The sequence below is a fragment of the Pan paniscus genome, chromosome 13 (assembly GCF_029289425.2).
Source record: "Pan paniscus chromosome 13, NHGRI_mPanPan1-v2.0_pri, whole genome shotgun sequence".
In the NCBI taxonomy this organism is placed as follows: domain Eukaryota; kingdom Metazoa; phylum Chordata; class Mammalia; order Primates; family Hominidae; genus Pan; species Pan paniscus.
This window is the reverse complement of record NC_073262.2, coordinates 117,557,124-117,701,302: the sequence shown is the minus strand read 5'-3', so window position 1 is coordinate 117,701,302 and position 144,179 is coordinate 117,557,124. Positions and strand designations below refer to the sequence as shown.

Here is a 144,179-nt window from a genome sequence, read left to right as displayed (position 1 = left end):
AAACACTACAGCGGTTGATACAGGTACATATTATGAATTACTAGGAAGAGAAGTGCATCATCATGCAACACTCCAAACCATTCACTGGCTCAAGGCATGAGCCGGGAGACCAGGTCGAGCAGAGAAGCCACAGCCAGCAAGTGGAAAATAAGATGAATGATGCAAGAGAAGCCCGATGAGCAATGGTAACTCATGGTTCCATGGGGCCTTGTGTCTTCAATGCTTATAGTACCTTACACAAGCATTGCCTAATTGATCTTCCCTGTGCCCTGTGAGATGGCAAAATCCATTATCTTCAATTTGGGAGATGTGGAAATAGAGTCCTAGGTTAATTTACCCCCTGGTGATTCAGTGATTCAACAGCAAAACTAGAAGTGTACCTGTTTTTCAAATTCTCAGTCTCTTTCCTCCTCCAAGATTCTGAAGCTCAGCTGAACATGTTGTTTTCATCACTGTAATCTATCATATAGTTCTAGATCCATCTCTGGCATTTTATTATTTATGTTTGTTTATTATTAATTATTTATTTGGACTTTGACCAAATTGCTTGATTTCTCGGAGGTTATCTACAAAATGGGCATAAACCCTCACCCTGCCTATCTTACAGAATTGTCATGGAGCTTGTATGAAATGATGTATGTTAAATTCCTTCAAAACCATGAAGATTTATTTTTTATTTTATTTTATTTTATTTTATTTTATTTTATTTTATTTGAGACAGGATCTCACTCTGTTGCCCAGGCTGGAGTGTTGTGGCATGATCATGGCTCACTGCAGCCTTGAACTCCTGAGCTCAAGCAATTCTCCTACCTCAGCCTCTGGAGTAGGTGGGACTGCAGGCACATACCACCATGCCGAGATAGTTTGTGGGTTTTCTTGAGTGTGTATTTTTTGTAGAAACAGGGTTTCGCCATGTTGCCCAGGCTTTGTCTCGAACTGCTGGGCTTAAGCAATCCATCCGTCTTGGCATCCCAAAGTGCGAGAGTATAGGTGTGAGCCTCTGCTCCTAGCCGAAGGTTTATTTTTTAACCAATGTCTTTTGTTTGTTTTCAAACATACACTTTTTAGTACACAATATTTCTGGCAGTTCAGGAAAACAAATGATTTCAATATGCATTTTACTTAATAAAACTGTGATGACCTTGTAAACCAGATTCACATACTCTCTCTTTTTTCTGTCTTTCCATAATAACCCAGAGTAATATTTTTTAACTGTTAAGATGAACAATTTTTAATCATCATTCTCAGTAAACTATCACAAGGACAAAAAAACAAACACCGCATGTTCTCACTCATAGATGGGAATTGAAAAATGAGAACACATGGACACAGGAAGGGGAACATCACACTCTGGGGACTGTTGTGGGGTGGGGGGAGGGGGGAGGGATAGCATTAGGAGATATACCTAATGCTAGATGACGAGTTAATGGGTGCAGCACACCAGCATGGCACATGTATACATATGTAACTAACCTGCACATTGTGCACATGTACCCTAAAACTTAAAGTATAATAATAATTTAAAAAATTAAAAAAAAAGATGAACGATTTTTTAAAAAATAGAAGAATGAACCCTACTTAACACCTTTCTTGGTGCCAAGCACATAATACCTGCCCAGTAAATATTATTGAATAGATGGCGAATGGATTCACTTTGTGGATAATAAATCCAGAGGTTGACATTTATGGATGTCAATGTGTATTAGTTAGATTTTCAGAAAAACTAATACTGAAAGGCCCTACGACAATAAATATTATTGATTTTATTAATTAAATCTATCTATTTTACAAGGCATGTGAATATAATGCAATATTATCCCTTGAACTTACTATAAGATTGGAATACAATTTGAATCTTTGTCCTACAAACGATAAACATAACGATGTATATTAGGTTAGAGTCTTGAGTCATGCAGTCTTCCTTGGACTCCCCCAGGGGTTCCTACAGCCACGCATTTATTCACATATTTAAAATAGTTTACAATGTGTGAGGCATTGTGCTAAGAACTATGTAAGGTTTTTTCTTTCTTTTAAATAGCTTATTTTTTTATCCAGTCTCTTAAAAAGACGCAATTTTACTAGGTTAGAGTCTCTATTAGCAGGTTCGAAGTCATATTGGTTTTCAGCCCTAGGCTGAAGTCACTCTAGGCCACATAGGTGTAGAAGCCCTCATTCCGAGGGACTGGAATCAGGAAGAACTGGTGTATTTGATTTTATCTGAAGGTGGGTGGTGGACAGGACACCTCCCCTCAGTAAGTAGACTGATCCCTCAAATGAAAGGTGCATGCGAAGGAGAACAGGAACAGATCTACAGGCTCCTGATGTAATGTTATGAACTACTTTGAAAGGCCAAGTTTATATCATTTACAATTTAACTTGTCTTTTCAAATGTAACCGAGAACAAAATGTGCTTGAAAACTACAAGAAGATTTAAAAAAAAAAGTTAATAAATTATTACAAATATGTTTCTAAGATTCATTTCCTTTCCTATGCTTTGAAAATTCACATTTAGGTATTTGATTGTTTACGGGTGATGTTTTTGATATGCTTCTCTCATTCTGTACTCTTGATATGGTGTTAAGTCCCTGTTGTGGTGCTTGACAAGGAGACATTATTTGCACGATCAGAAGGCCTGACGCTTATTCTGCCACTGTGACCCTGTATCCAAAGAAATTAAGAAAAAAAAATGCTCTCAAATGAGTAACTCCATATTTTTTTTAAAAAAGTCAGAATTTTCCTTCCAAAATGTATCATTCTATTCTTCACTGGGGTAAAGACTAAATGCCTTTCACCTGGAAATATAAAAATACCAACTAGGTTGTCTTCTGAACTGTTTTGAGAAAAACAGAATAAAACAGTGGAAAGTGTCTGATTCTACCATTGCTATAATATGTACAAATGTCACCAAGGCAGCCTACAGAATATTTCTGGAGCCTAATGATTTCAAATGGAAGTAGCTTCATTCCTGAAAAGACCGTGGCATAACTTTCTGCAATAATAAAATAAATAGAAAATAGCACTTCTCTAGACAGTGCCAGTGAGCAATGTGCTCCTGAATTTATTGCGGAAGTGAGTCAAAATTCTTCTATGGTGGTGAAAAAGACAAAGTAAAGGAAGACACTGAGAGACAACTGCATTCTTGGCTGCATCAGTGAATACAGAGAGGGGAGCAGGGAGGAAAGGCAGCAGCAGGAGGAAAAGGGAAAAGAAGAATTGGAAATTGAATGAAAAGAGGAAGTAGTGAGTGAAAAGGAAAGAAGAAAACATTAAGAAGTAGAGGAAAAAGAATTAAGTCGATTAGATGCAATGAGGGAAGAGGAAAAGAAGGCTGGGGGAGAAAGTGAAAACAGGAAGTGAACAAGGCAGGAGAAGGAGGGAGATGCCTGTAAGAAAGGCTATCCTTCCAGGAGTCAGCAAACTACAGCCCATGGGCCAATTCCAGCCTATTGCCTGTTTCTGTAAATAAAGTTTTATTGGAATACAACCAGGCTCATTGAGGCACCCATTGTCTATGGCTGCTTTCATACTATAATTGCAAAATTCAGTAATTGTAATGGAGACAGTATGGCCCACAAGCTTAAAATATTTACTGATTCTCATGAAAAGCTTTGCAGTCTAATCCAGTGGTTCCCAAACTTCACTGTGCATCAGAATTACCTAGAGAGCTTATTAAAACACAGACTGTTGAACCCCACCCCCAGAGTTTCTGATTAAGGAGATCTAGGGTGGGATCTGAAATTTTTATTTCTAATAAGTTCCCAGGTGACACTGATGTTGTTGGTCCAAGGATCAAACTTGGAGAACCATCACTCTAATCTTTACATTCTGTCACACTGACAGTGTTCAGAATAGATTCTTTTGAGAGGAAAGGAAAAGGAAAATCAAAATTGATCTCCCTTTGAGGTAAACATTACATATATCCATTGATATCACAATTATTTACAAAGCATACATTTAAAAAATTCTTAGAACTGATTCTTTTTGTAATTCTAGTTTCATTCTTATAGCAATGAAAAATGAATCTGATTTACTTTAAAGTTGAGTTAATTGGTGGTTTGTTCCCAAAATTGTTTCATAGTTTGGTTTGATTCAGCTCCTTGAAATAACGTGGACTGTGTCAGTGTTATGATTGGATGGTGTCAATGAGGTAGACTGTATCCATTCAATGAGAATGACCTCTCTCCACCCATGGGTGGCTGGCTGCTCACTGCCTTTGCCTGGGGCCCCTGAGAAACTAAGCCATAACCAGCTTAGGATTTTGCCAACCAACACATACCTCACCCTACTCCCAGAGGATGCTGACATCTTCTGAATTCGACCCTATGAAATTGGCAGATTCTTCAATAGCTTTTCTCCTGGAGATGGGCATGAATGTTATCCTGGGATGAGACTTTTGGGAATCATGGTACCATGGACTTTATCCTGCTTAAACACTCTATCTCAAAACCCTGCCTGAGATTTTTTTATTTTTATTTTTACTTGTATGGGGCTGCCATGGTTTGCACAATCATGGTCTTCCTTTACTTGTGTCCTTAAATTTGTGCTTTGGCTGGGAACATAGACACTCAATTATTAGCTTTAATTTTGCAATTCCTATGCTTGCTGCATGGAAGTTTCGTGAAAGAAAGAGAGAGGCTCCTCTTTTTTCTTTATCCTAGCACTGGGGAACTTAAAGGGGAATGTGCCAGAAACACCTTCAAGGATAGAATGCGCTGAAGTCAAAATTAGCAGCTCTTTAAAATGTGTAACGGTTTGATTCCACCATTGCTCTTTTTATTTGTATACATAACTGAGATGGGAAAAGAATGGAAAAAATATCATTTTTTTTACAAGAAAGCTACAGGAAATTTAATTCTATTTAATTCAGACATTACTTCTAGAGGATTTCCAGAATTTAAAGTTCATGTATATGAGAAAGTATATTATAGATGTCAAGGAAGGATGAATAACATAAGTAAATGTTACATGCCTAGCACAGTACATGGGATACAGTAGATACTTAATAAATCACTGTTGTTATTGTTGTTGCAACAGGCACCCTTACATTGATGAGGGTATAGGCCTTGATTAAAAGATTACAGCAAAACAAATAACGCAAGCCATCCATGCTCTGCATGGCACTCTGTTAGCTGAAACTTGTGCATGCCTGAATCAATTCCTCATTTGCACGATCCCATGTAACATGTTAAAAATCCATTATCAAAAAACTGCGCAAAGCATAGACTGTCTATACTTTCAACACCGTGGGAGTTTATTTTTAAAGAAACTCTGTGATTTTCCTATAAATTAGGTTTGTCCTCTGTAGATATCATACCAAAGAATGTTGTGGGTTAAATTCCTTCAAATTCCTCTCAAATCATTTGCAATTTGTAATGAATGCCAGGAAAGGTAATTTGGATGTCACCGAAAGCTCTTTTTTCCATGACATCTTTTTCCTTCTTTCCCTCTCTTTGTATTGCAATATGGCTTTTCTTGAGTGTCTCATTTTTTTCAGTACTGCCTGACTCAGCCACGCCATCATGCTGATAAGTGGCATAGAGCAGAGGGGTCATCTGGTCATCTTTCTGTTGCCCTTCCATCTATCTTCCATTCAAATCAGCCACTCCATGTGTTTGACAGAGAGTAGTAATAAGTTCATTTGCAGCCGTATACCCTGAGTGAGAGGTTACAGTGGAGATCTGTGTAACAGAGTGCATTACCATGAATGGTGAACCTCCACTGCAGACTTTTAAAGGTCTTGCCATATGCAGTTCACTGTGGTAAAATTTTGTTTCGGAGGGATGACATGAAAAGCTAACAGGCGGTTTAGCAGCTACTCTCTATTTTATTCAGGGAATTGCATACAGTGAAAACATTGCTGGGAAATTATTATTGGTTCACTGCAATTTTCACTTAGGTTTAACATTAGGAAACGCACCAATCTCTCTGGTGTCAAAGAGGGTCCACATGGAAGGAACTAGTGAATAGTTTGGTGGGCTTCAGTTCTCTCCAATTTCTTCTGAGTTTTCAAATCTTTCATTCATACTGGTATTAATTTTAAAACTATTTTTTTCTATAGTTACTGTGATAAATTACCCCAAACTGAGTGTCTTAAAACAACACAAACCTATTATTTTACAGTTCTGGAGGTCAGAAGTCCAGAATTTGGTCTCAGCGAGCTAAAATCCAAGGTGTCAGCAGGGCTGCATTCCTTCTGGACCCTCTAGAAGAAAAGCTGTCTTCTAGATTGTTCTAGTTAGAAGTTCTAGAGGCTCCCCATATTCCTTGACTTGCAGCTTTTTCTGCCATCTTTAAGGTCAACAGTAGAGCATTCTCCAATCTCTCTTTTTCCCTCTTTCTTTTCTTCTGGCAAGCTTTCATATTTTCCCTTCTTTATTTTTTTCCCCCAGCTCTTTCTTTATTTAAGTTACTGGAATCCAGACCTATATTTAAGTTACTGGAATCAAATACCTATTTATTCTTTCTACTGGTAGATTAATGCGTGGCCATGTTGCTCTTACCATTCTCTCTTTCTCTCTCTCTCTTTTTTTACTTTTCTCCTTTCTCTTTAAAATAAAAACAGACCTGTACGGGCACTCTTTTTTTTTTTTTTTTTACACATTCATGTGGAGATTAAAGTTTTGCTTTTTAGCCCTAATTTTCCTAAACTTGCCTTTTTTGAAAGTTCATTGTCTGTGTATTCCCCCAAAGGAAGAAATCTAGTGTTTTCATAGCAAACCTAATTGTGAAAAGATGTGTATTTCCCAGCTTGCCTATTGTCATGACTCGTGTGTATGTCATCATCGTATTTTATAAAGGAAATGTTAAAGTTTACGAAACCCCTCACTATGAAAATTACTGTTTTGTATGACTTTAATTTTGGAGAAAATTTGCATTTTCATTCATACCATTCACTATTGGTTTTTAAATGGGAAAAAGAAGTTGTGTATATAGGATAATTAAAATGTTAAATTTTAAAGAGACCAAAAATAGCTCCTGGTTTTTGGAAGAATGGCTGCATTTATACCTACTTTGATTACAAAAGAAGACATGTAAATTGTGATAAAACACAGTTAATACACAGTCAAAAGGAAGAAAATAAAATGAAATACACTACCCAGGAAAAAAGCCATCAATCAAATTTTGGTGATACAATCTTTTGGATTTTTTAGTACACGTGTGTGTGTGTGTGTGTGTGCGTGTATTAAAAGATTAGGACGACTCTTCTGTTCATCTGTTTTCTGATCTGTTCTTTTAAACTAACAATGTGTCACAAACACTTTTTGTATTAATTGACAACATTTGTATTGGCTGCTTTGTGTTTTATCATGTGGATACACTGTGATTTATTTTTAAAACATTCTGGCAAACATTCTTGCAACTACCTGTAAGTATTTCCTTAGAATAAATCCCAGGAAGGGAATTCATGAGGTAACCAGGCATTTTTAAATGTTTTTATACATATTAGCAAATCCGGAAAAGGGAAGTTAAACATAACACCCTCCAAGACGGCTCCTACTCAGTGGTGAGTGTTAGTTGCAGAGTTGGGGCTCAGTTGGGGGACCCGGACAGTGGTAATCCAGGAGGTAACTTCACAAAGTGGAGTTACTGCATTTATGTTCCTTCCCAGACAAATGTGCCATAGTGATGTAATGACTGTTTTTTTAATTTTAGGTTACCTCGCACCTCGAAACCTTCCTAGTACTGGATTCTTCCCGTTCCTGCAGACCCTACTCTGTGACACAGACTCTAAATGCAAAGACACACCCTATGGCCCACAAGATCTGCTTCGTAGGAAAGGAATTGATGATGCACTATTTAAAGACAGGTGGGGGCACTTCTCAAGTGTGTTCAATTGTTCTGAGAGATCAAATCTTGTTTCCTTCTGAGATAGCCAGGAAGCCATGCAAGCTTAGATATGCAATTTTGTTTTCTATGTCTATAAATGTGATGATCTAAATATGAAATAACAAAGTAGGTATAAACTGGAATAACTGTTTATGTGAGATTGAGTACAATCTACTTTGGGTGAATGTCTCAAATTTGCTTTATAAGATGGGTGACTAAGGTAGTCCTCCTTTACATCCCTCTAAGATTATCTATCCAACCTTAAATTATCAGTGACACATTGCCTGAGACTCATCACAAGCATGAGATGTGGTAAGTGTAAGATAAGTGTCAGGGCCATCATCCTGGAAGAATCACATACTGGTACTACCATGTGTGATACTTTCAGATACAATAAAAACCAGGAAGTGCAAAAAAGGAAATTAAGGGTCCTGAAATTCAAAGTAATAAAGTTAAAAGTATACATAATTGAATGACAACCTTTAAATGAGGTTAATGCATGTTCTACTTTATGGTGTAAGGAGCAGGTGAAGAATGAATAGGGAATCTAAGCCATTAACAACCTGACCATTTACAACTTCAATTTTCCTTGCTGGGATTCTAAACCTAAAAAGACTCCCAGAAGCCTATCTGTCTTCAGAACTGAAAACAATATTGTAATCTTGAATCAACCATGCGCTAATTCTGTTAGAGATATTTTTTGAGTATCTCTCAAGAAAATATTATATTTATCTATAATCGTAGATATTTAGTTGCCAAACTTTAATACTAAATTCCCTAGCATGTAGCACAGTTTCTCCTTTAATACCATTCTCATTATTTTGGTCATCAAATAATCTAGGTGATACTTTAAGAGTGCAACTGCAACCCGTTTATCAAAAAATATAAACATGTTAAGAACTGTCATGAGACACAACTTGGGACCCCTAATTGTTGGGATGCTGATTCACACTGATTTTGTTGTTTCAATAATTAGGCTTGATGCTTAAAACAATCTGATGTTCATTCATTCATTTATTAATCTATTTAAAAAATAGATTAATAGACTGAGAGGCTTCTATGTGCCAGGCACCATTCTAGGCACTGGGATACAGAGGTGAATAAAACAATTTCTCTATCCTTTTTGCATTCTAAAGGAAGGGAAAGCAACAGCATAATCAAATAAATAAATAGCATAATTAAATAATAATGAGTGTGCTAGTGAGAAAATAAAGCAGGTTAACAGGTAGAAATTATAAAGTAGGGATTTAATAGAGTGTCAAAAGAAGGCCTCTGCTAGAAGTGACATTTCGGTAGAGACCAACAAGGACAAGGAAAAATCAGCAGCAGCATATGAATATCTGGAAGAGAGTGTTGCATGCTGAGAAACAGCAAATGATCCTGAGGTGGGGACAAACCCAACCATTTAGAAGAGCAAAAAGTCAGCTAACACGGTTGCAACATGGCAAGGGATGAGGAAACAGATTGGGATACGTAGAAAAGGAACCTCAGAGACCAGAGCATGCAGAATCGATCATGAAAGAAAAGGTAAGGGGATTCACATTGTGTGTTTAGTGTAAGGAGAAGCCATCTGAAAGTTTTGAGTGGGGAAATGACATGATACATTGTCTATGAGAACGGCACAGTTCTAGGCATATACAAGCATGACCTCAATGAGCACCAGTGTGCAATTAATTCTGTAAGAAGACCACTGCCAGCTAGTGTCTATTCCCTCTTGTATAATCAGTGCAAAGGTGGGATGGAAGAAGAATGGCATTCCTTCTTGTTCCAGTGTTGATGGTCTCTATGTTTGTCACTAAGTGAGTGATGAATTAGGAATAATGTATGCTGATGTTCTAGCAGCGGAGGGAAAACATTAAATCAATAACAATAATAGGAGATAGTACAATGAAGAGTGCCAGAGGGAAGCTGAAGCAAGACACCCTCTATACTTAAAGCAGAAAGAGAGCTTTCAGCTGGGGTAATCAGGTAAATCTTCACAGAGAGGTTTACTTGAGACAGACATTTTGTGAACCAGGCATTAGAGGAGCTGTGAGAAAAATTAATATCTATCATTTACAAATTGGATTACCATTTTACAAAGAACTATAAGGGACATAATTAACAGTATCTAAGAAGTAGATAACTATAGTTCCCTCTAAAGAAGTATTTGTCTATCTAATATTATAGACAACCAAATTCATGGGGTTGCATGAGATGAGACACTGAGTTGGTTTTGGAAGTAGGATTAAAGTCCAGGTGTATTTTTTCATCTGTTGATTATTCTCTAGATGGCTGATCATGTCTGCTTTACTTAATTTTAGTTTTACCTCCAGGTATTTTATCTAGCTCAAGTTGTATATTGCTGTATATTCACTATTTTCTCTAAACTACTAAGTAGTTGGAGTTTAATTTATAAAATTATGTACAATAATAAAGTTGCATTAATGATATTTCCCATCATGCTATTAACTTTTATGCTTTATATAGCTGTGCAATGAAACTGGCATATATTTTACTGGATAAACAATTCCACTAAAATTGCTTCCCTTTAGTGAAGGAAGATTCACCAGCATAGCCTCATTAGGAAACAAAACCGTCTTCCTTTTCTGTTCTATAAGTGAGGGGAAAAAATGCCACCTTTGGTCTCACCAAAAGAGGCCTGCCATGTTTCTTTTAATAGAATGCACTTCTGAAAGACATGATCACACTGCAGTCACTACTTGTTGGCCAGTCGCCAAGTGTTTTGATGTGATTTTGCGTCTGGCACCAGCCTTCTGTTATTAAATTTATACATCTCTAAGCATTAGCTTCAGGATGAGATGTTTAAAAAAAAATCCAACACTGTACTCAGCATCGACTCTAACTAGCTGTCTGAAAAAAGAAACAATTACGTTTATGGTTTTCTTGCTCATTTGCACAACAGATGATCCAACATCACAGATCTTACCCTTTTCTTTCCTCCTTACACTGCCTCTCAGAATCTATCAGCACAGTGGGAGCCCCTGGCCATGTGCCATTGCTCACACAGTTGGCGAATAGCAAAGATCATCCCCTAGAGCGCACAGGGTCGTTATTTGGAGAAGGGATTCAGCTTTCCTGAGATCCTGGGGGCAGTTGCCTCTGTGGATTTGCTCCCTATTTCTGTTGACACTCATTCATGACCTGCGGCTTCTAAATTCGTACCTCTGCTCCTATTATATGGCTCCTGCAGAACTTGAAAAAATATTTAATCAGAGTTTAGTCGGGTCAAATTTTAAAGTGCCAAGGCTTTTGTTTAATATTGAAAAATATGGATGAACTTAGAAACTGACCAAAAGATATTATTAGGAGTGTAAGATAACTGGAAGTAAAACAGGTGTTTGCCTTCATTTGGTTATATAGATGAGAAAGGATGTAGAGGTCTCTTCTTGTATTAATTTTAGATTAATTTATAACCATTTAGTAACCATTTTAGCTAAAATCAGCATAAAAAGAAAGGGCAATAAGAATTTAAGAGTTTTAAACTTTCCTCTAGCTTGTTTTAGTATTACATTTTTGTTACTACATAGTTAAAATCACAAAGAGATACATGAATTGGAACATAATTACATGTAATTTAAACAGAAACATTGATCATTATGAAATAAAATTGATAAAAGTGAAAAAAGAATGGTTAAAATTTTATTTATCAAAAAACAAAGTAGAAGAATGTCTTAATTATTATGTAAGCCCAACCATTCATTCAATAAGAATATAATGAATTCGTACAGCATGCTGGAGGCTATGCAAGTCACTATAGATACAGAAATGCATGAGGCATATGTCTTGCCCTATATAAACTTACAGTTCAAGTGGGAAAGAGAGACGGAGAGACAAGATAACACGTAAACTGCTATATAACATGGTAAATGTAATGAATGTCTGTTTAAGTATCACTGTGCCCAGAATATTAGACAACAAATGGTGAATAGTTACACAGGTACCGTAAGACATTGTTTCTGCCTGAGGAATATGGATCTTACTGGAGAGTGTATTAGTGAAGTGGAGATAAGTGTGGGTGGGCAGATGCCAGGAGAGTTCTTTCAGAGGCTTTGAAGAGTGTGGTCATTGAGAACAGATAGGGTGGTGGTTACCAGAATAGCAGAATGTATATTTGAGATAGGTCATGGAGAAAGAATGCCAGAATTCAGTGAAAGGGAAAAATAGAGGCAGTTGCATAGTTGGCTTACAGGAATAGGCAGACAGCTTTGCTACTGACTGTGATGGAGAGATTACACATTTCCTTGCAGTGTTGCCAAATTAATCTGCTTGTTTCATGGTTAGGTAGAACATAATCTGCACAGTGTCATCTGAGAGACACAGTGGTGTTATCTCCTTCTCCCCATATTCTATGCGTTCCTGACACATGTAGGATACCCCCTAATCTGCCCATAATAATAGCCTGACAAATTTTAGAAATGTATTAGTTAGCCTCTACTCACTATATACTATAACTAACTCCAAAGTCTTTCCTAAGAATATAAAAAGCCCTAAGACACAGTAACATATTAAGTCATTTCTAAATCTTAATGTTTTAACTGATATGGGTTGTTGGATTGTAACTGGGCCACTTATAAGAGATATATGTTTGGAATGTGGACAGATATCCATAGCTGAAGTATGGATGACCCTTAGGGAATGAGGGTCAGGATGAAATATGAATAATTAAAACAATTAAAATTCTCCTGTGGGTGACTTCTGTTTGGGATATCCAGGGAGGACAACTGCATCAAATCACTGAGGGGGCCTCAAGACCATTACAGTGTCCTTCGTCCTTATTTGCAGTTAAAAGTTAATGACAAATGTCATCTGGAAGTGGGATCAGAACTAGACTTGCAGAAAATCTCATATGTTTCCAGGTGCCACTACATACCCATGTAATTCTAATTCTGGGGAAATGAGAAAAAATACGTATACAAATTTAACTAACCCTTAGAGACAAAAATAATGTCAGAATTTTCTTTCCAGGATTTGCCATATGTCCCTTTCCTGATAGGATTTCCTCTTATAAATAGATTATGCCATGGCACACAGTACCACTTATACAGGTAGTGACGTTTCCTACTCATAGGAAAAAGACACCTAGTGGAAGTACATGCATTTTACCATTAAGACGATATATATAAATGTGACATTTCCTGAACGTAACTATTGGTAGACATGTCTGAGAACAAGTAAAATCTATTCAGTGTTTAGTTTTTTTTTTCCTCAGAATGATGGAATTCTTAAATCCAAAATGTTTCCTGTATTGAATTCCACTCCAAAATAGAGCCCTATAAATGTCACTGAGGCAGAATCTACATCTTCACTATCTTATAGGAGCGGCCCTTAGCCATGCCCATCGTACCGTGCATGTGGCTGGGTCCAGTAAAAGTTAGTAAACTGATGCCATGGGCCACTTGGTGATTTGACTCAGGTTTTGTTGGTTCACCCAGAGGGTTGAATTTTCTGGAATCAGATGGGCCTATGTCCCGAATTCAGTGGACAGCTAAGTTTTGTGCAATACTTTCATATGCTTCCCAGAGATATCCAGTATGAGATAGAGTCTCTGAGGCTTCCTTGGAGCTATTTAGAGTTCCTGAATAGGATTTTTATCTCTCCTGATTTGGTTTGGTCATGGGGACTGGAAATGGGGATGAATTGAATAATTCCATTATCTGTCATTGTACAGGGTTTCTCAACCTGGATTCTCAACTACTGATAACTGGGACCAGATAATTCTTTGTTGTGTTGTGCATTGTAGGATGTTCAGCAGCACCCCTGGCCTTTACTCACTAGATGCCAGTGACACTCCACGCACAGTTGTGACAACCAAATATGTCTCCAGACATTGCCAAATGTCCCCTGGGGTAGGGGAATTATCCACACTTGAAAACCACTGGGCTAATAGAAGGCTGAAGGAAAAATGTTTCTGGTTGCAAGAGGCTTGCATTAAGGATGTGAGTAAGGATATTGCTCTATAACAAACACAAATGGGACTAACTCAGATTTAGGGGCCCTGTCATGTGTTCCAGTCCTCCTTTGCACATGTCCTTACTTAGCTATTCTCATTAATTTACCATAATCCCTGGTTTCCTTATTTTACTTGCCCATTATTTTACATATAATAAGAATGTAATCAATGTTGGTGAGTTAATGAATGAATACGGTAGGTACGATGTAAGATGATAACTTTGGGGCTGTGGCTGGGAGTTTCCTTTTCTAAGGATCCCTGCAGAATCAGATATGCAACAATGGAGAGCAGGCCACAGCCATTTAAAAAAAGTTGCTTTAGTGGTAAGTTGTTCCAAGTAATGTTCCTCATTATCAAGTATCCAGTGCTTGTCATGTGCTAAACATCCTACTGTCTGCCAACATAATACACTATAGGCTTTTCTTAAGAACCTTACACTCTAAAAAGGGGGAAATTGGTAAACACTACTGGTGGAATATTTATCTCATAAATAGATAAAGAAGTTACATAAACTCATAAAATGAGGAAGGGGTTACACGGCTCTGGGTGAGGGCCTGTGCCTCATTCCATATCACTAGTCAATACTTGTAGGTTCCAGATCTATAAAATAATGGGATACATCCATTTGGTATCCGGAGCTTTTGAAGTTTCTAGGATTCTAAAGGGATTACATCTAAAGTATGGGCCTCCAGCTCCATACTGATGGTGAAGGTTGCATCTTTGCAACATCTTCTTTTGTGGGTACTCTGACCGAGAGCTAATATTGATGAGTACCTATGATAACAGGGCCCAGAGAGACTCTTGGTACACACACCTCGTATCATACTCATAACAACCTTGCAAAGTAGGTGTTATTATTGCTAATTTGCTTGTGAGGGAGACGATGGCTGAGATCTTTTAGAAGAGAGAGCTGAAATTCCAAAGATATCTTCTAACTCTATAAAGTACTTTCTGCCACACCCCAACAATATGGTCTCTTTTTATTTAATCAGCCATCAGATCTTATGGTCCTATACTATGCTAGATATTGGGAATATAAAGATAAATAAGACATGGCAGCTTTTGCTAAAGATGTCACAGCTGAAATAGAAAAAGTGGTGGGAATAGGTACACTTTTGTGTGTACCTATGATATGAAATAAGTGTGCACTAAGTGCTTGTGTGAAGTAACAGGAAGGGTGCTGTTTCTCAACCACTGTTCTAAGAAGCATGTAGTGCTTTGTCTATAAACATGATCCTGCTCATTAGAAACTTCAGGGAATGCCATTAACTCAGTAAGACCAGCTACTTGCTTGCCCTCTTTAAGTAATTTAATAGGGAGTTAATAGAATTAATTACCTTTGTTTGGGGGGAAAGTAAGCTGTGTTTCAATTTACAGCATTAATTCATCTTTTTATGCACATACTCTGTTGTACATTTATTTTGTGGTTTCCATTTTAAGAGTTTAAAGAAAACAGTTTTGATGTGTGATGGGAGTAGACACGTGCTGTCACACCACACCTTGTCAATGCAAAATGAAGCTGGAGAATATTTTCAGGAAGGGGAAGAGCAAAGCACACGATATCCAACTCTCACTTCCAAAGAAAAGACACATTAAGGCTACATAAAAGATGTGGGCAACCATGTCACACTGGGCACTTCCTGGTGAGAGAAAGGTGCTGTTAGAATGGGAGCTGCTGTGCATCCTTGTCTAGGAGCAGTCATTTTACTGTTGAGCAAGCTCAGAGCTGCAGAGCCAGCTGCTTGCTGAGAAGGGAATGAGTTTGTCTTTCCATGGTGTTTAAATGCTATTTGTAGGAGTAATTTTAGGTTTCGTATCTGAATGTGGGAAGATGAGTAAAGTGTCCTCCGTGGAGCAGATGCAGCTTTTGCTTCTCCAAGAGCACACTTGCTTAGTTTCCTATTGCCTCTTCTTTCTTTTTTTCCCACTTCCTCACCACCATTCATTATTGAGTCTATTTTCTCTTGCTCTTTCATTGCTCATTTTGATCTTTGTCATCCTCCCTTTTGTTTTTGTTGCTGTCCCTAGTCCTTAAATTTTTATGAAGGCAGTTTTTGCTTTTGTTTTCAAAATGTGTTGATATTCAGTAGTCCTCATAGGATTTCAAGCCAAACTAAAAAAATGTCGAGAAAAAGAAAAGTAAACTCAACTTTCTCAAACTTTCTAAAACTTCTTTTTGAGAAAAGGGAAAATGTTCAGGTCAGTTCTTATTTTTACCTGAACAATTTTCCCATCACGTAGTCAGCATAAGGAATGTAAAAAGATTAAGGGCATACAGTCAGGGTCATGAATAATTCAAATATATATTAAGAATGCAGAACTTTTGGAGCAAAAGGTACATTTTATGGAGAATATTGGAAAAACACTAGGGAATGAAAACAAATATCACTTCTTTTTCTTTTTCCAATTATAAACACAAAGTACCCTGGAACTAGGATTCAGATCTTGTTTCTAAAACAGAAGTCAAATTGAACCATGCTAGTAAGCAGAATTTCTTGCTTTTCCATTATCTTTTTATAGCCATTGTTACGTAACTTAAGGTTTTTATAAATAACTACATAAAATTCACCAACTTTTTGGAATTCTAAAAATTATTTGCATCCTGGCATTTAGATTGATTTTATTTTTGAAACATACATACTTATTTTAGGCACAAGCTTTTAGATACATCCAGTTTTCAAGAAAATGTGATCATCTCCATTTTAATAATAAACTAAACAAAAAGCGAATTTTTAGAAAAGAGGGGGTTACTAATTGTGGGAAGGCCCAGCAATGTCTTCTTCCAAAACCTAGTGTGATCATGTTGCACAGGGATTCCTGGCACCACAATGTGATCATTACTGCCTTGACACATTCAATGCAACGGAAAATTTATTTTAATGTTATTCCTTTTATACTTGGTGCCATCTGTGATGACATCAACCACAATTCCTGGCACATACTGGGCATTCAATAAATGTTTGGCCTTTCTCTTCTTCCTTGAACCTGTGTTGAAAATCTTTAAAAGGCCATCTATAATTTAACATAGAAAACTTATTTTTCTTTTAATGTTGACAAATAAGCAGACCTTTGTTTCAGTCCCCAAAGCACTCTTGGATTCTCATTTATTTGGGACCTATCAACTTTTTAAAAGAAAAATATGTATCATACATATTTTAAGTATTTATCTCTAATGTCTTTTAAAATGTCCTTTCTACAAGATTAAAGTAAAAATAACTATTTTAAACTTCATCTAGGCCATTTTCTCTGAATAAAAATATACTTTGTAGGAGACCTTATATATTCATTGGTGTGTGGTTAGGTGAATTCTTCCATTAAAATCCTGGAAACTATATTAAATATTTGAAAGTCCTCAGACAGCCCTGGAATCTGCCACATAATACATTACTGTAACTAAAATTAATGTGGGAGAAGTTACAGAGTTCTTGCTTTTTCTTCTCTAGTGAGATTCTGAGAAAGTCATCCAACCTGGATAAGGACAGCAGTTTATCATTCCAGAGCACCCAAGTTCCAGAAAGAAGGCATGCATCACTAGGTAAGCTATTTTCTTCTGTAGAGTTCAGAGCAAGCCTTATGGAACAGTAAAGGTCTAATCTTTGAAAGGTTTATACTTTAATGTTTTCAAACAAAGAAGAAATGCTTAGAATAGCCCTGAGAGATCTAAATGTTCCTCATGGTTGCCTGAGTATGGCGGTGCAATTACGCAAAGGTGTTGAAAATAATTAGAAATTAAGTTCTTACTGAAATACTCCATAGGAGCAAAAGCCTACATGTTGAGAATTGCACCATTTCCCAGAACTGACTGTAGATTCTTTAGTTGTCTGCAATTAGATGATGCTGGGATGGGTTAGAAAGCCCATTAATAAAAATTTTTGGAAAGAATCTCAGAGGTTTGTCCAGATTTTCCATTTTACAGATGAGGAATATGAGGCTCAACAAAGTTAAGTGCTGTATCTACAGCCATACAGCAGAGCTGGCATTAGAAGGACTTCCAGGCCAGTACTCTTTCAGCTGTACACTTCTTCCTCACACTTAAGGCTTAGTATCACAGTCTTCAGTGTGACTGTGGACTTGCTTCACGTCTAGGCCAGTAGCTCTCAAATTTTCACGTGCAGAGACTCTTCCTGAGTTGCTCCCTCAAAACATGCGTTTCTGAGCCTTAGGTGCGAGTGATTCAGTTGCAAGTGGACTTGAGAAACACTGATTAGAAGCCACATGTTAAAAAAAATAAATGCTCGAAACAGCACGACTGGCTAACATTCATTGACAAATATTTACTGAGTCCCTAATACTAAGCAGCCACTGTCTTAGGGGCTGGGGATATAGTAGTGAACAAAACAAGATTCCTGTACGTGGAAATATGATTGGTGCTCTGGATAAAAAGGGAGTTTCTTTAAAAGGCCATGGGATATTTAAGACTTCATGATATTAAATAACATTCCAATGCAAGTTGATGGAGCAAGTAAAAAAAAAAGTCCTGTGTTAATGTAGTAGGCACATGGTGGTGAATGGTTTTGAGGAGTTAATTTTCTGTTATGAATGATCTGTGGGTCTTTGGCTGAGTAGGTTAAAGCACCGTAGAAATAAGGTTATAATGTTATGGTCCAGTAAGCTTTGCTTTGCTTGGTAGCCACAGATTATGTTTCTCACTCTGGCCAGTTATCTCACAAATATATTGCCATAGTCTAAAGGAATCAGATGGCAAATTCTTCAGCCCTGTGGGCACGAAAATAAAGCCTAGGCCCTACTGCTGATGAGTCACTGGTACCATTGAATATTAAGATTCTTTGCTCTGAGGATGACAAAAGACTTCTGTATTAAATTTATAAAGGTCAATATACTGGCTTAATGAACATCCATGTTATAGATATGAATGTCGTCTTCTAGCTAATGCTCCAAACCCAGAAAACTCTGCCACATCATAAATAAATAATACTAGATGTAGATGCATTGGGAATTACTTAATTAGAGTATACTGTATGTAGTCCAGGCTAATGGCTTTATCCCATTTATTTGATCTAAAATATCATTCAGAAACCACTTTGAGGAGAGAATTTATGATTCTAAGCAGATTTCGGTGTCCCAATTGGATAATTAAAAGAAAAGACGATTATCACCAGATGTGCATTGGCAGATCCTTTGAACAGATGTTGGATATGATGGATCTGTGGAGCTAGTATAGGCACCTCAAATCCTCCAGGCCTGCACAGAAATGATTTGGTTTATTGGGCAGTAATATTGGTGATGAAGTTTAATGTCACAGACTGGAATGAAAGCAAATGACATCTAAATGATTGGATAAAAAACAAGAGCAGACCAAAGTCATCACAATTTTATATGAAAAGAAAAACTCATGGAATTTGCCACTTTTCCAGTACAAAACTTCCATGGAAGAGGCATGTTTGAGCACATCCTTGCTGTAGGGTATATGAGGTCACAAGTGATGTTTATGGATTCTCATGTGGTCCTGTGCATTTGTGGGTGTGTGTGTGGAATGCTAATCTGTTCCTTCTTTGATTACAGCCACAGTATTTCCCAGTCCAAGTTCTGATTTGGAAATCCCCGGAACATATACTTTCAATGGCAGTCAAGTGCTCGCACGAATTCTTGGCTTGGAAAAGGTAACTTGATTCAATTTTGTAATGGGTAGAGTGATTCAACATAGGCCTTTTAGGTTAATAGAAGGATCTCTCAAATGGCAAGATGTTTGGAGCACCTTTCCTATTTAGGGTAATATCTCAGGCAACTTCTTTTCTTAGGAACCCTTCAATAAACAGCTTAATTTTAAGACATTCTGAATTCCTTAATATCTTGAGTATTTATTTACTTCCCTGTTAAGTCCCTTAATTGAACTTAAAGTTTTCACTTAGTAAGAAATTAGGGTGGCATAATATGTGATGTTTTAATTTTCTGAAGCAGGAAAGAAAAAAAGACCAAATGAAGTTATAATGCTCTTCGAATTTGCTGCCTCATCCATACTAATCAAGTCTTGGGAAAAATTAGAGCTAAGGAAAATATTGCCCCAAAGTAGGAAAATCCTTTTTCTTAGCGTATTTTAGAGAGCTTACTTATCGATTTCTCTGTTTCCTAGAGATCATCTACTTTAAGAATTCCCAGATTGCAAGATAATGAACATAATTTCTATCAGAGGTGTAAACTGGCAGCCTGTGAGCTAAATGTGTGTGTGAGTGTGTGTACGGAGATTTTAAGAAATTGAATGTGAATGCCTTTAGGCAGAACACGTGCTCTTTGTAACTACAATCTCTACTTCCCCTTATTGTCTTTCATCTGGCCAGATTAATATATTTAAGTTATTTGGCTGGTCCCATAGGTATTTAAGTCCTGTTTTATGTGCTCTTTAGAAATGAAAAGACTTCATTTTCAACATTTGGCATTAGAGATACTATTCTCTCTCTCTCTCTCCCACTCACATTTCTTCTCTCCTTCCCCCATCACCTTCACACACACACACACACACACACACACACACTAGCATTTTTAATAATATATCTATATCTTATATAGCAACCATTTCTTTTATCTGATCATGAGACATGTCTTTAACATTTATTAACATTCCAGTAACCATAACCACTGCTACTTAATATGACTTTGTTAGTTATACTTAAATTAATACTCTGTTTAACTGAGGCATTTCAATAAACTGAGTTATATAAATGAGCCAAAGGCCAGCACAAAAGCGGACTCCAGGAAATGGCATCACACTCATCAACTCTGCCCATGCTGGCCAAAATAGACGGACCTTTCAATCTGTCCAATCTAGACACTGAAAGTCTAGTTTACATAATATTTGAGGTTTCTAATGTTTTTTGTCTGGCATAGAAGTCTCTCAATATGCCCAGTTAATTCCAGTCTAAAGCTTCCCCCAATCAAGCACAGTGTATAAATTAGAGAACATTATTCTATTCCATTCCAATTCTTACATATTGGTTCCTAGAAGTAGACAGTCTTGCATTGGATCAGATAAATTCTTTAATATCTAGAAGAGCAATGCTATTCTCCAAAATGCTACTTTGTCATATTGAAACTCCCAAGTTATCTTTCTCATATGGAATAGAATTTCAGAATTTTGTGAGGCAGCACAGAGCTATATATCCAGGGGAGATAAGCCAAAAATGAAATTTCTATGTATGGATACATATTTTTAGAGTAGTTGGAGCAGGGAAGGGATGTAAAAATTAGGATGATATATTGATGCCTATGTCAGCAATCTCTCTGATTCCTCTTTCTTTCTCTTTACTGCTTTCTGCAACACTTGCAAGAATGAGTAGAGAAATCATTTTTGGGTGAGTTTATGTGGAATGTTAGAAGAGAGATACGGATGAATGACTAGAAGGCCTAACACTTACAGTACATCCTAGATAAGTGGATTCTGTCTTGTTCTATTACTTTTAGAATTTGAGTCACTAGAAGGTAGCATGTAGGTTTTGTAATACACACTTAAGGGGAGGATGAAATTGACCTCACCTCATGGAGTAATAAGAATTAATTATTAAGATGGACCCCTTAAGTCTGACAACTAACTGTCATCAGCTCTGTAAATATCTAAACAACTTAATAATGGTAAATATGATCGATATTATGGGTAAAATACTGCTATATCTGTGACTGGCCTGAATTATGACATATATAGGGAGATTATGATGATTCCATTATGTAAATGATTTCCAATGACTACTTTTAGTAGTTATGCCTGCTATTATATATTTTCACATACGTTTTCCTTTTTCTTTCTATATATAAGACTTAGATGGAAGAATTGCTTTGCAAATGAAGCAATCTATATTTGTACACTTCTGTAAATAAACACTGTTCATCCTAGGAATAGACCTCGAAGCTCCTTCTGTTGGAAGTCTTCCAAAGATCACAACCAGTTTCCTATGAGTGCCATGAAGAGTTAGGACACCTGAGTTTCTGCTACTCAATGTCCAGAAAAAGTGAATAAGATTTTTATGCATGAAGATTTTTGTAAGCAAAGACTCTGTGCATTGAGGTTTTCTGGTCAGAGACAAGAAATGAGTTCAGTCAAACAATTCATATATAAATCATTTAAATAATAACAATGACAAGAATTTACCACATTCATGCATTCACTCTACAAGTTTCATGGGTAAACTCTATCTACTTTATTGCTATTTTAATAGCTGCTATAATGGAGGACCTCAAAATGGCTATTTTGAAGACAGCTTAGATTCCTTGAAGAATAGAATATTTGAACATCTACATTTATTAACACTCTTATTTTACTCTTTTCACACATGCTTTTAGCTGTTAAAGCAAAATTCAACTTCAGAAGATATACGAAGAGAACTGTGTGACAGCTATCCAGGATACATTGTGGATGATGCCTTCTCTTGGACCTTTCTAGGAAGAAATGTTTTTAACAAATTTTGCCTTTCTAACAAGACCCTTTTAGAGTCTTCTCTCCAAGAACTAAACAAACAGTTCTCCCAGGTGAGTGTAGCTCTTTGATCCACAAAGTGACTCAACATGAATTAAAGGGTGAATCTATAGCCCATGTAGACTGGGAAATGCTGACTGGGATATTTGTTTACCTTAGGCATGTTTTCCTCACATAGACATTTGCACACAAAGTTTAATCTTAAGTAGTATTACTTATTTAATGTGAAAGGTTGAAACGATTTCAATGCTAAACCAAAAATATTACATTATGGTTAATGTGGACACACCTTTATAAATAAAATATGGCTTTGCTCTACAGTAACTGAAGTTTGATTGTTTTCTCTGAGATCTTTAGGTGAGATTACTCAGGCTGTGATACAAGTTTAATAATTAAACTGTCACAGTCATATAACTGCCAGAATTTAGAATAATGGGTAAAATCCTTTTATTTTTCTCACTGACTTCAAACCTTGTTTGAAAAGCTAATTTTTCTTTAATTGTGAATTTTCAAAAACTTTTATTTTAAGTTCAGGGGCACATATTGCAGGTTTGTTATATAAGTAAACTCATGTCACAGTGGTTTGTTGTCTAGATTATTCTGTCACCCAGGTACTAAGCCTAGTACTCAGTAGTTATTTTTTTCTGATCCTCACCCTCCTCCCACACTTCACCCTCAAGTAAGTCCCAGTGTCGGTTGTTCCCCTCTTTGTGTCCATGTGTTCTCGTCATGTAGCTCCCACTTATAAGTGAGAAAATGCAGTATTTCGTTTTCTGTTCCTGCATAATTTGCTAAGGATAATGGCCTCCAGCTCCATCCATTTTCCTGCAAAGGACATCATCTCGTTCTTTGTTATGGCTGCATAGCATTCCGCAGTGTATATGTACCACATTTTCTTCATCCAATCTGCCATTGATGGGCATTTAGGTTGATTCCATGTCTTTGTTTTTGTTTTGTTTTGTTTTGTTTTGTTTTTTGTTTTTTCTGAGACACAGCTTCACTCTGTCACTCAGGCTGGAGGGCAGTGGTGCTATCTCAGCTCACTGAAACCTCCGCCTCCTGGGTTCAAGTGATTCTCGTGCCTCAGCTTCCCGAGTAGCTGGGACTACAGGTGCAGGCCACCACACCCAGCTAATTTTTTTTTTTTTTGGTATTATTACTAGAGATAGGGTTTTGCCATGTTGGCCAGGCTCATCTCGAACTCCTGACCTCAAGTGACCCACCTGCCTCGGCCTCCCAAAGTGCTGGGATTATAGACGTGAGCCACTGCACCCGGCTGATTCTGTGTCTTTGTTATTTTGTGACTAGTGCTGCAGTTAACATATGTGTGCATATGTCTTTATAGTAGGATAATTTATATTCTGCTGGGTATATACCCAGTAATGGGATTACTGGGTTGAATGGTAGCTCTGTTTTTAGGTCTTTGAGGAATCACCACACTGTTTTCCACAATGTTTAAACTAATTTATACTCCCACTAACAGTGTTTAAGTGTTCCCTTTTCTCTGTAACCTCACCAGCATCTGTTATTTTTTGACTTTTTAATAGCCATTCTGACTGGTGTGAGATGGCATCTCATTGTGGTTTTGATTTGCATTTCTCTAATGATCAGTGATATTGAGCTTTTTTTCATATGCTTGTTGGCTGTAGGTATATGTTCTTTTGAAAAGCATCTGTTCATGTCCTTTCCCCACTTTTTAGTGGAGTTTTTTTTTTCTTGTAAATTTGTTGAACTTCCTTATAGATGTTGGATATTAGACCTTTTTCAGATGCATAGTTTGCAAAAATGTTCTCCCATTCTGTAGGTTGTCTGTTTATTCTGTTGATGGTTTCTTTGCTGTGCAGAAGCTGTTAAGTTTAATTAGATCCCATTTGTCAACTTTTGCTTTTATTTTGATTGCTTTTGGCATCTTTGTCATAAAATATTTACCATTTCCTGTGTCTAGAATTGTGTTGCCTAGGCTGTCTTCCAGGGTTTTTATAATTTGGGGTTTTACATTTAAGTCTTTAATCAAACTTGAGTTGAATTTTGTATATGGTGTAAGCAAGGTGTATATTTTTTAATTGAGTTGAATTTTGTGTATGGTGTAACCAGTTTCATTCTTCTGCATATGGCTAGCTGGTTATCCCAATGTCATTTATTGAATAGGGAGTTCTTTCCCCATGGCTTGTTTTTGTCACCTCTGTTGAAGATCAGATGGTTGTAGGTGTGTAGCCCTATTTCTGGGTTTGCTATTCTGTTCCATTGGTCTATGTGTCTGTTTTTGTACCAGTACCATGCTGTTTTGGTTACTGTAGCCCTGCAGTATAGTCTGAAGTTAGGTAATGTGATTCCTCAGCAATAAGTTAGATTTTGATAAAACAGTATATCCCTCTCACCAAAATATTATACATTAGAAGCAAGAACACTCTACTATGGAGTGTTTGCGTACATTAGTCTTTAAACAAATTTAATTTAATGTTAAGTTCCAGGATACATGTGTAGGACATGCAGGTTTCTTACATCGGTAAATGTATGCCATGGTGGTTTGCTGCACCTATTAACCCATCACCTAGGTATTAAGCCAAGAATGCATTAGCTATTTATCTGGATGTTTTCCTTCCCCCTATCCACCTCTGACAGACCCCGGTGTGTGTTGTTCCCCTCTGTGTGTCCATGTGTTCTCATTGTTCAGCTCCCACTTACAAGTGAGAACATGCAGTGTTTGGTTTTTTGTTCCTGTGTTAGTTTGCTGAGGATAATGACTTCCAGCTCCATACATGTCCCTGCAAAGGACATGATCTCATTCCTTTTTTTCTGACTGCATAGTATTCCATGGTGTATAGTGTCATATTTTCTTTATCCAGCCTATCATTGATGGGCATTTGGGTTGATTTCATGTCTTTGCTATTATGAATAGTACATACACTAGCCTTAAACAACAATGGTAAAAATGAGACACCAATAATCTACATTTAATGCAACCCCACATACAATGAGAGATCACAAAAAAGTACAGTTATAATAATCCCCAATCCAATGTAAAGTACTTACAATTTTTTTTTAACAAAATTGGCAGTCATGTAGAATAGAACATGTGGTAAAAAAGACATTGTTCAAAATCATATAGCACTAAGTATGTGTAATTGTAATAGTAAACATTTTCCTGAATTATGTATATATATATACACACACACACGCTCTTATATATATTATATTATATTATATTTTATATATATAAAAAAATCTATCCGTATCTCTACTAATCTATATATTAGTTAAGGAGTACTCCATCCAAACAATATAACATCTAGTAATAAGTATAGGGAAGATATATCTGCAACCCTAAACCAAGTCCTAAGAAAAAAAGACATTACTCAGAGCTAATATTATTTTAGGAACTTAATTTTAATTTCCAAATATATAATTTGAAATATTTTATATAAATACAGCTTTGTTAACCAAACTTTTATGCCAATTTCTGGAGTTACAGGGAAAAGATCCAATTATGTTTAAGAACATTAGAAGTAGTTGCTGGTTTTCCAAATAAAAGATTGGCTTCAAACTGAGTGAAGATCTAAAAGAATTGCTTATGTGAAAATCTAGATTTTTGATGCTTTTAAAAACAGCAAACCACGTGATTACGAATGTTAAAGTCTCATTTTACTCTGTTTGTGGTTTTATATTTTAAGCTATCCAGTGACCCCAACAATCAGAAGATAGTGTTTCAGGAAATAGTCAGAATGCTGTCTTTCTTCTCACAAGTGCAAGAGCAGAAAGCTGTGTGGCAGCTTCTGTCTAGTTTTCCAAATGTGTTTCAGAATGACACATCACTAAGCAATCTATTTGATGTTCTTCGAAAGGCAAACAGGTAAGAAAATGTAAGAATTAAATGTAATATTAGTGTTCACAAAGAAGTGTTTAAAAAATGTTACCTGTGATGATTACTGTTATCTGGGTTATTTAAACACAGAGCAAATAATCCTTCAGCCTCTTATTGCAGATTTTAGCAGTGAAGGTGAGTGTATTAGTTAAGCAAAGAAGAAACATACACTGTGGTCATCAAGGTTATGGAAGCATCCACGAGGAACTGATCCTAACTGTTGTATTGTTACTGGGTATCACAGAGCTTCTAAGAATGAGGTGTACAGCAGGACCAACAGTATATTGCACGACTGACTCCAGTTCATTCAGGGACAACCTGAGCATTTAAACTATGCAACTAGCATTTAAACTATCCAGGAATAAAATATCTCAGTGAGTTTTGTTTGGTACCATCCAACATAAAACAACCATATTGGTAAGAGTTTCGTTCCAAGCCACCTCAAAGAGGTTGGCCTCCCTCATGTGTAGTCAGCTTAGAAATGACCTTTCCAAGCCTGCATATCAGTTAGCCTTGGTATATATGTTATAAAGATTTTAAAACCTTTGCAGGAGAAACACCTTTAAAGGTTACTTTATTCGTAAAAGAGATCTGGGCATGGCCAGTATTTAGAGTTTAATGGACAGTACTTAGGTTTTGATTGCCCTGTATAGCTAATTTGAAAATGTGCCTTAAAAATCCAACTACTGCATCAATGATGTTCGATTATTAAGTGCCTATTACATGCTAGACATGTTACCAAGCCGTTTGTACACATGATCACATTGAATCTTACAACAAACAGTATTTATTTTATAAATTAGATTAACAGTCCTAAAAATTAAGTATTTGCAGATCCTGCATCTAGAAGGGTTTGCAACTAGATTTTCTAACTCCAGAACCCAGGCTGCCTCTCTTATACGTCACTAATAGCATGATGTAGTCTATTTTATATGTCTAAAGCGTCAGAAGAGATTGTTTTTTACTTTTGGAATGCTTTTAAGAGCTTATATCTGTTCAAAGACCTTATAATAAGCCCTTGTATTGATAAAACAATCTCATTTGATTCTCAGAATAGTGCTTTGAGCTGGAGACAATGGATTCCCATTTTATAGAAGAGGAGACAAATCCTTATGGAGGTCAAATGGCTTCCCCAAGGTTCTACAGTTAGTACATGGCAAAGCCAGGACCTAAACTTAAAGAATTCGAATCCCAGTCCTATACTCTTTCCATGGTAACACACCATAACTGGAATACAGAAGAAGCAAGATATTAGGAAGTTTGATTCTCTATGTTAACCCTCATTTTATCTCTTAGGGAAATTTTCATTCACTCAGAATTTTGACTCTGATCCTTTTCCTCCTATTTATCTTCTGTCTTAGGAAGCAAACAGGTGAATCTGTAAAAGGAGAAGGGGAATTATTTGACTTGTATAGTTTAGCAGTGAAAAGAGTCAAAATAATATTCAGACCCCAAATAAGATATCACTACACACTCACTGGAATGGGTTAAATGTTAAAAGATGGATAATTCCAAGTGTTAGCAAGAACGTACAGCAACTGAAGCGGTCATATATTACAAGTTAGCATGGGAAACAACACAGTCATTTGGAAAACAGTGTGACAGCTTCTAATGAAGTAAAACAGTAGATCCATATGAGGCTGCATTCTACTCTTGGGTATTTATCCAAGAAAATGAAAATATACACCTATATGAAGACTTGTATGCTGATGTTTATTTCTTGATAATAGCTAAAAGTGGAGCCAGGTAATCAAATCTCTATAAACAAAATGGCAAAACAAATTGTGGTTTATTCATATATTAAAATACAACACAACAATAAAAATAAGCAGATTATTGAGTCATACAAGGTAAATAAGTCTCATTAATATTATGCTGGCAAAAACATCAAAACAAAAAATATATACTGTGTATGTAGATAGCGTATCATCCTATTTATAGAAGGTTCTAGAATTGACACAATTAATCTATAATGTTAGAAATCAGATCAGTGGATTCAGGAGCAATTGCATGAGAAAAATTTTCTGGGGTGATTGAAATGTTTGTATCTTAATTGGCATGGTGGTTACATGTATGTGTATTTGTCAAAACTTATAACTTCACTTTGTACCCCGTAAGTTTATACAATTAAAATTATCACTTTACAACTTAAAAAAAACTCATTTAATTGTACACCTAATATAGGTGCATCTTATTGTATTTAAATTATACCTCGATGAAATTTGATTAAAAAATCAACAACAACAACAACAACAACAAAAATTCCACAAAATAATATTTAGTAAAAGACAGAAGATCTAAAAATAGGCATTATTTTGGTGGAGCAAATTACACTGGCAAAAACATTGTGCTGTGGCTATTTTAACAACAACCTCTGATCCAAGTTCTGCAGCTATTTTAATTCCCTTTAAATTTTAAAATAAAATTATTGCATATTTTGGCACTATGCAATAGAGTATGTTGTCAAGTAATGATTATAAATGTAAAAGAGTCTGCATAATAATGAAAATAGCTTATTAATAAATGGCTTCAACTCAAGCACCTTAGTAGCAAAAAAGCAAATAATGTAATTTAAAATGGACAAAAGATCTGAATAGATATTTCTCAAAATAACACATATAAATGGCCAACACGTGTATTTTTAAAATGCTCAACATCACTCATCAGCAGGGAAATGAAAATCAAAACTATAATGAGATATCATCTAACTGCAGTTAGAATGGCTATTATCAAAAAGACAAAAACAATAACAGATGCTGGCAGGGATACAGAGAAAGGGAAACTCTTGCACACTCTTGGTGGGAATGTAAAGTAGAATGGCTATTGTGGAAAATAATATGGAGGTTCCTCAACAAATTAAAACAGCCATGCACAGAAAGACAAATACTACATAATCTCATTTTCATGTGGATCCTAAAAAAGTTGATCTCATAGTAGAATGTAGAATAATGATTACCAGAGGTTGGGTGAAAGGGGAGAGGATGAGGGAAGGTTGATCAAGGGGTAGAAGGTTACAATTAAATAGGAGGAATAAATTTTACTGTTCTATTGCACAGCAGGGTGATTGCAGTTAATAGTAATCCATTGTATATTTCAAAATAACGGTAAAAGAGGATTTCAGATGTCCTCATCATAAACAAATAATAAATGTTTGAGGCAATGGATACGTTAATTATACTAATTTGAGCTTTACACATTGTATACATGTACCAAATTATCACACTGTACTCTATAAATATGAACAATTATGTGTCAATTAAAAATAAAATAAAACTTAAAAGAGGCTGAGTGCAGTGGCTTATGCCTGTAATCCCAACAATTTGGGAGGTGGACATGAGAAAATTGCTTGAGCCCAGGAGTTCAAGACTAGCCTGGGCAACATAGTGGGATACTATCTCTACAAAAAAATAAAATAAAATAAAAAAGTAGCTGGGCATGGTAGTGCATACCTGTGGTCCCAGCTACTTGGGAGGCTGAGGTGGGAGGATCGCTTGAGCTTGGGAGTTTGAGGTTGCAGTGAGCCATGATAATGTCAGTGCTCTCTGGCCTGGGTGGCAGAATGAGATTCTATCCCAAACAAACATAAAACCTAAAGAGAAATAGCTTCAAATTATTATGAAGCAAATGACATTTGACTTAAAAATTATTTTATTTTCATAAGAACACTTAACATGAGCTCTGCCCTTTTTACACATTTTTAAATTGTAAGCTATAGGTACAATGCTGTACAGCAGATCTCTAGAGCTTATTCATTTTGCTTAACTGAAACTCCATGCCTGTTCATTAGCAACTCCCATTTCCCTTTCTAATCAGACCCTAGAAACCATCATTTGACTCTTTGATTCTAGGAATTTAACTATTTTAGATACTTCCCATACAAGAAATTTTGTAGTATTTTGCTTTGTGTGACTGGCTTAAGTGGTTATGCATTATCATTTCACATCATGTCTTCAGGGTTCATCCATGTTGTTGCATATTTCAAAATGCATTCTTTTTTAAGTCTGAATAGTATTCATTGTGTTTATATAGCACGTTTTCTTATTCATTTATTTGTTGATGAACATTGAGGTTATCTCCACATTTTGACTATTGTGTATAGTGCTGCAATGAACACAGCAATACTACTATCTCTTCATGATTCTAATTTCAATTCTTTTGGATAAGAATTCAGATGTGAGATTGCTGGATCATATATGATAGTCTATTTGTAATTTTTAAGGAACCTCCATACTGTTCTCCATAGCAACTCCACTGTATTCCTTTTTTTTTTTTTTTGAGATGGAGTCTCGCTCTGTCGCCCAGGCTGGAGTGCAGTGGCACGATCTTGGCTCACTGCAACCTCTGCCTCCTGGGTTCAAGCGATTCTTCTGCCTTAGCCTCCCGAGTAGCTGGGACTACAGGCACGTGCCACCATGCCCGGTTAACTTTTGTATTTTGGGTAGAGACGGGGTTTCACCATATTGGCCAGGCTGGTCTCAAACTCCCGACCTTGTGATCTGCCCGCCTCGGCCTCCCAAAGTGCTGGGATTACAGGCGTGAGCCACAGCACCTGGCCTATTTTGTATTCTTTTGGTAAATTTTTTATCTTCAATTTTCTTTAATTCAGCAGTATTTCTTTTTATTTATTTTTAACTGACAAAAATTGTATATATTTATGGCATACCACATGTTGTAATATATATCTACATTGTGGAATGGCTAAATCAAGCTATTTAACATATATGTTTCCTTCATATACTTATTTTTTTGTGGTGAGAACACTTGAAATCTATTAGCTTAACAAATTTTTTGTATTTAATATACCTTTATTTACATAAACAGGCCTTAGGGCTGGATTTGGCCTGCAGGTTGCACGGGTTAGTAGGTGCAGCAAACCATCATGGTACACATATATGTATGTAACAAACCTGCACGTTCTGCACATATATTCACACCCCCCCCCCCTTTTTTTGGTAGAAGAAATAAAAAAAGGTTTGGGACACATAACATTTTGTTTTTTTGTTTGTTTTTTGAGACGGAGTCTCCCTCTGTGGCCCAGTCTGGAGTGCAGTGGTATGATCTCAGCTCACTGCAACCTCCACCTCCTGGATTCAAGCAATTCTCCTGCTTCAGCCTCCCAAGTAGCTGGGATTACAGGCATGCACCACCACACCCAGCTAATTTTTTTCATATTTTTGGTAGAGATGGGGTTTCACCATGTTGGCCAGGCTGGTCTTGAACTCCTGACCTCAGGTGATCCGTCCACCTTGGCCTCCCAAAGTGCTGGGATTACAGGTGTGAGCCACCGCGCCCAGCCAACATTTTGTATTCTTACCAATAGCATGGAAGGTTTGGATTTCTTCATATCTTTGCCAATACTTTTTGTCTTTTTTTATTTAATAATATGTATCCTGACAGCTGTGCAATGATATTAAGATTTTGATTTGCATTTCTCTGATGATTGAACATTTTTTCATATGTCTATTGGCTATTTATATGTTTTCTTTATATTTTGGAAATTAACTGTTTATCAGATAAATGGTTTCCAAATATTTTCTACCATTGTATAGTTTGCCTTTTTGATAGAATAGCATCTGACTTTTATTTAGTCAGAACAACTCTTTTTTTAGTGGTCCAGTAATACTTGATCTTTCTAACATGATAGCCCCTAGTTAATGTGGTTTTTGAGCACTTGAAATGTGCTAGTGTGCCTAAGGAACTGAATGTGTAACGTTACTAACTTTGATTAATTTAAATTTTAAAAACTGATACTTGGTTCAGTTATTGTAATACTTTTTAGTATGTTAACAATGGCTTAGGTATGTGAATCTACTTTTTCATCTGTAAATTTAATGAAATCTAAATACAGGTGAAGACTTTTCAATTAAAATTTAGCATCTGCACTGAGATGCCCCATAAGTTTGGAGACCTAGTACAGTAAAAGACCTAAATTATTTCATTAGTAATTTTTATATTTATTAAATATGGAAATGCTAATATTTTGGATGTATGGAGTTAAAATATATTATTAAAATTAATTTCATCTGTTTCTTTTTACTTATTTATTTATTTATTTATTTTTTTTTTTTGTGAGATGGAGTCTTGCTCTGTTGCCCAGGCTGGAGTGCAGTGGCGGGATCTGGGCTCACTGCAATCTCTGCCTTCTGGGTTCATGCCATTCTCCTACCTCAGCCTCCCAAGTAGCTGGGACTACAGGCGCCCGCCACCACGCCTGGCTAATTTTTTGTACTTTTACTAGAGACGGTGTCTCACTGTGTTAGCCAGGATGGTCTCGATCTCCTGACCTCATGATCCATCCGCCTTGGCCTCCCAAAGTGCTGGGAATACAGGCATGAGCCACTGCGCCCGGCCTTTACTTTTTTAATGTGACTACTAGAAAATTCTAAATTGAATACATGGCTTGGACTTTTTAAAGTCAGCTGTTTATTATTATGATAAAGCCGACAGTGTCACTAAAAGCCATAATTTTCTCACAAATGACTGTATTTTATCACAACATTATGGTCTCATTGGTTTATCTTAATCTTTGTTGAACAAGTAATAGAGACAAATGGACCCCACAGGAATTTTTATTATTTCTCCAGCATTTTTTTACATTGTATGTTGTATATAAACCAACCACCGAAATCAGATTATATAATGTTAAAGTTAAGACAGTAATAAGCAGAAATGAGCAATCTCAAAAGTCGAGAAAAGCATATGAAAGGACACACAGGATTGTTGCCTTACTGAGATGAAGGCTATGCTGAGACATAAATCACAAAAACTCTTTTTAAAAATTACCTTTACTCAGAGAGCAACCTGTTTTTGATGATGTTTTGTTTTGATGATGTTTTGTTTTGATAATTTCCATTTTTATATTTTATATGAAGAGAGGAAAAATAATCTATGAAGTAAAATAAATATCAAGTATCAATGGTGTAAAGGATTTCAGAGAAGATGGAAGCCCAGGTGTCATTATTTATTAAGTTACATTTTGTTAGATAAAGATGAATGAAGTCTACTGACATTTAATTAATAATGTTAATGATAATAATGCTGAAAGATTTAATGAGATTGTCAAATGTTCAGTCTTTGAAGATGTTACTTTGGGACAATAGGTCAGGGGAGTTAGGCAGAGGGTCAGGCTTGAAGGCCGACCAAGATTTACGCCCTGAGACAGTCTAACTGATCTCCATGGTTGCTAGGGTTTGGAAGTAACCCAACACCTGAGAACCAGGAGATTCTTGGGGCAAACATAAAAATGCCTGAGGTATCACCAGTCATGTATACAGAGCAGAGATGAGAAAAATACAGCCATACCTCTGTGGCCAACTGTTCGGAACACAGCTGGGTGACAAGTTAAAAATGCCTGTGGGCTCTGTGCAGAAATGTTCTGCCCTCCTCCTCCCCACCATGTTGAAGCAAAGCTTTTGTGCTAGAGGCAACATATAGAGTGGATAGAACATAAACTTTGAAATAGAGAGACCCCAGCTGTACTTATTATTAACTAAATAACCTTGTGTTATTTAGTTACTTAACTTTTTTCAACTTCAGTTTTCCCATCTGTAAAACTGGTAAAATAAATTGATTTTATAGAATTATTAGAAAACTAAATGTTAGAAAATATATATGCATATATTTTTATGTATGTTTATAAACATGCACACATATCCACATGTATATCCTTATGTTATACTAGGAACTACCCAGATGGCACCTAAAATTTAGTTCTCTAAACAGCTATCATTCATATTGAGGGGACTAAAATTAAGACATCATCTTAATCTAAATTTCAAAAATTCCAAAAACATTATAGAATGCCATGAAAGTGTACACAAATACTATCTATTGCTGGAATACACATTGAGTTTACTAAGAAACTAGATAGGGAAAAATTACTATTAGCTAATTTGTACTACATTTAACTTCACAATGTCAAATTTTTAACAAAAGCCTACTACTTAACTAAAGCATTGACTCAACTGTTGATATAAATCACAGTACTTATATAATGTAGAAATGCATGTGCAATAACAATATTTCTTTAAAATGCACTAATGGCTATAAAGGAACTAAAAGACATGTTTTGAGAAACTAATTGCGTTTTCCAAATACAGGATGAACTCAAGCATAACTGAATTTTCTGATTTTCTATCCCCAGTGTAGACTGCCCATCTTATCGGTAACATAAAAGCTATAGAAACAGAGTATGGATATTAATTTTGAACTACCTCTGGAATAGTGCCTATAGACCACTTAGAAGATAGAATATAGACTTTAATTAGGGCAAGCTCCATTTTCTTCTTCAAAAACATTACTATCTGTTTAGCAAAAGATAAATATTATAAATGCTTAAATAATAATTATTCCTGAAACTAGATCCTTTATTTGGGTTTGGTTTTTAATGAAAATACTTTCTAATATTTAATTTTTCTTTTTAGCTAAAAAAAGATGTATTCTTTAATTGAAAGTTGCTTTTCCTAACTACTTATTTCTAAGTCTTAGAAAAAAATTGATGGGAACCTTGCTCCATTACTTTAAGGCTGGTGATTCCTGATGTTTTAGAAACCTGGAAACATAAACTGCTCTGTCTGGTTAAGAATATTTTGTTGAGATTTTGTGCATGAACAGACAAACAAGTAATTAAATTACAAAAAGCAGCATCTTGTCTTTTATGTTATAAGAATAATTTATACTGTAGCCATTTTCTCCTTGAATAACCTTTTGTTTCTGTCTGCAAACCTTGAAACAGAATCTGGTTTAATTGTTTTTTGACTCCTTAGTGTGCTGCTGGTTGTGCAGAAGGTTTATCCACATTTTGCAACTAACGAAGGTTTCAGAACCCTCCAGAAGTCTGTTAAACATCTGCTGTACACTCTGGACTCCCCAGCTCAAGGTATTATATTTCCATCTTACTGTGTTAAATTCAGTGTCACAAAGCCCATTGGAAATATAAAGCAGAGTGCAATGAAAGTAATCATGTAGAGATGATATTATTCTTAGGTGGGGACATATGCTATGAATAAATCTGGATCTGGAGTTAATCAAAGTGTGGAGAAAGGGAGAAATGGCCAAGAAGAGGGAACTGTGGCTTTCTAGGGTTTTTAGTTAGGTGAAGATGATCTCTGTTAGCTTGTAAAACTGTTTATACTTGGTATAGAAAAAAAAATCAGGGACTATGCCTCAACAAATAGATTTCTACCTTACTATTTGAAACAAATGCCTAAAGCGAATTGCAGTATTTTAAAATTCATTTTCAAATTTTGATTTTCCAGTAAGACAAGGTATAACATGTTGGTAGTGAGTCACAAAATGTCCCTTTGGCATATCTAGAATAGTACTGTCTACACTCACATGGAGACATACAGCTACATACACACAGACACAGACAGACAAAGGTTTGGAGATGTAAGGAATAAATCCCTACTTGCCAAGTTTGGTTAACAATTTATCTCTGGTGAATAAATTTAGAATTATGCTTTCTCAGCTGAGTTTGTCAGCTTTTACATATTTCAGCTTTTACCTTTAGATTACAAAATAAGCATCCTGAGATCATCAGGTCAAAATCTGATTGTTCATTACATAGTATTGAAATATCAATTTTCATATAAAAAGAAAGCATGCCTGTGAAGGCTTTGAAGAATTCTCACTGGAGGGTCCAACAATACTCTTGGATGCCATTTTCTGTTAGTCTAGAGCATTTTTTATATCTACAATTGCAGAATTGATGGTTAGCTTGCAGGATTGACTGTTATTAAATTTGGTGGTCTTGACGTCCATTAGAAAAACAGGATTACTCTTAAAAAAAAAAGTTTAGGCTAGAAAACCAGACAACGTGCTAACAAACATAATTATTTCCTCTGTTTTCTTTTCATATCTGCATTTTAAAGGCTTAAGAACTTAATGTTTCTCCTTATTACCCTTTCCTTTTTATTTTCAGACTCATCCTTTATAATTAATATAAAGTAAAGTAATAAAGTTACATTTAAAAAAATTTTAAGTACAAAGCTCACCTGTGCTTCAAAAGCTGGAGAAGTAAGCAGGATTTCTTATTAAGCAGGGAGCAGAACACGTTTCCTGGTGAAAAATGTAATTCCGTTTTCAATATTTAACAGTGACCATGTCTTATGTCTATGACTGTGCTAATCATTTTGGCAAGTCTTTTTTTTTTTTTTTTTTTTTTTGAGATGGAGTCTCGCTCTATCGCCTAGGCTGGAGTGCAGTGGCGCGATCTCGGCTCACTGTAACCTCTGCTTCCCAGGTTCAAGCAATTCTCTGCCTCAGCCTCCCGAGTAGCTGGGATTACAGGCGCCTACCACGCCCGGCTACTTTTTTGTATTTTTAGTACAGATGGGGTTTCACCATCTTGACCAGGCTGGTCTTGAACTCCTGACCTCGTGATCCACCCGCCTCAGCCTCCCAAAGCGCTGGGATTACAGGCATGAGCCACCACGCCCGGCTTTTGGCAAGTCTTAAAACACGTCATTGGATGGTCAAGAAGACAAGAACATACACCAAGGAAATGTATTTTTATTCATAAAATTTGATACACTTACCTTTTGTTTCTTTTTAAATTTCCTGCACTGTGAGTTCATCAAGCCAAGAATATCAATGCAGATGTATTAATGTCAATTCCTAAAAGTTACTAACTTCAAAACCCTACCTGTTTGAGCAGAAATTTTGTAGACTTTGAAAACCCTCCTAAGTATTTCTAGGAATCTTTCAGGGAACTTAAACTTGTCATTGAAGGCAGAACTAGTGACTACAGTTCAACAGCACTGGGGTCTCTGGTCCAAGTACAGATACCTGCCCCGTAACCCAGACCACCTCATTCTTAGTCTTCACAGTGTTCAGCAGTATTTTTGAAAATGAACATCCTTTCTCCCTTGGGTTTTTACTCTGTTATGCTGGAGTGGGGTGGTATCTCATAGCAGAGTTGCTTGTATTCTCTCTAATATAATGGTTAAGATAGGTTTGTAGGCTTCATACCACTCTTTCAAGTAAAGAACACAATAGGTAATATTTATTGTATCAATGCTCAGTATTTTAGTATCTGAAATTCATTTTATCATCTAAATAACTCTGTGAGATACAGTTATTATCCCATTTTATAGACAAAGAAACAGAAGCTTAAGGAGGCTGGGTGCTTGGCCTGTGTTACTCATCCAGCAAGTGGCCAAACTGAGATTAGAACCTGGATCTGTGTATCTCCAAATCTAGGCCCCAGGAGCTCTTTTATGAACAACCTCACTTAAACATTTACCTTCTGGGACATACTTGCTTCTGAGGTATCTCACTGGGACATGCAAGTACCTGCTTAACCTCAGAAGAGCCCACACTTTTAGTCACTGATGGAGCTTGGCTCCCCATCCACACTTATTCTGTGGGACCATATGCTACATTTTTTCCACTGCCTTCCCTCATTCCTCTCCACATTCTGATTTCTACCCACTTTCCTCACACCATGTTTATCTCTGATCCACCCTGAAGTATGAGCACACTTCAAGATTTCTTCAGGAGCCTCCTTAGCAACCGTGAAAATAGAGAGTTGCTAATAAACACCTGGGAAGAAAGTTGCCTCCTAGCTTCCTATCTCAAGATACCTAATTCTCAGCTCGGCTCCAGCTAGGATCCTTGCTACACAGTTAATACACTCCATAGTAGGTCCATTTATAAATACTGAGTTTTGGGAGCAGAGATTATGTTTGTGACTCACTGGAATTTGCTCTTTTGCAAAATAGTACATTATATAAAATTACATTTTTAGGATGTAATTTAGGATAGAAATCCTTACTGATAAAAAGAGGTTATCTATGCACCATATTTCTGTGTCTGTGAATACAATTTTTTTTAGCTGTGTCTATCCCAGTACATACATATTATTTTTATTTTTATTTTTTGAGACAGAATCTCGCTCTGTCGCCCAGGTTGGAGTGCAGTGGCGTGATCTCAGCTCACTGCAAGCTCCGCCTCCCGGGTTCACGCCATTCTCCTGCTTCAGCCTCCCAAGTACCTGGGACTACAGGCACTTGCTACCACGCCTGGCTAATTTTTTATATTTTTAGTAGAGATGGGGTTTCACCGTGGTAGCCAGGATGATCTCGATCTCCTGACCTCGTGATCTGCCCACCTCGACCTCCCAAAATGCTGGGATTACCGGCGTGAGCCACCACGCCCGGCCTGTGAATACAATTTTAAGTATGCCTAATCTTACAAATAAAAAAGAAGTAAAATCTCAGTTTTTAAGGGTCTGTAACATTTTCTATTTCATTAGGACCTGTTTAGTATAGTATTTCTTTCAATATACTTTATAGTCCTTAGTGACCAGAGGGAAAAGTCTTTATTTAACTTCAGGGTCAGGTCTGTCATTGATAATATAAAGTTAATTTTCTATTAGTTACTTATTTTAATGGCTTGATGAAAAAGAGAAACTCTATAACCACATAGTATTACAAATACCAATTAGCTTTCTGAGCATCACATAGGAGTTCAAAGTGAGCAAAATTTGATCTTAGAAAATGAGTTTTATATACCTTTACATTGCAAAGGCAAAAATCTCAACATGTTTTTGAATCTATAGTTATTCTATATATAGATGTCAATACATAGTAGGTATTACTATTGTTAATTAGGTTTGTTTATTCTGGGCATCCCATTCATTCTTGGCCCTTTAACTCACTGATGCATTACTGTTATTAGAGCAATAATATTCAGCTGCATCATGAACAGAGCACAGGAAAACTCTACTCTGCTGAACAGAAAAAAACTGAGACAGCCACTCTGCCAGATAGCAGGGGCTGTACAAACGTTACTTAAATATGACTGATACAGGTGACAGACAAGGAGATTTTTAATTCTGGGATAGTCTTTTTACACACATACTAATTTAAATAAAGTTAATAATCAGGACCAGCAAAAAAATGGGCGATTGCATAGTTTTGTGCTAGTACCTTTTTAGAAGGCTTTAGGTTGCACTAACTAGAGACAATACAAGAACTATTGAAGCTGGTAATAAAATATCCCATTGAAAATGATTAGGCCAATGTTAAAAATGACAGCATTGAGACATGCTGGATTATTTATAAGGAATGAGTAGAGTCTGAAGAGAAGGGAAATAAGTGATATCATTTCCCTAAAGGAGCTGAATTAAAGTATTGGATTTATGATGTTTTTATTTATGCAGGGGCCATTTAAAGCATTTTCATTTTCAATTTTTATGTGAATGCTGTTGCACACTTACTCTTTTATGATACAACCTTATGCAGCAGGCTGAATTAGGGACCTATTTAACTTCTGGGGGTAACTCATGGTGTTGAATTAGATCTTCGTATGTGGTTTCCATTAGACCAAACTTAGTGACTGCCTTCCACACTATGCACCTTCATATTATTTGAGAACTCTCAGAACAGTTCTGTTAACATCAGTCAATTTGCATTCACAGCTGCATTCAATTGAGATTAGTGGCTGCTTTTTGAAAGATAGAAAATATAGATTAGTGATGGCAGATGTTTCCTGAGGCTACATTCTAGACAACTGAAGGCAAAAAAAAAAATCCAGTGACCCATAAGACTAAAATTGGCTTCATTTGATTAACAAATCACGTGGTAGTCAATCTTCATTATAGTACTTAGCAGTCATCTGCATATGCAGGTCCTGGGATAAAATAATGTAGTGGCTTGATGCACAGACAAAGAACTTGTTAGAAATGCATATGCTTGACCATCGGGATTATTTTGATCAGTAGGCATCTATTTCCTCTAAATATCACACATATTTTCCAACAAAAGAGCATAGATGTCTTTTATACAATTCTTTTGAGAATGATTCTGCAGATTTCTGCATTTTCTCCTCATTAATTTGACCTGGGATGGTTTTCACTGAGGAAAAAAATCTTTAAGCAAACATGTTAAATGTTTACCCATATAAAAATTATTACTTTAGGTGACTCCGATAATATAACGCATGTGTGGAATGAGGATGATGGACAGACCTTATCTCCAAGCAGTCTGGCTGCACAGTAAGTCTTTGTTTATTTCTAAATAGGTAGATAACTTGGCTGAATAAACAATCAAAACAATTTCTAAACATAATTCGCTTATCAGTGTACATAAGCATGGAATAGAAAAATCAACTATTGACTGAGCAAAGGAAAGGGCATAGTCCAAGTGTAGTAAAGTTGAAACTTATTTTTTGATATTATTTAATGATACTTTAGCATTGCACAAGAAAATCTCTTTTTCATTTCCGAGCTTGCATAACTAGATCTAATGTGTCATGTCTGGATTGGTTACTTTATGCCTATGAGGATGATCTAGCTGGAGGGCTGTCAACACTTTTCTTTCACCACAAACAGTGTGTAAGTATCTGTCTTGCTCGTGCAGGCTGCTATAGCAAAATACCATAATCTGAGCAGCTTATAAACAAGCCTCCTAATACCGTCCTCATCTTGGGGGTTAGGAGTTCAACATATGAATTTCGGGAGAACATACTCATTCATACCATAGCAGCCTCCAATTTTTTGTTACTATTTTTTGGGTTTCTAGAGAATAAAAATATTTTTTATGCTTAAACAAGATAATGCAAAATTTGTTTGCTTTCAGTGGTATTCAGTTAGGCAAAACTGTTTGTAGGTAATTTAATTTGGGACTTTTATTGGCATATATAAAGTCCCGGGAATAGGCAGTGGAAATAACAGCAGCAACCATGCTGTCTAAAGACCATTAATGTAAGCAGATCCTGAAGTAACTGTGATAATTATGGTAAGAAATGCAAACAGTTGCTTATGGTAGTTAATTGACGCAAATTTCTGTAGTTCAAGGCAAATTTAGAGACGAGATGGCCTGCCTGTTAGGTAAAGATTGCTTTAGCCTGTAAATTATACTATTGAAATTATTTTATTTTAGTCCCAAAGGATACATCTGTGTGCTAACGGAAATCTATACAAATAAAAAAACAAACAGGATTACTTAGGTTTAACCAATTTTTTTCTTTTTCTAAAATCGAATGTACATAGTTGTTTACAAACTTTCTATTATTTAACGAGAAGTTCCCCACCTCTGAGTAGATTCTGGCCAAAATCCTTGCATAAACAACTACCTCCTCTTTCTGCCGCCATCTCTCTCATCCTCTAAGGTGGCTGACCCAGGTGCTTCTCCCAGAGCAACCAAGCCCTTAGGCAATTTCACCCTAGCCAGGCTGCCATGTTTCATATAGTCATGTCTTTTTTTTTTTTGAGACGGAGTCTGGCTCTGTCGCCCAGGCTGGAGTGCAGTGGCGCCATCTTGGCTCACTGCAAGCTCCGCCTCCCGGGTTCACGCCATTCTCCTGCCTCAGCCTCCCAGGTAGCTGGGACTACAGGCGCCTGCCACCACGCTTGGCTAATTTTTTTTTTTTTTTTTTTTTTTTTTGTATTTTTAGTAGAGACGGGGTTTCATCATGTTAGCCGGGATGGTCTCGGTCTCCTGACCTCGAGATTCGCCTGCCTTGGCCTCTCAAAGTGCTAGGATTACAGGCGTGAGCCACTGCACCCGGCCAAATAGTCATGTCTTTTAAACACATTCCCTATATAGCCATCAAAAATAATAATAGCAAAATACCTTTAAACTGAGATAACTGCATGCGTATTGCTGAAGCCAGGTATTTTTATGAGAGCCTTGAGGCGTCCATAGCATTGATAATGTCAGCGCCACAGACCTGCAAATTCCACAGCAAATGTAGTTAGTTGCTGACAGCTAGTTGACAGTTTATTAGGAAGAATTCAATACTTCTAAGTTGGCTCTTGTTGTGATTGATGAAATTAAGGGATTTCTTATCTTCAGACTTCCTTTCCACTCCAGCTTTAAAATAATCACAGAGTGGCAATACTGGTATAAGGTAAAAAGTTATTTTGGCTCAGAATTTTCTAAAGAAAGATGCTCAAAAATACTTTTTCCTCATAGCTCTACTTTCTCCTAATTATTTTTGTTCTAAAGTCATTATTTTTATCGTTTTGTGTTTGTACTTATGCACATGAACGTGCACATCCAGACACTTACCTTTTATGGTAAGCACTCTTGGAGAGTAGGTAAGATTTTGTATAAAGGATTACTCCAGTGTTGTAAGGGAATAATTGGGTATTTATGCCAAAACTGTGGCACACAGATATAAGATCTTATTTTGGAGTATACTAAGTCTATTCTCAGAAATTTTTGTAATCAAATGTTCTTCATGAAACTAAGAGAATGGCTTATCAAGGTCAATTCTAGCCCAACTGTCCTCTATTTTAAGCTTGACAATACACCATGAAACTCTCTTGTTCCAGTCCATCTAGTAGATAAGGCTAATATTTTGCTGTTGAGCAGTGCACCAAGTGGAAATAGCTCTATGTTGTAACAATGATGACAGACAGAAAGACAAACACAAAAGAAGGAAGGGCAATATTGGGAAGTGTGGGGAAAGGTGAGGAGAGGAAGGGAGAACCACCTTACTGAAGCAGGAGAACGACCCGACGTGTGCTTATCTGGTGATGCCTCATTGGGCACTTCTCAGATAAATGGCCAGTGTCTCTGCAGCTTCCTGCATCTCTTTTCCTTATGTATTTATCCTTTCCACAGATATTAACTCAAGTGTATGATGTACGAAATACAAATGCTAGATATTCTGTGATGGGGATGGGGTCAGGGGTGAACAGGGAATGGGATACAAAACTAAATGGATCATTCTTTCAAGGTGCTCAGAGGAGAAATGTTTATCTTGAAACCTCTACTTATCACTATAGCCAAATAAAATAGATGGATTATTCTACCCTCCTCTTCCCAAAATAGATGTAGTAAATTTATAATTATTCTCATAGTTTCATTTGTCTCTTCTTTGACGTCTTGGATTCTCAAATCCCATCTTCCAGCTTATCTTTAGAATATTCTTTCAGACACTGCTTCCCACTACCCTCAACATTCTGAAACTATCATTTCAAAATACCTGCTCAGGGTTTTTTGAGCAAGTGCTGTGAGTATATTGGTTATTATTAGACCTTGGCTTGATTTGATTTGACTTGACTCACTGATGTCATAGGTAGACTACAATCCATGAAACTTGACTGTAGGCATGACTTCATATTACATGCATAACCTGTATAATAGGGTTAGTTTTGTCACCTGTCACACTCCTGTTGCATTTTTAACAGTAATAATGTGATTTAGAAATTTCCCTAATAGAGTTTCTTTTATTTAGGACAGAAAACTTACTCTAAGAATACACTCTCCTGGTCCTTCATTTGTGAATTGATCAATGGCATTAACTATCTATAAGGAGGCTTTGATAAATAATGAAGCTCACTGTCTAAAATCTCTAAGGTCTGAGTCCACCAAATATAGTATTACCAAGAGTCTCTAGTCAAGGAAATGCCTATGCACAAGCATGAGCGCTTGTAAAATGGATACTTTTTAAAAAAATATAAAGACTATGAATAGTATTTAAATGAGTCAGCCCTCTGACCACTTTGCTGTGCTCTGACTGCCAGGTTAGAGAGACTTTTCTTGCCATGTATTTCTTTTTCTTTTAAAGTTCCTCAAGGATCCAGTGTTGTTAACCCACATTTAAACACCCTGAGTCTTTAATATTGATGAAAATATTTTCCTGCATTTACTAGCTATGCCAAGGTTAATCGTTCCCACTCGCATTTTAATAAAATCTAAGTTAAACATCCAGTAGGACTAGTTAATTTGTGTATTGTACAGTTTGATTCAAAACAGATGATCCCCAAATCAGCCATTGACATTTATTCTATCTTTACATAAAATTCAATAGTAGACACTAAGGGAAGAAGTTACAAAATAAATAGAGATGTAGCCTCACAGTTGAAGCGACAGAGCACACATAATACACACATATTCATTCACATAGCCTTACTCACTCATGTAGCCTGAAAAATCTTAGGCCCTTTCCTTACATGCCAATCACTTTGAAAGGAAACCAGAAAGTGGTGAATTTGGGAACACTAAATTGGTTGATTAGAGAAAAAAGGAACTTATATTGGTCAATGGGATCCCATTAATTCAAAATTAAATGAATTCAAATCTAGTTATTCAATATTATAGGTGGAAAGGACCTAGCAGATCATCTAGCCCCCTAGCTTTCAATTGACAAGAGAAGAATCGGAGAGTCAGAAGGGGGTTGCCAGATTTAGAAAATGAAAAGTAAAAAAAAAATTGCAGGACTCGTGGGATGTACTTATACACAAAAAAGATTATTCATTGTTTATCTAAGATTCAACTTTAACTGGGAGTCCAGTATTTTACCTGGCAACCCTCACCCAGTGACCTTTTTCTTTCATGTAAGTATGCCTAGAAATTGCCTTAAGATGACCTATGATGGCATATTAAAACAATTAAATATAAAGATAGTACACATAGAAAAGGCAAGTGCTCAGAAGATCTAGAGTAGTGCTGCCCTTGTACAGTTAAACTGGGTGAGGGAAGACACCCAACTGCATAGTATTTCTTTCTTTTTTTTCTTTTTTTTGAGATGGAGTCTTGCTCTGTCGCCCAGGCTGGAGTGCAGTGGCGCGATCTCGACTCACTGCAAGCTCCGCCTCCCGGGTTCACACCATTCTCCTGCCTCAGCCTCCAGAGTAGCTGGGACTACAGGCGCCCGCCACCACGCCCGGCTAATTTTTTTGTATTTTTAGTGGAGACGAGGTTTACACCGTGTTAGCCAGGATAGTCTCGATCTCGTGACCTCGTGATCCGCTTGTCTCGGCCTCCCAAAGTGCTAGGATTACAGGTGTGAGCCACCCCGCCCGGCCAACTGCATAGTATTTCAATGTCCAAGTCAACCAATGCCAAACAACCAGGGACCAAAATGATCTCAACAAAATGGCTTTGCTTTACTTTTATATGTCTTAATTTCTATATTCTTTTCTAATTCTGCAGGCTCCTAATTCTGGAAAACTTTGAAGATGCCCTCTTAAATATATCAGCAAATAGTCCTTATATTCCTTACTTGGCATGTGTGAGAAATGTGACTGACAGTTTGGCCAGAGGTTCACCAGGTAATACTGTTCTTAACAGTCAAAATGCTGCTCATGGTTTCTACCTCTGTTCTAAAGTAGTGAGTTTTTGAAGCATTTGCTTACACAGGAAAGAAAATTTGTAAAATCTTAGTTTCCATATGCATCAGTTTCAGTCTGGTGATTTGATATACAAAGGGAATGTCTTGTCATAATATCATATTATTCTGTTGCTGCTGCTAGCACTAGCTGGCCACCTGGACAAACTTTAATACATAATGGCCATATAATGGATAATATGATAATGGCCACTGGGACAAATTTTCCAACTGTCCAGAGTCATTAGAGGTTCATATGACCCTTCATGACATTTCGATGCTCTTAATAATCTTAGCTGTTAAAAAATGTTAAGGAATGATAATATAGAGTTCTAAAAGCGGGTGTAAATTACATAAACAAAGGCATTTTTGTGGCAGACTATTTTTATTTTCTACTCTTACACACTTTATTGGCAATTTTCTGCCTACATGGGCAACCATAAAGATTATATTTAATCAAATGTTTCTTTTTTTTGAGAGAAAAGACCTACTTTCTCACATTTTCTAGGACACACACATTCTCTTTTCCTACACCAAAAATAGTTTTCTGAGAGTTAATGGCAAGCAAATAGCACAACAAATATTTAAGTCCAGACTTTGTTTACAAGGTATGAATTAATCAAGGTTGGAAAGGCATATTTATATCACAGTGATTCTATAGCCTATTCTTTCCAAGATACTTCAACTTAATAGTATATCCGAAAGTCAGGAATGAAAGCATAGTCAGTTCACAAAGAGCCAAAACTATGTAGCACCTTTGCTAGAAATATTTTTATCTCTAAGCAGATATTTTTAAAATAATGAACTCTATTGTCCCCATGGTTCAAATAAAGGTTAAATTTTCATTCATCTTATATTTATATTGAGGTAGGCTATTATCTTAGGAAAAATTTAGTAATAAATCACGATAGAGGTGTCTTTCAAACTGGTTTCCTAAATGACCTTGCAATTCACATAAAGTAACTCTTCTCCCTTCCTTTACAGAAAATCTAAGACTCCTGCAGTCTACAATACGATTTAAAAAATCTTTTCTTCGCAATGGTTCCTATGAAGATTACTTTCCTCCAGTTCCTGAAGTCCTAAAATCAAAAGTAAGCCATGAAAGTAAAAAAAAAAAAAAAACTTAACACTTCCCATAATATTTGGCAAGATACACTTTTAAGTTTTAAATCTGATCTATGTAAATAATGATCCTATTTTAACTCTAGATTTATAATGGCCCTACTTATGACTCTAGAAAAATGGTGACAAAAGAGTTTATGGCTGGATGCCGTGGCTCATGCCTGTAATTCCAGCTACTCAGGAGGCCGAGGTGGGAAGAATCACTTAAGACCAGGAGTTTGAGGCTGCAGTCAGCTGTTGTCACACTGTGCTCCAGCCTAAGTGACAGTGGGAGACCCTGTCTTAAAAAAAAAAGTTTTTAAAGAGTTTGATGTTATATAATGGTATTTTTTTTTAATCAGTGGAGATCTCGGCATGAAATGACCCAAAAGAGCCTAATTACTGTATGCACATTTATAAGGGAATGGCTAACAATAGTTATTGTATTAAACTTCATAATTTGAAAGAGATTTGAAAAAGGATTCGTAATAATAATTTCTAATTTGAGATGTCTTGTTTTAAAATTTGTAAAAGTAGATTTTGAAAGCTGATGTTTTAGATTTCACAGCATACAAAAATCTCAAAATGTGGTTCACCCTACTTTTATTGTTGTCATCAGAAGCTAAAATGAATAATTTATATTAAAATTTATGATACTAGAGAATGTGGGAAAAGGCAACCAAAAAATATATAACTGTATGTGGGAATAACTTTATGCTTATTTGTCTATTATTCTTTATCTCATGCATATAGTATACAGGTTATCATGAAATTTAGTTTATTTTTTAAATAACCCTATTAAAATTTGAAAGCTGTTTTCCTAGAAAGAATAGCTATTTAATTGGATTTACATAGTCAGGAATAAAGTGAAATTAGAACTGGTTTATTCAGGGCAAGCAAGATGACTTGTATAGTGAACATGGTATAATTAAGCAGGCATGCAAAACATTATGTCCATGTATATTACAAATAAATGTACTAGTTACCATTACCTACATTTTAGCCCTAGTCTTCTACATGCATCAAAATTTCTAATATACTTAATTTAGCATTATCTTAATTTGTTTGTGCAAATGAGAAGGAAATTGTGCATTCATCTGGAAAATTCCTACTCATCCCTCAAGGACAAGTTTAAATACCACTTCTTCGATAATATTAGAGTATCACCTTTCTTGCTGTTTTTCAGCCAGGATAATGACTTTTTCTTCTGTGCTCCTATAATATTTATCCGTTCATTTTTTTATCAATTATATGTACTCTCATAATACTAATCTATTTATTTGTAAGACATAGCCTCTTACCCCAAAGTGCTTATTGTCAATCCATTGGAGGAGATGGAAAAGCAGACCAACAATTGTAATACAGTGAGATAAGTGTTGTGATAGGTGGATAGAGGCTTCTGTGCATGGAGGCGGGATATCTAACATGGATTGTAAGGGATAGAGGTGGAGAGAAGAAATTCTGTAGAGAAAATAATGCTTTCTCTGAGTTTTGAAGGCTGCATAGAATTAGGTCAGTTGTGCATTCTAGACATAGAGTCCTGAGTTTAAGAAGATAGTGGCGTGAACTTGAAAGACAGGTATAGGGGTATCTGCAGTCGTGTTCAGCTGGAACAGAAGATGCCCATGTGATAGGCAGAAAACAGGGCTGCAGGGTGAGGCTGAGCCTAGATCCTGACTTCCTCGTCAAGGAATTTGAATTTGATCATGAAAGTTGTGAATTTGATCATGAAAGTTGTAAATTTGAAGAAGGTGAAATTTGCATTTTAGAAAGAGACATCTCTAATGAGATGACATCTCCAGTGACAGTGAGATTTCTGGCCTTTGGAACTCATTACTTGGCATTATAATTTGTTGCATATGTCAGGTCTGTTTTCCTCACTAGAGTTTAAGCTGATGAAATTATGCTTTCATCACCCCTAAAGCCCCACATAGTAGGAGCTTAAGCCTTGATTCATGAATGTATGAAAAAGTGAGGGTGTTAAAGTAGAGCACTGAGAATGTAATCATGCTCCCTGGGCAATTACAGTTCTTGACTTAGAAAGTCACCAGGAAGCACATAATATACACTAGGGAAATGGAAACACCACAGTCTCAACCATTTATACTAATAGGATGGGACTGGGGCTAAAAATAACTTAAAACATCATCCCCAATTTGAATATAATGCTCTCCTTCAGGGTTACATTATGGAAAAAGTTCTAGAAGCCACAGAAGTGGAAATAAACTACATTTGTTTCTTTTGAGTAGAAAATCTATCATCATTTATAACAAGCATGGCTGTTATTTGAAATTGACGGGACCCATTCAGTCCTAGACCACAAGCTCCATGAGGAATATTGCCAGGTCTGTTCCTTTACCATTGCATCCCCAGCACCTGGCATAGGGTATGACACATGGGAAACACTCAGTACCTATCACTGAAAGAATGAAGACAAACTCCTAGAGTTTCACAGTTACTGATGCTGTTACTCCCCTGCTTTGTTCACCCTGATAATTAGTATCATGCTTGTGACCATCAGTTAGGGCACACCCAATCTAACGCTTTATTCATGATATTCCTAAGATGGTGGTGAACCCTGTCATTCATTGGTGACTTTTCCCAGCTTTTTCTCCTTGCCGGAACATTCTGCTCTTCTTGAACTTTTGTGTTTTCTCCTCCCTTCATTGTTTTATCTTTTTTCTTTCCAGTTGCTTTGATGGGAAGAATAACTTTCTGATTAGGGAGCTATGCATAAAGTGGGTGTTCCCGTACTGGGCAGAAATACAAATAACACAATATTTTTATTGTAAAACCTGTAAAATTTTAAATAGACTCATTTTCCCCTCTATTTACCCACCAAGAGCTCAGGAATATTGCTGCTTTATCATTTTATGCCCATTGCTATTGTGAGGTCAGTACCATCATGTCACTTACGATTCTGATTCAGATACATTTGAAAAGCATCAGGCAGTGGAGAATTCAGTCACAGCTGGAAATGGCATTAGTCATCTGTTGTTCTATTTTAAACCTGAACTTTTACTCGTGATGAAAGAGAGAAGGGCTCTACATGAAGCTTTGGCAAATCTGCAATCTGAAGTTGACACATACTTTTGAGAAAGAATTCTAATTCACTGAATTTATGTTGATGATTAATGATCTGTGAAGCTTCTAGAACTTTAATGCCTGTATTATTCTCAGAATAAAGTAGTAAGTAATAACAAAGATGAAATGACCATAATGTTGCTCCTTGGTGGATATGCTTCTCAATGCCTTCCACATTATTGGCCCTGAATTATACTTTTATTTCAGAGAACCAAGCCTATTAGCCACAGTGTGGCTAGATTTCCAATGTCCTCTTCTGTAACTTTTATCTCACTAAGCCAAGACTATACTATATGGACCTTTGCTGGTTTCCCACATATGTACACCAAACTTATAATTAAAAAAACATATTTCAGTATCTACTGGGTAAAAGTCATTCAAATGTACAACACCCTCAAAGCTCAATTAAAACAAATATATTAGCCCAACAGAATTTATCTTTTTATTTAATAAATTACCACAAAAAACTCACTGGAGAATGTAATATAGAGGCCTCACTCCATTTATTACAGGTTTAATCATATCTAGTAGCTGGAAAATCAAAAGAAAGACTGGAGTGGCAAATGCAGTTATAGGTGGTACAGTGATTGGGTCTATTCCAGAATGGAAAATCTCTCATAGCAATAACACTAGTAAGTAGAATTTTTGTACATATAAACCTATTTTTGAATAGTTCAAACCCAGAGGTCAACTATAATATTAAGTACAATGGAAAATAGACCATTGATATTTACTATCTAAGATGACCAACATTTAATTGCTATAACCTACGTGTAGTTATAAACCTCTCATTAAAGACACATCATTGTGCCTTTCTTATTTGATAACATAGAAATAAATATTCCCAAACATTTGCCGGTACCATAAAATACTTCATTTTGGTCAAACTAACTTCTGATTGGAAACTGAGCTGCAATGAATGACACATATATTTGTTTCTTAGGATGTTGTTCCAATTTATTTCCCTTCTTAAAAGAAACAGCTCTAGGGTAGCTTCCAAGCACAATAGAATTTTCTCTCCCAGGGGCACATATTATTTTTTCCCCAGGATGTAGGGCATGGAATATATTCTCAGAACACATAGAACACAGTGAACTGATAGTGAGAGGAATATCATTGACAGGATAGGAAATTATTTGATTTTCATTTTCCTCTTTTTCCTCCGGGTGTGGGATTTTTAAACCCTTAAAAGGGTTTAAAAAGCACTTTTTAAAGCACTTTGAAAGACAAAAACACCCAGTATCCTGTAATACCTAAGAGAGAAAATAACGTCAATAACGGTGCAGACACTTCCAAAAAATCAGGCGTCTTCTCATCCATAGTTTAAATACAGTCTTATTAGAATGAATGTGATCTTCATGCTGCAGTTCAAGAAAGGCTTTTAAAATTTTTTGTTAACCTTTAAAAATTGTTGACTGGCCACAGTGGCTCACATCTGTAATTCCAGCACTCAGAGAGGCTGAGGCCGGCAGATGGCTTCAGCCCAAGAGTGAGACCAGCCAGGGCAACAGGGTGAAACCCTGTTTCTACAAAAAATACAAAACATTAGCCAGGAGTGCAGGTATATGCCTGTAGTCCCAGCTACTTACTCGAGAGGCTAAGGTGAGAGGATCACCTGAGCCTGGAGGTCGAGGTTGCAGTGAGCTGTGATCGTGCCAATGTACTCCATTGTTTCCAAACGAAATACAAAAAATTAGCCAGGAGTGCAGGTATATGCCTGTAGTCCCAGCTACTTACTCGAGAGGCTAAGGTGGGAGGATCACCTGAGCCTGGAGGCCGAGGTTGCAGTGAGCTGTGATCGTGCCAATGTACTCCAGCCTGGGTGACAGAGTGAGACCCTGTCTCAAAAAATAAAAATAAAAATAAGAATTGTGGTAAAATAAACATAACATTTACTGTCTTAACCATTTTTAACTATATAGTGCAGTTGTGTTGAGTACATTCACATTGTTGTACAACTAATCTCCAGAACTCATTTCATCTTGTAAAACTGAAACTCCATATTCATTAAACAACTCCTCATCCTCTACTTCCCCAGCCCCTAACAACCCACATTTTGCTTCTGTCGCTATGAATTTGACAACTCTAGGTACCTCATCATATAAGTGGAATCATATAGTATTAGACCATTCACCTTTCATTTTCGAGACTGGCTTATTTCACTTAGCGTAGTATCCTCAAGGTTCATTCATGTTACGGCCTGTGTCAGAATTTCTTTCCTTTTTAAGGTTTAATAATATACCACTCTGTGTGTGTGTGTGTGTGTGTGTGTGTGTGTACATTCCCACCAACAGTGCACAAGGGTTATAATTTCTCCACATCTTCTCCAACACTTATTTTGTTTTTTTTAAATAGTAGTCATCTTAATGGGTGTGAGAAATACTTTTTAAACGTTCTAAAACAAACCTGCTTTTTATCTGCCCTTACATATGATTTAAAATATAAATCAAAATATAAAATTAGTCAAAGTATTTGTGAGTTAAGCTGGATAAAACTAAACTCCATTTTTTAAACCTGTGACTCCACAGAGAAAGACAGGTCTAATAGGCCCAAAAGTTTTACCAGTTTCTTACGAGAACGATAAACTCAAATGACAGAGGGTAGTACTTCATAATAAAACTAACGCCAAATGCCAACTAACCACATACATAGGCAGAATGTTTTTCTTAAAGGAAATCGATTGTGATTGCTTATTATCAACTACTATATATGTAGAAAAATGTAACTAATCTATTTCCCACTCTTTTCCCTTTTTGGAAAGCTGTCTCAACTTCGAAACTTGACCGAACTTCTTTGTGAATCTGAAACTTTCAGTTTGATAGAGAAGTCATGCCAACTCTCTGATATGAGCTTTGGAAGCCTGTGTGAAGACAGTGAGTTTGATCTGCAACTCCTCGAAGCAGCAGAGCTGGGCACCGAAATAGCAGCCAGCTTACTGTACCATGACAATGTCATATCTAAAAAAGTGAGAGATTTGCTGACTGGAGATCCAAGCAAAATTAATTTAAATATGGATCAGTAAGTTTTTCCATTGTCTTCTTCCTTGGTGAAATCTCTTTCAAAATATTGATATACTTAGTTGAATTTCTTCTTTTCTGTTTTGTTCCAGGTTTCTAGAACAGGCACTGCAAATGAATTACTTGGAAAATATCACTCAGTTAATACCGATCATAGAAGCCATGCTGCATGTCAATAACAGTGCAGATGCTTCTGAAAAGCCAGGTGTTTCCCCATCCACATTTTAAATCTTGTCTTATTAGAATGCATGTGATTCTCACGCTGCAGTTTAAGAAGGCTTTTTTGAAGTTCCCAACCAAACTCCCTTTGCTATCTGCCCTTACACATGAGAAACCTGAAGCATTCAAATATAACCATTCAAATCTAAAGTAAACACACAGAAAGCTAGCAGAGAATGAAACAGGGAAATCTGATTTCACAGCAAAAAGATCTTCAAAAGTTTAACTAGTTAGACCATTCACCTTTCGTTTCTCTGATATATTAAAGTGCATCCCATAGTCAGCTGCAAGGGCAACAATGAAATTTACTTGCTTCTGTGAAAATAACCTGATGGAAAAAAACCAAAAGGATGCACTGCTGTCTACAGAAATCTCAATTCAGAACTTTCTATTAGTATTCCAAGCATGAGGTATCGTGCAATACGTTTCTTCTTTGCATAATTCCTCAATACTGAAAGGAAAGGCGTTCAGAATTTTGGACAACGGGCAGCCACAAAATTGGAATGGCACTAGATTCAAAAATAAAAAAGGATATATTTGCATGAAGGATACTTAGATGGAAAGGCATTTGCAGGATGATTATTACAATCTGCCAAAATCTAAATATTGTTTATTGTGCCATAAATGACCCAGAAATAAAAGAATTATAATCACTGTCCTAAAAGAGTTTGAAGTTAAACACATTCTATTTAAAACTGAGATAATGATTGTAAAAACCCTTTATAACTGTAGTGTGACTGTAGTTAAAGAAAAATGCTCTGTGGCATTATGTGTGGATTTATCAAACTTTGTCCTAAATTGACAATATTACATGATCCCAGATTAAAAAACATATTGAATCTGTGTGATATTTTAAATCAAATGGAGAGATATTTATTTAGTGAATTATGTGATCAAAATCTGTGAGGAAAGCATATTTTCCCTTAAATAAACCTTGACTTGTAGATACCTAAGGAAAATTTATAACTCAGAGCAATCTTTTACCTCGGGTTTGTGATATAATAATAAGAACAAATCTAAATCAGATAGAAATAGATCCTAAATATGCAACGTTTGCCAAAACTGGGAGACATCTGCCCCTGAGAAGGCACGTATGTTTTAGTCTAGAAGGTTTCTCTATGTTAGTCATACTAAAAAGAGTGACCTGACAAACCAACATGTGTTTTCTTTTTACATTTTTCTTCTTGCAGGTCAGTTACTAGAAATGTTTAAAAATGTTGAAGAGCTGAAAGAAGATTTAAGGAGAACAACAGGAATGTCCAACAGGACTATTGACAAGTTGCTGGCCATTCCCATCCCTGATAACAGAGCTGAGGTGGGGTGTCATGTGTTTGTACTTATATGCAGTTCTTAGAAATTTAAATAGCATTTAGCATTTGTTGAGCGCTTACCAGTTAAACACTGAGAAGTTACATGCTAATCTGGTGAATTTTCTATGCAAGTGATAAACCTGGAGGCCTCATTAAAGATAGAAGAAAAATTCTGAAGCAAGAATTTTATCACTATGTGTCCCTTTTTTCTTTATTTTTCCTTGTCCTTTCCCATGCCCCATTTGTTCTTTCCTTTTCCTTACCCCCAGATGGCTTCCTCAATCAATGAGCTTGCAGTGAGCTGAGATCACGCCACTGCACTCCAGCCTGGGCGACAGAGCGAGACTCCGTCTCAAAAAAAAAAAAAAAAAAAAAAAAAGAATTATATTCACTGTCGCAATTACATTGTCTGAGGTGAATTTGTACCTACTCAAATGCTATCAAAGTCAAACTTCAGTAACCTAATTGGGGGAAAATATATGGAGACTACTTACTATTGCTTGCAACTAAAATTAAAATGGATATTCATTTTTACTTTTTAAAAGTCCTACAGCAAGACATAGCATATACAGTAGATGTGGTCAAGGGAACTAAGGGTAAGTTTGTGGTTGTAGTAAATATTTTTTGATGTGAAAATGAATAATGTCATTTCTTCATATGCTGGTAATAGGGTTTTCCACTCAAAATGTCTTATCTTTTATTCTTTTTCCAAGTCCATTGTCTGGAAGTGTCATGGAAATTTTCCAAAAGAGCTGCAGAGCTTAAGGCCTCATCCATTCAAACCTTATGTGTGACAGAGTGTGTCATTTCTAAGCACAGCCCAGTTATTTTCCAATATTGGATAGTTTCTAAAAAGCCTTTAAGATTCCCCTTAAAAAATATTGCAGCTATCTCTTGTCATTTTAATTGGTTCCCCCATACAAAAATTAAAACAGCTTTGCCTTTACTGTACTAGTAGATAATATTCATTGATCTTTTCTCTTTAATCTCACCTTTTGATTATTTGATCCTAAGATATAATTTCAGCAATCAAGTTTTTGGCTTCTATAGAGCAGGTTCATTTTAGTAAATAAAACATGTAAATGGAGAGTCTACATTCTTATTACTTTCAAGAGGAAAGAGTGAAAAGTTCCTATGGCCTTGAATGTTATACGCTTTTCTCTTTATTTCAACTCGGTGGCAATAAAGATGACATCTTATTTTGCGTAATCATACCTCACTATCTACAGGAGCATTACTGTTCAAGATGGGTAATTCACATGATTGTAGGATCTGAAACTCTTTTTCTTTGCTTTACATCTCTGGACCCACAGAGTATATTGCCTAAGATTTTAACTTTGAATGATTACAAAAATGAAATGCAATTTGAATTTATTAAGAGTGAGATTTTAAAGGGAGCAAAGTTTTTTTTTTTTTTTTGAGACGGAGTCATGCTCTGTTGTCCAGGCTGGAGTGCAGTGGTACAATCTCCGCTCACTGCAAGCTCCGCCTCCCGGGTTCACACCATTCTCCTGCCTCAGCCTCCCGAGTAGCTGGGACTACAGGCACCCGCCACCACGCCTGGCTAATTTTTTGTATTTTTAGTAGAGACGGGGTTTCACCGTGTTAGCCAGGATGGTCTTGATTTCCTGACCTCGTGATCCGCCTGCCTCGGCCTCCCAAAGTGCTGGGATTAGAGGCGTGAGCCACCGCGCCCAGCCAGGGAGTAAAGTCTTAAACTAACGTTTTCCCCAAACTTACTCCAAACCACTTGTCTTTCTTGGTATCATCATTCACCCAGCTGTTCAGGCAAGAAATCCAGGGGCCATCCTGAATGTCTCCTTGTCTCTTTTTTCCCCATCTTTTTTCTTTTATTTTTGAGACAGAGTCTCACCCTGTCTCCCAGGCTGGAGTGCAATGGCGCAATCTCAGCTCACTGCAACCTCCACCTCCAGGGTTCAAGGGATTCTCCTGCCTCTGCCTCCCGAGTAGCTGGTATTACAGGTGCCCGCCACCACGCCCGGCTAATTTATTGTATCTTTAGTAGAGACGGGGGTTCACCATGTTGGCCAGGCTGGTCTCGAACTCCTGACCTCGTGATCCACCCGCCTCAGCTTCCCAAAGTGCTGGGATTACCGGCGTGAGCCACCGCGCCCGGCCTCCCATCTTATTTCTTAAGTGAACTATTAATTCTCTATTGTCTTATTAATAGTAATTAGTGCTTTAGATGAAAAGTTGTTTGATTCTTGAGGACCTTTTGTTTTAGTTTAAAATTTAGAGTATACAGAAAACCTCACAAAATGAACAGTTGACTCTCGAATGATTCACAGTTGAAATATTTTTCTTCCTCCATTTGCAGATTATTTCTCAGGTGTTCTGGCTGCATTCCTGTGATACTAATATCACCACTCCCAAACTAGAAGATGCAATGAAAGAATTCTGCAACCTGTCTCTTTCAGAGAGATCCCGGCAGTCTTACCTCATCGGACTCACCCTTCTGCACTACTTAAACATTTACAACTTCACATACAAGGCAAGTTGCTGTTGGTTAAATATGTTTATATTCATGGTTTATATAAAACTATTTAATTATACATTTATGTTCTCTGATACTATGAGGGATGAGATCCATTTATTCGGCTTTTGGAATTATTGCATTATGTTAAAGCTAAATGCAACCTTAGTGATCATTTATTGCAATTTTGCACGTTTTATAGATGCGGAAACTGATATTATTCCTTACTAACTCTCGGTTTGTGTATCAGAGACCAATTATTAAATTTAATATGTACTGTTACTGTGAAATACAAATGTTGTATTTCAAAAGTGTTAAATGCAAATGTTGCAATTATTATTTTTTTTAACAGTGAACAAACATGAAGTTGGTAGGGTTAAAAAAGATTAGAAAAAAGGGGTTTCTTAATTAAAAATAGGCTTTTTTTGGCGTTCTTAAAAAAAAATTTCCTGGTTCCTTCATCAATTTAGATAGAGGCTACCATTACATACCCAGAAGGAAAAACAAATGGTTGTTATTAGAGCTTAGTAAAGTCAGCATTGACTTCATCTTGCAATATGTAGATGCTCTATGAGTACTTATTTACTAAATAACCGAAAGAAAAATATAAACATAGGAAAATTAAGCACCTATGTTCACCCAAATTTCACCTGGGTCAAAAATATTTACATGTTCTTAAAAACACTGAAGAATTATCCTTCTCTGTAGTAAACACAATCGAAAGGAAATAGCTGACATATTTTTGAGACATAGCCACAGGGATAAAAATGTTTTGGACTAGTTATAAATAATCCTGTTCTGAGTTACTGTCGTCTCACGCCTATATTTCTGCAGTGGTCTCCTAACCATATCCCTTGCTGCCACACCTACCCTCTACCCCTCTCCCTAGCACCTTGCAAGCAGCCTGACTGATCCTTTTAAAAGTCTCATTATATTACCCTTCTGCTCAAAACTTTCCACTGGATCTCCATTTGATTCAAGTAAACCCCCAAATTTTACAAGTGCCTTATGATCTGCACAATGATTCCTCATCACTAAAATCTCATTTCTTACTTGGCTACTTTCTGGACCCTGGCTCCAGAGTTGCTGTGTGGCACAACTCCAGAGACAACCCTTCACATGATTTGCAAGGCTATTTTTTTTTTTTTGACTTTGCTTAACATTGACCTTTTCAGTAAGGTCTACCCTGACCACCCTATTTAAAATGCAGCCAATGCTACCTACAGCACTCTCAAATCCCCTTTTCCTATTCTGGCTTCTGTTTTGCTTCCAGCCAACTATATATTTTATTAAATTTTCATTTTTAAACCTTTTTTTTTTTTTTGAGACAGAGTCTTTCTCTGCCACCCAGACTGGAGTGCAGTTGTGCCATCTCGGCTCACTGCAGCCTCCACCTCCTGGTTTCAGGCAATTCTTGTGCTTCAGCCTCCTGAGTAGCTGGGATTACAAATGTGTGCTACCACACCCGGCTAATTTTTGTATTTTTAATAGGGATGGGGTTGTATCATGTTGTTCAGGCTGGTCTTGAACTCCTGACCTCAAGTGATCCTCACACCTTGGCCTCCCAAAGTGCTGGGATTACAGGAGTGAGCCATCGTGCTTCACCCATTTTTAAAATGTATTTGCCATTTGCACCACTAGTATGTTAGTTCCACAAGGGCCTCTTTGTTCACTGAAATATTTTAAATGCAAAGAACAGTGTCTGGCCCATAGGGAAATGAAGCAAATACCCATTAACTCAGCCAATGGTTATTTTACATAAACTATAACCTACAATGCATATGACATGAAATTAGTATTATTACTTCGCCTAAAATTTTAACTCTAATTTTATAATGCCTCTACAGAGCAGATATCAAACTAAATATTTGCTGTTGAGTCTAGCCATTAAACGTCGGCATGCCAATTTATTTCACGTTAATGCAGGAATGCCTAGAATTCTGGCAGAACTGCAATAGAAAATAGAAAAAAATGTTGGTTCTAATTTTTAAAATATGATTGGAATCAGGAGCTCTGCTATTGAGGTAACCATATCTTCATGACTGAGAGATGGGCGGTGTGGGAGATATGAACACAAAGCTACCTCTCTAACTGAATCTTGTGCTCAAAATCTTGGTCTTTGACTTCCTTAGAAATATCACAGGTTTTCTCTCAGGGACCTCAAACAGCTTTGCCCCTCTGCCTATGCCCTTCCTCTTCTTGTTCTTCCAATGGTATGTTCTTTCTCATTCTTTGAGATTTTGCTTTGGAAAGGTCTCCTTTGATTTCCTAGCTAAACACTCCCTACCTTCTCATATGCCCCAGCCTTTGGTTCATTGGCTTGTTTGATATCTGTTCCTCCTAATAGATCAAAGTTCTGTGAGTACCGAGATGGTGCCAGCTTCAGCACCACTGCATAGCCATCACCTCACCCAGTGCTGGGAACACAGCAGGCACTCAATTCATGTTCCTGAATAAATGAAATAAGAGGATAAAAAAATTACATTAAAATTTTAAAACATTTTCAATGTTTCTTCTTGTAGCACATAAGCATTATGGGATTAAAATGACTTAGCCTGATAAATCATGTAAGCCTTTTGACAGTTTTATTTTAATTTTTAGGTGCATATTATATCATTTTTGAGCAATAGTATACATGAAGAAATATGTAGTTGACATTTGCCTTTATGACTTATAAAATCATCTATTTTTGCAACTTTATTGAGGTATTATTTATATACCATAAAAATCACTCATTTTACGTGATTAACTCAATGATTTTTTTAGTAAATATACAGAATTGTGCAACTATTACCACAATCTAATTTTAGGACATTTCCATTACTTCCGAAGGAAACCTCATGTCTATTTGCAGTTACGTCTCATTTCAATCTCTAGCCCAAGCAACTTCTAATCTATTTTCTGTCTCTGTAGATTTGCCTTTTTAAAAAGATATTACATATAAATTGAATCATGAAATATGTGGTCTTTTTTCCTGGATTCATTCACTTAATATAATTTTTTTTGTTTCATACATATTGTACATGTATCAGTATTTCATTTCCTTTTATTGCCAAATAGTATTCCATTTTAAGAATATATACTTTGTCCACTCACCTGGATTGTTTTCCCTTTTTGGCTATCGTGAATAATGCTGCTATAAACATTCACATACAAATCTTTGTGTGGACATGTTTTCACTTCTCTTAGGTAAACGCCCAGGAATGGAATTGTCAGGTTGAGTGTTAAATTTACATTTAACTATTTAATAAACTTCAAAAATGTTTTCCAAAGTGGCTGTACCTTTTTACAACCTTACCAACAATGCATGAGGATTCAATTTTTCCACATAAAGCATTTATTTTTATTCTGTTTCTGTTAGGTGTTTTTCCCGAGGAAAGATCAAAAGCCAGTAGAAAAGATGATGGAGCTCTTCATAAGACTAAAAGAGATTCTCAATCAGATGGCTTCTGGCACACATCCGCTGCTAGACAAAATGAGATCCCTGAAGCAAATGCATCTGCCCAGAAGTGTTCCATTAACACAGGTAGCAAAGTCACCCAGTAATGTTCTTGTTGAAAAATGCCTTCTGTCATATTGAGTAGTTATAATACATTCAGCTTCAATCGTAGTACATTGAAAAAAAAAAACAACACCTACAAGAAAACTCTTCTACCTAGCAACAATTTTTGCCACTTTAATTAGTGAAGTTTATTGTTCTTCATTTACATTTGGAATAAACATATAAAAGGAATTATGGAAACTGTAAGGATACTCTAAGTATTATCAGGTTCTCTTTCTCTGTTGTTTTCAGTAGCTTCTAAAGCTCATATAGTGTCAATAAATTGTGGATTTTTGTCTCACAGGCAATGTACAGAAGCAACCGAATGAACACACCGCAAGGATCATTTAGCACCATCTCCCAAGCATTATGTTCTCAAGGAATTACCACTGAATATTTAACTGCCATGCTGCCCTCTTCCCAGAGGCCAAAAGGCAACCACACCAAGGATTTTTTGACTTATAAATTAACTAAAGAGCAAATTGCTTCAAAATATGGAATTCCCATAAATACCAGTGAGTATACTTTAAAATAAGCATGACAGTTGCCCTTAATGACAATAAGAATACTGTCTATTCTGTCTTAGTTTTTTATGATAAATGAAGTATTAATTTTCCCCAAGAATAAAAATAGAAAATACTTATACAGCACTTACCACATGTCAAGAATGTTATATACATTAACTCATCTTAGTACGGGGAAGTGGAGTACAAGGAGGGTAAGTAACCTGGCCAGTGTCGCTCAACTTGGAAGTGCCTGAGCTGTCATTTGAACCCAGGTACTCTGCTACAAAGACTATTCTCTTAACTACAATACTACACTTAGATTTTGTCAGTCATCATTGAGCCTTCTAGACAATATAAAAACTTGCCTTAAATCTGTTTGGGTTGAAATTTTTTTCCTAACTTTCTAGAATTAGAATTTTTATCACACATGGTAGAGTTGCATGACTGCAGCAGAACTGTAAATGTCTAGTGGCACATCAAAACCATTTACTTGCTCTATAAACTTGGAGATGCAAAATGTGATGAGTGAGCTCATTCAAATAATATATGGGTGTTTAGTATAGCAACTGGATTCATTTATTCATCTTTTTATTCATTCACCAAGCATTTATTGAACAGCTCTTATGTATCTGGTACTATCCCAGTGGTTGGTTTTTGTGTATTTTTTAAAAAAGTAAATGCTGGGAAATGAATCTGTTAGCCATTCTGAAATGTGGCTTTCACGTTTTCTATTTCCTCCTGGCAAAATGCCATCACTTACTCTGGGCTTGCTTATTGGGTTAAACTTTCTCACCTAAAAAAGATTTGTTACTGTGCTTTCTTACTTTGACACCAGATGCCTCACATCTGTTAATAATATAGGAAGTACTAGAGCATGTATTTTTGGGTGTGATAAGAATAATCTCTGTCAATTTGCCATGAGGAAATGGATTTGAAGTACATCTATTAAATGGTTTTATTTCACTTTTTTCTTCCAGCACCATTTTGCTTCTCCCTTTATAAAGACATCATTAACATGCCCGCTGGACCTGTGATTTGGGCTTTCTTGAAACCTATGTTGTTGGGAAGAATTTTGTATGCACCATATAACCCAGTCACAAAGGCAATAATGGAAAAGGTTTGACCATTATAACTCAGTTTCTATTTTGACTATTAAGATGTTTTTTAAAGTAGTCAACTTCCAAATTTACTTTAGCTGACTGATTTCTTTCTATCTTACCTACTATTATTATTATCCTTGGCTTTCTGAAACTGTTAGTAAAATTCTCAACTTCTGCCCTGGATATGTGCAAGCAGTACAGATTGGGTGGGAGCCCTTTGAAGAGAAATGAACCATGTTAACATTTGAGAATGAGGTTAGTTGAAGCAAGACCTCAGATTTTTCCATTTATCTCAAAAAGCAGAAAAGTCCTCTGCAACTGGTGTCTAACTTTCAAAGTATGTAAAAATTATTGTACTAGAAAAAGTAATATTGAGCATTATATAACTAGTTGGAACAAAAACAATCACTGAAGTATAGATTCTTGGCTTCATATTTAGTTGTACAATTTAACGTCTCATTTATATAGAAGATAGATGTCGAATAAGACAACATTATTAACTATACTTACCATTTACTTCATTTAACCGTAATAGTATTTCCCTCTCACTTTAAAGTTGGCTTTAATTATTTGAATTTATAAACCTAGTACTTTTAAAATGACGAAGCTAAAGTAAAAGAAAAATCTCTGTTTTACCATTACTTGGCCATTCAACTATAATTATATGAACATAACATTATTTTTATATGCTACAGAATAATGGACAGCGATCATTATTATCAAAGAATATTCGATTTAATCTCTGTCCATTTTTATAAAAACTGTGATTTAATACCTTATTTGCTTTACTGACTATATATTCCTATGTAGTTTTGCATAAATTGAGTTATATATGAACTTTGTTTTTCAATTTAAATAAACAATTATTTGTTGATTTTTTTTAACTTTTATTTTAAGTTCAGGGTTACAAGTGCAGGTTTGTTACACAGGTACACTTCTGTCATGGGGGTTTGCTGTACAGATTATTTTATCACCCAGGTATTAAGCCTAGTACCCATTAGTTATTTTTCCTGATCCTTTTCCTCCTCCCACCCTCCACCCTTCTGTTCCCCTCTCTATGTCCATGTGTTCTCATCATTTAACTCCTGCTTATAAGTGAGAGCATGTGGTTTTTGATTTTCTATTCCTGTGTTGGTTTGCTAAGGATAATGGCCTCCAGCTCCATCCCTGTCTCTGCAAAGGGCATGCTCTCATTCTTTTTTATGGCTGTGTGGTATCCCATGGTGCACATGTACCACATTTTCTCTATCCAATCTATCATTGTTAGGGATGTAGGTTGATTCTTTGCTGTTGTGAATAGGGTTGTGATGAACATATGCATGCATGCATCTTTATAATAGAATGACCTATATTCCCTTGGATATATACTCAGTAATGGGATTGCTGAGTCGAATGGTATTTCTGTCTTTAGGTCTTTGAGGAATTGCTACACTGTCTTCCACAATGGCTGAACTAATTTACACTCCCACCAACAATGTATAAGTGTTCCTTTTTCTTCACAACCTCAGCAGCATATGAGCTTATGTTTTAAGCGTGGTCTTTTTTTTTTCCCCCTTTTGTATTTGGTTCTCACCTCCCCTTTTCCTCTTCTCTTGATCCTATTCTTCCTTTCATATAAACTAATGTATGTTAGCATTCATATATGCATCTTCCTATAATTTATTCTATTACTCCAATCCTTTATAGATTATTATACCACATATATTCATAAGCAGAGTTCTTTGAGGTCACTGCATTAAAATGATACTGCATTTTAATCCTTTTTTATATATAGTTTTTCTCATACAAGAATACATTGTGAAAATTTTTCCAACTCAATAGGTATAATTTAATTCATTCTTTTTAGAGATTGCACATTTTTTTTTATAACACCGAATTTACTCATCCAATCATCAGGTGTTGGGCATTAATTTTGTTTCCAATGTTTTGTGTGTGTGTGTGTGTTTTTTTTTCTTGCTCATATAAACAACGTAGCAATAAATATTCTTGTGTATTGGTGTTATGTAGCAGTATTTTTATTTCAATAAGATGAATGTTCAGAATTGAGGGGTTGAAGGATATTGTATTTTATTTTAATAGCCATTGTCAAATTGCTTTCCAAAAACCTCTAACATCTATTCTCAGCAGCAATACGTGAGAATATCCTTCTGCTATCCTCGAACTAGGATGTTTCTTTAATAGTAAAGTTAAGTGTATCGTTGGTGAAAATGAAAAACTGGTAAGAACTCCAGAAGTCAGGCTTTCATTTTGGCTATAAACTCACTCTGGACATGAATCAAACCCTAAATTATCCAGAATTTTTATAAATGAACTTGACCCTATGAAAGCTGTCATTTGAAACTTTTGACCATGTGGGAAATTTCTGACAATTTTTTGTACTAACTTCATGTTTTAGAACTGTCTTTTGAAGTTACGTAACAGAACAATCTTAAGATACCTTGTTAAAATATAGACAAAATACTAATGGATCACACTTCTTTTGTTTCTTTGTCATTAAGTCCAATGTAACTCTGAGACAGCTGGCGGAATTAAGAGAAAAATCTCAAGAGTGGATGGATAAGTCGCCACTTTTCATGAATTCCTTCCATCTGTTAAACCAGGCAATTCCAATGCTCCAGGTGTGAGATGCTTCTGTCATTCAACTTAGTAGGAATTTGAATTCTTTGAGATTTTAATTGCCTTCAATATGTGAATGGGAAGAGGGTAACTTTCCGTATTCAACAGATTAAATTGCCTCTCTTCCAGAGAGAAGGTCTGAGACAGGGTAACTGATCTATCACTCATATTCATAATTGGCTAACTTCACCTCTGGTACTGCAGCTCCTCTGTCTGTAATTCAGAGAAGACATCTTACAAGTTGATCTAGAGACATAACTAGTGATGTAAATCAGTTTTTCAAAAGTTTAAAATGCTACAAAAATGTTTGTTATTGATTTCTCTCCTTTAAATTACTCTCCTTTGCTATCTTAACCAGAATTCCTAAAATACCAATAGGCTAGAGAACATTAAACTTGGGGAATTCCATGGTAGAAATTTATGACACATGTGTTAATAAATTCCAAATTCAGTTTGACATGTTATACACAAGGTGTTCTCGTTAATGTATTTATCTGAATTTACGTTTAAGGCCACTTAAGGAAGCAAAAGTTATAATTGGAAAAAGTGCTCTAGGCCAGGTGCGGTAGCTCACGCCTGTAATCCCAGCACTTTGGGAGGCTGAGGAGGGCGGATCACCTGAGGTCGGGAGTTCAAGACCAGCCTGACCAATGCAGAGAAACCCCATCTCTACTAAAAATACAAAATTAGCCAGATGTGGTGGCGGGCGCCTGTAATCCCAATTACTCGGTAGGCTGAGGCAGAAGAATCGCTTGAACCCGGGAGGTGGAGGTTGCAGTGAGCTGAGATTGCGCCACTGCACTCCAGCCTGGAGAACAAGAGCAAAACTCCATCTCAAAAAAAAAAAAAAAAAAAAAAAAAGGCAGGAATTTCTGAAGATGATGCAAATAATGTGGGGAAATGTTCCAATCACAGAGATATTGGCAACTGAAGATGGAGCAGCAGAATCAGCCCAGTAATCAGTTGGAGAAAAGAAAATTGGCAGGAATGGTGACAACCTAGGAGCTTCAAGAGACTGGCTTGCATATCAAAGAGAGGTCCTTGGAAGAGTAATGGAGCCCTAAAATATTTTTGGGAAAAAAATGCCCTTTTGTATGATCATGCTTAGGAAGTTAAACTTAGAATGGAGGATATTATATGATATGAGATGGTCAGAAAAATTATACTCCAAAGGTGCTTTTATTCAGTCTTTGTTTTGACTAACAATTAATGCATAGTTATAATTACAACCCAAATTTTATCATAAATGATTAAATAAATTTCTAAAATAGACATTTAATAACATAAACTTTTCATCAAATGTCTTCCCTACAATTTCCTATTAATTTTTGGTTCTAATTCTAAGCATGCTCATTTTAAGTGGCCTTTTCTAGTGAGTCTCAGAAAACGAAGGCTACTTAGATAGTACTTCATGACAAATATATTTTCCTGAACAACACATTGCTATTTTCTCCTAAGACTTTTTCTCCAGGAGGAGAAAAAAAAGCCACACATGATTTTCTTAAGAAAAGTTTTGTTAGCTAAAGTGGTGAATTAACAGGATGTGTTCTATACATAATAGTTTCAAAGTACTGTAATTTGCTGGAATCTCTGAGATTGTGTTCATAAAGGGATCATCATCTAATGGAAGGATCTTGATTCTGTCCAGAGCAAAATTAACTATTTTCAATTATTGAGGAAATACTTAATATTGTAAATATGCACAGAATTTGAAATTTTAAGCTTTTGGCACAAGAACTGGCTTTGCCACTGTGAACCCTTAGGTGAATGACTTAAAGTACGTGAACTGCAGCTTATGGATCTCTAAAATTAGTATATTGGTAATGACAGACTTGTGAAGATCACATATGCGGAAGCATTTGGTGTTTTGGTATTTTTAAATTTTGTATACGTTTATGTGATACAAATGCAATTTTGCTACATGCATGGATTAGTACTGATCAAATCAGGGTTTTTAGCATATCCATCACCCAAATAATATACATTGTACCTATTATTAGATGTCATATGATTGATTGTAAAAGGAGTGATGGGAGAATTGAAATAGGGTTTAATGGATTGTCTCCACATTGCAACTAACACAGTACTTTATTTGTTAGTGATGCTCTGATACAGATTTTCCAAGATGCAGAAGCTAATTCCTGATAAACAGATCTTAAAGGACTGTTATCACAGCATGTAGCTGCATGATAGCTAGCCATCAGTCTACATGCCACCAGCTGCTTTTAGAACCCTCAGTAGCTATGGATTTAGCAAACTAATTCTATTATATATGTGCTCAACTAATATGTTTTTCTTAGTCATTCATCCCCATGACAATAAAACAAAAGACACTGGTAAGAAGGACATGAGACTATATTGTACCAAACGGGGCTCTAAAAGGACAATCAAGCCTCACTTACATAAAAACCAGGCCATGAATTTATGCATATGATGAAAAAACATTTCTTTAATTGAGTTGAATTCTCTCCTTCATTTTTTCCCTTAGCCCTTATTAATTGTGTGTCCTTAGGAGAATTTACATAGCTTCTTTAGCCATAGCTTTGTCATCTATTACTTAGAGGTAATAATAGCACTTACCTCAAAGTGTTGTTGTAAACAAAGTGAGAAAGTCAAGTTAAACTCTATAAGACGGTGCCCAGCACATGGTATTATAAAAGCTCAACAAATATTAGGTAATAGTACTCCTAGAGTGATAGAAGTTATGTCTTCTAATTTGGCAAATAGCTATAAAGGCCTTTATATTTTAAAGCAATTATGTTTTTCTTTTAATTTTTCAGCCTTTCCATTGATAGAATTTAAAGTTTTATCATCAATTTATTCTTTCATATTCACATAGTTGCACTTATGACAGTACAAAAATATTATTATAATAATTGAAATGGACTATTCTGATGTGATGAGGCATTCTTAGACCTACTTCACCAAAAGGTTACCTGAGACTGGAAAAGGTACTTGCTAAAAGCTTCAGGCTAGGAAGTAGTAGAACTTGAATACAAATCAGTTGTGATGTCAGATTCCACGGAGACATCATGATTTTTAAGAGTTTTGTTTCAAGTGAACAAAGTTCAACCATGAATCACAACATTGTGTATAGTATACATTAAAAAGGAATAATATAGCCATGAGGAAAAATCCTGTTAAATCGAATATAAATTTCTAATGTTGATAATTGTAGTCACATCTGGCCACTGTGCATGCTGACCAATTTGTATCTATAGACAAGCAACAGCCCAGCCTGTCAAGTCATTACCAACCCCCAGTCTTCTCTTTTCTTCTCAAGGATTTCTCTGTGAGCCTTTGCAAGACAGTGCATTGATAATGCCCAGTTGTGGTTACTGCACTTCACTGTGGTGGTTATTAGAGAGACAATGTCAAACATGATTTTTCTTGTATTGAAACTGATTTTTAATTATTATTTGTTAGAATACTCTAAGGAACCCTTTTGTGCAAGTTTTTGTAAAGTTCTCCGTGGGACTCGATGCTGTTGAACTATTGAAACAGATAGATGAACTCGGTGAGTCCAAATTCACAAAGCTTTTATTCATGAGTCATGTCGGAAATATAAACAACATTGTTCCATATGATTACATTTTCCCCCTTTTCTCCTGTACTTAGTTTGTAGCTAGCTACTCAAAGAAAAATGAGACCCTGGATATATCCCCCCTGTCTTCTTCCGAGTTAGTTGTACAATTACAAGTAGTCATGTTTATTTGGATGCCCAGTGTCTGTAGTTAGTTTCAATAATTATAATGTAGGCCAGGCGTGGTGGCTCACGCCTATAATCCCAGCACTTTGGGAGGCAGACACGGGCAGATCACTTGAAGTCAGGAGTTCGAGACCAGCCTGGCCAACATGGTGAAGCCCTATCTCTACTAAAAATACAAAAACTAGCTGGGCATGGTGGTGCATGCCTGTAATCCCAGCTGCTTGGGAGGCTGAGGCAGGAGAATTGCTTGAACCTGGGGGGTGGAGGTTTCAGTGAGCCAAGATCATGCCACTGCACTTCAGCCTGGGTGACAGGAGTAAAACCCTGTCTCAAAAAAAAAATTATTATTATTATTATAATGTAATATAAATGCAGTTTTTTTCTTCAATCATAGGTAGGTTGTTAGAAGTAAGGGAGCACTTTATTTTAGTGACTTGATGAAAGGCAAGTCCTTAAGGACAAGGGAAAATGAAATTATTTATTTCTGGCTACATTTAACATTTTTATCTCCACTGGCCTCAGTATCACTTGACTAACCCAGAATGTAATTAGAAGAGATACAGAGTTAGCAAAAGCAAGAAAAACGCAATGGGGAGACTCAAAAGAAAATACACTGAAATCAGTATTCAAGGTTGGGTCCTCCTCACATGGTCGTTTAAAAGGAAGAGGCTGCAGAAGATCAAAGGAAGCTGTCTAAACTTATGCATTGCCTCTGCCATGTCCCCACCTTCTACCTAAGGGATGCAAGACATCTTATTCAGGCTGTGTCTGATTCACTGTTGCTATGCAACCATGGGTATGAGAAACGGATTGAGAGCATCAGAATTTGGCAGTAGCAGAGCAAATGCCCCTCCCCCTCCCTGGCACTGCTGGGACGTAAATGATTTAGGTTCTAAACCACTGGGGAAGAATTATGCCTATATTTGTATTGTATATGATTGTACACATATTACGATAGTCAACCCAGCTTGATTAAATAAAGGTACTAGTGGATTTACTCTCTAAAAGTATCATTTGGGCAAGGAACTATTTGATTAACACATCAGGGCTAAACTGCAAAGTTCTTAGATAAATTTTGTCATTTCTAACTTCTGAACTAGGAAGTGAGGCTAAGAATTTAAAATAAGATTAAAATGAACGTAGCACTGAGACTCTTATGTTTGTATAATTACACATGTAACTTAGTATTGAAGAGGTTATATAGTTTGAATTCGGGGGACTCTGACCCCTTGAAGTGTTTTTATGATCCTGTCTACCAGAATTTCTAAATAATTCCTTGGTGTTGTGTTGATTTCCAGTGGCCGCTGGAGGCCACTGTTCAACCACAATTTACCCCTCCCCCACCAACATCTACATCAAGTAAAACATTTCACTTTAAATTCTAATGAGAAATGCATTGAAGAAGTTGTCTTCTGTGAGAAATTTAGTCCTATTTTGGACGATGTAAGAGACATGTCTGGGTTCTGTGAAGGAGGGATTTATGATATTCACAGCCTTCTCAGTATTCATGATGATCAAGTCAGTAAAAATTTAATTGGCCAAATGATTTGTTAACTTGCAATTTCATATTTACCCTTTGTCCCGGTTGGTTTCCTCACAAAGAATCATAAAATTGAAGAGAAATTAAGTCCCCTTTATTCCAGAGTAATTACCCAAAATAAAATCCTGATCATTTTGTCAGATTAATACAGATATCAAAAGTATTAATTTTAAGATATACACGTAAGATTTTAAGTCAAACAGTATTAGAAACTCACAACTATGTGGCATATATTTTCAGGTATCTTAAATGTTTCTATATCACAGCTTATGTAATAATACAGTTTATTTATCCTATGCATTCTACATAGACTTTCCTTTGTTTCAGTTTGTGCATTCACATTCCGTGTACAAAGCAGGCATTTCTGTTTAGTTTATTCTAAACTCGCATCTCTGGTTTATAGTTTTTGTCCTAACTACATGTAGATAGATTTTTAAAAGTTTATTCGTCTTAGTTCTTTGTTATTAAACTGTAACAAAATATACTTTTAAGTTATCTTGTATCTTTCTTAGAACCTAGGTTTACTGTATTTGTAACTAGCCTGGCTCCTCAATGAATATTTGCATAACGACCCATTTTCTTTGGTGTAGAATACTAGATATTTTTAGAGTAAATTCTGCAGCCTTTCGTTATTTATAATCTAGTTTAGTATTTACAAAAAATCAGTATTTCATCTAATTACGACCAGAATGAAGACCATAATTTTTTTTTCTCTCTTTTGCTTTGCCTCTTTAGATATTCTAAGACTGAAATTAGAGAACAACATTGACATCATTGATCAGCTTAACACACTATCTTCCCTGACAGTAAATATTTCCTCTTGTGTATTATATGACCGTATTCAGGCAGCAAAAACCATAGATGAAATGGAGAGAGAGGCTAAAAGGCTCTACAAAAGCAACGAACTCTTTGGAAGTAAGTGCTATTCTATTAGGGTTTGAGCATCTCTTTGTGCTAAAATTGGCCAAATTCTTTCCTCATGTCTTTCATCCAGAACTCAGAAAACTAGTGTGGGGGTCCTTAGGTCCTCTGATGTCCTTAGAAAAGAGAACCTTTCATGTAGGCAACCAACTATAATCTCTAAGTATGTCTAATTTTGTTGATGTACTTCAAATTAAGATTGAAAAGGATTACACAGTTACAGAGTGAAGTTGAGTCCATCCTCATAATCAGTCATTATTTATCTAAAAGTGTTTTTATATTAATAAGTGGCTTAGAATGGTGCATTTAATCTGTCTACTTAGTTGGTGATTATATTCTTAAACTCCAGCTTTGAATTTCTGAGGTTGACACCTCCAATTAACCATGTTTTCTGTAAATTAAGAACCTGAACCTACTGTCACATTACTAACTCAACTGACTGTTTGGCTGTCCCCTCTGTGTACTCTCCAAACAATGAATAACGTCAACCATAAAATAACCTTTCTGCTGTTGTTGCCATTTTATTTTTAGGTGTTATTTTTAAGCTTCCTTCTAACAGAAGCTGGCACAGAGGCTATGACTCTGAAAATGTCTTTCTTCCTCCTGTCATAAAATATACCATCCGCATGAGTCTCAAGACCGCACAGACCACAAGAAGCCTAAGAACCAAGATTTGGGCTCCAGGGCCACACAATTCTCCATCACACAACCAGATCTATGGCAGGGCTTTTATTTATTTACAGGATAGTATTGAAAGAGCAATCATTGAATTGCAAACTGGAAGGAACTCCCAGGAAATAGCAGTCCAGGTTCAAGCAATTCCTTATCCCTGCTTCATGAAAGACAAGTAAGTGTGTGCACTTTCAGCCTTTTTAATGATCAACACCTTTTCTGAGAACTCACTTCAGTCCATTCATTCAGATGTATTAGATGAAAGGAACAACATTCACCAAACTTTTGTAATATGCTTGTTTTGAGAAAGGGTTCACACTATAGGGCATAGCTTCCTCATAACTGCTCATCAATACCAAAATGATGGTAAAGTGTTTACCAAATGATCTATAAAAACCCTTAGCTCTCCAAAAATTCTGGCCCTAAAATTGGAATAATTGGACTTCAGACCTGAGTACATTGCTGCATGATTTTGATGTTCCCCACTGTCTACTGGGCTTACCTCCCTCTAGTCAAATGAAAGGGATGAACAAGACGATCTTAAAATCCCTTCCAACTCCCAAATTGGATTTTAAAAAATCTGAGCGCATGATCAATCTTAAGAAAACAAATTGATAAAAGAAATTTTGAACACATTTGATCAACTATTTCAGATAAATCTTGTGCTACCTGAAACTTTCATGTATTATCAGTTCATTTGCTAGGAATCCTCTATATCTAAAATGGTTGTTCTAGATGAATAAAAAAGTAACAATAATGCTTTTAGACAATTCAATTTGAATGTTCGAGAAATCTGCCAGTTGGGTAGCACTGAATGCTTCCTTCACTCTGTAGATGGTTAAAAAATAAGCAGATTATGGTTTTCAAGCTCACCTTCCTATATAAAAGCTTGAGGCTGAATATTACTTTAAAGGAATTGAACATGCTACGCAACCCAGTTATTGCAGTTTATATACAATTCAGATGGTATTGGCTTTTTCTTTTCTCTTCTTTTTTCTTTCTTTCAATGCTTCTGTCTCCCTTGGCTACTTCAAGAGTTATAAATGAGATGAGGTAATGTAACCCAGTGCAACAGTAGCATGAGGAAGCAGGTAAGGAGTCCATCAAGTGGACTGTCAAGGTTAGCTGGCTGTTGTGGAGGCTGTTGTGGACGGGACTTTGCTGCCTGAACTATGTGTGAACTGCAATGGCTTGCACGAATTATAAAGATCTATGGGGTCAATTAAGTTAAAATTCTTATCTAGTTCCCTGCTCATTTGTTCCCCTTATAAATTTTGGTACCTAGGATGGTGGGTACCTGGGTGTGCAGTCTGTATTCTTTATGGGAATATGTTCATTATGCCTTACATACATATACACTGTTGCATATAAAGTGATTTCCCATTAATTATTTCATTTGTTTCACCCAACAACCTCATAATGTAAGTAGGAGCAGGAATTATTGTCCATACTTTCCAGATGAAAAAACTGAAATCCAGAAAGGCTAATTAACTTGCCCAAGATGCTATAACTGGTACTACACTAGTCCTCCTGTTTATAAGACCAACATTTCTGCTTTATACTAGACCAAATCTAAAATACACTATCACTTGGAAGAAACATTACAGGGGATTTGTTGTTAATGAATGAAGGCCTTTGCCTAGTTCTAGATCCAGAAATCACTTCAGGGCTGTACCTGAACCAAAACAAAATTCATTCAAGAAGTAGTCTGTAAATGCCTACCCCATGCCATACAGTTTCCCAGGAAACAACAACAAAAAAAATGGAATATGGCCTCAACTCCCACTGCTCCCTCACCAAAAAACACCTCATCTCTCTGATAATGATACACTTCTGCATGCTAAAGTGATACTGAATGATAGTGATCTCATGCTTCATTAATATTTACATTTTTCTTGGGGTACTTGGAGGTAAATTTTTAGTCTTGTAGATTAAAAAAGGAAATGGCCTTGGGACCTTTCTCCAAGTGAAAGCTTGAGCAGAGCCCAACACATAAACAGAGCAACTTAGAATCTCTCATCGACATCTACTGCCTTTGCCTCAGCTCAAATAAGGGCATCAATTGTCAGAACCATGGCTCCTAAGGTGTGGTCCCTGGACCAGCAGCATCAGTATCACCTGGGAAGTTGTTTAAAAAGCAAATAGATGGTCCCACCCAGATATAATAAATCAGAGGCTGGGGCCCAGAAACTTGTGTTTTAGTAATATCTTTGGGTGCTTTGAGAACCACTCCAATTTAACTTTCAGGCTTCATGAGCAGGACATTGAGGAATACATCTGGGCTTGAGGATGTCTTCCAGTGATTCTCTAGTTGAGCACATCATCAAAATAGACATTTCTATACCATGTATAAAGCATGTTCCAGAGCATTACTTTGAGGAATCCAAGTTCTTTGTCTGCATTTTAAATCAAATGCTTTGGGCCGGGCACAGTGACTCATGCCTGTAATCCCAGCACTTTGGGAGGCCGAGGCAGGTGGATCACGAGGCCAGGAATTCGAGACCAGCCTGGCCAACATGGTGAAACCCCATCTCTACTAAAAAACAAACAAACAAACAAAAACAAATGAATGCTTTAGATTTTATTTCATTTTTAGAAATTTAGTTTCATAATAACTATGATCTTCCTAAGAGTAGCTATAAATACAGTAATTTTGGAAGATATAGCTTTTAGTTAGGTAAACCAATCATCGTCTCATTTTAAATCTGCCTTTTAGATAAGAATTTAGTTTAGACATAAAGGTTTTGAGCCTTGCAATTATATCTATATAGTAATTATTTTCCCAGACACATACTCAAACACAATTTAAACAATATGGCAATTTTATGTAATAATCCAGAGCTTTTTTTTTTCTTACTCTTGAAACATTACACTAAAAAAATCACAGACCTATGGTTAAATCAGCTTCATGCTTCATAAATAATGGGGTAATACTGATTATTTTCAATTTCAAAACATGATCATAACTTCAATGTAAGAGAGAGTGAGTTCTTTATATATTATAATCTCTGCAAGTATGGCATTCATTTTGGTCACTGAATTTTTCTTTTTTTGTTTGTTTTACAGCTTCCTAACCAGTGTCTCTTATTCTCTTCCAATTGTGCTTATGGTTGCCTGGGTTGTATTTATAGCTGCCTTTGTAAAAAAGCTTGTCTATGAGAAAGACCTCCGGCTTCATGAGGTATGTTGAAAATCACTTCTTGTTATGAATAAGTCCTGTTCATAGAACAATTACTATGATTTTCATCATGCCTTTATAAACTTCAGAAAGCCTAACTTATCCCTTGTGAATTAAACAGAAAGAAAAACCTTTTACAAATCACAAAAGCAGCTGATAAGGCAATATTTTATTTTCTCAAAAAGTGACATAAAAGTCACTTAATAAGTGCTTTTGAAAAACAACATCTGAATAAAATATGAGTACAATGATAATTCGTAGAGTAATTTTTTGCCCAAGAAATTACCTATAGGACTTACGATCTAACAGAGGAAGTTTAAATAACAACAATAGCAACTGTTCAGGCAGAGAGATTGTTGGCATGGTAACTAAAATAACCCAAATGTAGATATAGATAGAGCTATAAACATAGACATAGACATATGGCTTATTTCGGCTCTCACAAAGAAAATTCTCTTTCCAGTATACCTTGTCTCCTTCAATTACCTTCTCCATTTCCCACTGACTCCTGACTTATAGAAGCTAAGAATTTCGTGTTATGCTACTGATTGGGCATATCACAATGGAAGACAGAACCAGGAGTGTGATGCATGACCTCTTTCTGGGCACGTTCTTCATCATTAACCCCAAATCCAAAATATCTTACTTCCTTTTAGAATTTATGATAAAGCATTATGTGAGTTTTAGATTGAGTAGAAATTATTTTATCTACTTATCCCATAATGAGTCCCTTCTTATACTCACTCACGGAGTGGAAACAAAGGTGAAACATTTCAAAACTGGGGCACAATAATTATTGCAAGGCCTGGCTGAATTCTGAAATAATGAGGTTAGAGGAACTCGTTCATCCACTTGTCCTTTTCAGACTTACCTTGCCAATGCTTTTAGACAATTGATCATTTCTCCCTATAAGATACAAGTTGCTGCTACATATTTCTGTTAGCTCAGCATCAGGCTTTCAGGGTTGTCCCCGTATTTGAACTTATATTTTTTACCTCTTCTGTTTGAATTTTGGTTGATCCACACAGCTGCATTTTTATATTTCAGTTATAATTTGGTAAACTTCTCATCAACTAGTTTGAGTCCTGTTGTTTTCAGGACTGTATGCAATGGTTTTCTAATTCCAATTTAGAAACTTGAATCCATGCCTTCAACCGTAATTATGATTGCAAGCCCCTCCCTTCTAGTTATCTTTCAGGTTCCCAGTATTCAGAAGCAAATCATTACAGAGTAAAGAAAATCTTTGAGATAGAAACTGTGACAGAAACAGAGTCCATTTCTACTTCAAAATTAATACCTACCTTTAAAATATTACTTGTGATAGAAACAGTAAATAGAAGCATGTATGCATACAGTATATATACAAATGTATATGCATATAATAAAACTGTGTGTATATAATACACACACATTGTATTATTTCATGTTTGAAGATGATGCTTTCTGAATGCATCTATGTATGTCACTAAAAATTATCAAAGCATAACGAAAAGTCATTTCTCAACTGAAAATGCAAAAGACTTGTTTTTAGCTATGAACCAGTTTCTGTTTGGTAGCTCTTTGTCTCCATTTGGCCTGCGTCTATCTTTGAAATTTAGCCACCTTTGTCTTGGGGTCAAAGTCACATGGTGGAAGATCACTGAACTTGGAATCAGAATATCAGGTTTTGTATTCCAATTCTACCAGCCATATACACTCGGGCTCAGTCTCTTAAACCCTTTGAGTCTGATCATCTAGACTTCATTCAACATTTATTTCCAGAATGTAGCTCTCTCTCTGCCAGAACAGAGGAGCTCAATTATTCATATTTTATCAATTCTAAGACATTGATTTCCCCCCCTTTTTAAAGCCTTGGAAATTGGGATACATTTGATAGGGTGTCACGATTTATTTGGCAGTAATCTTTCTTTCTTGGTGGCATGTAAAATAATGGCACATCCTCAATGGTGTTCTAAATTCAAAGAAATACAGTGTGTTTGTGAAATGAATTGATGGAGGTGAGCGTGGAAGGAGTGGGATGTCCCTAGTGCCTCCTGCTCAGCCTCGCTCCACTGCCCACAGTTCTCATCTAAACTCCTCCTTTTTAAAGATGTAAGGTTCAGCTCAGAAAGTGAGAAGTGACTTGCTGAAGACCTTGGAGCTAGTTAATGTAGATCTGGCAGTAGAACTGAAGTATTTTGACTTCCAACCAATCCTCTTCCAGATCATAGCTACCTTCACCCTTAGAATCTTACTTTAGTAACACAGACTTCTAAGGACATTTGCAGATGATGATAGATAATCTCTTAAGTTACCAGAAACTCAAAGTCACTTTTTAATACTATCTTTTCATATTCTGATAAAGTCTAAAGCTGCCCAAGTCCTACTTCTTTCTCATTCAAATTAAACCAAAAAGGTAAGTAAAATCAATATTCTCCCCTTTTCGTTCTGTAATTATTCTCAGTCCTGGCAAGAAAACCAAGTTAATTGCTATCTCAATGAAGCCACTTATCCTTGACTTTGTTATGGTATGATTCCATGAATCCCTTTCCCTTGTTAAATAAATTAGCACAAATCTAATAAGTTTACTTATTAAAGTAAGCCCATAATATAAAAAAAGTACTTTAAAAATGCCTTTCGATTGGGTTTTGTTCTTCACTTTGCTTTTAAAAATTAAAATACTAAGCTATAGAAATCTGATTTTATCACATATACAGAAGAGTATATTTTTTCTCATTATTGTCATGGTTTATGAGTTCGATTCATCTGTTTGATCTAATGTAAGTCATGTATGGGACTTTCAGTGCTTATATTTTGTTGGAGACAGAATTTTGGAGTCATTCTCTCAGTTCAGACAGGTAGCCTAAAATATATGTGGGCCGCAGAGGTGTTACCAAGAATTAAACAAAGATTTTTTTAGTCTCCTAGTGCTTCACATTAAACAATTTTTTTGTGCTTTCCTGACATACATTAATCCACCCCACCAGTGGGAATTTGAAATGTTTCCACTAATGGTCACAACATCCTTTATATCATACTAAAAAAAACAGTAATATAAATGTCTATTGTCAATAGAATTATAGAAATTGAGGTAGAAAATGTTATTATTCCTTATGAGTTAGTACTTGACATTCTTGCAGAATTGAATGAAGACATTGCTATCAAGTAAATATATGAGTATTTCTGATTTCTTTTCTTGACAGTATTTACGTCAACCCCTGTGCATAAGCTTCTCATGAATGTGGCAACACATTTATCCAAACTCTTCTAGAATCTCTTTCTTATTCTCTGCTATAAACTGGGCAGACTTTGGCTACTAGGCAGAGGGGTTTTCTTTGAGCAACAGGTTATCAGATATTGATGAATTGCTCTGGCAGGTTTGGGAGGCTTGATAAAAGTGACTCTCTGATTACAAAGCTGGCACCTGACATCTGTCACTTTGAGGAGGAACTAATGGCATCCAAGAAAGCATATCCAGCCACTCTCGGTGGGCCCCCTTCCATCAGCAAATTTGGTCTTGTTTATTACAACAAAGTTGGCAGTGAATCTGGATAATTTATGGATGACTTATATGCTCTCACTGCTCTTTCTCTTTATGAATAGCAGCTGTTTTCCTCGTGGCATAAAATCCTGAAGTTTAACACTGAAGTTTCATGCTAGAATGTTAAATAGTGAATGCTTTTGGAAGCACCTAACTCACCCTGTTTCAGGAAAAAGCAAAATGATGAGTCTCTCTAACTTTTGCAAATTCCTGGGACTGGAATCTGATCTTGAGTGTCAAAAATTTCAAAATTACAGTGATTAAACACCTTTAGTCCTGGTATTCAAGCCTGCCAAATTATCTTTTAACAAGTCTATGAATGAAGAACATTCTCAATATATAAGTGATTTCTAGAAAGCTATCAATTGTCAGGGTAGAAAAACACGTTTATACACATGACATCAGCTTTATTTTGTGGCCTTGATATGGTCTAGATATTTTATAAACCACCTTGGGAAATATATTGACATTGTCTCCTACTTACATACGTTACCACTGGGAGGAAATATGTTTGTATAGGCTACATAAAACTGTGGTAAATATCAGCTTGGGAAGTAGTACTATAGGTTCCATAACTCCCCACTTAATTATATTCAAATAGGCATAAAAATCTGAAAATACAAATAGTAGGAAAGGGACATAAAAAGGACTAACATATCATATTGGAACAGGTGAATATCTCTGAAATAGTCGCCAAACATGACACAGTAATTTTTTCAAATGGGGTAGGGTACACGCAAAGAATTGCTGGAATAAGATATCTGAGGTCTTTTTCACACCAAAATGTAGTTTTGTTTTCAATGATAGCATGTGTAGCAATTGGGGAAACTTTCCATAGTGACCTTTGCTTCATGCTACTTTGACCCATATTTTCCATTCCCACGGAAGCATAGGTTGAGTCTTTACTACAAATGGTGACAGGGCCTTGGAGGAGAAAAACATTAGGGAGAGAAGAAGGTGAGAAAGAGGGCAAAGTTAAGAGGGAAAGTCACAGGGTCTTTCTCAGTGGTGATTAGCTTAAAGCCCACAGCTTAGGCTGTTGGCAGCTGGTTCCCTGGTAACAACTGGAGCAGCAGAGTTATCGAAATGTGATGTTACCAAAGCAGAAAGTAAAATTCACTATTTTGCTTGTAGAGCAAAAGATCCAATGCATTTGCTATATTTTTTTTTTTCCTGGAAAAGTTAGGTTTAAGGGGGTGGGGCATTGACTATCCTTGATTTTGAAAAAAGAAAAAATTGGGTTATAAAGCTGTTAGTGGAGATTTATTTATTTATTTATTTATTTATTTTGAGACAGAGTTTCACTCTTGTCTCTCAGGCTGGGCCTGCAGTGCAATGGCATGATCTCGGCTCACTGCAACCTCCACCTCCTGGGTTCAAGCTATTCTCCTGTCTCAGCCTCCTGAGTAGCTGAGATTATAGGCACCCACCACCATGCCCGGCTAATTTTTGTATTTTTAGTAGAGATGGGGTTTTGCCATGTTGGCCTGGCTGGTGTGGAACTCCTGACCTCAGGTGATCCGCTTGCCTCAGACTCCCAAACAGCTGGGATTACAGGTGTGAGTCACTGTGCCCGGCCAGTTAGTGGAGATTTCTTCTGTTCCTTTTTTTTTTTCTAAAAAAAAAAAAAGCGGGGGGGATACTAGGTTCATAGGCTTAACATTAATCATGAATTGTTTTTTTTTTTTTTTTTTTTTTTTTTGAGACAGAGTCTTGCTCTGTCGCCCAGGCTGGAGTGCAGTGGCGCGATCTCGGCTCACTGCAAGCTCCGCCTCCCAGGTTCACGCCATTCTCCTGCCTCAGCCTCCTGAGTAGCTGGAGCTACGGGGGGCCGCCACCACGCCTGGCTAATTTTTCTGTATTTTAAGTAGAAACGGGGTTTCACTGTGTTAGCCAGGATGGTCTCTGTCTCCTGACCTCGTGATCTGCCCGTCTCAGCCTCCCAAAGTGCTGGGATTACAGGCGTGAGCCACCGTGATCGGCCCTCATTAATCATGAATTGTTAAAATTAGAAACCAGGATATCCAGGTTCCCCCAAAGTACATGTCACAAAATTCAACCAAACCAAGGTCCAGGGGACTTTAAATCTTTTTATTTGTATTTGTATTATTTTATTATACTTTAAGTTCTGGGATACATGTGCACAGCGTGTAGGTTTGTCACATAGGTATACACGTGCCATGGTGGTTCGCTGCACTCATCAACCTGTCATCTACATTAAGTATTTCTCCTAATGCTATCCCTCCCCTTCCCTCCATCCCCCGACAGGCCCCGATGTGTGATGTTCCCAGGGGACTTTAAATCTTTCAGAATCCTTTTGAGTTAATGCACAAATAGATTGTGCTGGTTTATTTTTCTACCTTGTGGAATGCCTTGGCCTCTGGGGATATCACTGAGGTATCAAAGAATATCAATTGAGAGAGAGGTATAGAGGATCTCAGATACATGAGTTTCTTATGAATGTATAAATGGCTTTTTGGAAAACAAGGATGACAAATATTGACCTAGACTGCCAGTAAGTGTTAAGGATGGGAAGGCTATAGCTAAAGGCAGAAGGTCTCCCTTAAGTTCTGTGTTTTAAATTCTTAGGAATCAGGTATACTGTTTCTCTCAGGAACATCAATACTGATTGTGTTGTTCATTAGTGTTTAGTAAAAAAATAATTATGGATTTTTATGAGCTCAGTCTCTACACTGAACTAATAGTTAAGCCATGGTTTTTTACCAGTTTGAAATGCTCATGCCTGCACAAATGTCAAAATCATGTAAAATTCTACAGGGGATACCATAAATTTGATAATCTATTCTAAATTAGTTTAATCTAGAGATGTCAGCTGGATAACAATTATAAAGTTGAACTGTAATTAAACCCTCACCATCCAAATTGTTTATTATATTGTGCCATTCTGTGAACAAATAATCTAAGTTGTTCTGGTGTATATAGGCATATTTCACATAGCAAGCATGGATAAATTCTTGATTTATGTAAATTATTAAAATGCCTAGTTCCATATACAGAGAGACTATCATGACATTTTGACATAATACAGGGAATAATTTTTATTTGGAAGAATATCAGCATAACAAGCGCCTCACATTTTTTCTTCTTACAGTACATGAAGATGATGGGTGTGAACTCCTGCAGCCATTTCTTTGCCTGGCTTATAGAGAGTGTTGGATTTTTACTGGTTACCATCGTGATCCTCATCATTATACTCAAGTTTGGCAATATTCTTCCTAAAACAAATGGGTTCATTTTGTTCCTGTATTTTTCGGACTACAGCTTCTCGGTTATTGCCATGAGCTATCTTATCAGTGTCTTCTTCAACAACACCAACATTGCAGCTCTGATCGGAAGCCTCATCTACATCATTGCCTTCTTTCCATTTATTGTTCTGGTTACAGTGGAGAATGAGTTGAGCTATGTATTGAAAGTGTTCATGGTAAGTCAACTGTTGGAATGGCAGAGTGGGAAATTACCCATTTTTGTTTGTTTGTTTGTTTGTTTGTTTGTTTGTTTTTGGATTCTCAAACTGAAAGTTCACTTATCTTAATTTGAAATTCAGTGAAAGCAAAGTAAGCTTAATGTCCTAATGATAGCTTTTCTTACATCACTGTATACCATACAAGACAATGAAGAGCTTACAAAACCATGATATGTGATACTGTTAAGAAATAGTTCCTAAAGAAAGAACAGTTAAAGTGTCATACATCATGTTTTAGAGGTCTTCAAGAATTCTGACTTCTCTCTGGACCAATTCCTGAAACATCTTGGAGCCTCTAGTATTGGAATTATTCTCATATGTGAACAATTTTCATGGTTCTCATGACATATAATATAGCTTAAAGGTATAAAGACAAATGCACCGACAGCATATAATCAACCTTAAATTCTCTCCTGCCTTGTCAATTCAGAAGCACTAAATTAAGAATTTTAATTAAAGCATTAAGATTACCGACTGAAATTTAGAAAGCAGAAGCAAATTTCATCATATTAAAACTTTGCTATTTATGGAAATAAAAAGTAATGAATAACTTTAGCATTGACAACTTTGGGTTTAAACAATATTTAAATTTCTAATTTGTTGCAATTATCAGTATTCAATCAACTGATATTTTAGTATATTTTTATTCATAGTACTTCTATTACCTGAAATAAATGTATGGAGTGAAAATGCCTTCTGGCCCTTAAAGTTTTTGGTAAATTTTAGTCTTAATACTGAATTACTCCATAATTACCTATTTTATTACTTGCTGAGCAACATTTAATGAGTTCAAATGTATATTTTGATTTTTTAAGGAATGGTTTTCAAGTTGTAATTTTCCTGTTTTTGTTTTCTGCTGTTCTCTCTGCTCTTGCTTCACAGTTGTAGCATGGTTGGTAAGGGACTGCTGTATTTTTAAATATGCTTAGAGAATGAGCATCAATTTTATCTATACATATGTCCAAAGTTTTAAGTATTTTAGGATACCTCTGGGTGAAATACATGAAATCTACAAGAACTATCATTGCCGTTTCCTTTCTTCACAGAGCCTGCTGTCCCCAACAGCATTCAGCTATGCAAGCCAATACATTGCACGATACGAAGAACAGGGCATTGGTAGGTCCCCTTTCTTTAAAACTGGATTTTATCTTTCACAACTGTGCTGTGTGTCACAGAAGAATAAACACTTGTGTTCACTTTTTAGGTCTTCAGTGGGAAAATATGTACACCTCCCCGGTTCAGGATGACACCACCTCATTTGGCTGGCTGTGCTGTCTAATCCTAGCTGACTCTTTCATTTATTTCCTTATTGCTTGGTATGTCAGGAATGTCTTCCCAGGTATGAATGTGCTTCCTACAGATACATGCTTTTTATGGTTGACTTCAATATAAATCAACTAATAATATGTTCTAATATTTTATTTGCAAAAAAATTTTAAATTAAAAAATAAAAATATTATATATATATATGTATGTATGTATGTATGTATGTATGTATGTATGTATGTATGTATGTATTGAGATGGAGTCTCCCTCTGTTGCCCAGGCTGGAGTGCAGTGGCGTGATCTTGGCTCACTGCAACCTCCACCTCCCAGGTTCAAGCGATTCTCCTGCCTCAGCCTCCCAAGTAGCTGGGATTATAGGCACATGCCACCACGCCCGGCTAATTTTTGTATTTTTAATAGAGCCGAGGTTTCACCATGTTAGCCAGGCTGCTCTCGAGCTTCTGATCTCAAGTCATCTGCCTGCCTTGGCCTCCCAAAGTGCTGGGATTACAGGCATGAGCCACCATGCCCGGCCTTTAACTTTTTTTTAATTAAAAAAAAATCTTATTTGCCACATATAATCTCCAAAAAGAAGTACTCAAATCCCAAAGCTAACAAAAAATTTTCAGGATGAGATAATATACTGCTAAATTTCCTCTCGGATATTCCTTTAAAAGATGGAGTGAATTAAGAAGCTTAGAATAGTGTCAAATCAATCCAGTCTCTCTAAATAGGAGTGTGAGAGATAATAAGGGAAAAACCAAATCTCCTAATTCTAAGGAGAATTTACCAGATTCTAAAGGAAGAAGACAAGTTGGGTTCCCCCTTCTAGGTCTCAAGCAGTCATCCTTTCTAACATGCTTAGTTTTCCATTTAGCCCTACTTATATGTATGCATTTTTTGGTGTTATAAATGAATAAAAGAATATGATTTCATTTATGTAAGATCTTTGTGAAAGACAGATAGAGACAGAACACAGATCAATGATTGCCTGGGATGTGAGGTGGGAGCAGGGATTATCTGCAAATGGGCATGAGACAAATTTTTTGAGTTACAGAAATGTTCTAATACTGAATTGCACAACTTTATACATTAGCTAAAACTTATCTACCTGTACACTTACAATAATAAGACTAGTAGGCCAACAGCATGCATTGTTATGAGAGAAATGATATGAAATTATATGACTAACAGTTTTAATTATGTTTTTCTAAATGGCAAAATTATCCTTTTGGTCATGGATAAATATGTCTACACATGTCTGTTTGGACCCTTGTGGGGATTAAATTGTGGCTTTTTCTGGGCTGGAAACCCAGAATCTGGATCTGAACTAGTCTTATCACTGTAAAATCACAACTTATAGACATTTATTTCATAGATAAATAGTGGCTTTTTCCATTACAATAAGTGTACAGTTAGATAAGTTTTAGTAAATGTAAATAAAGCTGCTTAAAAACTAACAAGGAAAAAAAGCATCGTTTTTTGCTTTACTATGGAAACTGAGACCACCTTTTAGTTTTATATAGTGTCAAAAAATAAAACTACTTCCTAAACCATACATAGGATCTACTGTTTTGTTTCTGCTGCTTAATGTTAACAGTCAACTAAAACTCACTGTTCCTGATATATTTTTATTCCAGGGACATACGGTATGGCAGCTCCCTGGTATTTTCCAATTCTTCCTTCCTATTGGAAGGAGCGATTTGGGTGTGCAGAGGTGAAGCCTGAGAAGAGCAATGGCCTCATGTTTACTAACATCATGATGCAGAACACCAACCCATCTGCCAGTAAGACAAGTCGGTCAACAGCGTGCCTTGTTAGAGAAATGATATGAAATTACATGACTAGTAGTTTCAATTATTTTTTTCTAAATGGCAAAATTATCATCCTTTTAGTCATGGATGAAAATGTCTACACATGCGTCTCTGGACTCTTATGGGGATTAAATTGTGGCTTTTTCTGGGCTCATTAGCTCAGTTGGTTAGCATATGGTGCTAATTAGGCCAAGATTGCAGATCCCTTTGTGGTCCAGTTAGACTCACACAGAGGAAAATTTTGTTCCTTGGCCACAATCTACACCCCTAACTCCAGCCATCTGTCACCAGTCATAAGGGGTAACCAAGTAACAAGTTTGAGTAATTTAGCATAACCCATCACAAATACTGGAAAAATAGTTCAAAGCTTGTGTCTTCCTGATACTAGGTGAGTCGTGTCATCTTTATAAAGTGAGTACGGGCCACATAAGTGGTCCTTTTGTGATGCCTGAAGGAGGTGTAGATAGTTATTAATGAATGGGGTTCTATAAACCGCGATCTCAACTAGTCTTATCACTCTAAAATCACAACTTTGGAGGCATTTATTCTATAATTTGGTATCATCCTGCCCAACCAGAGGACCAAGCCTTAGACATATCTTTTCACTATTTGATATCTGTTGAATAAAGGAGAATTTATAATTATAATACCATATTCTGGGACTGCTTTTTCCAACAAAGAAGGGTGAAATGAACCTTGGTTCTCCACTCTTATTCATTCTGCAACCAAGTGAGGAGGCTGAAGACTATAATAAATCATTTGTTTCTGGATTTTTTATTTTACTTAGAGGGTTATATTTTTATAGTCTTAAATTTTTAATAAAGATAAAGTCTAACTCTAGCTGCATTACCTTACTTGTGAGTTTACAACTCTTCCCTTGATTTCTCTCCAGGTCCTGAATACATGTTTTCCTCTAACATCGAGCCTGAACCTAAAGATCTCACAGTCGGGGTTGCCCTGCATGGCGTCACAAAGATCTATGGCTCAAAAGTTGCTGTTGATAACCTCAATCTGAACTTTTATGAAGGGCATATTACTTCATTGCTGGGGCCCAATGGAGCTGGGAAAACTACTACCATGTATGTTAACTTTTTGACACTTATTGCCATGGAAGCATATTACAAAAAATACAGGTGTAAAAAAAATAAACTAACCTATGTTTATAAAACATAAAGTTGTTACATTTCCCAGATGGAGGAAGATGGTTCAACTTGTATGCTATAGAATGGAGTCAAAATCAAAGGTCGTAATACTTTAAAAAATTTTTAATTCAGTGCCAATTTTCTAAAATAGGGAGTTTCTAATAATAAAAATAAATATTCTTGGCACCTCTTAGATAATAGGAAATTCTACAACATTGAGTTGGGGCTCATTAGTAACTGATCTCTTAAAGGGAGTATCTGTTTTCTGGCTCATCCCTGGTCTCTACCAAGCTGCATTGCTTCATACATCCACCCTGTTTCATTTATTTGCATTTCTAACCTGGCGTATATATAAGTATGAAATTTTGCATCCTGATATAAACACACTTAGCCTCAGCTGCTCCTTCACGGGAAACCTTTGCCTTGACTCATAAAGAAACAAAGGAACCACCAGCTATCAGACAGAAATCAAAAAGGCCAGGAGCAGAACATAAGCTGTTCTTTCTCACTCCTCACCTATGTAGCATTTTCCTGTGTCAGAATGGAGAAGAGATTCAACTGTTTTTAAAGTGACATTCTTTTGAGTTATTTTTATGTGATTTGCCTCCAATGCTCCACATTCACTTAGTTGCTGAGTCAGCTCTAAGATGCTGTTGGTGCTCGAGCCCTTGTTTGAGAAAAAGGATCAGTTGCTGTATATCTTACTTAGTATCATCACGAATCAGCTCAGTGACTGCAAAAACACTGGAATTAATTTTTTTTTGTAAATAAAAGGGGACAAACGAGGTCATGAAATGAGTGAGCATACAGCCTCTGCTATTTGCATGGCCTGTTTAAAGTCAGAGTTGGCTTTCCAGGGAGAATACAATGCCAAAAAGGCCAGATTTTTTTTTAACTTTTATTTTAGGTTCAGGGGCACAAGTGCAGGTTTGTTACACAGGTAAATTTATCATGAGGGTTTGTTTTACAGATTATTTCATCACTCAGGTAAATTTATCATGAGGGTTTGTTTTACAGATTATTTCATCACTCAAGTATTAAGCCTAGTACCCATTACTTATTTTTCCTGATCCTCTCCTTCCTCCCACCCTCCACCCTCCGAAAGCCCCACTGTGTGGTGTTACCTTCTATGTGTCCGTGTATTCTCATCATTTAGTTCCCACTTATAAGTGAGAACATATTTGTATTTGGTTTTCTGTTCCATAATGGCCTCCAGCTCCGTTCATGTTTCTAATAGGCAATAAGAGGCTAATGAAGAAAAGGAACAGAGAAGGCTCTTGAAGAGGCTATAATTTTAGCTGAGAATGCCCCCATTTTATTGTTCTAAATAGAAACCTTTAATATAAAGTATGTTATTTGTATTTCAGTGTTCATATGAGAAAACTGCATATTCCTTTGTTCATAATTTAATCCAGAAGTCTGCACTGCAAGGCACTGATTAGGTTACTGAGACAAAGTGCTTAGAAAACAGGACCTTCCCTTGACCTCATGGAGCTTACATTATAGTGGAGGAGATGGGTATTAAATAATTGCCCAGTTTACTAACTATCTGAAAGATGATGAGGAATTATCCAGGTGAGGATATTCTAATCACAGTATAGAGAAAAGGACTAGAGATGACCAAAGAGCATGCGGGAAGTCGAGTTAGGAGCTTAGAGTGATGGGTTAGGCAGGTGGTGATGGTGATGGTCCTATGAGGATAGCTGTGAAAACGGTGAGATGGGCATGTAGTTAGGAGATTAAGATAGGAGGAGAGTGCAAAAATGACTTACGGATTCCAGTCTCGTGCAACCAGTATATGAATTTATCACATTGGGAAAGAGGCAAAATCAATGAGGGTGTGGCTTTTAGGGTAAAGATCATGAGCTCGGTTTTAAACATACTGAGTTGAAGGTCCCTGTAAGAAATCTCACAGAAAAGTGGTATTGTCTGATAGATATATAGAGCAATCCTGGAGCTGAATTATGAGGTCTGGGCTACAGATGTAAATTTGAGACATGCCAACCTGTAGATGCTAAGGGATGCCAGGGAAGTGCATGGGTTTGCTCAAGGAGGGAGAACGTACTTGGAATTTAAAAGCCCAATCATGGCTGGGCGCAGTGGCTCATGCCTGTAATCCCAGCACTTTGGGAGGCCGAGGCGGGCGGATCACGAGGTCAGGAGATCGAGACCATCCTGGCTAATACAGTGAAACCCCGTCTCTACTAAAAATACAAAAATTAGCCGGGTGTGGTGGCACATGCCTGTAGTCCCAGCTACTCGGGAGGCTGAGGCAGGAGAATGGTGTGAACCCAGGAGGCAGAGGTTGCAGTGAGCTGAGATCGCGCCACTGCACTCCAGCCTGGGCGACAGAGTGAGACTCCGTCTTAAAAAAAAAAAAAAAAAAAAAAAGCCTGATCGTTTTTGTCATCATCATTTAGCATTTATGTAATACTCTGAATTATTAAAAACTTAAAAGTAATATTTCTTATTCCCATTAAATACCATTTTATTTCATAGTTTGCCCTTGACTGAGAAGATACACTGTATTTTTTCCTTCTAACAACTGAGATATAGTTATTCCTAATATCTAGCTTCAATGCTTGGCTTATACCTAATTTATCATTTTTTCATTTCCAGTTCCATGTTAACTGGGCTGTTTGGGGCCTCAGCAGGCACCATTTTTGTATATGGAAAAGATATCAAAACAGACCCACACACGGTACGGAAGAACATGGGAGTCTGTATGCAGCACGACGTTTTGTTCAGTTACCTCACTACTAAGGAGCACCTTCTCCTATATGGTTCCATCAAAGTTCCTCACTGGACTAAAAAGCAGCTCCACGAGGAAGTAAAAAGGCAAGTTAAGACAGGAATGAGAACCTAAGTTGCTAACTCCTCTCAAAGACCCATAGCTTGGTTGGTAAAGTTCTGGTAATGATACCAATAGGAAATATTTTCTCATGAAATAATTACTTTTTAGTTTTTCTACTTCTTTAATATTGCAAACATTTAAGGTCATTATCCTTACCGGCTAGTTATTACACTGAAATTGTTTAACTCTCTTCATCTGTGGCTCCCATATTGCCCCGAATCTTTTGCTTCTGATCTCCATGGCTACTACACTGGTCCAAGCCTCCTAAGTGGATTCTTGGATTTCACTCATCTCTTGTGAAATCTGTTCTTCAAAGAGCAGCCAGGGTGATCTTTTTCAACTGCAAATCAGACTATGTCACTCCTGGATTTAAATCGTCCAGTGGCTTCCTTCCATGCTCAGTATAATACTCAATAACATCCTTATCAAGACTTAGGAGGTCCTAAGTGATTTGCCTCCATTCTCACTTCTGATTTCATGTCCTTCCACTCACCTCCACATTCACTCTGCTCAAGGCACACTGGCCTAGCTACACACGTGACTGTCCTAGGCCTGCTCCAGCCTCAGGGCTTTTTACTTTCTCTTCTCTCTACTTACAGCACCTACCCCCACTAGATGGCCATTTGACTTAATCTTGGTCAAATGACCGCTTTCCTGGTCTGTGCCAAAATGTCACCTTTTCTGAGATGACTACCATATATAAAATTGATGCCTAAAATAGCATGTCCCAGCCACTCCTTATCTTATATTCACTGCTTTATTTTTTTAATTGCACTTGTCACCATCAAAACTTACTTGAGAATATATTTATTGACTGGATTTCCCTATATCCCTCCCAATACACACACTTACTAGAACATAATCTCCTTATGAATAGAAATTTTATGTGTTCACTGCTTTTCCCAAGTACATAAAACACAGCCTGGCACAAAATAGGTAGGAACTCTCTAGATATTTGTCAAAGGAATGAATGATATACTCCTTTGTGTTTTTTTCTGAGTATTAATTTTGTACTTTGTAAAGTACATTAATTTTGTACTTTGTAAAAAATTAATTTTTTGAGTATTAATTTTGTATCCAGGTGATAAATAATAGAAAACTATATTATGAATCCTCAAGAGTTTATTGTACCTTACTGAGCACATAATAGTTACTTAGTGAATACATATCAATTAGGGTTATTGTATGTTTCCAGTACTCAAATAGTATATCTGTAAAAAATAACCATCATACATTGTTTTTGAAGGACTTTAAAAGATACTGGACTATATAGCCATCGTCATAAGAGAGTTGGAACACTGTCAGGAGGCATGAAGAGGAAGTTATCTATATCCATAGCTCTCATTGGTGGATCAAGGGTAGTAATTTTGGATGAACCATCTACTGGAGTTGACCCATGTTCTCGCCGAAGTATATGGGATGTTATATCCAAGAACAAAACTGGTATGAGTAGTTTCTTAGAACTTCTCCACCCAACAGTCATACTTCTGCCCTCTGGCATATACAAAAGCAAACTGAGGCTGGGTGCAGTGGCTCACGCCTATAATCCCAGCACTTTGGGAGGCCAAGACAGGAGGATTGCTTGAGCCCAGGAGTTTGAGACCAGCCTGGGTAACATAGTGAGATGCTGTCTATAATTAATAATAATAATAATAATAATAATAATAAAAACAGCTGGCTGTGGTGGCTGGCATGTGTAGTCCTAGCTAGTCAGGAGGCTGAGGCTGGAGAATCACTTGAACCCAAGAGGTCAAGGGTACAGTGGTGCAGTAAGCTATGATCAAGTCACTGCACTCCAGCCTGGATGACAGAGTGAGATACTGTCTCAAAAAAAAAAAAAAACCAACTTGACGACTTTTCTGTTTGATATCTTTTTTAAAATTTTTAAATTTATTTGTATAGATACATCATGCTTGTACATATTTATCGGGTATGATATCTTTTAAAAGTCTAAGATTGGCTCTTTCTTTTCTGAAGATTTTGAAGATTTTTCTCCCAGACAACTTTCTGGGTCAATTGGTTAATATCTATGTACTGCCCGCTGTGAGTTGAGCACTTAACTGGCCTTTTTGAGAGCATGCAAATCCAACAGAAGTTTCAAAGTTTAATGCTTAGAGGAGCTAAGAATCTAATTAGAGATACCAAACATACACAAATGAAAATAAACTGAAAACAGACTAAGTAAGTGCTGACAGGATGTGAAGCAACGGAGTAATCAGAGTGGAGTGGAATAATCAGAGAGGAATATTCAAAAAGTCTTAAATTATTGCTTTTTCATAATGAAGAAAGGGGAAAAGAGAGAGAAAAACAATGCAAAATGAACCCATGGGAGCAAAATTCTAATAGACTGTGAAGAGTTGCCAATGCCCACATGACAAATGGTGAACATTTAGTCACTCAGCATAATAAAGGATTATTTGCTGTTAATTTATATGAAAAAAATGCGTCCAAATATTTAAGAACACCCTTCTGAGTTTTTCTTCTTTTTTTTCTTTCTTTTTTTTTTCTTTGAGATGGACTCTCATCTGTCGCCCAGGCTGGAGTGCAGTGGCATAAATCTTGGCTCACTACAACCTCCACCTCCCGGGTTCAAGAGATTCTCCTGCCTCAGCCTCCCAAGTAGCTGGGATTATAGGCATCCGCCACCACACCTAGCTAATTGTAGATGGGGTTTCACCATGTTGGCCAGGCTGGTTTCGAACTCCTGACCTCAGGTGATCTGCCCGCCTCAGCCTCCTAAAGTGCTGGGATTACAGGCGTGAACCAGTGAGCCTGGCCCTGAATTTTTCTTGCATCATTTTGGAAGCTCTTTGAGGTCAGTCAGTTTTTCAGTTAGCTCATAAAATGTGACTCTTCTCAGATGTCACAGGATTTACTCTGGCCAACTCTGTGTGTCTTGGGAACTGTACTTTCACGTTTCATTCCCTGTTGTTCTTGTCTGTATTTTCAAGCCAGAACAATCATTCTGTCGACGCACCACTTGGACGAGGCTGAAGTGCTGAGTGACCGCATCGCCTTCCTGGAGCAGGGTGGGCTTAGGTGCTGTGGGTCCCCATTTTACCTCAAGGAAGCCTTTGGCGATGGGTATCACCTCACGCTCACCAAGAAGAAGGTAGGAATGGGAGAAAATATATCTCATTATGGCGCCATAAATTAAGTTTTATATGAAATAGGAGCAGAGTCTCTCCAACTTTATTCATTGCTAAAGTTCATTAGTATACTAGCTTACTGCTTCTCAAATTTGAGTGAGCATCGAAATCCTGGAGGTCTTGACTAAAACCCAGAGTTCTGGCCCCACCCCAAGAGTGTCTGATCCTGTAGGTCTGGGATGGGAGTGCAGAATGTATTATATTTTTATCAAGTTCCCAGGTGACGCTGATGTTGCTGGTCTGGGGACTGCACATTCAGAACCAATGTGCTAGGTAAAAAATGATTGACATCTTAAGGTTACTGATGGAGAATCAGCCTTTTAGTTCTCCTAATATTTCAACCTAGAAAGCCAAAAATTCAATTTTCTGCTTTATCAAAAGCAAATAAAACGAATATGAAGTCATGGGTTCACTTTCTGATTAGTACTCCTCAAGTGGCAGTGCAGGGACTGTAATTTACACAGGTCAACGGTGCCTTTACATCTTTTGGAGAACAAAAATGCTGGCTAAAGATCCCTGCACCACCTAACAGAACATATGATTTAAAAATACTGTGCAAGATGTATATGCTATTAGGAAGTTTTCAACTACCTCCATTTATTTTATATCTAATCCTCCTGTGACTTACAAAATATAAGAAAATGTTATGCTATTAATAGTTATACTCTTAATTATTATACTCATTCAGACATTTATGTATTAGGTGCATTATGCCTTATGATATCCAAGCACTGTCCCAGGCAGTGGTGACACAGCAGTGAACTGATAATATGAAAATCTCTGGCCTCTTAGAGTTTATATTCTGATGGAGCGTGAGGAATTCAGATGATACGATCAATAAGTAAATTATTTCATATATTGGCAATTAGTACATCACTTCTATTAGTAAATTTTTTTATATTTATTAATGGATAATATTTTAGTAAATATTTATTTCTATGCTATGGATAGAAATAAAGCAGGGAATGCTGAGTGGGGCAATATTTAAGTGGGGTAATAAGAAAAGAGGTTCTTTGATAAAGTGACAGTTGAGCTGAGAGTTGGAGGTGGTGAGAGAATGGGACACATCGCTATCTGGAGGCATAGGACCACCAGTTGCAAGGACCCTGAGGAGGGGATGTGCCTGAACCCAAAGCCCTCTAGCAACAGAAAAGAGACTGTTGTTGCTAGAGTAGAGCAAATGAGAGGGAGGGGGTTAGAGAAGGGACAGCGTGACGTGGGAGAATGGGGCCAGTAGAATAGGGACCCAAGTGGCAAAGGGGTCTCTAGAGCAGTGATGTTATGATCTGACTCAGGTGTGGAGTGGCCTAAAAGAGCTCATCACCTCACCCTCTGATTAGGGCCTGGGGCACTATAGTGTAAAGAGAGGGGAGTGTTTTAATTCCTACTTTTCTCTCTTAGAGTCCAAATTTAAATGCAAATGCAGTATGTGACACCATGGCCGTGACAGCAATGATCCAATCACATCTCCCCGAAGCCTACCTCAAGGAGGATATTGGGGGAGAGCTTGTTTATGTACTTCCTCCATTCAGCACCAAAGTCTCAGGGGCCTACCTTTCACTCCTACGGGCACTCGACAATGGCATGGGTGACCTCAACATTGGGTGCTACGGCATTTCAGATACCACCGTGGAGGAGGTATACCTCAATATTTCTTTTTTTTCTTCAAGCTGATATAACTTGCTGTTCCCTTTGAAGGAATATGTGCCATTTTTCTAAAAAAATTTTTTAAATAGTTCACAAAATTAGAAAAGCTTAACATTTTTTCAGTACTATTCTTATGTAAGACTGAGAATAAAATGTTGCCCCAGCTAGACAGCACGTATCTTTTACATACAGAAATATTCACTTGAAGTCAGACGGGAAAAATTTGTCTCAGTAAATGTGATAAAAGTTCAAAATCAAAGGTAAGCTTAGAAATGAGAAAAGACATGCACTTTTCATGTTAATGAAGTGATCTGGCTTCTCTTTCTAGGTCTTTCTGAACTTGACCAAAGAGTCACAAAAAAATAGTGCCATGAGTCTTGAGCACTTAACACAAAAGAAAATTGGGAATTCCAATGCCAATGGCATCTCAACTCCTGACGATTTATCTGTGAGCAGCAGCAATTTCACAGACAGAGATGGTATGAATCTAATGTGGATATTTTGTTTAATTCCAATAGATGACATAAATGAGAAAAATCACAGACAGACTTTGATTTTTAAAAATTCAACTCTAAAGTTTCATTCTAAATTCAAAAAACACTAAGGAAATTTAAGCCTCCTTTTTTAAGATATAAAATATTCATTAAACCAAATCGAATTGTCTATTTCAAAAGTACTTTGAAGAATGTGAAAGAACTCTCTTGATAGCATGGTGATGAGTATTCCACCTCCCCACCAGAAATTGTTTTCAAGAAGTAACTTCTACAATTTCAGTTCATGTTCAGCAAGGTAAAATTCTTCTTGTAATCGGGGCTAACAATGGACAAGATTACCATGTAAGGTAGTTCACTCCTTGTTATTAGACATATTGAAGTAGAGACAATAGTCATAAAAAAAGTAAAAAAAAAAAAAAAAAAAAAAGGAAGAAAAGGAGTTGCCGCTCTTTATGGTACCCTCAATGGAAAACATGTCTAACCTACGTGACTCTGAGTCTTTCAGGTGCTGAGAAACTGCTTTTGGGGAGAGTTTCTGAGTTAATTAATTTGGACTTGATGGCTAAGAGTCTGTAATAGTAGATTTCCTCCCCTAATCCTTAACATAGGATATGCTTAAAAAATCATGTTGCTTGACACGACTTTGTGGGATTGGGCTCTTTTGAAAATAACTTTTATTGTCTCTTCTCTTTCTGACAGTTAATTTATACCTCTGGAAACACCATTTACTTAAGGAAGCATAGAGTAAAATGATATATAAATCATGGAGTAGTCATTTCAACAGTTTTTGCTTACAGAAAAAAATCTCTAGGAACAGAACTTTTAATTAAACATTTGCCTGGCTCTCAAAGTCAGGAAAGATAATCTCTGATGTTTGTATAATTCTGGAACTGGAGGCTAATTTGTCCTCTGTCATAGTTCTCATTTCTTTTCTTTTGGGGAATATAATTGTGGCCTCCATGGCATTGAGGACTTTTATTAGAAAGTGGTCATCTGCTGCAGGAAGCAAAGGCTAAGTATGTGCCTCTGCATGTGTCTTATAATTTGAAACTATTCTTCAGTCCAAATGTTCCCTTCATTGACATTATCTTTTAGAAAGCACATTTATTTCATTTGATACACCTGTAAGTCATCCACATGTAATTTCTCAAGAAACAGAAAAGCATACTAATTAACTGAAAATATTCAGCTCCTTCTACAATTCCCTTTTGCAGAGATATGAGTTTGCATTTAAACTTGTTCACTCTAATTGGAATTCATTTTAAATTAAGCAGCTTTGTATTTTTTCTTATCAGCTAAATGAAGATCATGATTTTTGCGCTGCATAATTTCTGATGGAAAACTTAAAATATACGCAGAGTTGATGAATACCATCATCTTATCACCTATGAAGGTGTGCGTGGTGGCAGGCTTTCGGAGAGAATGCCATAGTTGAACCTGTTTTTAGAGGGAGTGCTGAAATTATTAGCCATAGAGCTCTATTGAGGAAGCAATGGTTTATGGCCTCTATAGCTGCTCTGCCATGGAATTTTTCTCAGCACTAGAAAAGCATTTCAAAGTAGGGGGATGGTAGATATTTTTTCTAATGAGTTCTTTTTTTTAAATAACTCTAGTGGCAAAAATGGAGTTTTGAAAGGCCATATAATCATTCCAAATTTCTAAAGAGAATGTAATAAATATGTGGTTGAACCAGAATTGTACTCTGGAAGAGAGGATTTACCTTTTCCTACTCTTAGTGTGAATTAATTGGACCTCATGTTAGAATCAGAGCCAATTAGACTTACAGTCACTAAGTTACTCACAATAGGAACAAATTGTTAGATTAGGTTGGTGTTTGAGTTTGTATTTGTCTCACATGTATTTAGTCTCTTCATAGAAACTATCTCTTGAGTATTAGTAATATATACTGGGTCTGCATTGAGACTTTAGGGTTTGAGGTCAATATTCATTTATGAAATTCTAGATATCTAACTTTGACATGTAAAATTACTATGCCTGTGACTAATAGTATTTTGTGTATAGTGAATTAGAATTTTCAAATCACTTTACACACAGTTCTATGTGAGATGGATATTATAGTTCTCAGTTTTCCCAATGGAAGGTCCAAGGCTAAGGCTGAGAAATAACATTGCTGAACCTCAAATCCAAATCTTTAAAAGCTTTTCCCACCACAGTGTATTATACCATTTATATATAGTTTCTGAAGTTATTTTATTGCTTATCAAGATTTCCCAGAACCATATCCAATCTCTTTTTCTTAATCAGACAAAATCCTGACAAGAGGAGAGAGGCTGGATGGCTTTGGACTGTTGCTGAAGAAGATCATGGCTATACTCATCAAGAGGTTCCACCACACCCGCAGGAACTGGAAAGGTCTCATTGCTCAGGTTATCCTCCCCATCGTCTTTGTTACCACTGCCATGGGCCTTGGCACACTGAGAAATTCCAGCAACAGTTATCCAGAGATTCAGATCTCCCCCTCTCTTTATGGTACCTCCGAACAGACAGCCTTCTATGCGTAAGTTTCCTTCTGTTAACTAAAAGAATGTTTCCAAAATGCTTCCAGGAGTGTGGTTGTACCTGAATGAATGCCATGAGATCTGGAGAATAAAGTGCTTAGAAGCCATGGTACCTGATTCTGCTAAAGGAATGAACAGTTTGATTGATTGCAATATGTTACTTCTATTGCCAACAAATAGTTTTTTCAGAGTTTTTGCATTCATCTAAAACTAAAGTTATAGTAGATATTTATTTATAATGACTAGACTTTAATTAAGAAATCCAGGCTAGGTATGGCTTCCCAATCTGTTGTAATATACAGCACATAACTTTTTATTGGTCTCACAAATATTAAATAGCAATGTCAGAATCCTGTGTAATATAATGTTACATATACAATAGGTGATCACTGATGCATGTGACAATTAGGTGAATAAGAAGGCAGCCAAATAGAGACATGTGCATTTTCCTGTGATACCTTTCTTTCTTTTCCTGAGACTGTGTCTTTTTTCAGATTTCTTAGATTAAGAAAACAGTCCTAGGCTGAGTGCAGTGGCTCACGCCTGTAATCATAGCACCTTGGGAAGCCAAGGTGGGCTGATTACTTGAGCTCCAGAGTTTGAGACCAGCCTGCCAACGTGGCAAAACCCCGTCTCTACTACAAATACAAAAATTAGCCAGGCCTGGTGGCACTCACCTGCAATATCAGCAATTCGGGTGTCTGAGGTATAAGCATTGCTTGAACCCGGGAGGCTGAGGTTGCATTGAGCCGTGTGATTGCACCACTGCACTCCAGCCTGGGCAACACAGCAAGACTCTGTCTCAAAAAAGAAAAAGAAAACCCTTCTATATACAGCACATTTCATTTCTTCAAGCATGATTTTAATATGGGAGACTAGTAGAAAAATCATGAATTTGTTTCTGTCCTTTCATATTGCAGTAATTATCACCCGAGCACGGAAGCACTTGTCTCAGCAATGTGGGACTTCCCTGGAATTGACAACATGTGTCTGAACACCAGTGATCTGTAAGTGGTTCTTGCTCTTCTATTTTTTGTTGTTTTCAGCATTCCAGTTTGAGTGTGTGCATGTGTATGTGGGTGTGTGTGTCTGTTATTTGCCTGGAAGAAAGCTGTACCCTGATAGAAATCCCTGTTTAACAGATTTTGTCTATCTCCTTTAGTTCATTTCTTAGTTATCCTATGCTATACCAATAAATATTAGATGTCTTATGATTTGTACAACTCTCTTGTATACATATTTTCATTTAATTATCACAATCTTGTGGATTATTCATCCCATTTTACAGATAAAGAACTGAGGCCCACAGAGACTAAGATACTTATCTAGCTGAGACTCCAGTTCTCATTTGCACTATATAGTGTTGCTTATTTGAACGTCTAAGATAGTATTAATACATAACTCATGTAAACATGACCTTGGTGTATTATTATGCTAAAGTATCCCTTCCTCTCTGCAAAGAGTATAAAGGAGAGAAGAAACCCCATCCTGACACAGTAAGACAATTCAATAAGCACTGGTCTCAATACTATGTAATCAATAAATGCTTTCCCTTGTCCCCCATCACAAAATGTCAAATCATTTGGAAATGGTGGAGCAATGTACACTGAAGTTATGAAAAATCATTAAATTGTTCTGTGACTACACACATGAACTTAATACCAAATACTTGTTTACATGCTCATATGTAAACATGAGAACACATAGACATACACACCTCATAGCAATATCATTTTAACTTGCAGACAGTGTTTAAACAAAGACAGTCTGGAAAAATGGAACACCAGTGGAGAACCCATCACTAATTTTGGTGTTTGCTCCTGCTCAGAAAATGTCCAGGTAAGATGGAATTCAGTTTCAGTGAAATGGGAAAAATACGGGAATAAATATCGAAAGCTCGAAAGATCTCTCTAGGTTACCAAAGAATCAGTATAAGTTCATTTTATGGAAGCTAGTAGCTCAGAAATATGGATCTGGGCAGCTCAAAAAATACTGACTTTGAACATCAGCTTACTGTTATAAATCCATCTCGGGACCAATTTCCAAAGGTAGGTAATTCTATGATGGTCTTTGTGGAAACCAACCGAAAATGAATTTTTGGTCTCAATTTAGAACTAAGTAGAAGGCTCTATGCTTCACAGGAAAAAATGCGACCATAACTGTCATATTTGAAATATAGCAAGACTGCCACTGTAGTGGTCAGCTGGGAAGTCAATAATGTATAAGTCTAGAACAGAACTCCATGTGTCTCTAAGCAACACCTCCAGGCTTCAGGAAAAAAATCATTTCCTGAAAAAACAAAAAAATTATTTATCACTTACTCTGTATTCTATTGATGCGGACCTTAGTTTTCTAAGCCTATCAGTTCACCACACTTGTACGAGAACCACATTCACTAGAGAAGTTCAAGATTGTTGAAGAAAAAAGGTCACTATTAGTTTCTAATAGTTACTATATTGCCAACTAAATTTCTTGCAATATTTTCTTCAGCGTGACATATGGTTGTACACTGAAGTGTCTTGGTATAATAGTTTATAATGAAAATATCTTCAGTGAATGCAACCCATTTTGGTGTTCTTATGCAAAATAGTTACTAACAATAAGAGTTGGGACCCAAAAAGAGTCTTTTGGAATCCCTGCATATTTAAAAATTAGTCTTGGCCAGGTGTGATGGCTCAAGCCTGTAATCCCAGCACATTGGGAGGCTGAGGCTGGTGGATTGCTTGAGCTCAGGAGTTCAAGACCAGCCTGGGCAACATGGTGAAACCCCATCTCTACCAAAAATATAAAAAGTAAAATAAAATTTGCTGGGCATGGTGACACGCGTCTGTGGTCCCAGCCACTCAGGAGGCTGAGGTGAGAGGATGGCTTGAGCCTTGGTGGGAGTTCAAGGCTGTACCACTGCACTCCAGCCTGGGTGGTAAAAAAAAAATTAGTCTTAACCCAGTATTAAAAGTTTTAAAATCCTTTATCGAATTTAGCTAACTTCAGAAGTTCTTTATGTATTTCTTTAGTTCACAGTAAAAGTTACCTAACTTAATATTTAAAATTGAAATTTGTATAGTTTTTATTAATCTGAAAAATCTAGGCCAGGTGCAGTGGCTCATGCCTGTAATCCCAGTACTTTGGGAGGTGGGAGGATTGCTTGAGCCCAGGAGTTCAAGACCAGCTTGGGCAACATAGTGAGACCTTATCTCTACAAAAAATTTAAAAATTAGCTGGGTGTAGTGGTGTGCACATGTAGTCCCAGCTACTTGGTGGGGCTGAAGTGGGATGATGGCTTGAGCCCACGGGGTCAAGGCTGCAGTGCTGTGATTGCACCATAGCACTCCAGCCTGGGTGACAGAGAGAGACCCTGTCTCAAAATAAATAAATTAAAATAAATTAAAAATCCAGTAGATCTTCAATTTTTTCCAACCAATTTTTGTCATTTAATTAACATCCCTAAATCTATTTCCAACTATTTAATAACAATGAGGTCACTTTGCATAATTGATGCTCTGTATACCAGACATACAATATGGAAAAAGTACTAAGTTTTTTGAGAGAGAAAAAAAATTATACTGTATATACATCAAAAGATGAAGAGAGTAAAAAGGAAATCCACAGAGTAGAGAATGATATTCACAATATACAACAAAGGACTCATATCCAGAATAAATGTGTGTACAAAGAACTGCAAATCAATGAGAAAAAGATAAATAACACAGCAGAAAAATTAGCAACAACCATGAGACACTGTACAAAGAGCATATCCAAATGGCCAATAAATATATAAAAAGGTAGTCATCAGGGACATACAAATTTAAGGCACAAAGCAATACCACTCCACACTCACCAGAATGGCTAAAATGAAGAAGAGGAAAAATTCTAAGTGTTAACAAAAATATGCAGCAACCAGAACTCTCATATTCTGCTCTGGGAATTTAATTTTGTGCAAACAGTTTTTAAAACTGCTTGGCAATGTATCCCAATGGTAAAAATTTGCATATCTGTGGGACCTGCAATTCCACTCTTACTATATACCCATCAGAAATGTGAATAATGCTCACTAACAGAATAGGTAATGTCAAATATAATATATTTCCACAGTAGTATATAAACAAAATGAGAATGATTGATTGACCACCATACATAACATATGGAAGATTCTCATAATCATAATAATGAGTGAAAAGAACCAGACACAAGAAAACACATTTATACTATTCCATTAATATAAAATATAAAAATAGGCAAAACTACGCTGTGTCTGTTACTTTGGGAGTGATAGTAATTTGAAGGGAGTGTGATGAGGGGGCTTCTGAGGTAGTGGTCCTGTTCTGTATCTTGTCTTGGTTGTTGGTGACTGGTTACACAGGTGTGTCAGTTTGTCAAAATTCATCAGGCAGTACAGATAATACATGTGCATTTCTCTATGTATAGTATAATTTAAAAATTACACCAATACATAAGAGTATTCTCTTTTAATTATTTGTGAAAGCAGTGTCACTCTGGAATGTGATCTTCATGTTGATATAACTTGATATAAGATAAAATCCAGCACCGATTTTCTTTAGAGCAAGCTGGAACTTTATGTTCTTGAGATAGACAGGTGGCACTATAAAAACGTGCTAGACTTTTCCCATACTAAACTTCATTGCAATGAAGCATGAGAAGCTACACTGAAAATTAAGTTGTCAGGAAGCAAAGAAAGTTACAGGCATAAATATAAATGGTTAAACTAAGCTCTAAACAAATATACTTGGTAATGTAAGTACCCACAAGGGAAAGTGACCAGGGTACACAGGAACTCTCCACTAGCTTTGTGACTTTTCTGTAAATCTAAAATAATCCCAAACTAAAAGTTTATATATATCAAACTAATATACATACACACATATATACATATATAATATTAACTAATATACATATAACTAAGCTGAGTCTTAGGTTGCATACTAAAACTAATGTATCATAAACTTTTCATCCACTGCTATCAATCCTTGAAAAGTGTTATATTTTCAATTTGTGGCAAATATTTTTTTCCTTCCTTGAGAATTATTGAGGAAATTTTATCATCTTAATGTTTAACATTATTGTCCAAACATATTAAGCCTCAGCACAGTGAAGGAAATATCACACATTTGTTAACTTGTGTTCTTTCAGGCCTTTAAGTGAGTCCTAAACATAGGGATTTGCTCTACATGAATAATAACTATTTGTTCTAATTTCTTGGTGTAGGTGAGATGACTTCTTTTTCAAAGCTCTTTAGAGTCAAAGGACAGTCTTATCACACTCTACCAGTTGCAGTAATAGACAAATGATGAGACTGAAGCTCCTTGACATTGTTTATTTAACTTGCACAGCATTGGCCAGAAAAAAATTCATTTTTAACTTTATTTTCCAGGAATGTCCTAAATTTAACTATTCCCCACCGCACAGAAGAACTTACTCATCCCAGGTAATTTATAACCTCACTGGGCAACGAGTGGAAAATTATCTTATATCAACTGCAAATGAGTTTGTCCAAAAAAGGTAAAATAATCTGTTTATAACATATTTAATTGCTTGCTAATTTTAATGGTAGCTGCCTTCTAAAGAGACAATAGATACAAATTTCTATTGTTTACATTTTACATGGTTAAATTCTCAGTTTTATTTAAACAGCCTTATATATTGAAATGTAAATAATGACTCTAAATTAAGATTTGAGCAAATGGAAAACCAATGGTTATATTAGGCCTCAAAAATGTACTGTTAAGTTTGTACATATTTTTTTTTTCCTTGAAGCCAAAGGGAATTTATTGACTGACTTATACCAACTTGGAGAGGTTTAAGGCATGACTTTTGATGACAATTGGCCTCAGTTCCAATATGAATATCTCAAAACTTAAGAGTGTGATATCTGCATATGGACAAAATGTGTTGTTCATGTGTAGCAAGGAAATGTGCTTGTACTTAAGCCACCCAAGCATTTGTCATGGACACAAAGTTGGTAGACCTTCAATTGCTGCCATTTTCTTCTTTCCTCCATCTTTTCCCTCCTTTGTTTCTCAATATACATCCATGATTAATATTGTAAAAAATAATTAGAAACTACAGATAAGCAAAAAGAAGAAAAAGAATATTATTTCTCCACACAGATATAAGCACTATTGATATTTTGGTGTATATCCTTCCAGAAGTTTCTTTGTCACAGATATACATGTAAATATTTTTAACAAAATGGGTTTTATTATAAACCAACTGTCTTAAAATCTGCCTTTGAAAAAAGTGAATTACATACTATGATGTTATTTGCATGTCAAAAATATATAGCTCTATAGCACTACATTTAGGATGACAGTCACAAGATTATTCTAGTGTGACTGCACCATTATTTATTTAGTCTGTCCTTAATTTGGTAGGCAGTTAAATTAACCTATTCTTAAAATTACTACTTGGATTTTAAAAATCAACTTTTCATTTTTATACCATGAATTGACAAGCAGTTGACATGAATTGACAAGACCCAACTTGCCCTCAAATATTCAGGGAGAAAAAAATGTATAATGTCTGGGGACAATATAGGGGAAAATTTGTTATATAGAAGAAATTGAGCCATTTGAAAAAAGATATGAACTGATATTATATCACTTCCATATTAGTTACCTAAAAGGAATATTTGAGTAATAAAATATTAAGATATTTGAGATGGTAGATGGGTCAGTTAAGATGGAGAAACTGATTACATTATATGTCACTCATTTTCAGGATGACTACTAAACATATGCAGTTGTTTAGGACTTATTGCCTCTAGTTATAATGTACACTTGAGACTGAAATATGATAAAAAGAATTGATAGAAATGTAAAATATTTGTCAGGCAGTATTCATTTTATACTGTAAATGTGTTCCTAACAGAAAAAAAAAGTTGAGCTCCTCGTTAAGTATTTTAGATCTATTTAAGAAGATTTTCTCCACTAAACCAAAGATATATTTTTATTACTCTCTGTAGATATGGAGGTTGGAGTTTTGGGCTGCCTTTGACAAAAGACCTTCGTTTTGATATAACAGGAGTCCCTGCCAATAGAACACTTGCCAAGGTAAATTTTGATCTTTTTTCTGGAATGTCATACAAATGAGAAGGTGAAATTGATATGTTTAATCATTTTCATGAAGTGAAAACAAAATATGGGTACAATCGATTTGGCATTGTGCATAACCCAGGGCACAGTGGTTCCAATTCTGTGTATGTACCCTAGGGAAACATGTACACATTAGCATCAGGACACACGTACAAATGTGTATACATAGTAGCATTTCTCATAATAGCCAAAAACGCAATCCAAAATGCCCACATGCAGAATATAGAAATAAACTGTTTCATATTCATTCAATAAAACTTTCAGCAATGGAAATGAAAGAACTCAGCTCCATGTAACAAGCAAGTTAAATCTCCCAAACATTATTAATAAGGAAAGAAAAGACAAAAAGGAATACATTGACTATGATTACATTTACTGTAAACTTTGAGAGTTTATAGGCAAAACTCAACCGTTTGTTTAGGGGAAAGGGAGGGTATTGTGATTTGGAAGGACACAGAGGGTCAGGGAAAAGGCGTTCTGGAGGCTGGCAATTCTTATTTCTCAACCCGTGTATAGTTTAAGGGATGTACTTCCTTCAGAATTTTTTTGGTAACACTATACTTTATTACCTGCACTTTTCTTGTGTATATGTCATAACTATTTAGAAATGAAAACGTATATGTTTAGCCTTGCTTCTTAAAGAACCTGGAAACTTTAACCAAATTTAATGGAGATAAATAATTCTGCTCACTTATTTTTCCTTTTAGATTATACCTAAAATGAGGTAGAGTCACGGGATCAGATGCATATTCTTACCTATGTGATCAATGGTAGTCATAGGGATTTAAAATTGTCTACACATATTTCTCATCTGGTAGTAAGAGACATACACAGTCTTTGGGAAAGTGGGGGAACTAATGTCCATTTCGTGACGATTATGTGCCAACCACGAGTATCATCTTTTACACAAACTACCTAATTTTCCGCTCACAGCATCCCTGTGTGATAAATATTACTGAGTCTATTTTAGCTGATTTTTACAGTAAATCATATAGAAAGTAATTAGTGGTGCTGGGGATTTCAGTGCTTTCCTTTTCTTCCTCTCTTCTCTCTCTCCACACACACAGTAAATATTCTTGCACAAACGTGAATTTCTAATATAAAATCATTTCTCTCCAAATCAACTTTGCTATTTTGAATTAGTAATTGGGTTTCTTGAATTGAGGTTCACCAGTATATTAAATCTCTCTGTTTATGACATAGAAGGTAAAATCGCGCCCCATTTGGTAGGTTATAATTAGGAATCAAAAATTAGTGGAGGAATGTCAAGGCTTTCAATCTTGTGCTAAGGACACCATGCGTGTATATGTATTTTATTTATTTCTCCAGCTTGGTCTATTCCATTAGTTTTTATTACCATTATTGGCAGCCAGGATACCTTAGTTCTAGTCTCAGAATCCCATGGATCTGCCACAGGGATGTAGATAATGATTTCTCCAGTTTATTTCAAGCTTTGCCTAGAAGAGATCCTGAATAACTAATAATTTAGTGCTATCCACAGAACAACTCTTCCCAATTTCTGCCTGTTTCTAAATTGGAAATTTATAGGCCTATGGTCAATACTCTAGAGAACAGTGCATAATCTTCCAAGATAAAATAAATTATTGGAAAATTGATGCTCTTATTTTAAATATAAATAAGATAGCTGTCAGATGTTAAGACAGCCTAATTTATTTGAACGCAATATTGATCTTGCCTTCTTTTGGAATTTAATAGGTATGGTATGATCCAGAAGGCTATCACTCCCTTCCAGCTTACCTCAACAGCCTGAATAATTTCCTTCTGCGAGTTAACATGTCAAAATACGATGCTGCCCGACATGGTAAAGTTACTAACACAAAAGTGTCCTGTATTGCAACTTCTGTTACTCTTTGTATAAAAATGCACTTTATATCCTGTTTCTTCACAGGTGGCAGGTATTTTATGGTATCTAAATCACAGGTCTTTAAAAGGAGTTTAGAAGTAGTAACTATCGCCAGATGCAACATTCTGGATAATCCTCTTAACTTCAGGTCAATTTAGTTTTCTCATCTATCAAATCAGGATAATAATGCTGACGTCACGTGCATGTCTGCTGTCAACCAAGTAGTTATAGCTCAAAGAAAAATATTTTTAAACGACGTGCTTGTCTATAGGCTAAACAATTTTTAAAAACAATTAATGTTTACAAATACTGTTCACAAATCTAAATATGATGACAAAACTTTTCTTTCTTTTTTGACATATGTTAGTGGTTACTTTTTTATTTTTATTATTATTTTTCTTCAACTTTTATTTTAAGTTCAGGGGTACATGTGCCAGATGTGCAGGTTTGTTACATAGGTAAACATGTGCCATGGTGGTTTGCTGCACATATCAACACATCACCTAGGTATTAAGCCCAGCATCCATTAGCTATTCTTCCTCATGCTCTCCCTCCTTCCATCCTCTGCGCTCTGACAGGCCCCAGTGTGTGTTGTTCCCCACCATGTGTCCATGTATTCTCAGCATTCAGCTCCCACTTATAAGTGAGAACGTGCAGTATTTGGTTTTCTGTTCCTACATTAGTTTGCTGAGGATAATGGCTTCCAGCTCCATCCATCTCCCTGCAAAGGACATGATCTCATTCCTTTTTATGGCTGCATAGTATTCCATGGTGTATATGTACCACATTTTATTTATCCAGTCTATCATTGATGGACATTTAGGTTGATTCCATATCTTTGCTATTGTGAATAGTACTGCAGTGAACATACATGTGCATGTATCTTTATAACAAAATTATTTATATTCCTTTGGGTATATATGTAGTAATAAGACTGCTGGGTGAAATGGTATTTCTGCCTGTAGATCTTTGAGGAATCACCACACTGTCTTCCACAATGGTTGAACTAATTTACATTCTTACTAACAGTGTAAAAGCGCTCCTTTTTCTCTGCAACCTCGCCAGCATCTATTGCTTTTTGACTTTTTACTAATAGCCATTCTGACTATTTTGAGATGGTATCTCATTGTGGTTTTGATTTGTATTTCTCTAATGATGAGTGATGTTGAGCTTTTTTTCATGTGTTTATTGGCTGCATGTATGTCTTCTTTTTAGAAGTGTCTGTTCATGCCCTTTGCCCACTTTTTAATGTTTTCTTCCCCCCTCGCCCCAGTAAATTTAAGTTCTTTAAAGACTCTGGATATTAGACCTTTGTCAGACAGACAGATGGCAAAATTTTTCTCCCATTCTGTAGGTTGTCTGTTCACTCTGATGAAAGTTTCCTTTTCTATGCAGAAGCTCTTTAGTTTAATTAGATCCCATTTGTCAATTTTTGCTTTTGTTGCAATTGCTTTGTTTTTGGCATTTTCATCATGAAATTTTTGCCCGTGCCTATGTCCCAAATGGTATTGCCTAGATTTTCTTCTAGGGTTTTTATAGTTTTGGGTTTTACATTTAAGGCTTTAATCCATCTCCAGTTAATTTTTGAATATGGTGTAAGAAAGGGGTCCAGTTTCAATTTTCTGCATATGGCTAGCCAGTTCTCCCAGCATCATTTATTAAATAGGGAATCTTTTTCCCCATTGTTTGTTTTTGTCAGGTTTGTCAGAGATCAGATGGTCGTAGGTATGTGGTCTTATTTCTGAGTTCTCCATTCTGTTCCATTGGTCTATGTGTCTGTTCTTGTACCAGTACCATGCTTTTTTGATTACTATAGCCTTGTAGTATAGTTTGAAGTTGGATAGTGTGATGCTTCCAGCTTTGTTCTTTTTACTTAGGATTGTCTTAGCTATTCCATCTCTTTTTTTGGTTCTATATGAATTTAAAATTTTTTTTTCTAATTCTGTGAAGAATGTCAATGGTAGTTTAATGGGAATAGCATTGAATCTGTAAATTACTTTGGGCAGTATGGCCATTTTCACGATATTGATTCTTCTTATCCATGAGCATGGAATGTTTTTCCATTTGTTTGTGTTCTCTCTGATTGCTTTGAGCAGTGGTTTGTTGTTCTCTTGAAGAGGTCCTTCACTTCCTTTGTTAGCTGTATTCCTAGGTATTTTATTCTTTTTGTAGCAATTGTGAATGAGAGTTCATTCATGATTTGGCTCTCTGCTTGCCTGCTGTTGGTGTATAGGAATGCTAGTAATTTTTGCACATTGATTTTGTCTCCTGAGATTTTGCTGAAGCTGCTTATCCTAGCTTAAGAAGCTTTTGGGCTGGACAATGGGGTTTTCTAGATATAGGATCATGTCAACTGCAAACAAAGATAATTTGACTTTCTCTCTTCCTATTTGAATACCTTTATTTCTTTACCTTGCCTGATTGCTCTGGCGAAAACTTCCAATACTGTGTTGAATAGGAGTGGTGAGAGAGCATATCCTTGTCTTGTGCCAGTTTTCAGGGGGAATGCTTCCAGCTTTTGCCCATTCAGTATGATATTGACTGTGGGTTTGCCGTATACATCTCTTACTATTTTGAGGTATGTTCCTTCAATACCTAGTTTGAGTTTTTAACAAAAGGGATGCTGGATTTTATCAAATGCCTTCTCCGCGTCTATTGAGATAATCTTGCAGTTTTTGTCTTTAGTTCTGTTTATGTGATAAATCACATTTATTGATTTGTATATGTTGAACCAACCTTGTATCCTAGGGATGAAAGCCAACTTGTGGCAGATAAGCCTTTTGATGTGCAAACTGGAGTTTGCCAGTGTTTTATTGAGAATTTTTGCATCGATGTTCATCAAGGATATTGGCCTGAAGTTTTTTTTTTTTTTTTTTTTTTTGAGGCAGAGTCTCACTCAGTCACCCAGGCTGGAGTGCAGTGGCACGATCTCAGCTCACCGCAACCTCTGCCTCCCGGGTTCAAGCAATTCTCCTGCCCCAGCCTCCCAAGTAGGTGGGATTACAGGTGCCTGCCACATGCCTGGCTAATTTTTTGTATTTTTAGTAGAGACAGGGTTTCACCATGTCTCTACCGGGCAGGCTGGTCTTGAACTCCTGACTTCAGGTGATCCACCCACCTTGGGCTCCCAAAGTGCTGGGATTACAGGCATGAGCCATCAGGCACAGCCTCTTTTTTTTTTTTTTTTTTTTTTGGTATCTCTGCCAGGTTTTGGTATCAGATGATGCTGGCCTCATAGAATTAGTTAGGGAGGAGTCTCTCCTTTTCAATTATTTGGAATAATTTTAGCAGACATTGTACCAGCTCTTCTTTATACTCTGGTAGAATTCAGCTGTGAATCCATCTGGTCCTGGGCTCTTTTTGGTTGGTAAGTTTTTTATTACTGCCTCAATTTCAGAACTTGTTATTGGTCTATTCAGGGATTCAATTTCTTCCTGGCTCAGTCTTGGGAGGGTATATGTGTCCAGAAATTTATCCATTTTTTCTACATTTTCTAGTTTATTTGCATGGAGGTGTTCATAGTATTCTCTGATGGTTGTTTGTATTTCTATGGGGTCAGCGGTAATATCCCCCTTATCATTTTTCATTGTGTTTATTTGACTCTTCTCTCTTTTCTTATTTGTTAGTCTAGCTAGTTGTCTATTTTATTAATTTTTTCAAAAAACAGCTCCTGGATTCGTTGATTTTTTAAAGGATTTTTTGTGTCTCTATCTCCTTCAGTTCAGCTCTGATCTTGGTTATTTCTTATCTTCTGCTAGCTTTGGGGTTTATTTGCTCTTGGTTCTCTAAGTTCTTTTAGTTAAGATGTTAGGTTATTAACTTGAGCTCTGTCTAGCTGTTTGATGTGGGCATTTAGTGCTATAAATTTCCCTCTTAACACTACTTTAGCTGCGTCCCAGAGATTCTGGTACATTCTCTCTTTTTCTCATTAGTTTCAAAGAACTTCTTGATTTCTGCCTTAATTTCATTATTTACCCAAGAGTCATTCTGGAAAAGGTTGTTCAATTTCCATGTAGTTGTGTGGTTTTGACTGAATTTCCTAATCTTGAGTTCTAATTTAATTGCACTGTGGTCTGAGAGACTGTTTGTTATGATTTCAGTTCTTTTGCATTTACTGAGGAGTGTTTTACTTCCGATTATGTGATCGATTTTAGAGTAAGTGACATGTGGCAATGAGAAAAATGTACATTCTGTTGTTTTGGGATAGAAAGTTCTGTAGATATCTATCAGGTCTACTTGATCCAGAGCTGAATTCCGGTCCTGAATATCTTTGTTAATTTTCTGAAAGACAAAACTTTTATACTAAGAAGTTCTATACCTGGGCAAAAGCATTGCCATTCATTGAGCACTGCCCATATGACATGCTTTATATGAAATATTGATGATCCCTACAGCACTCTTCAGGGTGAATATTATTATCCCCTACTATTATATTATTTCTCTAAGGCCTAGAAGTGGGATTTGAATCCAGGACTGTCTGACTCCTGCCTATTTATTTTTCTAATCCTCCACACTGCTCCTCTGGACTCAGCCATGCCTACTTCAGTTGAGTTTCACAAGAGGCTTTCACATAGTTTTTAAAATAAGGTTTGAAATTCGAAAGAGACTTTTAAAAAATATACATATTTCAATTACTGTTTATAAGATCATCTCATCTTCTTGAGCCTTGCTCAAATTGTTTTTCCATGCTGAACCTAAAAATAAATTAAAAAGAATAAAGAAAAGCTGGCAAACACATTTGCTGGCCAAGATTGAGATTTATAGCCTAATAGTCTATTAAGTAGGAAAAAAGATACAACATCTCTTTTAGAAATGCCAACATCTACATTTCTTTCATCTCCCTACTGTTGGGCATCATAGTGTATGCCAGATGTACTGGTGACTGTAGAAGTAGACAGAAGAGTCCAATACTCATTCCAGCAACAGGATCTTGAGGAGTCTTCATTTCAGAGAAAACAGTATTTTTTTCCCCAATTGCTTTGGCATTTTCCTATCAGGAGAAACCAAGAAGAAAATACAAGATTGATAGTCCTTAGATCTAGAGCATCAATAAAGAACAAAGTCAAAAGTGGTAAATTAAATTAAATGATGACTAAAGTGAATTGGGTCTAGTGTAACCGGTGTGAAATACTACTGGATGCTGTACTTTCAGTAGGGTGTTTTATTCAGAGCAAAAGACATTTATTGTTGAGACAGATAATGAAAGTATAAGAACTATAGAAATAACTAGGGGAAAATGTAGCAAAGATAAAGAGAACAAGAGACCAATGCTGCTTTTGAAGGGTCAGCTTTTTAAAACCTGTATTCTGGCTTCCTTTGTAATTAGTGCTCTTTATTTAGACCAAGGCAATCTGAGTCACTCTAGACTCCAGCAGGCTTGTTGTAGCTCCTAACATTATATTTTAAGTTACAGAGTATAAAGAATTAAGAATTCTAAAACATAAAAGTTTATTTTGACCCTAAACTGAAGTTTATTTTAATTAAAACTAATTTAAGATGTAGCTTGAGTTATATAGAAATTAGTAATAGTATGTCTTCTAGCCTCCAATAATTTTTCTTAAATAGACTTACGGAAGTGGTAAGTTTCCACTCTCTCTGGAAGGAACTCGATCTCTTTCAAAGAAGAAGTGCTACATCACCCTAACTTACTTTTATTGTTTCTTAATGCATATATGAGATCTACCATTGTAATAATATTACTGGTTTTAAAAATCAACTCAATTATTCTCCCACTGCCTCCCTCTAACACACTAGTTGTTTGAAGGCATCTTTGTTAGATTTTGCATGAATTGGGTTTTTACTTTAACTATAAAATTGATTTTCTTTGAATTCTAACATGCTAATAAAAATCTTTTAATTAGCTTTCCTTTGCAATGTCAATATCTATTCTATTCATGTGGTTCCCTCTAGTGGTTAATATAACATGAAAATTCTGTTCTTTCTTCTCAAAAAATACAGGTTTGCTTGTTTTCCTTAACAAATGTTATACAACTAGGCTCTTTTTCAAGAATACTAACACATTGTCCCTTCCACTCCAGTGTTTATTCTTACTTTGTTGCATTAGAAGCAGTGGCCCATGGGAAGCATCTAAATTAAGGTTTATAACTGTAGAGACATCAGAAGATGTCTTCTTTTTAATATACATTATATGTGAGAAAAATATCAATTGAAATTTTAAGATTTGAGTTCATTTAAAAGCATTTACTGACCAATCTCTCTACTTTGGACATCATGCTGGATGCTGTAGAACCTACAGAGATAATTATGATACAGGTCCCCAACTGTGACACATTTCCTTGATCTTTCAGCTAAAAATATGTATAAAAAACTGGTTCCACAGGATTTTGCATAGTGGAGTAAAATGTATTTGCAAGGATTCCTCTGGTGAAATAGAGTATTTCTTGATTCTGAAATACAAAGCAGAAATAAAAGTTCTCCCTTACCTATATAATAATTTACCATTAGGGTTTAAGTAGAGCCCCCAGGAAAACTGAATCTCAGTTAAAAAGGGCCCCTTAATTTATACAAAAGATAAGAAAAGTATATCCCTCCAATGATGTGATTAACATTATAAATCAACTTGGTTTTTGTTGTTGTTAGTTTCTTGCTTTAACCATATATTTTTTCTTTAATATACAAGAGTTACAGAACTCAAATTCAAAGGATGTTACATTCTACTTAATGAAAATTATAAATGTAACTTGAGAAAATCTGCCTTTAGAATCGTCTATAATATTCAGTGCTGTGCAAGGGCCTTAACATCCTAGTACAATGAACAAATACTATATGAACAGTTAAGTGAGAAAGCTCTCACTTAGTTTATGACACTATAGGAACAAGTATTTAGGAGCTTTCTTCAGTGGCATCCCCTACCACTCTTTTCCACAGTCGCTCAGACAGTACACACTTTACCTTCACATTGTTTTCCTTTGGGAAACTGTTGACAGCTCATTCTTGACTTTGGCTAACCAAGGTCCCCTAAGGAAGGGAAGAAAAGAGCCTTGTTTTTTACTCAAGTATAAACAACACTGGGAGATCCCAGCAATTTGGGACTGTATTGGAATTAAGTGACCACTTTTCTGAAGCCAGCTAATATCTCTGAATCCTCTTAGACATTTATGTCTCAATGAAAAGGCCTCGGGTATGGCTGAAGTTCCCAAGCCCTACTCTGGTAGAGCTCTAGAAAAATAAGCATCTTAGAAGCAATAAAGGGGAAGAAGGAGTCCACTCAGGCTACACTATTTCCCCACCACAGACAGCACTAAAGAGGGATGGGGGAAGTAACTGTCTGCTCTTTAAGGGATCCTCATATAAATAATTGGTCCTGCTTTGAATTGCTTTTTTAAATGTAATACATGTCTGAAGTGCTGTTGAAATACAAACATAGATATGACCAGATAGAAGGAAAAAAATGGAACATACTTATTTAAATATAACACACTAGAGAGAAATGCAATATAAGAAATACAAATTCTTGCTCCCTTCCCAAAGGTTCTAAACACAATGTGAAAAACTTCTTTTTATGTGAGTGCCACCCGTTGTATGGCATTAATGGGATTAGGGGGAAAATAATTTTCCTTTAAAAAAAAAAGGTCCCCCAAATAAAATTGTTTAGATAATAATATAAGGAGGAAAGTGTTGAATATTATTCATCTAAAAATTGGTATTTCTGATTAACTGAATACCTACTAATAGAAGAACTATTTCTTCTTTAAGGCATCATCATGTATAGCCATCCTTATCCAGGAGTGCAAGACCAAGAACAAGCCACGTAAGCAGATATCTCTAGCACGACTACTTTCTCCTTGACACAGCTGAGCCTTTGTATAAAGTGCTGTAATTGGAAATCACAGTTGTATCTGAATGAATGTCAATCTAGAAGGGCTGGTAATATGTCACTGACTGGGATCAAAGGAAGTTTCTGCAAGGGTGTAGAGTGGGCTTGCCAAGTAGAGCTTGTTGACTGCAGACTCACAGCGTTTGCTGCTTTTATAAGTCAAGTGATAAGTGCTACATCACTTCAACTTCCCTGCATAGCAATTAAGTATGGTTCCTATGCTCAAGAATGATATATCCCTTGCATAGACTCTGTAACCGTTGGAGACCGAGGTTTTTCTATCAAATATCCCTAGTCAATTCAGATGCACTAGAACTACATTTATTCTAGGGTCACGGTAGAGTCACGTTGGAAATATTATCTGGCTGCCTTGCAGGATGCCTTATTTGTGTCACAGCCAACTCTTGTACTGTTTTCTTGATGGTTTTAGTTATGAATCTTTCTGAAAGGAAAAGAGTTTCAAAAACTTATGTGTGTTTTCCTCTCCCTATTGCTCACTCTAGAATCAGCAGTTTAATCGATATTTTAGTGGCACTGTCTATCTTGATGGGCTACTCTGTCACCACCGCCAGCTTTGTCACCTATGTTGTAAGGGAACATCAAACCAAAGCCAAACAGTTGCAGCACATTTCAGGCATTGGCGTGACATGCTACTGGGTAACAAACTTCATTTATGACATGGTGAGTAACTTATGTCCTTCATTGCAGGGAATAAAAGATCAATTTGGATAGAAGACATCAGTTTTCTATTCAAGAGTTATTTACTCTAGTTTGTTCAAATTGTTATCACAAAGACAGGAAATAAAGAAAATGACTTGAGTCAGGCTTATCTTCATCCAATGGTTCGAGGAAACATAACCTACCTGCCCTCATCTCTGTGGACTATATCAGATTCCCTAGGGCACTTAAAATGAGGATTTCTGGGCCTCACTCCAGATCTGTTAAATCCATATCTTAGGAGGGGAGCGTGGAGAACATGCATTTTTAAAAAGATCCCCCAGGTGATTCTAAGCACGCTGAAGTCTTACAGTCAGTACGGTGGAGAAATAGAAGCTTAGCAGCAAAATATCCTTACGTAATTGTGCCAAACAATCAAGCTTATAAAAATTTAATCAACTAATAGTGGAAAATGCGAAGTAGTAGCCCCTGCTAATGACACATTAGAGAAGATTAGTAGGAAAAAGAAGGGATGTATTTCATTGATAGCTCTCTCATTTGCATAAAATAGTCCCAAGTTCAGATGGTTGTTCTTGACTCCAAGCATACCAATGTTGGCCAAAAGCCCAGGATGGGTATGCATTTGCCTGGTGATTATGGTGAAATTGTCTGAGTTGCTGTCAAGATCATCGGCTTAAAGGGTTGGAGAGTAATTAACTGCATATCCATTTTGTTAATGTATCCAGTGAGGTCTAAAATGTGTTTGTTGTAGAAGTCAAATCTAAAAGAATAGTAATGACTTCTCAGGACTTAACAGGAGCTTTAATGTTAAGAAAATTTCAAGTACATACTTCTGTGAAGGTCTACTTAGTACTTTAGGATTCTGTTGTCTTATATCTGGAGCTCATTCCAATTTAGGAGATTCCTCCCCACCCTGCAAATTAAGTTACCACCACCTTCATTGTGTCCATCTTCCTGCAAACTCCTCAGCATTTAATATTTCTACTTGCCAACAAAATGCTAAGTTCTTTGTTCGTATACCTGTGATTATGAGGATATGTGGGACCCGATGCCCTGCTGCTTTGCACAGAGTGGTTCACACTGATAACCAAGCTTTAGAAATCAACCATCTGAGAGAGTTTCAGCATTCAAAACAAAATCAATACTTTGAGGACTGAATGTAATACCAAGATACCTGGCTGTCTTATCTTTCTCACTGAACCTCTATCACTGAACCATCCCAAGTCTCAAAGCCTAGAGGCAGGAACACCAGGGACTCCTTGTATATCTGTTAAAGATGGAGATTGGCTTAACCTCATATTGCAGGAGACAAATTCTAAAGTGAAATCAATGTAAAATAAGTTGAATGTTAGAAGCAATGGGAACATAAATAAGAATTCATTTCTTCAAATTTTTCTAGGTCAACTTGTTGCAGTTTTAAACTAGATGGGTTATTGATTTTTTTTTTGAAAAATGCTTGTCACGTATTAAACATTGTTTTAAATATTTCCATAGGTTTTCTACTTGGTGCCTGTAGCGTTTTCAATTGGTATCATTGCGATTTTCAAATTACCTGCATTCTACAGTGAAAACAACCTAGGCGCTGTATCTCTCCTACTTCTCCTGTTTGGGTAAGCTGCTGATTAAGCAATGAAAGAAGAATTAATAGAATTAAATGCCCCTAGACACAAATAGGACTAAATCTCATTAGCTAAATTACAATTGTCTTGGGGTTTCATTTGACATGAGTGATGACTAACAACACATTGCACTTGCTAGTCCATAAAGTATAATACTTTTGAAAATTAATGTTGTTATTAATAGTAATACCTAAAATTAATAAGCATTTATTGGGTGCCAAGTGTCATGCTTTCTAATTTACATATGTGATCTCATTTACAGAAAAATGAAAGCTTTAGAATGATGAGAAAATGTGTATACATGTATAAATTTATGTATTGACTATATGAGTATACGTAGCATTATGAAGTGCATATACATTCATGTATACTTACTTATATTTATCTTTTTATAGATGTATAAGGACACACACATAATATTGTTTCTATCTTAAGCTAATACAGGTAATACAGGCTGATATAATCAATGCTTAGCATAACAAATCTTTCTGCCCTGAATACATGGTAGTAACCCTTAATTAGCAATTGTAGCTAATGCAGGAACTCTGTCTCTAGATCTATTTAATTGCCCCCCAAATTGCTCAAGGTTTTGCTCAAAACAGGCTAGCCAGCTTCTAAGCATGCTCTTTCTGCTCAGCTAGACTTGAACAGTGTCATTACTTTTCCTCAACTTTAAATTATAAGATTTATACTGATTAAACTCATATTTCTGAGCAACCTAAAAGGCTTGCCTAGGCGGGATAATACCATATTCAGAAGGGATTAATTTGTAGTTTTAATGATGTAGAACTACTCAAGGTTTCTTAAAGAGGCTTTTTACTGTCTTTAAAAAACACTCTTTGGATTTTTTTTTGTCAAAAAGGAATGAAAGAGAGATCTAGTTAGAAGGCTTGACAACTCATCCCTAATGGTTATTTTTACTTTGGAAGCCCATCTAAATTGTTATTTTTTGTAAAATAGAATAATTAAGGCATTTCTTTTCTGAGACAGGATCTCACTCTGTCACCCAGGCTGGAGTGCAGTGGCATGATCACAGCTCACCACAGCTTGATCCTCCGACCTCAGCCTCCCAAATAACCAGGGCTACAGGTGCGTGCCACTGCACCCGGCTGATTTTCATATTTTTCTGTAGAGACAGGGTTTTGCCAAGTTGCTCAGGCTGGTCTCAAACTCCTGGGCTCAAGTGATCCACCTGCCTCAGCCTCCTAAAGTGTTAGGATTACAGGTGTGAGCCACCATGCCTGGCCGAGGCATAATTTTAATTCTTTGTGTTTTTAACCTGCAGGTATGCAACATTTTCCTGGATGTACTTGCTGGCTGGGCTCTTCCATGAAACAGGAATGGCCTTCATCACTTATGTCTGTGTCAACTTGTTTTTTGGCATTAATTCCATTGTTTCCCTGTCAGTGGTATACTTTCTTTCCAAGGAAAAGCCTAATGATCCGGTAAGGTCCCTTATTTCAGTGAATTTATCAAAAGCTTCAACATGTTCCAGGTGGAAAGATTTTATTTATTCTGCATAAAAAAGAAGAATATAATTTGATTCTATTAAATTTGGGAGAGGAGAAACTACAGCTTTTAAAATTCTTTTTGGGCCTCATCTAAGTTAATGCCTATCATTGTATGTATTGAGTGTCAAAACTATTGACACCTGATAGGGCTTGAATGTGGTGACAGAGGTGAAATCAGATGTATTGTGCGGCACTACATAAATCACGCAACCATTGGTCAGCTAAACATCTTACTCATTAACAAATTCTTATGGTATGGTGGTGACAAGGACAATGACTTAGTTATATGACTGTGAGCTTCGATTCATTTGAACATTCATAGAGAAAAAACCTAATTCATCCCCTTTCAATCATGTATTGGAGACTACTTCATTGTAAGCATCACTTTCCATTCAGAGCTGACAATTACGATTAGTGAGAAGAGAAGCACTAACAGTGTCAGGCAATTGAACAGAAAAGAATAGAGAGGAAATGAAGTGAACTGAGGACTAGACAAGCATACTCTGGGAGAAGGAAGAAAATTCATGAAGTGGAAGTAGCTGGCCCATGTGTGAATGATGTGAAAATGAGCTATTTGTCCCTCTTGGAGACATGTTGGCTCTTCTTCTACCTCATTTCAGCATTTTAGTCCCTCTCCAAGTAGGGATTACCTTGGGTTCCAAAACTTTACTGTACCAAGTACCTCCCTCCCTCAGGCACATAATGATACCGTGTAACAGACCCCAACACACTGGCTAGCCCTACATTCCTGGGATTAAAGGCAGGTCTAGAAATAATTTTGCCTCCAGGATTAGGTCCAACATTATAGGTGGCCTCATATAATGATTTTCTGCTTGTATTTCAGTGATAAACATCCACCATTTAGTATACTAAATATTTGTATGCAAATTCAGCCTATATGGGAAATAATTGCCAATCTAGATAAGCTTTTTAGGTTTCACTATTTGTCTACATCCCTCTAGTTTTAAATTTTTGTCAGCTTTTTGGAAACTTAACACTGAGTTTTATTTTTATTTCTCTTATTTCAGACTTTAGAACTTATTTCTGAAACCCTCAAGCGCATTTTCCTGATTTTCCCACAATTCTGTTTTGGCTACGGTTTGATTGAACTTTCTCAACAACAGTCGGTCCTAGACTTCTTAAAAGCATATGGAGTGGAATACCCAAATGAAACCTTTGAGATGAATAAACTAGGTGCAATGTTTGTGGCTTTGGTTTCTCAGGGCACCATGTTTTTTTCCTTGCGACTCTTAATCAATGAATCCCTGATAAAGAAACTCAGGTAAATATAATGAAAACATAACGTTTGACATCTAAAACAGAACTCAATTCAACCTATTGAGAAAGAAGTCAATAGTCTAAGCTTTTCCATTGGTAATATGGAAATGTTTGGCTCAAAAACTTTTAAAAAATTCTAGCATAATTCACTATTTTATTCTAGTAAGTAGTTATCAAATCTTAATATGTGACTGCAACTATTGCTGTTGAGTGAGGGAATAAAATTAAATAAGCACAGTTGTTAACCTTAAATAGATTAAGGTACAGTGGTGAAGTGAAAATATGTAAATGAACAAAAGATGTAGTCTTTGAGTTGAGTTTGGGAAAATGGAAAACACTTTCAAGGCAGAAATGGGGAAAGAGGATTGAGTGTGGAGCATGTTGGCAATGAGTTTGGGAAAAGAAGACTAAGAAAAAGTGAAGACAGCATCATAAATGAGAAGAAATACACATGCCATTGACCCAGCAATTCCATTTCTGGAATGTTTGCATATATGGTCACAGATACACAGACTTATGTATGTTTAAAGTTATTCATCATGGTAACCATTTCTAATACCAAAAGAATAGAAACAACATAAACGTCCTTCATTTAGGGACTAGTTTAATTATATACATAGATTCACTAATAGAACATTAAACAGCCATTAGAAAAAAAAATGATATAGTTCTCTATGTAACATTTGGAAGTGTCTTTAATATTTACTTATTTAAAAATGCAAGGTTCAGAACTATGTGTAAAGTATATTGCCATTCAAGTTAAAAAGAAAAGAAATATTTATGCAGACATATCCATAGACTATCTCTAATTGTGAGTGCCTCTGCTGATGAGAGATATATACAGTTGAAGATGACCAGTTTTTACTGTCATCTTCGGTACCATTTAAATTTTAATGACATGTACATGTATCACCTATTGAAAAATACAATTTTAAGTAAATAATGAGAGGAAATAAAAGAGCAGAGATAGAGAAATATATTAAGAGCATATTTAAGAAAGAAGTATTACAATTTAATCAGAACAGAATAAATGTAATGAAAAAGTAGGAGTTACAGTTTAACATGTGGTTAAGAGATTATGGAATCTCTTAAATGCTTGGTAAAGAAATATGGTTTGGGCTTTATTCAACAAACAAATGGACATTCATTGAGAGTTTTTGAACAGAGAGAAACATGATCAAGTTGTGCTTGAAGAAGTGTAATTTTGTAGATGGAGTGCAGATTGGAATGGAAGAGTCAGAGACCCTGGAGCAGTTTTAGCTCCTGGAGAAATCTAGGTGAGAAGAATAAAAGCCTATAGGACTAGGCAGAAAATAATCCATGATAGGGTGTTATAAGGTGCGGTGGCTCACGCCTGTAATCCCAGCACTTTGGGAGGCCAAGACGGGCAGATCATCTGAGGTCAGGAGTTCGAGACCAGCCTGGCCAACATGGTGAAACCCCATCTCTACTTAAAATACAAAAACTAGCTGGACGTGATGGCGCACACCTGTAATCCCAGCTACTCGGGAGGCTGAGGCACGAGAATTGCTTGAACCCAGGAGGCGGAGGTTGCAGTGAGCCGAGATGGCGCCACTGCACTCCAGCCTGCGTGACAGAGCGAGACTCCGTCTCAAAAAAAAAAAAAAACAACAACAAAAAAGGCATTTCCAGTATTTGGAGACTGACTACATGATTTTGGAATAAGGAAGATTAGAAGAAACATTACAGTTGGGGTCTTTGGGGATCTCATCAGAAGAAACAGGGACATTGGGAAGAAAGCCTGGATTGATTTCTTTAAATTTTTTTTTTTTTTTTTTTGGTATTTGTTAGCCAATATATCAAGGTGGGTTTGGGACTTAATGAGTTTGGAGGGCTGATAACCTTAAAATATTGGCTAAATCCTAGGTGAGACATTAGTAAAACAAGTACAGAATAACAATAGTATTCATATTATTGATGATTATAAAAGTAGATATATCTGCTGTACAATATTGTGCCTATAGTTAACAATACTGTATTATGCACTTAAAATTTTGTTAAAAGGGTAGATCTTATGCTGTTTCTAAAATTAAAAAGAAGAGAGGCTTTTTAAATTTAATTGAAAAAAAAAATTCTTTTTTGAGACGGAGTCTTGCTCTGTCGCCCAGGCTGGAGTGCAGTAGCGTGATCTTGGCTCACTGCAACCTCTGCCTCCCAGGTTCAAGCAATTCTCCTGCCTCAGCCTTCTGAGTAGCTGGGACTACAGGTGTGCACCACCATGCCTGGATAATTTTTGTATTTTTAGTAGAGACAGGGTTTTGCCAGGTTGGCCAGGCTGGTCTTGAACTTCTGACCTCAGGTGATCCGTCGGCCTCTCAAAGTGCTGGGATTATAGGTGTGAGCCACTACACCCGGCTGAAAGGATTTTTTTAAAAGGTGATCATTGGTCTTAGGTTTGTAGATGATGAGTTTTCCTAATGATTCTGGAGTTCCTTAGTTCCTCTGTCAGGAACTAACCTTCAAACATATACTTACTGTATTCCTTATTACTGAAATTAGAATTATAAATCTTAACAGTGGATCTGTAAACATTTAAGGCATGGAGAACAAAAGCTGTTTCACAAATATCATAGTGAATACAGTGAGGAGGGTCTATACTGATTTAAGTTATCTGAGTAGCATAATTCATTACAAATGTAAAAGAAGTCTAATGATGACTAGTACACTGTTAGTGACATGAAAACCCATCAAAACATGTCAAAATTGAATGCTGTCATTTCAAAATCATTGACGTAAAATCACTGGGTCCATTTTTAGGCTTTTCTTCAGAAAATTTAATTCTTCACATGTAAGGGAGACAATAGATGAGGATGAAGATGTGCGGGCTGAGAGATTAAGAGTTGAGAGTGGTGCAGCTGAATTTGACTTGGTCCAACTTTATCGTCTCACAAAGACCTACCAACTTATCCACAAAAAGATTATAGCTGTAAACAACATCAGCATTGGGATACCTGCTGGAGAGGTAAGAAACTGTGTTTTGTTTCTAACTGTCCTTTTCATTGGCATACTATGTGACAAATTAAAATCTTAATTATTGGCCAGGTACAGTGGCTCACACCTGTAATCTTAGCACTTTGGGAGGCCGAGGTGGGTGGATCACTTGAGGTCAAGAGTTTGAGACCAGCCTGGCCAACATGGTGAAACCACGTCTCTACTAAAAATAGAAAAATTAGCTAGGCATGGTGGCGCACGTCTGTAGTCCCAGTTACTCGGGAGGCTGAGGCACGAGAATCGTTTGAACCTGGGTCGTGGAGGCTGCAGTGAGCCAAGATTGTATCACTGCACTCCAGCCTGGGTGACAGAGTGATTCTGCCTCAAAAAAAAAAAAAAAAAAAAAAAAACTTAATTATTTTCCCACAATTTTTTTTCTAGAAATATAAATGTTAATCTGAATATTTCCATGGGAAAATATACACACATGCATATATACACACACACACACATATATATACACACACATATATATATACACACACACATATACACATATATATGTATATGTATACACATATAGAGTCATCCCTCCATATCCATGGGAGATTGGTTCCAGGACCCCCAAGGATATCAAAATCCACAGATGCTCAAGTCCCTGATATAAAATAATGTAGTACTGCATATAATCTATGCACATCCCACTGTATATTTAAATCATCTCTAGATTACTTATAATACCCAATGCAATGTAAATGCTATGTAAATAGTTGTTATCGTGTATTGTTTAGGGAATAAGAACACAGGAAGTCTGTACATGTTCAGTACAGATGCTTTTTTTCCCCCTGAATATATTTCAATCAAACCTTTGGATCCAAAGGTTAGAAACTCAGATAAGGAGGGCTGACTGTATATATAATTTACACATGTCCAGGTATTAGGTTGGTGCAAAAGTTAATATTATTTACACTATGAGTCTTCCTGCTTGGCGGAGGGAATTCAACAAGTCCTACCACACAGCAAGTTCTGAGCCCCTTCCTAAACTACTGTCCCCTTACTGTGGGGTAGACTTTGGTCAGGAAGCCTGTTCAGGGTGCTGTCTTCACCCTTTCATTTCCAGTCCTCCCCAAAAAACATCATAAAGACATCAGTTTTCAGAAGTGAGGTCCTAGGACTGCATCTATTTATTTATATTCTTGCCATTTTCACAGAAGCAATAGTAAGGCAGCTTTGAAAAGAGAAAGCAAATCTGGCTGTGCCACTTGGTTTTCCAAGCAGAGCTGCAAACTACACGCATCAAATTTGACAGTACGAAGAAACTATTGCCGCGATAGTTTATTCAGTAAAGTTGTGATTTTGTGTGAATAATGTGAAATGTATAAATATAATTACTTTGTTGGGTTAGCAGATCTTATTTGTAGGGTATTTTATCATGTCACATAGAGGGATGATACAACATAACATGTAAAATAGGTCCTGTGTGTGTGTGTGTGTGTGTGTGTGTGTGTGTGTGTGTGTGTGTATATTCAGATGGTTAAAGGAAAAAGAATACATAGTATCCATTTGTTTTAAAAAAGAAAGTTTTATCAAGAGCATTACACTATCCATGAATAATTCCAGAGATTTATTTTTCTCGGTAATTTATTTCACCCAGGGAGAAGAGGGAGAGATACAAAAGCCATGTCTCATTGGTTTGGATTAAGGTTTATATCTTCTTTTTCTCCCTCAAACCAGTGTTTTGGTCTTCTTGGAGTGAATGGAGCAGGAAAGACCACTATATTCAAGATGCTGACAGGAGACATCATTCCTTCAAGTGGAAACATTCTGATCAGAAATAAGACCGGGTATGAAAAACTAATGCTTCAATTTAGCGAGTACAACATACTTAAAAGAGAAAAATAATTGAAATGAACATTTAATGTTACTTTGTGGTTATATTATTCAATCCTTAGGGAAGAACAAAGCTATTAAGGTGAGTGGAAATGTTTAAATGTTTAAATGTGAATCTGATAGTGGGATTATTTTATCCCTTTTTATCAAAGTCACTGACCACCATGACCAAAATAGAGCTACCTTCCCAGCATTTGGGATCCAGGAGGGATAAATCTTTTGAAATTCATCTGTGTTTTTGATTCTCTCAATTCAGATCTCTGGGTCACGTTGATTCTCACAGCTCATTAGTTGGCTACTGTCCTCAGGAAGATGCCTTAGATGACCTGGTAACTGTGGAAGAACATCTGTATTTCTATGCCAGGGTACATGGAATTCCAGAAAAGGATATTAAAGAAGTGAGTACAAGTGTGAAAAACTACTTAATTTGAAACCATTATTGTTTCTACTTCCATCCCCCACCCCACCACACCCACTATCCCCCCTGCCCCACCATTTCCCCTCAAAACCACCTGGAAAACATTGTCATTTTCCTTCTGGCAGTGGCAATGGCAGTGAGTCCCACTTAGTTTGGTCATGTGCATTATATATGCACCTATGAAATTAGCTTTAGAAACTCCTTGGCCCGTGTTTGTTCAGTTACCCTTTTAAGAACTGTCAAATACAGGATCACACTTGCATTAGGCTCTGGGCTGAGCACTGGGTGGTGATGCCTATACATCTTTTAGTGTTTGGATTAGCACTGACACACAGAGTTAACGGCAAAATGCCCAAGTAAAATAGATTCGTTTCCACTTTGGTTTTTAATCTGTGGCTTTAGATCTCACTGCAACTATTTGCCATTTTAATGAGATGGCTGACCCTTAAGGCAGTTTCTTCTACTTTTGAAATCCTGAGGACCTGTTGTTTAAGTTCAACTAGGATTTCATTATTTGCCAGGACTATTTAACTTCAGAAATAACTGCAAGAACCCATGATTCCTAATGTGCTAACGTTTTGATACTGGGTCAGTTTTAAATAGATTGAAAGCCTTTGTGACAACTCACCCCTCAGTAAGAAGAAAGAGGACGCAGTGGTAACAGTCAGTGAGAACCCTGTCTTGTGAATTCTGTTTCAGCTCTATTAAGTCTTACTAGAGAATCTTGTGGTAATGCAGCAAAAAGTTCAATCTGCAATTGTAAACACACACACATTTGGTGGGGGAGGGAATCCCATCTGAAAATGAGCCTCCAAAGAATCTCTTTAAATAAACTATTAATCCTTAAGTGATTCTTTGAAAATAAAATCTATGTTGAATTTAAGTGTTTTCATTTTTTTCCAGATATATTCTCCATGATAAAATTTTCTTTTCATGAGCATCTTTTTTTTTTTCCATTTAGTGCTTTAAGGGTTTTGGCACAGGAAGGTCAACCTAACTCCTCTTTTATTGCCCACAGACTGTTCATAAACTCCTTAGGAGACTTCACCTGATGCCCTTCAAGGACAGAGCTACCTCTATGTGCAGTTATGGCACAAAAAGAAAATTATCCACTGCACTGGCCTTGATAGGGAAACCTTCCATTCTACTGCTGGTAAGAGAATCATTATTTAAACAGGCCACTCCATAATTAGAAGAGCATATCTGATTGCATGTGTTAATATTTCATCATCATGATTGCAGTCAACATTTATTGAGGTCTCACTATGTGCTAGCTATTGTGCAAAGCACTTTATGTATACTATCTCAATAAAGGATTTTATATCAGCAAATAATTTGTTACCACAACAATATGCCCTCAAAAATGTTTTATCTGAAAGCAATAGCTTAGTGCGTTTCCAAGGAAACACTGGCATGGAAATGGGAAGTGAAACAAATTCAGGGTACTGAAATGAGTAAGTTACGGAATATGGTAGCATTTGATTCCCACCTATTGAAGAAATCATCTCTCTTTTTCTGTTAGGAACTGAGTAGGTAAACTCACATTTTCCAGCTTCTACTAGGGAGGACAGACACATTTTAGGACAATGTGTTGTGCTAAAATTTTATTTCCTTGTTACTTTAAAATATGAGTTATCTAGCTTAGGATGTGATGGATCCATCCTATGTCATCTGAATGTGGGGGGTACAGGGTGGGGAAGAAATGCATTCCACATTTACATTTTTCTTAAGAGATGGAAAATTTAACTGATTACCTGGAAATATAAATTACACATAGTAGTAATGTTAATATTCTGCACCCCAAGTCTAACTTTGTCAAAGGGTGTTTATTTCAGAAAAATATACTTGCCCTTATTTTGGAAAATCCCGTTCATTCAAGGACCTCCAAACTCTGAAAGAGCCTTAACTATAAGGAATCATAATGCAGCTATAAATCACAACATTATTCCAGGGATTAAGTCATACAGTGGATCAAATCATTTCAACTGCCAGATAGAGTGATGCACAGCCCATCTTTCTATAATACCAGAAGCTTATAATGCATTATATCTCTGCCAATCGATGCTTATAATGGAATTCTATTGTGTAAATGTTCCTTAAATTGAACAAAACAATCTTTAGGCACCTCTGTGAAATAACAAATGTAAAGTACTTTAAAATGTTAAACATTTTATGTAAACATTATGCATTAATGAACCAAAATGAAATATTGACATGAAAGATACCAAGTTTTCTTCTATATGCATTTACTAAATATGCTATCTTCTTCAAAAACAGGAGCAGTGACAATGTGTATCCTTTGTTTCCCCAAATTAAGACTAATTTCTTTATTTTTTAAAAAATTATTTAACTACCATTTTAATTGACACATAATAATTATACACATTTATGGAGTACAGTGTGATATTTTGATTCCTGTATACAATATGTAATGATCAAATCAGAGTAATTAGCTTATCTATCACCTCAAATATGTATCATTTCTTTGTGTTGGGAACATTCAAAATCCTTTCTTCTAACTATTTGAAAATATACAATAAATTATTGTTAACTATAGTCACCCTACAGACCACTAGAACTTATGCTTCTTGTCTAGCTGTAATTTTGTATTCATTAACCAATCTCTCTCTATCCTCCTCTCCCCGCTATGCCTCCAGCCTCCAGTAACCATTATTCTACTCTCCACTTCTATGAGCTCAACTATATTAGCTTCCACATAACCCATTCCTTTCTTTAGATTTTACATCATTCTGTAAAAACAAGCCTCTAGTTATGTACATATTCTTTGTTACAAGTATATTTTTTTAATTTTTATCTAATCTTGACCTATAGCTTGTTTAACCATCTGTCAAAACTTGTTATTGTATGTTTAGATTATCTACTGCTACATTTTCTAATTTTATGTCTGAATGATTTTTCATAACATCATTTACTTTGAAAAATAACATACATCTTTCTACTTGGCAATTTCTACAAATCTTGTTTTTATTTCCCAAGGAGTGTTAAATTTCAATTAATAACAGAAAACTAAAAATATACCTCAAACAAATTAACTGAAATATCAAATTATGTTCTTTCTGTTTCACATAGCATATTATCACTCATAGCCACAATTCTGCTACCAGGAACAGGGTGGTAATCTTGTTGATGTGGCTTATATATGTGGCAAGATAGAATTAAATATAAGAATTTGCCAGTAATTGAAGTGGAATTTTTTTCCAAAGAAACATAAGAGACGGATGTAAAGTAACAGGGTGTCAACTTCATTTAGACACTTTTTAAAACAGATTGACAATTTTAAATGATTAATTTTGAGCTTTTTGACAGCAGCAGAAAGAAGTCTATTAAGTATAAAACAAGTTAGTCACAGGACCTCGAAAAGTATTTCTGTTCTAGGGAAGTGAAATGCAGTAATTCATGAAAAGAACTTCATCAAAAATTAATTAATTTGATAAATTTTTGTTGTAACTTTCTATTAAGGATGAGCCGAGCTCTGGGATGGATCCGAAGTCGAAACGGCACCTCTGGAAGATCATTTCAGAAGAAGTACAGAACAAATGTTCCGTCATCCTCACATCTCACAGGTAAACTGAGTGGAATCTTTAAAGCGAATCCACACAATCTTAGGATGACAGATGGGAAAAGGTAATCCTGTATAACATAAATAAATATATACACATACATATATATGTGTGTGTGTATATATATATACACACATACAAAATATATACACACACGTATATGTATATGTATAGACAACGAATGCCCACAGTTCAATCAAACTATTTTATGTTTATAGTAGTAGGAGCAAGTCAGGCAGGTTTCGTGGTGAGAATATAGTTCCTGTGGTGGGACGGAGTCTAAGGTCTAAGCAGTCTTTTTAACATCGAATTTCTCATGACTTATGGCCCTCTTAACTCGTCTGTGGCTCCCTATTGCCTGTCAAATAAAGTTCAGAATCTTTAGGCTCAACATGCAAGGCTCTCCATTCTATGGCCTCATCTAAATGCTCAGTCTTTTTCCCCTGCAACACCCTCTCCTATCAGTCAATCTGGATGACTCCTTCCTGGTTCTGCATTCTTCCCATCTCCATACCCTTTCCCTTCTCCAAGCCCCTTCCTTTGGCTGTGCTTTCTATTTGAAATTTTTTTTTTTTTTTTTTTTTTTTAATTTAGACAGAGTCTTACTCTGTCACCCAGGCTGGAGTACAGTGGCACAACATCTGCTCACTGCAACCTCCACCTCCCGGGTTCAAGCAATTCTCCTGCCTTAGCCTCCCACGAAGCTGGGACTACTGGTGCCCACCACCATGCCCAGCTAATATTTGTATTTTTAGTAAAGGCAGGGTTTCAGCATGTTGGCCAGGCTGGTCTCAAACTCCTGACCTCAAATGATACACCCACCTTGGCCTACCAAAGTGCTGGGATTACAGGCATGAGCCACCCCGCCTGGCCTGAAATGGTCTTTTCACAAAATCTCTCCAACTTCTAATCTTACCAGTCCTTCCAGAACCAGCTCACATGCCTCTCCTCCACGAAGCAGACACTTCCAATCAGCTAAGTATAAGAGACACTAAATCATTTCATCCATGCCTCTCTTATGAGGATGGCCTTGTCTTATAATTTGTATTAAGTTTATGTTTGCATTATAATTGTCATATAGTAGAAAAAGTATTAGATTTGCTTATTATCAAGAGACTTGTTTATATCATAGTTTGCCCCAGCACAATGGAGCCAATCATTTAATTTCCATTGGCTTTTTTGTAAGAGGTGGACAGGGTAATGCCTAAAATCACCTCCAATTATGATAGACCATGAAATTAGAGACTGTATAATCAAGTACAGGCCAACTAGTTATAAATCCAAAAATAGGAAAGCCAACAGAATATGGGGTACGTAGCATAATGGAAAAGGCTTAGTGTTATTTTGAAAACACTTCTAAGGAAGTGTAGGTCTTGAATCAAAGATTGAAAGAAATACTAGGTTTGATGGAGCGGGTATTCCAGGTGAGAGAGAGATGGCCTTTGGTTTTAGAAGAAACAGTAATAAACCCTATCTGAAGACATTTAATTTATATTTTAAGAGATTGGTTTTTGTTCTCCTTTAAAAGAACTAAAAACTAAAAGAGAATCAAGAAACTAGGCCAGGCACGGTGGCTCATGCCTGTAATCCCTGCACTTTGTGGGGGTCCAAGGCAGGAGGATCACTTGAGCCCAGGAGTTCAAGACCGGTCTGGGCAACATGGCAAGACCCCCATCTCTACAAAAAAAAAAATTAAAATTAAAATATTAGCCAGATGTCGTGCACATCTGTCGTCCCAGCTATTCAGGAGGCTGAGACAGGAGGATTACTAGAGCAAAGGAGGTCAAGGCTACAGTAAGCCATGTTCAAGCCACTGCACCCTAGCCTGGGCAACAGAGTGACACCCTATCTCAAAAAAATAACAAAGAAAAGAAAAAAACTAAAATAGTATTTCCAAGTGCCATAATCAAACAATTATGCTTATGCTCATGAACTTCAACCCAAGTTTTCTGTATCCTGAATGCTAATATGATCCTGCTTTGTCTTTTAGCATGGAAGAATGTGAAGCTCTCTGTACCAGGTTGGCCATTATGGTGAATGGAAAGTTTCAATGTATTGGATCTTTGCAGCACATAAAGAGCAGGTGAAGAACAAATGCATTGTTTAACAGATAGTGTTGGGTCATCTATCTAATGGTGCTCACTCAGATTCAAGGATTATCTCAGCAGCCTAAGTAGTAAAACTAGAATGGACAAGCTAATCTTTGGAAGCTAGTCACTGACTTACCTTAAATTTAAATTATTTTATTGGGGATTTGATGAATTTTTACTTAAATATTTTAGTTAACTCATAAATTTAACTCATAAATGTATTTTAGTTAATGCATAAATTTAGAAGGCCAAAGATGAAAAAAATGAATAAATAATAAACAATTCATAACCAAATTACTCTCAGGTGGAAGTTCTAGAGTTTACCCAATAATAAATTAGACCTTGACAAGTAAATGAAGGCATAGATTGTATCTAGCATGTTCATTTGCCATTTGCACAGTCTTTCAGTAAGCTACCTAACATTCATACCACATTCAAAACCTTTTAATCAAGAATACATTGGAGAAATGTGCATAAATATCATACTACTATCAAATTTAATAGTTTGTATACACCAGAGTGTATATGCATTTATACATATCCATGTTAATCTCCAAACTTCAGAATATTTTATACTTTTCTGTATAACAAGTTGACTTTCTTGCAAGATAGCATTAACCAAGATAAGGAAAAAAGGATGAAAGAGGCATTGTGTTGCTCTTAGAGAGTCTGTTGTGACTTCTTTACAAACTCTATTCTTGGTGCAAACCGTTAGCTGGCACATTGATTTAATATTTATTTTTAAAACCCCAATAACATTAATTTTTATTGATGACACCAAATCTCCAATGACCTGCTTATCAAGACCTTGCTTACTTTAAATTAGAATGCATTTAACTTTACAAGTGTATTGTAAAGACCATCAACACTATGAAGAAACTGCATCAACTAACACAAAATAACCAGCTAGCGTCATAATGACAGGATCAAATTCACACATAACAATATTAACCTTAAATGTAAACGGGCTAAATGCCCCAATTAAAAGACACAGACTGGCAAATTGGATAAAGAGTCAAGACCCATCAGTGTGCTGTATTCAGGAGACCGATCTCATGTGCAGAGACACACATAGGCTCAAAATAAAGGGATGGAGGAATAGCTACCAAGCAAACGAAAAGCAAAAAAAAAAAGCAGGGGTTGCAATCCTAGTCTCTGATAAAACAGACTTTAAACCAACAAAGATCAAAAGAGACAAAGAAGGGCATTACCTAATGGTAAAGGGATCAATGCAACAAGAAGAGCTAACTATCCTAAATATATATGCACCCAATACAGGAGCAACCAGATTCATAAAGCAAGTTCTTAGAGACCAACGAAGAGACTTAAACTCCCACACAATCACAGGGGAAGACTTTAACACCCCACTGTCAATATTAGACAGATCAACAAGACAGGAAATTAACACGGATATTCAGGACTTGACTTGAATTCAGCTCTGGACCAAGTGGACCTAATAGACATCTATAGAACTCTCCACCCGAAATCAACAGAATATACATTCTTCTCAGCACCACATCACTATTCTAAAATTGACCACATAATTGGAAGTAAAACACTCCTTAACAAATGCAAAAGAACAGAAATCATAACAAACAGCCTCTCAGACCACAGTGCAATCAAATTTAAGAAACTCACTCAAAACCGCACAACTACATGGAAACTGAACAACCTGCTCCTGAATGACTACTGGGTAAATAATGAAATTAAGGCAAAAATAAATAAGTTCTTTGAAACCAATGAGAACACAGGCACAACATACCAGAATCACTGGGACACAGCTAAAGCAGTGTTTAGAGGGAAATTTAGAGCACTAAAATGTCCACAGGAGAAAATAGGAAAGATCTAAAATCAACACCCTAACATCTCAATTAAAATAACTAGAGAAGCAAGAGCAAACCGTTCAAAAGCTACCAGAATACAAGAAATGACTAAGATCAGAGCAGAACTGAAGGAAATAGAGACTCGAAAAACCCTTCAAAGAATCAATGAATCCAGGAGCTGCTTTTTGAAAAGACTACCAAAGTAGACCACTAGCCAGACTAATAAAGAAGAAAAGAGAGAAGAATCAAACAGACACAATAAAAAATGATAAAGGGGAGATCACCACTGATCCCACAGAGACATAAACTACCATCAGAGAATATTATAAACACTTCTACACAAATAAACTAGAAATTCTAGAAGAGATGGATAAATTCCTGAACACATACACCCTCCCAAGACTAAACCAGGAAGAAGTCAAATCCCTCAATAGACCAATAACAAGTTCTGATATTGAGGCACTAATTAACAAACAGCCTACCAACCAAAAAAAGCCCAGGACCAGATGGATTCACAGCCAAATTCTACCAGAGGTGCAAAGAGGAGCTGGTACCATTCCTTCTGAAACTATTCCAATCAACAGAAAAAGAAGGACTCCTCCCTAAATCATTTTACAAGTCCAGCATCATCCTGATACCAAACCCTGGCAGAGACATAACAAAAAAAGAAAATTTCAGGCCAGTATCCCTGATTAACATCAATGTGAAAATCCTCAATAAAATACTGGCAAACCGAATCCAGCAGCATATCAAAAAGCTTATACACCATGATCAAGTCAGCTTCATCTCTGGGATGCAAGGCTTGTTCAACATATGCAAATCAATAAATGCAATCCATCACATAAACAGAACCAATGACAAAAACCACATGATTATCTCAATAGATGCAGAATAGACCTTCAATAAAATTCAACACCCCTTCATGCTAAAAACTCTCAATAAACCAGGTATTGATGGACTGTATCTCAAAATAATGAGAGCTATTTATGACAAACCCACAGCCAATATCATACTGAATGGACAAAATCTGGAAGTATTCCCTTTGAAAACCAGCACAAGACAAGGATGCCCTCTCTCACCAATCCTATTCAACATAGTATTGGAAGTTCTGGCCAGAGCCATCAGGCAAGAGGAAGAAATAAAGGGTATTCAAATAGGAAGAGAGGAAGTCAAAATTGTCTCTGTTTGTAGGTGACGTGATTGTATTTTTAGAAAACCCCATCTTCTCAGCCCAAAATCCCCTTAAGCTGATAAGCAACTTCAGCAAAGTCTCAAGATACAAAATCAATGTGCAAGAATCACAAGCATTCCTATACACCAATAATAGACAAACAGAACCAAATCATGAGTAAACTCCCATTTACAATTGCTACAAAGAGAATAAAATACCTAGGAATCCAACTTACAAGGGATATGAAGGACCTCTTCAAGGAGAACTACAAACCACTGCTCAAGGAAATAAGAGAGGGCACAAACAAATGGAAAAACATTCCATGCTCATGGATAGGAAGAATCAATATCATGAAAATGGCCATACTGTCCAAAGTAATTTATAGATTCAGTGCTGTCCCCATCAAGCTACCATTGTCTTTCTTCACAGAATTAGAAAAAACTACTTTAAATTTCATCTGGAACCAAAAAAAGAGCCCCTATAGCCAAGACAATTCTGAGCAAAAAGAACAAAGCTGGAGGCATCATGCTACCTGACTTCAAACTATACCACAAGGCTACAGTAACCAAAACAGCATGATACTGGTACCAAAACACATATATAGACCAATGGAACAGAACAGAGGCCTCAGAAATAATGCCACACATCTACAACCATCTGATCTTTGACAAACCTGACAAAAACAAGCCATGGGGAAAAGATTCCCTATTTAATAAATGGTGTTGGGAAAACTGGCTAGCCATATGCAGAAAACCGAAACTGGACCCTTTCCTTACACCTTATACAAAAATTAATTCGACATGGATTAAAGACTTAAACATAAACATAAACACTTAAACATAAAAACCCTAGAAGAAAATCTAGGCAATACCATTCAAGACACAGGCGTGGGCAAAGACTTCATGACTAAAACACCAAAAGCAATGGCAACAAAAGCCAAAATAGACAAATGGGATCTAATTAAACTAAAGAACTTCTGCACAGCAAAAGAAACTATCATCAGAGTGACCAGGCAACCTACAGAACGGGAGAAAATTTTTGCAATCTATCCATCTGACAAAGGGCCAACATCCAGAATCTACAAAGAACTTAAACAAATTTACAAGAAACAAAAAAACCCCATCAAAAAGTGGTCAAAGGATATGAACAGACACTTCTCAAAAGAAGACATTTATGCTGCCAACAAACATGAAAAAAAGCTCATTACTGGTCATTAGAGAAATGCAAACCAAAGCCACCATGACATACCATCTCACGCCAGTAAGAATGGTGATCGTTAAAAAGTTAGGAAACAACAGATGCTGGAGAGGATGTGGAGAAATAGAAACACTTTTACACTGTTGGTGGAAGTGTAAATTAGTTCAACCATCGTGGAAGACAGTGTGGCGATTCCTCAAGGATATAGAACCAGAAATACCATTTGACCCAGCAATCCCATTACTGGGTATGTACCCAAAGTATTATAAATCATTCTATTATAAAGACACATGCACATGTATGTTTACTGCAGCACTGTTCACAATAGCAAAGACTTGGAACCAACCCAAATGCCCATCAATGACAGACTAGATAAAGAAAATGTGGCACATATACCCCATGGAATACTATGGTGTATATGTGCCACATAAAAAGGATGAGTTCATGTCCTTTGCAGGGACATGGATAAAGCTGGAAACCATCATTCTCAGCAAACTAACACAGGAACAGAAAACCAAACACTGCATGTTCTCACTCATAAGTGGGAGTTGAACAATGAGAACACATGGACACAGGGAAGGAAACATCACACACCAGGGCCTGTTGGGGGGTGGGGGGCTAGGGGAGGGATAGCATTAGGAGAAATACCTAATGTAGATGATGGGTTGGTGGGTGCAGCAAACCACCACGGCACATGTATACCTATGAAACAAACCTGCACATTCTGCACATGTATCCCAGAACTTAAAGTATAATAATAAACACAAAAAATAAGAAAAAAAGGGAAGTATTTAACTGCAGAAATTAACATCCATTGCCGATTTATGAATGTCATAGAAAGCCAAGATTTTATGTTTTCTTTTCAACTTAATTTTTGCCCAAAGACTCTGATTTTATATAGAGGTAGAAATAAAAAATCATAGCAGTGCACTATTTCCAGTTTGCAACATGTCCTGAACTTTTAGGGCAAAATGATAGTCTTTATATAAAGAAAAGGTGATATAATAGTTGGCTTGGGTCCTGTTTCATTATCTAGAATTCCAGAAGAGCTATTTCAGCAAAATGTAACTCATATCATATTTTGCACTTTTTCTTTCTAGGTTTGGACGAGGATTTACTGTCAAAGTTCACTTGAAGAATAACAAAGTGACCATGGAGACCCTCACGAAGTTCATGCAGCTGCACTTTCCAAAAACATACTTAAAAGTAAGTGATGATGGCTGGGTGCAGTGGCTCACGCCTGTAATCCCAGCACTTTGGGAGGCCGAGGCGGGCAATCACTTGAGGTCAGGAGGTTAAGACCAGCCTGGCCAACATGGTGAAACCCTGTCTCTACAAAAAATACAAAAATTAGCTGGGCATGGTGGCACATGCCTGTAATCCCAGCTACTCGGGAGGCTGAAGCAGGAGACTTGCTTGAACCTGGGAGGCGGAGGTTGCAGTGAGTCAACATCATGCCACTGCACTCCAGCCTGGGTGACAAAGCGAGACTCCGTCTAAAAAACAAAAACAAAAACAAAAACAAACAAAAAACCAACAATGTAAGTGATTATCTTGCCTTTTGATCTTCACTAGTTTTGATGGTAATGTCATAGCGACATTTGTGATTTCCAAGTTGACTACAGCTTTATTATTAATCTTAATTTATTGATTAGTTCAAGATGCGTAAGATATGCCAAAGCATACTTAGTATGAACAAATAGCATCAATTAATTATATATTTTTGTACTTACTTAAAGTTAACACAGTCCTTTCACATACATGTATTTTTGTTTCTTCCTCACAAAGGATTTATGATCATATTGTATTAGTTTCCAAGTTGTATACCTTGCTGATCTACTCATTATATATATTAGGGAACTGAGGGATGACAGGTATTATATGACCAAGGTCATTTCTTCTTAAAAAAACCCAAAAAACTACAGAGCTCCAGAATGATTATCTGGTTTGTCCCCCTCATTTGAAAGAGAAGCCCACAAAAGTTGGAGCAGGACTGAGTAGAAATCAAGTCCTCAAGTTCTAGACTAGATGAAATATTGTACAGTTGATCTCATCTCACATATGCATAGGCATGGGATGGACACACACAGATATATGCATATATACCTAACATAGCCCATACTTAATTAAAATAAATGTACTTGACAGGAAAATTTGTCATTATTACATCTTTGATATACAGGCAATTTGTAGAAGATGATTTCAAATGATTGTTTTTGAAAGGAAATCAGATGTGGAATGATAAAAAGAAATTGGAAAGACTAGGGCTGAGGTCCAATTGTGCCCATGTGATTCCCAGCAAGCCATTACTCTCTGAGCCTCATTTTTCTCATTTGTAAATAGGAATACAGGAGTGTCCCACTATTCATGGGTGATACATTCCAAGACCTCCAGTGGATGCCTGAAACTATAGATAGTACCAAATCTGGTATACATTATGCTTTTTCTTATATAGAAACAGGCAGGTAGCTTACACAACATAAATATACTGGACAAAGGAATGATTCACATGCCAGATCGGGTGGTACAAAATTAGATCACACTACTCAGAAAGGCATGCAATTTAAAACTTATAAATTGTTTATTTTTGTATTTTTCCACTTAATAGTTTTAGAACTTGGTTGATCACAGGTAACAAACCATAGAAAGCAAAACCACAAATAAGGGAGTACTACTATAGTAACATCTACTTCACAAAACTGATGTGAGAATTAAATGATAAAGTGTCCACAAAGATACTCCATAAATTATAAGGCACAATGTTAATTTGAAGTGATTTTAGAGAAAATAAACTGCATTTTAAAAATAATTATTTTATCTTCATAAAATACCTTTGCCTCAGCCTCCCCAAGTTTGGCTAACTTCTCTATTTCTCTAGGAAAGAATAGCTTTCTTAATTCTTAAAAAAAATTTTTTTTAAGACACAGGGTCTCACTATGTTGCCCAGGCTGGAGTGCAGTGGCATGATCATAGCTCAGTGTAGCCTTGAACTCCTGGGTTCCAGGAATCCTTCCACCTCTGCCTCACAAGTAGCCAAGCATATAGGCATGTGCCACCATGCCCTGCTAAGTTTTGGATTTTTTGTAGAGACAGAATCTCACTATGTTGCCCAAGCTGGTCTTGAACTCCTGGCCTGAAGCAATCTTTCTGCCTTGGTCTCCCAAAGCACTGGGATTACAGCTGTGAGCCACCACACTCGGCCTAGCTTTCATGATTCTTATCAAAGCTCATTTTCTATCATCTAAATTTAAATCAAATTTAAAAGTAAAAGGACATCTTTCTTGCACAAATTGTGTTGGTAGTAATGCTTTCTCTTTTAGTGGATTTCTGGGTTGAAATCTGTGTTGTTTCACTGAGTGATGAAATTACATTCTCCCTGGTCTGTTCCTCATGGGACCAGAGCTATACAAGGCAAATGCAGTGATAATAAAAAGTCTGATTTCTCCGTAGCAGACCATTCTTTACAAATTTGTGGTGGTTTCTAGATGTCTAGAAGGAAAATAGCCAAAACAACAATCTGAGAGCAAAAGTAGGCAAGATGGCCCAATTGCAGTAACAGATATAATGCAACTACATGTCAATGGGAGATGCTAAGCAATGCACAAAGCGGGAGGAGAAGGATCTGAAATACATGGTCATGATCTGATGCACTGGCGTCACAGGGGTAGATTCTGGAATAAGAAAATATCCTAATCAAACTAGTATCAGCGAAGATTATCCCAGCTGCTTTCTGCAAGAAAGTTAAGTGTACAGAGTTTCTGGGGTTCTGAAGAGGCTGTTGCAGTAACTAAGATGTGGAGTAATAAGCATCAAGTTAATCATACTGGTGGTGCAAATAGAGAGAAAAGGTTAAGTTTGAGAGGTATTTTAGAGGAAAAATAAATAAGATCTGGTAACTGATTAAATATCCAGGAAAGCAAATTGTTAAAGATACTCCAAGGCAACTAGAATGGATTAAACTAAGTAGATGGTGATACTGGTGACCGAAATAAAGAAATTGGGAAGAATTTTAGGGTGAGTTGGGAAAAGGATGAGCTGTCATTTGAAGGAGCTTCAATGCTTTTGAAGTCTACTGTCTTTAGCCAATATAAATGGAACTGCTAATTTTTAGCGTTTTAGAACACTTCTAACACAAAAATGAAATTTCTTAAGATTGAGCACTGAGAAAGCTTATGTGAGCTGAGCATAATGTCACATGTGAAATACCATTCCACAAATTCTTTTCCAGGCAAGATTATAATGACTGTATAACTTCACATGAATATAGAATGCTTTGGAGTTTTCATGAACTTTTAAATTTGTTTTCTCTTTGACATTCACAAAACTTTCATCTCATCTTTGCAAGCCGTTAGTTTCAAAATATACTCGTTATTTATACTGTAGCATCATTTTCAGTGGAATGAACTTCAGTTATTTTCCTGAACTCTTGGTAAAGTTATGTCTAGTCATGTCAATATTACCAGACATTGCAAAATAAACTTTTTTCCTTTGGTTCCCACAGGATCAGCACCTCAGCATGCTAGAGTATCATGTACCAGTCACAGCAGGAGGAGTCGCAAACATTTTTGATCTGCTGGAAACCAACAAGACTGCTTTAAATATTACAAATTTCTTAGTGAGTCAGACCACTCTGGAAGAGGTAAGATATATACCACGATCCGTGTGCACAACGTCACATATTAATATTATTATTCATTCTGGTTATTTCTTTTTAATGACATTCAATTTGTTTTTAATTGAATTAATATCTAGTCTTGCACCTGAAAAACTTAGCAAAGAGCCTAATCAATTTCTCACTTAATTTGGGGATATTAAAAAAATAGATGTGAAAGACATTAACTTTTCCATTTGATAAGACATCTGTACCCATAAAGTTATATGTATACATAAAGAAAAAAAACCCACTATTTTCACATACATAACAAACAGCTGTTAACACTTTCCTTCCTTCTTCCATGGTAGGTTTCTTAAAGAACATTTCTATTGATTGGCTTCCTGGATTAGGGTTGGACAGGGTAATTAGAATTTGGTGCCAGACCTTTAGATCTGTTAAATTCAGGCAATTAAAGTGGTAAATGCAGAATCCTTTCCGTTCACGTACATCATCTGTCTTAATTACATTTGCATTTAATAACTACAAACTTATTAGGTCATCCTTTATCACTTCTGTACTGTCTTAATTTTGCACAGCTCAACCAACATGACATATAGAAAGTTTGATTATATCTGTCATTGGACTAGGTCTGAAAGTAAGGCCTTTAGGGATCAGTATATGGTGCTGCATTTGATGGACAACTCTTCTTGTGGGGCTTTAGGCATTTTAATGGGGGCTTTAGACAATCATGACTTTCCTGAAAATGAAGACTTAGTCTTCGACTTATGACCAACTACCAGCACCATGGCAAAATACAGACTCTCGATAGTTTTTGGATGAAACTATGACTAATAGATTTAATGACTTTAAACAAAGTGAAAAGATCTGCCTGTTAAGTAATTGGCTTACTGAACACAGTGTTAACATGGGCTTTCTATACAAATTTTATCTCAATGCATTAACTCTTGAAACTAGTGAAACTTCTCTCAACATTTCTACACAATCATTCAATAAGGGCACAGGGCTGGGCTCCTTGTTTATACCTGATAGAGATATTGATGTAGGTCATATGAATGCAGAAATGTGGCTACAGATAGTCAACTATGGCTTAAGATTGACATGATTATAAATAAAATCATAGTCATAAATATGGTCATAGATATAGGTGCTGTTTTCAAGCCCCAGTTAAATTTGATTTTCTGAAAGGACTCCTAGTGCAAGCATGTATAAAACTAGGATTTGGATTTTATAGGGGCCTGCATACACATATATACACGCTTGCACTAGGAGAGAGGAAGGGGAGAGAGAGAGAATGAATTAACTTTATTTCTTCCTTTGGCTTACCAGGCATTAATGGCTTTATTTTCCCTGAAAAATCAGGTTTTCATCAACTTTGCCAAAGACCAGAAGTCCTATGAAACTGCTGATACCAGGAGCCAAGGTTCCACTGTAAGTGTTGACTCACAAGATGACCAGATGGAGTCTTAACACTTCCAGCAAACTCAATCTCAGCATGTGACCAATGGCTTCATTTTGAAGAAAAGCCACAGAAGATACACTTCCGCAAGATATCTTCATTTTAAAGTAAAGTATTATACTGTATGGACAGTTACAACTGTGTTAGACTAACAAGTAATTATAAAAGGAAATTTTTCCTTCTAAGTTCAGTGAGTGTTGTTGCTACTGAAATGAATTCCTGTATACTCAACACTGTGAGCATGCTAATGTATATGCTGGTGATTCTTATGCAAAGGTGAAGCCACCTCAAGACGAATATCTTAATTTATTTCTTTCAATAAAAAGACAGTTTAAAAGGCATGGATTTTGGTAGTTGAAATATAAGAGTGGAGAAGAAAAGTCAGATGGTTTGTGGCAGGTGCCACCGGGCAAGCAAACAACATAATTTATTTCCAGAAAACAACAGAATGAACATCATCATGAATACATGAATACATGAATCTGCTGTGATGTGTGAACTGCTAAGGGCCAAATGAACATTTGCAGAGCAGTGGGCACAATGTTTACAATGTATATGTATGTCACTTTCGGTACCTGTGAATGCATGGGGACGTGCTGAACCCGAAAAAGTGCCTTTCCATAAGGACTGCAATAGAGAGGGCAATTTACCCTGGTGGTAAACGGAACCTAGATTCACTCCTGCCATGCCTTGCCAATAGTAAGCTGCAGGGTGGAACAAGGGTTTCTTTTCAGGAAACATTCCTGTGGAGGGAAAACAAATATGAAGATAATTTTCAGCTAATTATCTGGGTGACCCAGAATCGTGTATATGGCTATAGGATAGACTTCTTAATAATGGCAAGTGACATGGCCCTGGGGAAAGGTGCTTTATGTACCGTGTGTGTGTGTATGTGTGTGTATGTGTGGGTGTGTATCTATACAAGTTTGTCAGCTTTGGCATGACTGTTTGTTTCGAAAACCAATAAACTCAAAGTTTAGAAAAACTCATTCATGCTGTCATTTCATTTGTTAGGGAAGAGACAGGAACCTAAAAATGGGAGTCATGTGGCCTGCAAAGTTTCACTTGGTCTGGCCCCTGTTGGCCTCTCCACCCTCATCCCCATCTTTCTCTTTGGCCCTTTGGGATCTAGCCATGCTGGCCCCTTCCCACTTTTTCCAGTGCTCCACAGTCTTCCCCATCTCCAGACCTTTGCACATGCTGTTCTCCTGCTGGGAATGCTCTTCACCCCACACTTTTTACCTGGCTAACAGGCTCCAGAAATGTCATACTTTCTCAGAGAACCCAGACTGCCCGGCTTTCTCATTTTAAATCTGGTCTGCTGTTCTAATACTATATACTTTGTTGTTCCTCCCAACCTCCTACTTTTCTGTCAGAGCATGCATCATCATTTGTAATATATCCAGACTGACTGACTAACTACAAATATATATATATATGTACATTAACAGATGGTAACACAATTTCTTTCAGGATGGAAAATGTCTTTGCTGAATATAATATGTAGACACGCCTTTTGGAGTAGAAGGTATAACTCTGAGAGCGTGGGTGTCTCTAGGGTCCCAAGTGACAAAATAGATAGCCGAGCTCCATGAAAGAATAAAAGGAATTTGTTTGCTGTTCATTGCCTTTGTTGTGGTTGGCTGGTTGTCTGCTTGTTTCTGAGCAATGGTAGGAAAGGAAGCAAAAGAAAAGGACAGAAGGGACATGGAGAAAGGTGGAACCAGTGAGATGGCAGAAGGCTAAGTACTGAAACAGATGGAAGCCCAGTGAGAAAGAGAAGTGGTTGAATGGACGTTTAAAACTATGAGTATTCAAATACTTTTTGCGTATTCACTCACTGTGCAGCCATGCTGTGGATGGTCCCTGTTACCACTGAATCTTCATTGAAGTCAGACACACTTACAAATGCTCTGTGTGACTGAGTGTCTTGTGGAGACTGGAATGAAGATATGTTAATTCCTTTTTTGAAAGAGGTGCAGTACAGTGACAGCTTCATCCCAGAAGCTGTCAGACCATGAGACAGGGAGATGCCAGGCCATGTGTGGAGCAGAGCTTCTGACCATAGGACATGGATCAGGGACTCCAGCCAATCTCATCTACCTCTCAATGGGCAGGGAAGCCCCAGCTGGGCTCTGGACCATGATAGTAGCACCATTATTTGAGTGATTAGTATTTGTCTGTCTCACTAGGCTTGAAACTCCATGAGGACAGAGATCTATTTTGATCTTCCTGGCTCTCCAACTGGTACCTATATACACAATAAAAATTCGTGGCACTCAATAAATATTTGTTGGTTAAATGAGTAAATAAATGAAGGAGAAACAAGAGAGGCTGGCATGGTTGATATGAAAACCAAGCAACCTGATTTTGTTTAAATTTCTGAAATACAGTGAGGTTTCTCATGAGGTAGTTTATTCTGAGGGAAGAAAAGAGAAAGATGATACATAGTCCCATATTACAGATATTACAATGAATCTACTGCGATGGAAGGATTTGGGTATCTTCTTTAGAATGAGAATGCTATGTTTTGTTTTTGCACATTTTTGGACATTTATTTTTCTTCCTCTTTTTTTCTGTTAGTATGTACTATTTAAGAGTATCATGGCACATTTTTATATGTAATTAAGGAACATATATGAACAAATATTTGAACCCATATCCCTTTGGGTTTCTCTGCAGTAGAGGAAATGTTTAGAGAATTCCCAGTTCCCAGAACTTCCACTCTGGATAATACCTACAGAATCTGCTTGCTTTTTTGTTTTTGTTTTGTTGTTCTTGTTGTTGTTGTTCTTTTTTTTTTTTTTTTTTTAGACAAGGTCTTGCTCTGTTACCCAGGCTGGAGTGCAGTGGAGAGATCACAGCTCACTGCAGCCTCGATCTCCCAGGCTCGAGTGATCCTCCCAACTCATCCCCCTGAGTAGCTGGGACTACAGGTGTGCACCTCCAAGACTGGCTAATTATTTTTTATTTTTAGTAGAGATGAGGTCTCGCTATGTTGCCCAGGCTGGTCTTGAACTCCTGAGTTCAAGCAATCCTCCATCCATGGTCTCCCAAAGTGCTAGGGTTACAGGTAGGAGCCACCATGCCTGGCCCAGAATCTACTTTTTTAATGTGAGTTACCTGAATTACCTCTGAGGATAGTGGCAATTTTTACTTCATGCATAAAACCTAATTTTCATAATATTTAGACAGTGGGTACAAAAATCACAAGAATGGAAAAATGATAAGCCAGGTAGAGTGACTCATGCCTGTAATGCCAACACTTTGAAAGGCTGAGGTGGGTGGATCACTTTAGTCCACGAGTTTCACACCAGCCTGGGCAACATGGCAAAACCCTGACTCTTAAAAAAAAACAAACAAAAAAACCACAAAACATTAGCTGGGAATTGCGGTGCACATCTGCAGTCCTAGCTTCTCAAGAGGTTGCAATGGGAAGATCACCTAAGCCCAGGATGCTGAGACTGCAGTGAGGCTTGATCACGCCATTGCACTCCAGCCTGGATAAGAGAGTGAGACCCTGTCTCAAAAAATAGAAAAATGATCCAGACAGCCTTCTGCACAGCATGCTCTCTTCCTTATCGATCGACTTCTAGACAAACAGCAAATGCTGACCTAGGTAAAGATGGGAATGACCAACTAGGCTTCCGTCCTCTTACCTTCACCTGACACCAGAAGTCTGCTTGTTTCATTAACCTAAGCTTTTCAATGTAAGAAGACAACAAGCTACAAAGAAATGAATACTATTTCCTCTGGCATCATTTGTTTCAAGGTTAATCTTATCACTCCTTTGCTTGTAAATCCAGATTGGTTTTCCATAATCTGCAGGATAAAATACAAACCCCTTAACTGATCTTCAAAGTATTTAATAATCTGGTTCCAACACTTCAATCTCTCTTCCCCATGCAGTTGATGCTCTTACTGTAATAAATTTCTCGCTACTTCCTATTTATGTCAGAGCCTCTCTCAATTCTGTGCAACTTTGCTCACACTGCTCTTTTCTCTTGGAAGACCTTTTCTCCCTCCCTACTCAGCTTTTATCCACAATCTCCTTTTCATCTTCATTACACTTCTCTTAGGCCTTATCTTTAAGGAAGACTTCCAAGAGAGCCTCAGGCAGACTTAATTGTTCTATCCTTTGTTACAAAAGCATTTTTGTGCATGCCTCTGCAGAAGTATTTTCATATCACATTATAAATCATCTCTGTACATATCTCTTCCCTGATTCTAAGTTCCTTAAGCGCAGTGACCTATTTTTCTTCATCATTGTACCTCCCATATCCAGCAAAATATCAACATATTGTTGCTGCTCAATAAATTTTTGAAGAACCAAAGAGGTCTATTTCAACTTAGAAATGCTTGTAGGATTTTTGCTTTAACTTTTTTGTAATCATGTTTGTTTTAGTTTTAAAGTTTAAAGTTAATTGCTGGGGGAAAATGTGCAGATGACCAACATTTTAAGTTAAAATGTTGATTCTGCATAAAATGCATTTCATTAAAATGCCAAGCATTGGACATACGATTATTTTAGTAACACTATTGCCTATTATGGCATTTGCCTAAGGATTTTCTTTTATTTTTTATTTTTTGAGACAGAGTCTCGCTATGACACCTAGACTGGAGTGCAATAGCATGACCTCGGCTCGCTGCAGCCTCTGCCTCCTGGGTTCAAGTGATTCTCCTGTCTCAGCCTCCTGAGTAGCTGGAACTACAGGCATGAGCCACCACGCCCGGCTAATTTTTGTATTTTTAGTAGAGACATGGTTTCACCATATTGGCCAGGCTGGTCTTAACTCCTGACCTCATGATCTGCCCACCTCAGCCTCCCAAAGTGCTGGGATTACAGGCATGAGCCACCACGCCCGGCTTGCCCAAGGATATTGAAAATAAAAATGCTATTTAAATCAAATACTTTCAATGAGACAGAGTTATACTTAATCACTCTCATCGCACAAGTGGAAAAGCTAGGTAAGAAAGCAGTTGTAGTTACGTTGGCTGCATGTGGTGTCTCACACCTGTAATCCCAGCACTTTGGAAGGCCGAGGCAGTAGAATCCCTTGAGGC

At 36.6% G+C, this 144,179-nt stretch overlaps 1 protein-coding gene across 1 annotated transcript; it reads left to right on the top strand.

Annotated features, from left to right (window-relative positions):
• Positions 1 to 25,584: 25,584 nt before the first annotated feature.
• Positions 25,585 to 140,008, top strand: ABCA12 (ATP binding cassette subfamily A member 12). Its single transcript, XM_003812517.6, has 47 exons — positions 25,585 to 26,052; positions 34,830 to 34,942; positions 39,988 to 40,063; positions 44,955 to 45,073; positions 46,114 to 46,220; positions 52,076 to 52,332; positions 52,424 to 52,536; positions 53,741 to 53,865; positions 56,199 to 56,372; positions 59,716 to 59,880; positions 60,200 to 60,410; positions 61,379 to 61,518; positions 64,000 to 64,119; positions 67,544 to 67,634; positions 70,102 to 70,281; positions 70,819 to 71,134; positions 74,026 to 74,140; positions 80,770 to 81,099; positions 82,188 to 82,257; positions 82,346 to 82,480; positions 84,048 to 84,194; positions 85,114 to 85,300; positions 87,983 to 88,201; positions 89,464 to 89,660; positions 91,169 to 91,329; positions 92,768 to 93,004; positions 93,342 to 93,492; positions 95,773 to 96,025; positions 96,947 to 97,033; positions 97,772 to 97,865; positions 101,416 to 101,543; positions 103,006 to 103,093; positions 104,852 to 104,957; positions 112,716 to 112,770; positions 113,340 to 113,517; positions 115,009 to 115,124; positions 116,419 to 116,578; positions 117,673 to 117,926; positions 120,701 to 120,905; positions 122,609 to 122,718; positions 123,021 to 123,162; positions 124,201 to 124,335; positions 126,663 to 126,766; positions 128,754 to 128,846; positions 134,145 to 134,250; positions 137,546 to 137,683; positions 139,019 to 140,008. The coding sequence occupies exons 1-47, from the start codon at positions 25,829 to 25,831 to the stop codon at positions 139,124 to 139,126; spliced, it is 7,140 nt and encodes a 2,379-aa protein (XP_003812565.5). The 5' UTR covers positions 25,585 to 25,828; the 3' UTR covers positions 139,127 to 140,008.
• Positions 140,009 to 144,179: the final 4,171 nt, after the last annotated feature.

Excerpts from the sequence above, each read along its gene's own strand:
- ABCA12 (XM_003812517.6), top strand. The coding sequence starts at position 25,829 with ATGTTAAAGTCTCATTTTACTCTGTTTGTGGTTTTATATTTTAAGCTA. Across the intron at positions 61,519-63,999 it reads CAAAGGCAATAATGGAAAAG|TCCAATGTAACTCTGAGACA; the intron begins GTTTGACCATTA and ends TTTGTCATTAAG. Across the intron at positions 116,579-117,672 it reads AGGAAAAGCCTAATGATCCG|ACTTTAGAACTTATTTCTGA; the intron begins GTAAGGTCCCTT and ends CTCTTATTTCAG.